The sequence below is a fragment of the Cyanistes caeruleus genome, chromosome 4, assembly GCF_971803275.1.
Source record: "Cyanistes caeruleus chromosome 4, bCyaCae1.hap1.1, whole genome shotgun sequence".
Taxonomy (NCBI): Eukaryota; Metazoa; Chordata; class Aves; order Passeriformes; family Paridae; genus Cyanistes; species Cyanistes caeruleus.
In genome coordinates this window covers 57,837,780-57,942,011 of record NC_141704.1, presented here as the reverse complement: position 1 = coordinate 57,942,011, position 104,232 = coordinate 57,837,780, and the positions used below count along the sequence as shown (strand labels likewise).

Here is a 104,232-nt window from a genome sequence, read left to right as displayed (position 1 = left end):
TTCCTATGGGCTCAAGATGCATATTGTAGACTAATGGGTAATGAATCTTCACCAAAGTAAGTTCACTTTAAGCAAAGACAGAATGAAGTTCCTAACAGAGTATCTTCTGTCAGCATGACTTCATGGAAGGAAACAAGAACTTTTAACAAGCTCTGTGAAACAAATGAGTGTTGAACCACCTGTCCATACTTCCTCTGGTAACAACTTCTTTTGAGAGAACTTTTACCTAAGTAGCCTTGACACGTACGAAAGGGGCTGGAGCCAAGCACGGGGTTAAAGGAGAAGCAGAGACTCCTTCCCCCTCTGGGAGCCTGTATCTTGTAAATGCTCTCACCTGCCTGCTTGCCACCAGTGGCCGCAGGCTCCCTCCATCTCTCAGGTACTGGCCTCAGACGATCACCAGGGAGCACTCTGACTGCACCATCTGCACACCACTGCTCTGCATCAGCTTCTCCGCACCGGAAAGTGGCTATTGCTACTTTTTAAATTCCTGCCAGCCTCACTAAGGAAAAAACCTTGCAGCATCTGAAGACCCACAGCAGACAAGAAGAAATTTGTGCTTTTTTTTTTTTCCTTCGTTTTTAAAATGCGTCCTGTACACAAAATCATTTCTGTTCATGTACCAACATGAATCACTTCATTCTTGTAGTGACTATTAAGTCATTCACTATTGCTATCTTGCTAATGTTTGTGGAATTAATATGAATACACAGTATTTCAGTTTTAATTCCCACTTCAGATCAGTCTGGTCCCTATAGCCCCAGTAAATATTTACTGACAAAGACTACCAGCAACACCGCAAAATCCCAGGGTATTAAAAGCGCCTTCTACTTCCAGTGTGCTTTTCTCCCTTCGTCTGGGAGCAACCTTCTGCAGGCAGGAACAGTCCAACTTTCCCTAGGGAGGGAAGGACAGCACTCTCACTCGGTACATCCACATTTAGCATGGACACCACATTCACACACATTTAACTCCTTCATTTATTCGTCATTATTTTGTTAAACACTCCCCAGCTCCTCCCAGCAAGAAACTCCCTGCTAGAGGGGGGTCATTTCTCCTGCCTCACCTGGAGTGGCACAGGGCTGATATGAATCAAATTCTGGAAACTTCTGTCTGAGCTTGAGTTTCTTTCCAATGTAGTCTGCCTTGCCTCTGTACAAATAATTTACAGGTAATACCACACACCAGAGAACTCTGCAAGCAGATCACATCATGAGATATTCTACTAGAGGTAAATGATGTGAACTTTATGAGTTGTTGTTTTCCCTGACTGGGTAACTTGTCAAAAAGCTACTAACCATTTGAAAACCAGGACTGGAGGACAGGAAAACAAAGCACTCTAATGGAGATACCGCCACCTTCATCCTAGTTTGCAAAGTGTACAGAAGGGAAAGACAAACAAAAGGGAAGAGATGACAGGGAGGAAAGCAATGAGAGGAGGAGTAGTCAGCGTGGATCCAGCAAGTACCGTTTTGTTTTGATCTAACAACTTGCCATTAGGACAAGATGCTCCACATTTACACGCACACTTATCAGAGGACGTTTAGTTAACAGGATAAAAATCCTTTAAAAAAAGCTCTTGAAAGTACCAAAACATAATTTTTGGAATGTCTAATTCTAGGGGGGGATTGTATTTGTATTCAATTCAACCTGAGAACTTTTTTCCTCATTTATGAAAACATTACATATTGGTAAGGTACCTGGCATTAACCTGCACCCTCGTTTAAAATAAAACTTTTAAAGTAGGTACATACACCATTCACAGTCTGTATCAGGATTTCTACAGACTTTAGATGCTGCAGCAGCATCTTTGATAAATATATTGTATCATATGATACAAAAAAAATAAAAGAGAGGACAATCTCGCTACATTTTTTTAAAACTTCAGTTTGTTGCTGGACCAACAAAAGAAGGATCGACCTAATCCTTCAAAAAGATGTTGTATATGCACACACCAAGAAAATACTGGAAAAGGAAAAAGGTTAAGGATGGTGGTTGTTGTTTGTTCTTTTTAGGAAGTGGTAGAGTAAATCTGAAAAAAAGGTGTGGCAGCATCCCCTTTTCCTTCAGATGAACCTCTGTGCCTTCAGAATAACATCTCCAGCTTCTACTGCTCCACACACTTTGAATTTTAAAGGAATGAACCCCACTAATAGAGACAGATTGAGGTGTTTGAAACTGTAATACGGTGAAAAGGGGATACTGCGTTGTCCATAAATCAGTAAGTACACCAGGAAAAAAAAAGGATCAGAATGGAAAATGATTCTTTGAAGTTAGCACTCATCAGATGTTCAGCCTCTGATGGTTGCGCTGTTAGAGGGAGAAAGGCGGCCGGCAGACCATCCAAAGCAAGTCTCCTAAGTTGCAGCAGCAGCAGCTCCATCCCCTCACGCCCGAGCACCACAGTCACACCACGAGTGCCCTCTCCTCTCTCCTGGGAATGATGCCAACGGCACAGGCAGCCACTGCAGGTCTCCGAATGCACGTGGTGGTTTGTGTTGAAGGAGAAACACTGGCAGCAGAGGACTCTGGTTCCCAAAAAGGTACTTTTTCCCATTGTGTTGGACTGGTGGTTCCATTCTGCTCCACTTTTAAGCTTATGGATATCTTTTCTAAATTACTTTAGGTTTTGCAGAGCAGAATGGAATTTTGATGTTAAGAAACTGTAGGAACACAAGACTTAAATAACAGAGTGGGTGCTGCCATGGTGCTGTGGCTACTTGAACGCTGCAAATTCTCCTGTAGAGGGAGGACAAGAGCTTGGTTTAAAAAGGTGATTTCAGTTACTAGACTAGTTGAACATCAGGTCGAATATAAAAGATGTTAAAAAATGCAAACTGTTAAAATTAAAGCACAAGAGAATACACAGTGAGAAAACACTGAATACAGACCCAGCATATTTAACCAACAAAGGATTTCTTGAAAGCAAGCTGTACCCATTCTTCCCAAGAAGGTGAAAATTCAAGCAAAATCAAATTCATCATGCATTTGAAAGTTAAATGTGTCAGCTTAATTTTCTTTTAAATTCCTTATTGCACATATGTCCTCCTGGGAAACACCAGTTTCAATAAATGCATCCAACTGCAAACCAGTTCTGTTCTGTTGTAAAACTAGTTTAATAACAAATAACTGTATAAGACATCCATTACCCTTTAAAGACGATATACAGTAAAGTGCCTGAATAGAAAACCAGTGTTACAGAGTGCTAGGATGTGGTGGTTTAGAGACCAACACAGCAACCCACTGACAGAAATATAAGAATGGAGAGATTGTCTACTCAATCTCAGGCCAGAAATTAGGCCTCACTAACGGGGAGCATAACAAATAAAGCAATTCCATGCTTCCTTCAGAATTGCTAAATAAAGAATAATTATATGCAGGGTTTACACATGTGATGATGTCCTGAAATCCTATGTAATTTATTTAGTGTCACCATGCCATGGGACACACTTGTAGTCCCACTTCTGAGGGGATGCAACTATGGCACAGAGTAAAACTGCTGCCTGAAGTCTTTCAGGAGTTTGACAGAAAACTGAATAGAAGCTGAGTCTAAGACATTAATCCTTTTAATCCTATACTTCAGGAAAAAAAAATTTTCCCTGCCACCCACAAAGAAATTTTATTCTATAGGATTTTTAGTGAGGGGTGTCTAACTAAGCATAATCAAAAGGACTCAAGAGAAAGAGAAAACAAACACACATATAACTTCCCCTTGTTGGGTTTCATCTGCATTTTGGGTTAGTTTGTGCCACTTTCTTGACAGCACTTCTTAGAGCTTTCCTAATACTGAAGGAGTGATAAGCAGGCACAAGAGAGTCTTTGTTCTGTTCAACAGAAGTGTTTTGAATGCCATTACATTCAAACAACTGCTCCCTATCTGGTGTCCTTCCATCTTTTCAAGAGTGACTTTATTGTTGGCTTTGTTTTTCCTCGTGATTCTTATTCTGAATACTGGAAACAAAACAGAAACAGCCCTGTAAACAAAATTCTAGGCTTATAGCATTAATTCCGTGGAATGTCTTGCTCTACAAAGAGAAGAACCAAGAGTTGTCAGCTGTCTGCACTAGGAGGGGGAAGAAAAGGCATCTAAAAGGCTGTGAGGAACAGCTGACCCATGGGGTTCTAACGGAACTCGAAGAAAGCAGGGAAAGGGCTCTGTGTCTCGCAGAAAATGAGAAGGGAGTACACCTGAAGTCCTAGGTAAGGGTGGCACATGGAGCTGTGACAGGCCTCAAGCTCTGTGTTTCTTTACAGACTGTGGTGGCAGGCTTAAGTTATAACAAGAATACAATAAAAGCTTCATGATGGATCTAATTGCCTGTATTACTAGTTCTACCGCCAGATGAAACTCTTGCTCTAAATACTCTAAATATTGGATAATTTTTTCTTGCTTTTTTTTCTGCCACATTTCACTGACCTCCCAACTCTCTTCACAGTATCTTCTAGAAGCACCTCAAGTTTTATACATGTTTTGTTTTAAGAGAAGGACAAAAAAGTCAGCAAGTACTGCCTGTGAGGCCAATTTTTAAGTGACATTTATGCTTAGCTACACTTTCAAAACATGCTCTATTTAATTTATTTTTCAGTCTGCCTTCCTAAACTGGTGATAAAAAATCAATTTATAAAAAAGAGATTGCTCCCTCATTACTCATCTTGTCCTTCTGCCTATTTCTGGTAATAATTCAGAGATTTTAAAAGTCATATAGGGATTACAGAAAAAAAAAAAAGAAACTTTAACTGGGAAAGAGCAATGGAAAACCAGGACCAGAAGTAAAGAATTATTTGAGATAGAATGGTAGCTTAAAAAAGGTAATTTTCACACTTTCCTGCCATTTAGACAAAACCTTAGCAAATATATTTTCTTTGACAAGCTAATGCTAAATTTCCCCTTTCAAAATTCCAGCATTAATCTGATCTCAAATCAGTAGAGACCAAAATAGGTAAAATGGTCATCTAATAAAGGGATTATGTTGGTTGAACATGTATAAAATGCAGTTGCCAGTAACAGCTTTCCCTAGGTGAGGTATGTACATGGCTATACCTATCCACATCAAGCTATGAAACCACATGCTTCGCAACTTGCTACAAGGAAAAAACCCCAGATATTTCTATTCATTGTGAGCCAGACATCTGAGGTGCTTTTTATCAAGCAGAACTACAGATATTTGCTTTGACTGATAGCAAAACAAGTTCTTTCCAAAGGGATGGATAGCATCTGAAAATACACACTTCTTACAAACCCCTTTCAAATCAGCTACTACAGTCTTTACATGCTTGACTCACACAGAGGAAGTGGAAACTATTTTAAATGCACACTTTGAAAATATCTGTACTAAAAAAGATGATCAAGATCTTTCATGTTGCCTCCAAACAATGTATTACAAAGGCATGTTCTGAATGAACCTGCTGTCCCCAATCCTGGAATCCTGCAAGGATTTAAGATGAAGCTATCATTCTATACTCTCACAAATTTGTAAGCTACCTGAATTCATGAGGTTACTATGGTATATACACATCATCTTAACCATACTCCTTACCCTGGGGCAGATGCCATGTTTCTCAGAAGAATCATAAGGAGAAGAATCATTTCCTTCAAGGCCTGTGCCAGCCTTATCTACTGGAGTAGAGACTGACTGATTTATCGTAGGGATACACCAGATTCCAACACCTTGTCTGGTTTACATTCACAGACACAGGAAAACAAAAGAGGTAGTTTTCTGTTGGATCTTGTGCTGATTTTTTGTATGGATACTATCCATGGGGTAAGTAAAAATTTGGAACACGCTGAAGGTACCAAGACAGATTCTATTTTTGTACTGATAAATAGGGAAGTAAAATAAAAAGGAATCTCACCAAGGATAATTTACTCTTCCAGAAAAACCTATGATCCCACAAGTGTGTTTTCTGAACCAACAGGTATCTGTTTCTAAACAATATAGCCGAGCTGCACCTTTGAGAACTCTGACCCAAATCCACAGGTGTAGTTAGGCACCTTCATCTCACAGATACTCCCAAATCACACTGAAGCAGCAATTAGAACTTACAGAAATGAGACCTCTAAATGCCTCTCTGTCAGGTAAAGTTAATGATCTACAAAACAGCCTCCTTTTAGGCTTCATAAAATGTTTAGTGAGAAGCTCAAATCACATTATGGCCGTGGAACCCAAAATGCTCAGTAAGAACAGGTGACACAGAAAGAATGCACTGACCATACAGCAGGAAATGGGGCCAAATGTGTCTAAGGATGGCAGCACTTTCCCCCCGTAACTGTAGCTCTGATGGCACAGATGAACAACCTTAACAATGAGAAGGATAACACTACTCCAAGGAGTAACTGGTTTGAACTGATCTGGCAGACCTGATCAAGAATAAGCCTGGGCAGGGCAATGGTGACGGTTCTGCACTCTCTGCAACTCCCTGTGTGGTTAAGACTTTTCTGTGTGGGATGCCTTATTTTTAGATTCTGCAGGAGACCCAGTAGCATCCTCTTACTTTGTTCTGAAGATCATACCCCACCAGCCTTGGAAACTTTCCTCATCACTGCTAGAACAGACACATAAAATAAAGAATGAAAGAGGAAAACAACACTTAAGCCCTGTTTTAATTTTAAGATAAGTCTGTCAAAATGAGGTGAAACTACCAGGAAGATGGGAAACAGATTTTCTAAAACAATAACAATTTTTGTCCTCCATAACTATTTCCACAGAGAGAGATTTCAGCAGCTAGGTTTTCTTGACTGAAAAAAGGAGAAATGTTATTTCCCAAATTATTCCAACAGCAGAAGCCAAAAAGACCATTATAATCCATCCAGAAAATATAAAAACTGCTTCCATCTCTTCGAGATCTCTAATCTACTTCCCATTTTAAAAGGCTCAGTTGCTAGACAGCAGTAAACAATGATCTATTCCAAAAATGTACTGCTAGCAACTGGCCAACTTCTCTGTGAGTATGTAGATCAGAAGCCACCAGGAATACTCCTGGCTCTTGACATCCTAACAAGAGCAGCAATAGCTTGTTTTCAATGCAGAGTAATCTGTGAAAATTAACAGTTCAGCAGTCTAAACAAAGTAAAACCACACAACTCTTCTCAAAACATGCAAGAACACTGTCTGCACATCTTTGTTTCATATCTGACATCGAAGATTGATATAACCTGAACCACTACTCTGATGTACTTGTTCCAGAGCAACGCTCCAGAGAACAATACAGTCTCCAAAGTGAGCTGGCAGGATTTTAGTAAGGTGTCTAACTTTCTCAGTTAGATATCTAGTCCAACTGATTTGCTTCTGTCTAGTCAAACTAGCAGCTTTTACGTGGAAGTGAAAAAATCAATTTTTCACTGAAGAGAAGCACTTCAGTGTATTCTTAACAACATTAAAATAATTAACACCTTTCATCTTAAGAAAATTCGTGGTATAACACTGATTTCCATGAACAAAACTGCTTTTTCAAATCTTCTTTTCCTATCATGGGTGTTAGCAGCATTTTTCCTCTTAAAGCATTTGGTCATGCTTGAGATTTAAAATGTTTTTATAAATTTTGAAATCCGTACTACTTGAAGGATACAGGCACCATTACCAGTAATAGCCCTGCAGCTTGGCAAAAGTGGATTCAGAATTTCTTCTGTGTTGCATTGTAACAGAACATTTGGAGATGGTGTAAACTGTATCAGGTCAGAATATTTAGAGAAAAATGTAACATAAAAAAACCCTGACCCATTCACCACTCTTCTTCAGGAAGAGATGATGCCTAAACGGTATTAATTTAAACTTCCAATTTCAAGATAAGAGTCACATGTTATTCAGGGCTTTCTTTGGATTCTGTGTTGTATCTGCTCACTTCTGCTGACCACAATAAAGTTTTGACTGTGTTTAGCCTTGAAGCTAAGTTTATCTTTCCAAGTATTTCCCACATGAATAGCATTACTAAATGAAGAATCTAAAGCTTTTTGCTCAAATATAATGACCTCAAATGAAGTAAAAAACCCAAAACCCCCAAAACAACAGACCACCACAGCTTGAGTAGATTCAAATCAAATACACTCCTGAGTAATTCCAATCTACAATTCCTAACTATAAAACTAATTCCAATCAATAAACTAGGCAAAAATGACACCCGATGACCTTAATAAGATTTTTGCTTGTTTTGAAGTGACTTTTCCTATGTCTCTTATATGACATTACAGTTCTTCTTGTGCCAGCTGCTCCCAGGGCACTAGTTACCAACACAGACTCTGTGCTGGGAACATTCAATGCCCAGTGTTAGGAAGTGAGTCTTTGTTCCCTCAGTAAACCTTACAATCGGAGCTGGTGGGAACTGAGAACAAACACCTTGCACTCCCAGGACACACCAGCACACAGACACACAGGCACATGCTTTCACATTTTGTTTCAGTGCACTGGAAACCCACCGTATCCCCCTGCTTGGATGGGTGTTTTTGGAGAAGCACAAGCATATAGACTAAAATCCTCAGTCTGGAAGCCAGCCCGGTTCAATGAGGGCTCAGATGCACTGCGGTGAATTTTTGGCAATGACCGGGCCAGAAGCTCAATGGAGGCAAGAATCTAAAACATAGAAAATATGTGATCAAGCCTGTTGTTCCAAAGCTGTAACTCTCTCAAAACCAAAGACACAATATCAATTAAGTACAGAAAAATATTTAAACGCATACTAAAAAAGGATTTTTAAAATATAGTTTATTGCACTGCACTTTTGATGTTTATACCCTAATGAGATTGGAAAGGCCAGCTGGAGAATTTCCCCCTTTTTAAAGGCACACTGATTCCCTCTAAGCACAGTGAAAACACTTGCTTTTTATTGGGATCCTTGTCTATGCCCTCATACCTGTACCTACCATTGCTGCAAACAAACCCAGCTCTGTCAGCATTTTGCTTAATAACATTTATTAAAAAGTCAGCAGGGGGAGCTCCTAATCTTTTGAAAACGATTTGGTTACATTCAAAACAGAAAAAAATGAGATTTTTGCCCTCCTCCCCCTCAAGGTTTTTGAACCCAAACCTTCCTCAGCAAGCAAGATAAAAATCAAGTTCTGTGAATAAACTATCAGCTTCCCTTCATGAAGCTGGAGGGAGAGCAGGGAGGGCAGTGTAACATTTCTGAACACATACACCAAGTACTAATTTGTGTGTCTGTGACTATTACTTTCATTATCTCCCAGCTGAAACTTTTTCCAACATGTGAATAGTTTTCCAAATACACAGATCATTTTAATACCTGTGTTTCGAAATGAAAATGAGCATTTATAATGAAACAGAACTAACCTGGTACTGAACCAGGTCTCTTATGAAATCCTGCCATAGCACTAATCAAAATCAAAAAAAAAATCAATCAAAAAATTTGGAACTGGCCAGTGAGTTAATAACTTTGAATTGTAAAGTCTGTTGAGAGCTAAAGAGAGGCATTTCTCACCTGTGGAAAAAGGGGTCTCTCATCTCTTTTCTTTTTTAAGCATTCTGCCATTAGTCTCTTCATAGCTTTTGGACAGTTGCTCCGTACTTTGCTGAGGTCTGGAGATAGGTATCCTCGTCCCACCATGAAAATTATCTTTATTTAAGGGGAAAAAAGATGAAAGAGGAAGAAGCTGAGTTGATAAAATAAGCAGTAACAAAAGGTGAACTTTTTGCTGGACTATTTTGGTTGCAGCAGCAAGCTTTCAGTTCCCAGGAAACATTATCTGGTATTGAAATTGACAAATTTCTTAGAGTAATGCTTGCTAACCTATTCAGTACAGAGAAAAAATTAGATCATTCCTCCTCCTCAGAGAGATTTCTGTGAAACTTGAACACTAGTAAATGGTTACCATTTATAGCAATAACCATCTAAGGAGTGGTTCTTCTGTGTCAAAAAGTGACAAAAACAAGAACAAGCAACTCTGTGGCAGGAACAGAATGTCTAAAAATAAATATTCTGTAAAAGAAATATTCTGTTTTATATTATAAATCAACAACTTCACATTGAAAGTTATTTTAAGAAACATAAGGCCTTTGGATATTAAAACCCTTTACCTTCTGAGAATTGATTCCATCATATACTTTTCCAACACAAAAGCTTATTCTTGACATCTGACCACCTCCCCCACTCTCACAAAAAAAAGAAAAAAAAACCTCAAAAGAAAGAGAGAAACTGCCTCTTCTCTGTAGAAAAGGAGACAGACAGGCTTGGTATTTTTACAGTAACTCTTTCAACATGAAGGCTTATATTTCCCCTAAGGATAAAACTTAAACGTAAAACAAAGTAAACTGATAGGAAGCAGGAAAACAAAACATAAATATGGTTAATCATCTCTTGTATATATAAAAAACCATCAAACATCATCATGTCAAGCCAAGGGCAATTGCAATGTGGTTTGAGTACTGCAGTAGCACTGACACTAAAAAGCTCTTCCAAAGCAGCTAAACAAAGAAGCATTCATGCTGCAGCAGTAATCACTGACTTTTCTGAGTACTCAGACAACCCAGCAGGTGTAGCACACCTTCTCTCTAATGAAGTCTACCTATTTCATATCTTGACACTGGGAAAAAAAAACAACAGAAAACCCTCATATCTCAAGTGTGCTGTACATGTTATTTATACTAACACAATCCTGGTCCTTTTTTAACTTTCTGCTTCAGTCACATCTGTGTTGGCATCAAGGAAGAACAGAAAATTCCCATATGGTTTCTCTAGAAATCCCCATGTGCCAGAGCAGGATTTCATAGTAGAGGCTTGTGTACTGCATCCCCTACCTCTGCTGCAATCAGACTTGCCATTATCTATCAGTTGGTATTTTCTAAGTAATGGCTCAAGCTGAAATTATTCAAAATTCATCACTATGTTTCAAAAAGTTTCTTTATGAATAATATAGGGGCTAATCTTTTATTCTAGACTAGAGAAAAGAGAGTATCACTAGAAGAACAGTCTAGAAAAACCTGTTAAAGTGAGAGAAACACTCTGAGGTGTAACAAGAATGACACTTTGCTCACTAAGAATCTTGCTTGTGTTACAGTAGCTGATGTAGATGCACCAGAGAGTGAGGAATATTTACAACTTTTCATATAATAGACAAGGAGTGACAAAACTCAAGACATGAGATCACATATGTTGGCTTTACTTGCACGTTAAAATTTGTTTCATCACTTCATTTTAAGCACCCACATCACTGGGTTCATCTTTCAGATCTCAAAAGGTAAAAGCTAAACAAGGCCAAATGCTGTTTTTAGAAGGCTGAATCCATCTGGCCAGGAATCCAGACATTTCCTTTCTTCAAAAAGGCAGAACCAAAATTATAAAAAAAAAACCTAAAAAGGAGTCACTCCAAATTTGATGAATTGGGATGAAGTGTTCTGGCAGATATGGAAGCAGCCTTATAAAATGGCATTCACAGATGAACGTTGCTATGGTTTCAATTCTCAAGTACTGACAGCGAAAAAACAAGAGATGAGGACACAGAAGCAACAAATACATCTCTGCTCAGACACAGAATAGTTTACACCAAAGATCCTGGTGCATAGATACTATTTTCAGGTTAGACAGAAACAATGAATCAGGTATGCCTTCCCAAACATTCCTATCCTGTGGAGATATGTTACGGCGTGTGGAATCATTAAGACTTAAAGAATATTTGTTCACAATTAAGTAATCTTCTTACACAATCCTCAGACTCTGGAAAGTAATATAGTCCAACAATCAGGATTTGAGAAATGCTGATATCCTGTAATTCAGTTAGATGGTACATGCTCTTTCAAAGTTGAAATGAATATAAAACATTTGGTGAGATGACTGCTGTTCTGTTTTGTCAGTCCTGTAGCTGCACTATTTATTATTCACTGCAAGTGGAGGGGTGGGGGGAACAAGAAGACTAATTGAACACATATATGGGGGATCATTTCGCCTTTGCAGAACTATTCTAAACTAGATTACTATTAAGTAATCTGCTCTCTCCCTAATAAGTATCCTGGCAACCAGTTCAGAAGCTGAAAATCTATATTTAAAATAAAAAGAACACAAAAAATACCTCAAGAGGACTAAGTAAATTGTTGCTATGTGGCTGAGGCAGTTCTAGAAAATGTAGAAATGTCATCTCATGGCATCAGAATCAGAAACATCAAGCACACAGAACATCAGAAAGTTCAGCACCCAAGGCAGAATCAATCTCTGTTTCAGACCACACCTGACTGAAGTCAGTACCTCCCCTTACCTGGTCCCTGTTGTTGATGTTGGAGTATGGCAACTGTCCAGTCATTAATTCATAGAGAACAATCCCAAATGCGTACACATCTGACTGAAAACTATATGGGTTTTTATCTTGCATCCTAATAACTTCTGGTGCCTGTATCAGAAAAGGCAAGAATTAGTTTTTATTTCTCTACGTTGTGCTGCACCTCACCTACTAGGAATGAAAAAACTAGACTTGTACAGGTACAAGACCCATTCTTGTCTTCAGGTGGGTCCTAATATAGAGTGGATGCTGACATGAATCTCAAAACTCATTGCTTCATTTCAGCTTGGTGATCCCTTTTATTTCTCTGTGACAGAGCAAAATTACCTTGGCCAGGCTGAGAAGGTATTTGGAAACTAGAATTCTAATGACACTGAAAATAATGCCGGCTAACAGAGCTTTCTTCCAGGGAGAAAAGGAGGAAGTGGAGCTGCACAGAAGATTGCAGTACAAAGCAACTCTTCTTGAATTCTTAAAACTTAAGAGCATCTTACTTTTTGCTGAGCTTGTTCCTCTACTCTTTTGCAGGACGTTTTGCAAGGCTTTTCTCACCTTCTCCTCAGCCCTAGATTAATGATACTCATTTTCCTTAGCCACCATTTTCCTTTCAGTATAAACCTCAGAATAAAAGATGGAGACACTAAAGTTTTTCTGCTGACTACTGGAAAACACATACTTAAAGAAGAATTGAAAGACATTAATTTACTAGTTCATATTACTGCTTGTCTTTTCCAGCTTAAGCCAGCTTTTATATGTGTGCCAGAGGGATAGGAGCAGGAAGTTTGGCCAAAGGTAGATAAATTTGTTGAAACAAGCTCACCACTTCCCCTTGCTTACCATCCATAGAATGGAACCAGACAACTGCTCAAACTGTTGGGACCCACTCCATCGTGATTTCACTGTAGCTAGACCAAAATCACCTATTTTTACTGTGAGGTCTTCATGAAGAAAAATATCTAAGGGGGGAATGTTAAGGGAAAACAGACAAGCAATGTCTTTAGGCCCTGTCCTAAAAGAACAATAAACAGCTACAAATTTGCAACATGAACATGACAGTTTTAACCATTCACCGTCACTGAAGAAGGCTCCCACATCATATAGGTTTTAAGCAGCCAGCATGGCGAATTATGGTATGTAAGGGTTACATAAGTAAAGACTGAGCTAGTACTGAACAGACCATGGCCAGGTGGCTTTTATGAAGTGCCAAGTATGAGAAAAGCTGAAAATATTCCATGAGCCAACTCACATAATCTTTCATTACATGAAGAAACCAAAGGATGCAAAAAAAACTTTGTGATACCAACTAAAACTGCCTATGCTACTGCAATCAAATCAAGACACAGTAAGCACCTCCTATTTTGTTATTAGTGATATTACCCTTTCTCAGTGAAATTTTTATTTGGCAAATATTCACACGTTAACAGCTTTTCACATCAGTAAGTTAATTTCTGGCAGAAAAAAAACCCAAAACAAACAACAAAACCAGGAATGCTTTCATTTTCCAAAATTACATCTCTGGGAAAGGATACTATTACTCTTGAGGTCTCTGTGGATGATTGACTTGGCATGCAAATAACTGAAAAAGAATATCACAGATTATGTGGGTTAGATAATACTTCACCAATCAACAGCTTAAAATTCACTGTACTACTGAAACAAATTCTGTCAACATTCAAACTGCACATTTATGCAGGCAGTAAAACTTTGGTAACCCATGACAGTTTCTGCAACATTTACAGGGAAAAATAAAATAAAGCTTAGATTTCCAGCTCAAATCTGATGCTACTGATGAATAATAATTTTGCTCCAACATCTGCTTTTCAATTCTAACTCAATATTCACAGTAAGAAGAACTTCAGTAATTTTTTTCATGCAATTCCATGCTGAAAGTTCTGCCTCATAGCCTTAATGGGGATTGTCAAGACTTTGTGAGCTTTTAGTCACAGCTTTAGATAAGGTGTTTTTAAATTGCAAGAGCTAAATGTGCTTCCCAGTCTCAATGTGTACTCGGGTACACTGACTGCTTTTTAGTAGAGGAGTGGAAAAAAAGATCCCCTGATTACAGCCTGGATAAACAGATGGCAGGGAACACAGAGGAAAGTACTTGCCCCACAGCAGATACAGCCTGAATTAGTCTCCCATGGCTCTTTGTTTAGTCAATGAGATTGGCACAAAACTGCTGGAAAAGCCCCAGTTTGTGTCTCTGCTTTGAATCATGTTCACAAAACAGCTTCTGCATCTCCCCTACCTACAGATGGAGCCTGGGGAGATGAACAGGCTAACAGAAGGCTAAGGCTGGTTGCTGCAAACACCTCCACGCTCTTGACTGAAAATGTAATGGAGCACTGAGTAGAAAAATGGCACAATGAACTGCAATCATCATAGTGGTTTTTCAGCTGAAGTGTGATTTCTCTGGTCTTACAGCACTGCTCTGATTTTGACACACAATATTTGGCTAGTTTGGTAAATTCTAACTTGATGGCCCTCTATGGGAGTAAGGATTATTTACAATCCTTAGAACAAAATAGGTTTGCTCTCTTCAGATGTTGAAAACTTATTTAGAGAGCTCTGATACTTTCACCAAATGCACTGATGATTGAAATAGGATCCTGGGATCAGCAAAGTGAGTGGAGAACTGGCCTTATTTGCCAATGTCAGCCAGAGTGTGAAGGGGATAAGTAAACATTGCCCCAGCGCTCATTTGCAGACAAGTAATTCAATACTTACTCCATGCCTTGAGCAGTCTGTCGTGCAATATCAATTAGCTTGATCATTTCAAATTTGGTCTCAATGATGTGTAGATGGTGATACAAACTGGATCCTTCACACCATTGTGTAACAATAGCCAACTGGGGTTTTGTTGAATAACCCATGAAAAGCAGGATATTCACATGTCGTGTTTTCCTGTTTACAAAAAAAATAAGAATCAGGAGGAAATCAGATCAGGAAATCAGAAAAACTCAGGCAGATCTATCACAGTCTACATATATATTTCCAAACAGAAGTTACTGGGTCAATCTCAACCTTTACTATAACATGATAACCTCTTGCTAGATTAATTTAATGAATTATTACTGAAGTTAGCCTTTCTTATAATCCTAACATGGAATAACTACTCTGGGTTAAGTGAAAAATGTCAGGGCTCTTTTATATTTTTATGTTCTCTTATATTAAAAAATTAACATGGGATCCCAGCCATGGAGCCAGTGTGAGCCTTTGTCCTTGCAGCAATGTGGACTAGGCCAGTTCTATGCTTTGTGACTGTGCCTTGTTCAGGTTCAAGAATTTGTCAAGTGATGCTGAGAGCAACTGCTGAGGAAACAAAAAATAAGCAGTTTCTTGCAAATCCTACCACAAAGCTAAGTAATGATGGATCATAATGGAGAAGGCACAACTGTAGGTAAATCTGTCTTGTCTGGGTCAAAGGATAGAGCAAGGGACTATGTATGTTCTGAAACAAACAAACAAACAGGCAGGGCTCCATCTACGGGACTACCATCAGAAAGCTGGACTGAAATGTTTCATTTCATTAAGTTATGTCAAAATTCTATCAATAAAATGAAGAGATACCCGAAGTAGCACATCTCAGAAAACCTGTACTTCCACAGCTGTGAGCTTAGAGTTTTTTGGAACTAACATTTTCCTAGGGTAAAAGGCTGACCATTCCCTTTCACTATGTAGCTTATTTAGGATGTCTCTGCTGCGTAGGTGCCCAACTCAACACATGAGGTTTTTCCAGGGAGAAAAACTTTCTTGCTATTTTGTTTCTTAAAACACAATAATGCTTGACACTGAGCATAGGAGCTGAACCCAAACCAAATACCTCCTCTGAGACTGAAGAAGCAGTAGACACGAGAAAAGGAAATCAAGAATTGACTTGATGAGAATTACATTAAAAAAACCCCAAAAACCTCAGAGAAACTAGTGCTAATGAACAGAAACTATTAAACAACAGATATTATGGGCAGGACTGTAGCTGAAAAAACAGCCATTAGTCATGCTCTCCTTCAATTTCAAAATATGGATGAGAGGAAAGAAAGGCCTACAGCTCACACTTAGGCTTGACTGTGCCTTGGGGATAGTATATTAGCAAAAACTAGTTCTGAGTGTTTGTACGTATATGTATTTACAACAAAGGTGTGCAGACAAACACATACAGTGGGTACAAAAATATTTTAAATGGTAATTTTTTCTGCCTGAAGTATTATCACGTAGGAGTGAGACCAATGTGTTCTAATGGAGATCTAAAATTCAGTGATTAATGAAGCACAAATCTACACACATTATTTCAAGCCATTAAAGATATTCTTACCTGAGCACTCCTACTTCATTTTTGAAAGCCTGTAACTGTTGAGGTGTGGGTGCCGTAACATTCAACATTTTCACTGCCACATCACCTTTAAAACAGCAATTTTTAGTAAGTGCCATTGATACATATTCCTCTTTTGAGCAAATGCTATACAGAGCATCAGAAATTTTGGGATACACTTTTTTTTTTAGCTTACATGAAATAAATCACCACAATTTTAAAGTAAGTCAATATTCAGTAAAATGTAGAAATACCATTCTTACTTTACTCTGAGAAATCATAGCCAGGCCAAAGCTATTAAAAATACACATTCGAAATCCTAATTCATCAACATGGATACTTCTGTCTTTCATCTTTACCCTAATAATTTCTCAGTTCAGAAGAACATGCAAGAGTTGAGTTTCTAAGCAACATGAATTTCTTACACTAGTTATTTAGCACACTACTTATAAATTTAAAAATCATATTTACTGCCCTTCACTGCACTCTCCCCCATTATGTCCACATCTCTCTTGTTCTGAGGAGCCCGGAACTGGGCCCAGCATTCCAGGTGTGGCCTCACCAGTGCCAAGGAGAAGGATTGCCTCCCTTAACCTGCTAGCAATGCCTACTGCAGCCCAGGAGCCCATCCTCTCTCCTTGTGGCACGGGCATGCTGCTGGCTCCCGTTCAGCCTGGTGCACACCAGAATCCCAGATGTGTTTCTGAGAAGCTGCTGTCCAGCTGGGTGGACAGTGTCACTGTCCTGGCAGGTACTGTGACCTCCTCAAGAACAGCTGTTTGCCATGATGGCCACATACCATGCCACTTTCCTTTGTAGACTGTTCCAAATGATCCAGATCCTATCCTCTGTCCAACTGTGATCTGTCCATCTGGTATCTCCCAATCATCACTTGAATCTCGTCGACCAAGAGTTTTCTTTATATATGTGTAAAAAAAAATAAAAAGGAAGAAAACAAGTGCATTAATGTCTATGAAAACAGCTCCAGTTAAAAATTTCTCACCAGCATTTCCCATCAATGTCCTAAAAAGATGCCCTTTTTCAGATATTGTCCTTTGACTTTTAAAGTTAGCCCTACACAAAACTTCAGGACACAGGTATGTCAAATTATTACCCGGCATGAAACATTTGCAACAGCTTTCTGGCAAGGTTAAAACCAGAAAATAATAAGAAATGCTTACCAAAAAGAAAGTAGTACTTGATTTTAAATTCTTAATCATAATACTAAACAGTGAATTTTAAAAAAAAGGTGGCTGTTTTTATGTTTTCAAGTATTGTTACATAAAAATTTGTTACATACATTCATTACTTTCAAAGTTTATAAATCATGGTGGGAAAAGTTAAGCTGTTATATGAAGCGAAAGTGCCATTACAATATGAGGCACCAGTAAAACTGAGTTTAGTTAATTATTCAAATTATTTATATATCAGTCCTACAATTAATTACTGGTTTAAAGTGGTTTTAAAGTGGTTATCCCACTCTATTATTCATCAGCTTCAAATCCTTGATCACTGCCATATTCATCTTCAAAATGATTTAGAAAACTTGCATGAAAGAGAAGTGAGAGGAATATGGTTGTGTAGTATTTCTACAAAAGAAAACAGCTGATCCTTTCCTTACCATTCTATTTCTGTCTTCTGAGGATGAAGATGATTTCCTTTCCCGTTGGGGTCCTGGTGATTTCTGTAACGCTTTCACATTGGTTAGTGACCCGGGCAAAGAAGCAGGAGGTGTTGCAGACAAGCCTGCAGCTGAGCCTAAATTTCAGAAATAGGATAGTTTTATCTGTAAGAATCCACCTTACAAGAATGTATTGATATTAGGTGCAAGAATTGTGTTTAAGATGCAGTATCTCTAAACATCAATGTGAATGTTAAGAGAGAACAAACATATTCAGAAATATTGTCCTGATATTAGAGTAGTGCTCAAGTCTCAGATTTCAGGAAGAGACAAGTCTACAGCAAACATCCCTGTACAGATGGTCCCCAGCCTCTTGTTCATCAATTAACAAAAGGGCAATGTCTTTTTAAATAAGAAAAAAATACTTTTAAATGTATTTTTTAAATTCCATCAGTTTCTTTGAGAAGAACAGCATTTTAGTTCGCAACATCTACCTCCGATATTTCTCATAGCTAAGCTTTTAGGAACCAAACAAATAGCTGAACTACTGTACTTTGGAATCAAAATAGACTAAATGCAAATAATTGAAATGTTTCCTGGTTGAGTCTCCAAGTGCCACCTGAAAATCATTTGGCTGTTTTAAAGCTATCTGTTAGCAGAGAACTATTATTTAAAATAAACATCAGGCCTTAGAAAGGATTAAAAAAGAACAGGTACTTTAGTTAGCTATTTGAAGCATATTCTAGGAAACACAAGAAGAACAGTATGTCTGTAGCCTGTAGGTTATCTAAACAAATCTATGCAGGAAAATGTTAGTAAGAGCTGTTTCAGAGCCCCAGTGGCCCTTTTCAAATAGAGCACTTCACCTAGACACTGCTTTTTAAAATACATCACAATTATTCCTAACAAGGTTATGCTGACCCTTCTAATGCAAAGGACACAAAACAGGGTCAACTGTTAATTAAATTCATGCTGCTTTGCTAAACAATGTATGTCATTGAACAAGATCTCTAACATTCCACTGCCTTCTCGCACATCAGTGCTCTGAGAAGTGGTGGAAGACAATACTCCTCCTCATGTTCTCTTAGAAGCTCTCCTCTTAAGCAAAAAGTGTCTCCTAATGGCAACTAGAGTTCAAAAATGGACTTTGTGACTTTTAAAACTGCTGCTTAAGTTCAGTCACTCAGTGTGTGCTGATTTATCAGACTATATGTATCCATTATTTGACTCAGTAAGCTAAAATCTATACACTTGGAAGTGGGTGCATAAAATAACATACCAAGAGATACAAAATGAGACACAGCATCTGTAAACTCTGTCCCACATACTAAAGCAACAATAATGATGCATACTGGGCATCCTAACTACATTTATAAGCAGCTGGAAGCCAGAGATCTGAAAGATAGACTTGTGTTCACTTTACTTGCGTTCATGTCACTGTCATTTATTTATTTTATTGTTTCATCTGCAATCATACATACATGGAATTAAATGTATGATGTTCCCAGAACATGAGCAATCTTCCGAAAAATTTTGGGCTACAGATTTTCTCTGCAATAGCAAAGATCTGGGATGCATTTTCTTTGAGGTAACTAAAATCTCCTATTTAGATTTTAACACTGCAATATGGGAACACTAGTACAATATTCACCCTTCACCAAAAATGCTTACAGCACATGGCAGAACACTGTAGTTAATCTGTTCATAATAATACCAGATGGCCTGTTTTCAAAGTTATTAGAGTAGAATACTTCAGATAATGCTGGATTTAAGTCAATAGCTTGGACTCTGAAGCCGTACACAACATATTTCATTCTGCAGCCAGTTTGCTTGTTGGGAACACCTGTCTTCTTACAAAGACTTCTGGAAGATCTTTACAAGTTCAAGAGGTGAACTGCTCTTGATATATTCTGAAACAAAAGTCTTTGAAACAGCCAAGATGGTAGCATTTGAAAACACTACATGCACTGAACTAACCATTTCTACCCGTATTGTGTAGATACAAGTATAAACATTTCATGCTATAGCTCAATAGTTGGTTTCTCCAGCATACAAAATCCCAGAGCTTTTTTGGGATTTTATGCAATACAACAGATCCATTGACAGCTTAAGGCCTGAATTGCCCCCGTGGTCAATGACATGAAAATCTAAGTGTCTTATTTTACATAGCACAGGACAGAAATACTGTTTCAATCAAATTTACTAACTAAATAAAAACTACTGAAACCATCTAGAGCCCCGATGTGGTGTCAATAGCACATTGTCAAAATGAAGTATTTGTTGAAAGCTGACATGACACGTTACTTGAAAAGCTTAAGACCTAACAAGATATCAATGGAAATGTTTGTAATTCACATTTGATTTCCTACATCACTTTTCAAAACAAAGAATATTAAATATAGAAGACTGTTATAGCACTGAACTGACTTAAACTGAACAGTCAAGGAAATTCTAAGTCAAGGACATCATTTTATCTTTAAAATCACTGCAATGCAATCCAATGACCTTTGTTTAGAAAAATTATGTTAAGGTCTGCAGAAAAACCTCAACTATGAAATTCCTTGCTTTTGAAGATTTAAGTCAGACTTCATTTATAATCATTTTCAAGCGTGTAAAGGTGAAAGTGAGTATGTGTGAAAAGCACATTCAAAGCATTCCAGCCAGGCCAAGCAAAAAACAGAGGTGTTTTGATAAACTCACACACTTACATACACACGGTGTGAGGGTGAGGCACAAACAGCATCTGTGGTTTTACTTATTTTGTTTGGGTGAAAACAAGAAAGAAGAGCCCAACTACCTCTGAACACTGGGCCAGGCTCAAAATCAAACACTATTTCACTGGGGACAGAATGAAGGAGGGGACTGGGAGTCCGGGATTGGTATTTCCGAAGACAGCGCATCAGCTGGTTCAAAGGGGCTGTTAGAGAGAAAGAGACGGGCAGGCAGAGACAGAAAGACAGACACATAGAAGAAATGAAAGAAGTCATGGGAAATAACTAGGATGCTTTGACTCCTAATCATAAGATTGCTTCTGAACTTTGAAGGAAAAAAAAGTCAATTCCCAAGAACATCATTTCAGGACTGGAAATAGCCAATTGTTTTCAGATGCCAAGCAGACAGTTTATGATCAAAAGTTAAAACCAACATGATCGCACAACATTTAAATGTTGGACAAAATGGGCAAAACTCAGGAGAGCCACACCTAATCAACACATACAAAACTAAAACTGGCAAGTTGCAATTAGTACCTTGCAGGGCTAAAGGAAATTCCTTTTTTAAAAGTGCCTATTGCTGGCATTATTAAAGACAGCTCCATCAAATACAACACATCCTACCAAATACCAGATTTGCATGGGAAAAACAAATATTGAAAGCCTACAGAACAAAACCTTTGAGACCAGGAAAGTAATCTGGTAATTCAGACCCATACTTATGGCTGAAGCAAGTTAAAATTAGTAGGAGACAACTGTGTTACTGATTTGGAGTTGAAAAAACTGTCATATGCCTAGTCTACTTAGTATTTCCCTATTTTCAATATTTCTGCTTTATTCTTATATTCATAGGAATAAATACAGCACATAAGAAGCCCTCTCCAGGATCTTAACAACCAGTGGGAGAAGTGACTTAAGAGGCCCGTGCACAATGTGAAGAAAAATAAACCTTCTGGCACTAATTCTGACTTAAATGTGAATTAGGGCAGTGAGTTACTGAAGGAAACAAAAAAAGACCAGGCTTTAGTGTAAGATCCTAATAATCTGCTTCCAAGACTAGCACAGGCATGCAGTACAGCAAAGCAGCAACTTCAGCAGGGGTAGAGGGGGAGAAGAAGCGGAGTATTTCAAGCTGCTTTAGGATGCAGCAGTTTGTATGGAAGGCCCATCTACCATGATGGTTTTCATTGAAAACTCCTGTTGTTTCCATGGGTGAAAAGGTAACAACAGGCATAAAAATCTTTGGGAAGTTGTAGTGTATCTGTGTGCAGCCATGTGAGTGAATAAGTGTTTATGTGTGTGTGTGTGTGTGTGTGTGTGTGTGTGTGTGAGAGAGAGTAAAAAAGTAAAAGTGCAAAGTAATTTCAAAACTAAAAAAACTAGATACTACTTCAAAACTTTTTCTCCTTCCATCTCCCCCACTCCCAGAATGACCAGCAAATGACTCAAGTCTTCGTGAAACAAATACTAAGTTCATGGACAAGCAAATGTAAATTCACTTTTGTGTTCTAGTCATATTTTGCATTGTGGCTGTGTTTTATAGACGGAAGTAGGGTAACGGGAAGAGACAAAGCAGTTGTGTAATTAAATGTAAGACAGTAGTTAGTTTAAATGTTACTTACCTCCCTCTCCTCGTAAACTCTGGTCTCTAATCAAGTCCTATAAAAAAATAAAATGCTGTGTTTAGTTTGGGTATTAACATTTACATTCTGTAATCAAGACTGATAAATTTGAGAATTCATAGCGTCATACACTGTCCAAGAAATAAAATCGGTTTCCTACCCTGACTTACATTTGGAGCAATGACTCCAAAGAACTACCACACTTCTCAAAATTAAATTGCTTTAAAACAGCATCTCTCTGTAGTAAAGTGAAATGTACACCATCCAAAAGAGATGCTGACAAGAAAATGTTGATTTAAAAATGCAGTTGGTCAAAACACAGGAAGAAATAGAAAGAGTCAAATGTTCCTGTTAACAGTAGCCCAAATGATTTTAATTGTCATATCAGAACTTAGGACATCAATTTTCTGTACTGAGGTACATCAGTCAAATGAATCCTGCTTCCTTTTTTCTTGTACCAACACCTGATTTGCATAGCCAGGCACACTGCTCCTCTCAGAAATTACTAACTGCAGACAGCTTTCTTCACTTGCAATCCTCTGTGAACTCCAAGTATCTTTTGCAACATGTCTAGACTAAAAGCAAACTACACTAAGGATTTTATAAACAGAAATAGAAAATTCTAGCAGTTTTCTTTTGTATGCCCATTTTTATAACGAATTTTTTTTTTTTGTTAACTGTTACATTTATTCCCTTTTTGTTCCATAATTATATTTGTTCCCTTACACCCCTGTGCTTTGTGAAAAGCACTGGCTATGCCTCAGCTGCATCACTGCCATATACCACATGCAAATGTCTACATAGCTATACTCTTAAAATTAACATTTCAACTTTTCCTCAGCTCACATGCAAAACAGATTTTGTGCCCCAGTGTCCAGGCAGATTTTAAGACTGCTCACCTGACAAATGACTAATTTCCAGAGAGCAGATTAAGGGTAAAATAAGAACTGTGTATGTTAGCAAAATTAGCAAAAGGCAACATCTCAAAAGGTCCTAACTGTCCTTACGTTAATACCAACCATTATTATTAGTTACATTTCACCATCTAGAGATTTCAGAATTGTGGAAAAAACCTTAAGTGTAGCAGTTTCTGAACACTCCAAAGGAATGCTCAGAACAACATGTACTGGGCTCTTAAACTCTTAAGGAACTATCAGAATACATGAACTTAGTTTAAGTATTTAGTTTCCCTCAATGCCAAAAATATTACTTGGAATACAAATTCTAAAAAGTCTCTATACTGCATTACAATGTGTTTAACACAAAATGGTTTGCAAGAGTGGTTACTAGCTACAGCTAACAGCATGAGCCTTGGGACTAATGACAAAAAAAACCCAAAACCAGCAGTTGTTTGGGGCAGAATGTTTCTTTGAAAATGAAAAGGACAGGACTGTCAAAAGGCAGTTCTGCTTTTGGAGAATGGGTTATTTGTGTTCTTACAGCTCTCAACAGCAAAAAAGAATCTATGAGAAAAAAGAATTATCTTTGAAGATTCTCAAAGACCACTGAGGATTATCTTAAAAACAGAGCACTTGAATTTAACAATTAATTTAACACACTGATATTCACAAGGAATACAACAAATCTACTGTTCCTGATCTAACTGTTAGTAATACTTACATCAATATTGACTGGCTCGATTGTATTGATGTGGACGTTGGGAGCTGAAGAGGATCGGTCGCGTTGCCCAAATTGATTCCGATGGTCTTCATCTGCTGGTCGGAGGGGCTGTGGGATTGGAATGGATTTTGAAGGAGAAGGACTAGGGAGAATTGGTGGTCTGAGAAACAAAGTCAAGGAAAAAGAGGATTTAGGTCTACAAATGGCTTCAAACACTGCATAGTGGGTGTGGTAAGTCCTTTCAACTACAATAATACATAACAAAAAAACTTATCTAAAGCCCTGATTAAAAACAATTTATAATGAATGGTCTCTACTCCCCTATGATCAATTGCAAGAACTCTCTGTTGCATAAACTACCTAATCCCATGGCTGTGAAGTGCTCTGAGTTAAAGAAAACTCTATCATACCAAACCAGTAATAATAAATCATGATCTGAAAAACTCATGCTGCCCAACATGCATTGCAGATAGCAAGACATGCTGCAATTTCCTCACCTCTGAGTCAATGCAATACACTCATTGTAATGGAAACCAATTGAGAACTAAGAACACTTAATATCTCATATTAACATTACAGTCAGAAAATGTCATAAAACAAAATGGATGGATGGGGTTATTTTTCAGCAAAGAAAGAGTGAAAATTACATCTGGTCATTCAACCTCATCAATTAATAATAATGTATTATTGATACTATAAAATGGCCAGTGTATCATTGATAGTAAAAATAAACATATCACCTTTTAACATCAACCTTTAAGAAACAATTTCGAATAGCACAATGCTTCAAATGTTATTTACAGTGCTACAATGCAATAGGTTTGACTGAAAAAGTGTTCAGAATACACAAACAAGCTTCCTGAAGAAATGCAAATACTGCCAGTCATAAATGTAGATAAAGTCTTTAATTATGGTATAATGAATTGAATATTCAGAAGACAAAACAACTAAACACTCAGGATTTTGTTTGTAAAAAGGCAGAAAGTCACTTCTTCGGTTATCTTCTTTGCTATTAATTTTGTTAAAGTGCAATAAACTGGCAATTATCTCTTACTCTAGTCAAGGTCAGTCACTGTTAAGCCTAATGATTCAATCTAATGGATATAAAGCAAAAGGCTAATGAAAACATTTGCCACCTTTTTCAAAGAAAACTTTCTGTTAAAATATACATTGTATCTGACAACAAGGTTTTTAAGGGTTGGTTTCTTTTTATAAGTTCCAAAAGGAGTGGAGTCCTCCAGCCATTCAATGACTCATGGACTAATTATCATGCCCACAAAGGCAATGTCCACAGGGAGAAGCTTCAGAAATAAAATCAACAGCAGCATATGGCAGCACTAGGTCCTGATGCCACCTCCTGTAAGCAATGCTCCCTGGCCTCCTCAAAAACCTTTGGGGAAACTAACATTTTCAACAGGACATCTTGGCATTTTGTCAGAAACAAGTCTGTTTTATAGCCCACTATCCTACCTTTCATTAAAAAATTTATCCACTTTGGCACTGCTCCCAGAACTCAGTGCTATCTGTATCCTAAGTACCTGTCATCTTTTCCTTCCTGGCCAACAATCGCGCAATTGAAAATGGCAAAACCAAGTGCTTGTGAACTAATTCAAGTAACAGTCTAGTAAAACTTCCAATGAAATTCCTGAATATGTTTGGGAAGTGGGGCAGGAGAGAAAAAGCAGGGGGTTGAACCCTGTTTCACTTTAAAAAAAAAATAAATAAGCAGTTACCTACTGTCACATGACAGAACATATATATCGGGAAGATAATGGGAAGCAATGAACTAAGACTACCAATAGCCAAATCCCTGAGAAAGGGAGGGAAAAGGGCCTTGAAAAACCCAGCAGTTCACAAGTTGTTTATAATTTCAGATTTATTTTTTTAAATGCAGTTGTTGTATATACACTTCAGCTAAAGTTTTTATTCACTGCTACCCAAGTGTCTTCAGGTAAAACATTGTAAATGAGGAGGTTTTGAACTTCTGAATGATTTTGTAAGTAAATCATGCAACTAGAACACATATCAGGAGATGGGACACTGCACAGATCCAAATGCAGGACCTGACTGACATTTAAAGACACTCTACTTTCATGTTAAGGCAAGCATGTCAAGTGCTGCATAAAAAGACTATCAGAAGTCTAAAAGATGTCTCAACCAGGCCAGTACTGTCATTGGTGGGAGCATTAACTCCTGCTTAAACCTGCTGAGAGTTTTCAAGTAATAAGGAAATTAAGGGAAATATATCACAACATCCATTAGAACACTGCACCAGGACTGTGACACACCATCTGAGCTCTGCCACATGACAAAAACAGAAGCAATCAGATATTCTGTGATCATGAGTAAGCCAAGGGAGAGAAAACCAGATTGAGGCAATATTGTTTCAATTACATCCTCCTTTGAGTCATAAATGGTCATCTGCTACTCCTGTGTTTCTGGTCACAGGTCATCATGTCCAGCATGCTGCTAACACAGATAGCATGCTACATCCCACCGTGTTTGAAAACAACTTGAATTGCTTTTTCTAATCATTAAATTCTTACTCGGGGAAGTCCAGATCTTTAGAAAATGACTGCAGGCAAAGAATTATATATATATATTTTTTTTCAGTCTCTAAGCTATTACTTGGAGGATCACTGGGCTTTAGACAACGAAGAATCCAGAGATGGGAACCTCATAAGCAGTTAGCCATATGCTCCATTATAATTTTATTAATGGGTGTCCTTGAGACACTGTCCTGGGGTCACTTTGGACACTTTGAAAAAAGTAGGTTATTTCTGCTAAATGGAATTTTTTCTTGAAAAAGATAACTAGTGAAGTAGAAGAGACAAGGGGTTTGCTAGCTAAGACAGCCTGATCACAAGCTCAGAAAATGTTACCACCAGCTTCTGCCTGTGTGGCAAAAGCTGGATCTTGATCTGCATCAAGATCTTGATCTATCAAAAACACATCACCACAAAGAACGTGTGGTTCTTCATGATTGTAGTTCAGTGATCCTCTGATTTGATCTGTACTGTTCCTACAGTAATTACTCAAGAAAAGTAGAAGTGACACTGGAGCTAAAAGGGCCAGATATGATCATCTGGAAAAGGGTGACATTGTTTATTCCAAGCCAGTTCCAAAAACAGCTCTTAGGCTATGGAAGCATAGTGCTAAAAAAACACACTGCAAAAAACCCCAAAAAACAAACCCAAAAAAACAACCCTCCCCCCCCCAAAAAATCCCTGAACAAACCAAACATACAAAAAAAAAAAACCCTAAAGAAGCAAAAAAAATAAACAACCCCACCTCCAAAATAACAGTCTGAGGCTTAAGGAACATGCACAGTCTGAATATCAGGATCTGAGTTCATGTTTTTCCTGTGGCCTTTGTGAACATTTGACAGTCACCTTGCTAAAGGAGACCTTCTAGAAGCATATAAATAACTCTCTCCCATCCTCCTAGATTTGGGTATTCTTTTAACAAATGATTCTTGGTTTCTGAAGCAACAAGCTGCTAGTTGTCAAATCTCAATCTATTATGTTATAACCTTTCCTGGCAGTATGACAGAACATGCTTTTACCTTGGACCATATGCTTCAGATTACACATTGTTCCCTCCCTTTTTATCAGGCAAAACAGAAAGATGCTTTATCAAGAAACAAAAATAACTGGTAAGATGTAAAATTTTTATGCCCTTTACCAAGCACAGCAAGTGCCCATGTGTCTACAGATTTACTATTCCAGAAAACTGGGTCCACAAGAAAGAAAAAGATAACTCAGAAAAATGTCTGCATATGTTACGCTCTACGTAGACACACAATTTTAAAAAATCATATGCAGGATGTCCATTGGATTTTAGAACTTGCAATGATGTAAATTAGTTCACTTTACAAATGCAAAAGAAAATTTTAATACAGATTTTCCTTCATGTCCTTTACTCACCAGTGTGATGTTTCATAAGTGTTTAAGAGCTGGTCTATGCAGGAAAGATTTTTCTTGAAATTCTGCTCATGACAGGTGTATTTGGGTTTCAAGTTTTTGTTAACTGTATTTTTATTTTGCTGTACTTGAGCAAATGCTTGAACTGAAAATTCACATTCACCTAGCTTCAATTATAAGGTGTGCACCAATTCCTTTTTAAAATGACAGCATCTCTCCTGGACTGAAATTTTCTTTCTCCTCCTCACACCCTGAACAAGTCCATCTCATTTTAGTCACTGGGCTCAGTGTTGCACACACTATTTATCTGTAAGGCCACACACTCATATCCAAACCAAACCTACTGCAAGCTAAAATGTGTATCAAGGCTTTCTTTTGACTGTTTTTTTATTGTTTACATCAGAGTGTTAACACCAGACTGGATTTGGTTGCTGTTACTGCTGTTAATGAAGAACACAGTACACTTCCAGTTCCAAGAAGTTTCCAAGGACTGCTAAGGGTCTGGGATACAATGGCATTTCAGCTATAGTAGCAAGCAGGTAAATTTAAATTGTGAAGGCCAAATAGGTTCTGATTTAAATTTTGTGGTACTCCATAGACATCGCCAGAAAACAGTAATATTTTTTCTTTCCCTATCCCTGCAGCCTGGAAATACCCAATAATGTGAAATCAAATGCCAATTTGGAGAAAAGGACAGCCGTACCAGTTTGTAACTAAAAGCTAAAACAACTTTCCTGCAGCACCCTGTGAAGTCAGCGTAGAAGCACCACGGGACAGATCTGTAACAGTCAATGTCCCACACAAATTAGCTCAGTTTTTTATACCATAAGTTGTTTCCACCCATGTTGGCTTGTAGGTGAAAAACAACTGCCAGGATTATCACAATGGTGTGCGCTCATTCATAATGGCTTTTGGGCCCAGATCAAAGCTGATGAGCCTGAAATTCCCCAAAGCTTCATATACCAGGGGTTATCAAAAGAACCATGCTGTTGCTGTTAGTCCTCCAAACCAGGTCCAGTTCACTAGCAGGTTTTTCCAAATAAAGTTCTAGAGAGTAAGAGGTTTCCCTCACCTGTTGTATGGACTGACAGAGTTTTCTAATTCTGATTTAAAGATTCTGATACCAAACCTTTCCCACAAAGCAAGAATGCCTATCAACTCAACTTGGATATTGTAGGAACATTGGGAACATTTACATGGAGAAATGTGGAAAAGGTCTGGTGCCAGAACTTGCAGGGAAAAAGTTCATTGTTTTATGAATTAAAACACAAAGCTTATGCTCACACACCACAGGATCTAAAATGAATTGTAGCATGAAATGTATTATTATTGTAACACTCTATGTCTGTATCTCTGCTTCCTTGGCTTTTCAGAAGTTTTTCTAGACACTCAAGTATCTTCGGCTGAAGCAGAATGATCAGTGAACATTTGGAAGACAGAAAGGAAAGCAGAGGTGTTTAATCACAAGCTGGAGCGTGCTCAAAGGCAAGGACTGGCAAGCTTCCAAGAACGGTGCACCAGACATTCCCCTTTTCTTCCTCCAACTTAGAAGACGAAGCATATTGGGAAACGTTGTTTTTCAGAGAGACAAGACGTTGCCAACTTGCTTATTTCTCTATTTTTCATGTATCTGAGACTGAGGGAACTGGGTGCACAGAAATTCTTTGCTCATATTTTACGAGCCATGATGGAGAAGAAACTTCATGACAGTGCAATGAACAAAACAAATACAATGTATGATATACAGTTTCCTTACTTCAATTTTATTACAAATGGCTCTTAGCAGGGAGACCTATGCTTTTCTTTCCAGTTAACTGCAGATTGTAAATAAAATGGTGGTTTTGGCACAACAGGATAGTGCAAATGGAAAGAACTAAAATGGGACACAAAACATAACGTGGAGGCTGGACACAATTTTGATAGGGGTTCAGAAATGTGAAATGGGACCATATGTGCTCCCTCAACTAGGGGTGGAAAACCTGGAGGGATTGCCTATGGCTCACAGTTAAGAGTAAAAGGCTATAGGCCTGGATTGCTTTAGGATGTTACACATGAGCAAAGTGAAACAGTTCTCCAGCATGTTTAACAACTTCTGCATCATGTCCAATGATCTTTTCCTTGTCCCTTTCTCTTTCAAACTTTTCCATTTGCTCCCTTGACAGTGTCTCAGCATGTCACACACGCCTTTGCTCTCAAACTTGTCTTGCAACACAAACTTCCTTCTTTTGGGCACTTTGCCTGCTGCTGGGATCCCTTCACAAGGCTAGAGTTGAAGAAGCGTGTTTGCCTTCTCTTTCCTCAGGTTTACCAAAAGATTAGTAACATCCCTTCCTCCGTGAGCTGTTCCGTGCAAGACGCTGGGAGAACAGAGAAATCAAAGGAACAATTATTAATCTAGGAAGTGTTATTAAAGTGCGAGTTCCTCATATTTTCCATCTCATTGTTCAGCTCTCAAATTTCAATCCCATATTTGCGCTGCTGTCCCATATTGCAGCAGTACTCTTTAACAAAACCACAGGTGAGTGTACGTTTTTATAAAAACGTCCATCTTTTAAAATTCAGCTAGATGAGTATTTCCACTAGCTAGATTAATATTTTAAAATATTCCATATTTTATTCCAAATTATGTTTTTTAAAAGGGGAGAAGTATTATTAGAGAAAGGCAAGAAACTGGAAAAAGGTATGGACAGAGCTATATGCTCATCCAGTAACATCTGAGCTACTTCTTGAAACGAAATATTACATACACTGATGCTGAGGAACACTGTATGACTAACATGGATATTACATATGAACACCACCTGATAACCATAAACCGTTTTCAAAATGAACAGAATTTTGCAGGCATGATGTATACCTTTTTTTTTAATAAAAAAGTGCACAACAAAGCAAAAATGCAGAAAGGAGGAAGCTAAAAACCTTTTACATCTTCTGCAATTACAAACATTTATAGATGCAACACTTGAGAAAAGCTCCTAAAGAGCAACTAGCAAGTATATTTAAATGTTAACATTTTTATGTATGTGAAGTTAAAGATCTCAAGGCATTAACCAACTCTGGTCTCAAGTTTTTTCTTTCTGTTTTCACTTCACAAAACTAAGACTGCCTGAAGCAGTGCCTGTATCAAGATAATCCATATTGCTGTACCCTCACAAGCTGGTAAGAATGGACCAATGTGTGGCAAAGGCAATTGAAAAGCAGGAAGATTTGGAATATTAGGATTAGGGCTATATAGTGCCTTTGACATCCACTAGTGTTTAGCACAATTGGTATGAACAAGTTTCTTCATGACGCAATAGTTTTAGCCCAGTTACAATTTTGGCTGTACCATGACAAATACTTGACAGGCAACCTTGCCCACAATCTGCTGTACTAATATCCACGGGATCTAAAGCCAACACTCACTACCTGGAAGAAGTAATTTTGAACTCACTTGAATCTGCACAAAACAGTACAAGTAAGCACATAATCTCTATACTTACCAAGTGGGGTTCCCTCTGCAGGACTGTCAATCTGTTTTCCTGGGAGGCATTTTATTTGGTCTTCCATAAAGTAATCTTGGCTGTCCAGAGAATTTATCTTCTAGTTAAGAGTCCAGAGGTGCCTGTGTAACTTCCAGTGAGTTTCTGCTTTAGTTTAGGCACAATTTTCACGAATCCAAGAGAGCCTCTCTGCCACATTCAGCTCAATGCCACACAGCACACGTCCCGGGAATGGTTTTCTGAAGGCTTCTTTATTTGGTGTTCTTAATAAATATGCACCAGATTTCTTGAATGTGATATATATCCCTGAGTTACTCTTCCCTGGACATTTGTTTAACTATCTAATGGTGGATGGTCTCTTCGATCTCTTTGCTACTGAGACCCTAATTCAAATACTGTCTCTAATCTCTTCATGGAGAAAGGGTCCAGAATCTTTGTTGGAAATACAGGGGGATGGTCAGTTTTAGAGGTCTACTTTTACAAAACCTGGAGCTGCAGCAAACAGATGCTATTGGTATACCCCAACGTGAACAGGAAGAAGACAGCTGATCTGGAGGATACTAAAGCAGTGTATGTGGAAAATTTACTAAAGCAGTATTAAGAACCTGGAACTGGTGCCTGTTCACATCAGACTTATAGTAATGTGGTTTATTCTGAAACTGAGGTATGCCACTTCAAAGCAGAAAAAATATAATTTGATAACCAGCTAAAAGAATTTGTGAGGATATTATTTTGGTTTATATTAATTTTAAGTATAAAATCTTTCCAGTTTAGACCAGGTCTAAGCTATCATGTAGAAAAAATCAGTTTAACAGGTAATGGCCCAGTTCTACAGACAGTTGCACACACATTTAACTTAGGCTCATTACTAATTTATAGAATTTGTGTGAATGAAAACATTCACCTCTTTTAAGTTAAGCATAGGTGGATATATTTGCATGAGAAGCCAGATTACAACAATACAGAGCTGCTAAGTAGTATTTTGAGTGTTTCTTAGCATAGTACTGAAATGTTATGTCATTAAACAGCAGGAATAAGTTCATACCCAACAGAATCTGAGGGGGGCACTGAGGGGTATGATCCAGATGCTGGGGTGGTCTCTCCTAAGGAGGCCTCCTCCGGTGGTATGGGGTGGTGTCCAAAGAACTTGGAGACAAACAGCAAACTGTGAGGCAAGAACAAAACAAAAACAACCTAACTTGTGCAAAACCCAGAAGTTTCACAACATAATACTCAAAAACTACAAAAAAGACCCCAAACCCCAAAAACCTTATTGATTAAATTCTAAATTTAAAGATCACACAAACACATTAAATCTGTTAGATTTGCTAAAAGTATTTTTGTGGAAATTAATTTTTTAATATTTTAGCTGGAATTGTAAACATCTGGTTCTTCATGAATGCACAACTTATATCTATTAGTAGATAAACTTACACCCTGAGCACAAACTCCAGAGATATCAATGGGAACAGTTACTAATACCAAAATAAACTGAAATTAAATTAATTCTTGTGGAAAAAAATAGCATTTTAAATTATTCTTTATACAAAGAATCTCTTTAAAAGACTTAATAGCCTCTGCTGAAACTAATCTAATAGAACTGAGCCAGTTTACACCGGATCCTAAATCTACATCAAAGACTTACACCAATAGATCAGTAACTCAGTCCAAAAACACTGGACTGTTTGGGTCATTCTCTTTTATGTTTCTTACCTAGGCATTAATTTTGCTAGCAGATTTATTTTCAATTACTGCAAAACCATCTGCAATTTCACTATAATCAACTAGTGTCTCAACATTTTTTCAGGTTAAAGAGAATAAATCCACAGCTAAATTTTAAACAGGGATCTAGCAATCACACAATAAAGAACCAGTTTTGATTAATAATAACAACTGTGAACAATGAGTAGTCTGTCTGATACAGTCAAGTGCTCAGCAACCCTATTCATGCTTCAAAAAAAGCACTTCATAGACCAGCAAAGGAATATGAACTGGTTGTCTGAGCTAGCACAGAAAGAGTATGAATTAAGCAGTCTCACAAGAACAGTGGAACTCCTATTTTTATTTTTTTTTGTAGGCACCTCCTCTGACTTCCTGAATTACAGATTTAACACAAGAAATCACTGACAGCTGTATACTTATTAAAAGGCTCAACTTGAAAATCAATTGTGATTACTTACTCAAGTTGGTCGTAATTAACACACATCAGTGGCACTTCTGTACTACAGCGCTGGTGAAATTTGTAGCCACAAGTCTGGCAGCGGAATCCCTGGAAAAGCAGCTTTCGACAGAAGTCGCAGAACGCTAACGTGAAGAACGTTTTTCGTACCTACATTGTTCAAAAATAGTCACAATTACCTAGAGTCCTTCTGCAAGACCAAGATAGGCTATTTGCTTTTACCTCTCTCAAGTGTACTTACAAGCCTCTTCTGTGATGCTGGAGCTACGGTTTTATGTATCTAACAGATTTACATGAAAGATTGTTTCCTTTTTGAAACAATTTTCATGCATTATATCTTTCAACTGTTTCTTGGAATTAATGCTTCACTTCACTAGCAGTAAGAATAAGAGCAAAAAACCTGAAGCCAAACTTCACTATTATCATGCTAGACACAAACACTGAGAATTTATTTGGATACAACCTATAAAAACAAAAGCTGCTGAAATATTATTTCATATTCTAACTTTTCCAGAAGCCAAAGAATATTTCTAATACTCACAGGACTGGAAATACACACTGGCATATACATATATATATATATAGAGAGAGAGAGAGAGAGAGAGAGATAGGGCTTTAATGTATGGTTATACACATATAGTTGTAGTTTTGACTACTGAAACTCAAGAAACATTCAGAATCACAGAAGGGTGATCATGCATTCTCCCCAAATTATAGGGGGGAAATGATTCAGTTAATTTTCAAACTTAACAATACTTAGTGTAAAAACACATTCTTAGTTCTATTATTATATGTAATAATCAGAATTTCAAAGGGATATTAAAAAATACTAAGCCAACTAGAGTTCACTTAAGTAGCCATAACCCAAACAGCTTGTTTGAGCTAAATACATTGAAGCAGCTTGCAGATAGAATTTTGCTGTTTTAAGCTGTAATAGAAGATCTTTCTTCCCAATGTGACAAACATTGTATCCAGGATTTGTATGTAGCTGGAAACATTTAGACAGATTCTGTTTAGCAGCTTCCATTTACTTGGTGCCTTATCAGGTCAAAACATATTTGTGCACTGCATCACTGATGATGTCAGCACTGCTCTGGGAATAGTTAGTTCATTAGTTAATTGCTGCTGCAGAGCCAGCAGGGAGGCCCAGAATACATTTTATAGATACAGCAATACAAAAATAGTAGATTATTATTATTACAGCTCTGCAATGCAGTGCTGGTATAACCCCCCCTACATTTATAGATTTTAGAGGGTGTATTCCAACAAAACATGAAAGTTTTAAGGGTGATCAAGTACTCTAGCATCACTTATTTCAAATACCATTCTATCTAATTCACTTAAGCTACTGTGATTAAAAACTTCTTTTGCAACTCCCACCACATCCCACAGATGCAAAATATTCCAAGTTGGTAATTTGAATTTGAAAGTACGAAGTTGATGTAACCCCACTCAACATTTCACAAAACCCAGTACATACGAAATTGTGTGTCGTGAGCGGCACATTCTCCAAAACTTCCACATGCAACTCCTCTCCCGTGAGCCAGGAAATGTCTGTGTCCCAGCCAATTGGCTTCTTCTCTCTAAAGTGCAAATAAGCCTCTCATTAGCATCAGCACACAAGCCCTTGCATGTCTCTTGCCAAAGTTGTAAGATCAGCTAAAAAGTTACTCCGTGGGGGGTTACTTCCTAGTCTAATTGCAGGAAACTTTAGAAGCAAGACCTTCAGCTCAGTATGTAGCAAACAAAGCACACCTTCCCTGGACAAAATGCAGGAAGGAAATGCACTTTTTCAACCAGCTCTAGTAGTGGCCAATCCCTTATTTCCTACGTGGCAGATGGCTTTTTGATTAAATAAAGTGTTTGTTAAGGTACCTGTTGTATAAGAGTTCCACAGAGATGGCTAATTGTGGACATGAAGATAATATGCAAATTTTTGGGGCTGAAAACTTTTTTTTTTGTTCCCAAGGGTACTCTGTGTTTAGTTAAGAATGCATTATAGATAAATGAAACAAAACCAAGAAGTAAAGCCCGCCTATTAATACTTTTTTGGTTAGCATGAGTTTGATTAATGAGTGTTTTGCCATAATCTCATATTACTCAATATTATGCCTGAGCCTTTTCTTAGACATTTTTCTCAATATGTCTGTGATGTGAAAATTGTTTAGTGCAAAGTATCATAAAATTCTAAACTTTGTAAACAACAACTGGATAGAACTGGTGATTCTGGGTAGCTCCAATAAGAGATTCTAAGGGCAAAAAAGCATTCCCCACAAATCATACCCATCTTGTATTCTGTAAACAGCACAGCATTCTGGAATAAGACCTCTCATCATCAGCGCTTTTTTTAGGCTGTCTCGGACTGTCACTCCACATCTTGCTGGAACCTAGAAGTAAAATACAAAAAAAATGAGTTAAAACAATTCCTAATTTATCCCCCCAAACTGATGCAAACATTTTCACCCTCAAGTGCTAAAACCCACACTTTAGGATTCTTTACAGAATTGTAGGTCAGTTTTCCAAAGCCATTTTCGTCCTGAGGAAAATTTTATTGCTGAATAGTACATGAGGAAAAGGGCTCAGCTAGAAGAGACAACAAGCCCTACACTTCTATTAACATTTGGAACACAATCTTCACTCAACTCCAAAAGTGAATTTCCAACTTTCTCAACTGGAAGAAACTGGAGACATAGCACACAGAGAGCTAATAATTACATACAGCTTTAATTTTACAGGCTGGTCTGAACATAAGTGGGGAAACATGCCAAGTGAAATAAAGTGAAGGAACTAACTTGGACTGCACTCAAAAAACCATTACCATAAAATGTAAATATTTTATTTTCTATTTCTAAAACAGAAGATAAGCATGCAAACAAGTGAAACAAAACAGTCATCTGAGTCAGGCAGGCCATCACCTCTCACTTTAACCTATATTTGTAACTCTACAGACATATCTTACATGAACAACATTGCTCTCTTCTGTTTCCTAGCTTGCAAAGTTTAGATAACTAACAGGATGGGAAGAATGGAGGAGCACATTGAAACTAGCCAAATCAAGAACCGCAAACTATGTAAAGGTATTTTCCTCACCTCTATTCTAATTGTGGGCATATCTTACACAACTAGGTATACCTGTGATTTAACAGTGTACAGTGTCAAGCCATAAAAAATAAGAATACATGATCTGGTGATTAAGTATAGTTAAGGTATTGAGTATTATCTACTAACTATCTTTAGAACCTGGTAATGAAAATTTGTAAGGCTTCAGGCACTGTACACACTGGGATCTCTCCTATAATCATGGACAGTACCTCGAATACGAATCAGAAGGAAAAAATAGAAGCTTAACAAACCTGACAAGTCTGTCTGAACACCTGAAACTCAAATCAAGCTTGCAAGTGGCTTAAGCCAGAGCACTCAGTAGCCAAAAGCAGTCTTTTAATCAGCTTCAACTGGCTTTGGATCGAAGCCTAGTTTTTGTTCCCTGTATTTAAATTTCCATGGGTATTTAGGGGCTCTATGTCCTACTTAAGCATGACAGTGCAAAGTAGCAGCCTGTTTCAAGTAGCTTTGTGAACATCACTTGAGGTTACACTATATATTGCATTTCTAGGACTCAAACATATGCACTTTCAGAAGACAAAAATTAAAGGAATATTTTGGTTCACCATCTTCCTCCCATAAACATGAGAGTGCCTCTTTACAAGACATTTGTGCATTTCATCTGGTCAACACAAACATTTTAAAAGAAGATAATTTTTCTTAATTCGTTGTAAAAAACATCCTATAGCATACTACTTTACAATCTTGATATTCAGCCTTAGGTGATTTTGGTTTACACATTGCGTTCTTCTTTAATGCATCTTTTTATTTAAACTTACTCCTAAGTAAGGAACTCCTCTCCTTTCTCCAAGGATAGAGGGTGTGACTCATATTCTTTCATACAAATGTAAAGTGTGAATTATGATTATTGTATTGGTACAGCAAAACATGTATTAAAGATTTATCTTGATCTGCAAAGGTGATTAGAAATTATAAGTGAAGTTGCATTATAAATTCTGTAATTATCTTATAAATTGCACAGTATTGATTCTTCTTGTACAACTCATGTGCCACTCTAACAACAAATTCTGTGCTATACTAATCATAATATCTTGTTAACAAAATAACTCTTTAATTGTCCCTATGATTTAGTACCATAAGATCCCTAAAAGAACCAGTCTGTCCCCTAAGTGTCCTTCTCTGTGCCTCCAACATGTATATTTACAAATAGAGAGTAAATATTTTCAAGAATCTGACTACCATCTGAGGATTTCAGGTGTGCTCCAACCTCCCACACACATTAGATCCAATCATGAGCCATTTAAATGGAGGAAGCAAATGTTCTTTGGCTCAAGGCTGCTTTTCCTAGAAGTGTAGCTCCCGCTGGATTGAGGTTGACACAGACAACTCATGTAATGAGTGACAACTCAACAGACAATTCATGTCTACCTTTCCAGCAACCACAGTCAAGTCACCACTGGTATCCACAGCAGCAGAAGAAATTGAAACACTGCAAAGGTGGCAGACAGATGATGGGGAGGAAAAGGGAAATGAAAAGAGTCAGGAAAGAGGTTGGGCATGAAGGAGAAATGGGAGGAGAGGATCAGGACAAACTTCAAGAACTCAACATGCAGGGAAAGCACGTGTACACTGGGAGAGGGAATTGTCATCAGCAGGTTGGTGTGAATCAAACAAGCAAGACAGCTAGAGGACAGACTGAAGAGCTGAGGCTGAGGGCAGGAAGAGAAGATGTGATGAACCACCTTGCAGGGAGAACTGTTTGCCAACACCTGGGGAAGTACTGGAACTATGTCCTGAACAGGAAACTTTCAAGCTGTGACTGGGAGAAAAGGCGGCATGTTTTGAACAAGGAATATCAGAGGGAAGGAAGTGCCTAAGAGCAGCAATAGAACCCAGCACAGAGTAGAAAGAGGTTCTAGCTTAGGCAGAAAATTCCAATGGAGTATTAAAAGAAACAAGGTTAGTAAAATCTTAACTTGTGTGAGGGAGTGGAACACAACAAGGAGGAAAAGTCAAGAAGTAGGAAGACGACTAACATTAGAGATAAGCAGTCCTGTGGTCACTGGAAAACATTTTCTTCTTTCAGCACTGATCCTCCATAAATGATGACAACATCCTCCAGTAACTCATGAAGCAAAGAAATGGATCAGGAACCTCAAAGTTCCAATACTATTAATTAATTAATTACACTGGTGTAATTTACTTTTCCTTTTAAGTTTGTCAAAAGTAAGATTCGTGAAGTAACAGGGTTTCTTTTAAGAGATCAATAAAGTTGGAAATGCAAACTCTTAAAATTTGGGAAGTATGAGAAAGAAGGTTACCTAAAGCAACACAAGTGCAATAGGACTATGAAAAATGTGCATTTAAAATCCTGCTCACTTATCCTTTCCTATTCATGAGTATTATTATCCCAAGTCCCCTTAATTAAAATCCAAGCCATATTTATGCAGCTTGCAATTAGAAACACGGGTAGAACATTTGTTCTCTTCACTGCCGTTTGCATCAAGTTCCAGCTAAAACCCAAAGAACTGTTTTTATTACTTTCAAAAACCATCATGATCCTGAATCAGCATCACATTTAGAACATTCTCTTACAGAACTCCTGAGCACAGAAACATAAGGCCAAATTAAAAGAACTTAGTGATAGAATAAGTCCCTGTAGTATTGATTAATCATTTTCCCAGACTGGTACAGCACGGTCTATCACCATCTGTGCATGTAGCCCTTCAGCCCCCTCCTTCAGTGCCTACTAGTGCCTGCTATAAAGCATTCCCTCTGAAACCTCTTTTTGCCCCCACCTTCTTTTCATCCCCAAATTATGGCAAAGTTAAAGAAAAAGCTGGTTCCAAGAAAGTGATTTGGAGACTAACTCAGTCTTTAGAAAAACAAAATCCAAAACCAGATTTTTTTTTCCCCCTGGCTAACAGACTCCTGCTGACTCCGAAGCAGGAGTTTTGGAACAGCTTCTTCCTCACCCCCAGGCAGAGGGAGGGAGTGTGGCCCCACAGCCTGGGAGGGGAGCAGGAGCCCCGTATGGCGCAGCCTCCGAGTGCCTGCCAGGAGCCGGCAGCTCCAGCACAGCAGGAAGGCACCAAGGAGGGTTTATCAATTCCATCAAGAGTTTTGCCAGGATTCCCACAGAGCATTTTAACTGAATCACATCAGCATTTTTTAACAAAATCAGTTCCCCAGGAGAAAATTTCTCATCTACTCCAAAACACACAGCACTCTTATGCCTGCAACCCAATACACTGAACAAAATTGGTGTTTTATTGAAATATAGGATGTTTAATATTATTCAAAATCCATTTTGTTTGCACTGATCCATTATCTCTCGATCCCTCCGTTTTATAACTAGGAATCCAAATGTTTCACAATGGTTAACTCCACCTAGAAACTCGTATTATTGAGCTAGGGGATGTACTTCCAAATTGTGATGGTTCAGGTATTTCTTCCTACATTACTTACATACATAAGATTTGTAGATCATAAAAGGCTTAGGTTTTTATAGCAATTAGAATCTTGATTCAGCAAGCAACTTTTAAAAGTGAAGAGTATGAAAGTGTGGGCTATATAACACTAAGAAACAGCACAGAAGCTGCCAACATAGACTGCAAGGTGTGTTCAGTGTGTAGATTAATAATATACCAGAGAAGACAATTTACTTGAGCATCCTAATTTAGACAAGTAGCAATTCAGGGAGACACCAAAACACATGCTCAAGTTTGCTAATGTTAAGCCCCAAGGAAAAAAAATGAAAATTATTCCAGATTGCAGAAATTCTCAAAGCAGTCTTATTACCTAGACAGATTAAACAGAACTATAGCCCTTAATGTCCTCATTTCTTTTACTCACCTGAACTATTTCTAGGGACAGTAAGTATTTGTAACAATATTATTGATATATATTTAGCACTGCAGCCACAAGCATTTAAGCAATGCATAATAAATCATTTATTTCTGTAAATCAGGTCATTCCCAACTCAGTAAGAAATTCAGGGCTACGTCCCTAAATAACTCTTACATCACTTTTCTAACATCAGACTAGAAACTGGCATAGTCTCAGCAAGTTAAAAATGTTTCTTTACACTACTGTAGTTTCCAATGTTTTAGACCAATAAAGAGACTGAGAAGCACTCCAAAAAAGCAATGCAAAGGTATCCTCTGAAAGTGTAGGGGCTGGTCAGCCCTGAATATTCAGTATTATACTTCTCAAAACTAGTTGGTTTGCTTTATTTTTCCCGCAGTGTAGCACTGTTGTTCAGCTCACTGTAGCCAAGTGTAATGTATGTATGGTATGTAAGGTATGTGTAACATACCTTAGAGCTTCAGAGCAATTCCAAACAAGCAGACTACAGAGTACAATAGTGGAAATATGCCATGTAGGATGGATTTGAAATATCACTTGCAAGTATTTATTTGATTACCACAACATATACACCCTGAAAGATCACACTTTTTCCCTCTCCATATCTGACATCCAAGAGTAAAAAATTTCAGCCACATGTCAAAGAATTCAACGTGATGGGAGAAAATTAGGCCAAACTATACTTTTGCCAAATAATTAGTTTGGCCTTCCAACATGTCAGGTTTTCTGCTAAAGTACAAACATGAGATCCACATTTAATTTCTCATCTTACCTATGGAAGACAAGTATTTCACCAAATCAGTCAGCTACTTCTTACACCACTAACAGATAAGATTATCCTCCTTTGTGTCAGAAAAGACATAAGATGGCACTGAACATCACATCCTCTAAAAAACAACACAGCTTTCAGAAAGAGTTGTTCTGGGTATCAGGACATGAAGCTCTGTCCAGCTTCCAGGAGAAAGGAACAAGAAAATGCATTCTTGTTGAAGAAGCATATTAGTGAGACAAATTAGAGTGTTTCATTGCATTAAATCTTGTTTCCATGGGAAATTGAACAGAATTTACCCGTTTTACAAAGCTGTTACTATTCAATCAAATGTATTCCATTTAACTTGCAAAGACATGGGTTACCAGCACCCCTTGACACCCCCCAATGAAATTAAGTGTATTCACTTTTAGAAATCAACAGACTGATGTCAATGAAGAAATATTTTCTCAAGAATGCATCATCACTCACCCACACTGGATGAAACATTGTGTCTAATCAATGGCCTCCACATACAATTTTTAAAGCTTTTGAGAGAGAGCTCCCAAATTGTGCTCAGAAGAGCACTGATCATTTTAAAGGGGACAGTAGAGAGCAGATCACCATCTTCAAATTTTAGTTAGAGTGAATAGCAGTGGTAGAAATTGTGAAGGTTGACAATGACCTACTAGTAAAATAAAGTGTGGAAAATATGGCTCAGGACTTCAGGCTTGCAAGAAATACTCATCTAGAAAAATATCTGTAGCCACTTTATGGACATGAAACCTCAGGACCTTGTGGTTTCTGTTCAAGAGACAAAAAGTCAGCTGGCTGCTCTCCAAACCAAAACCCACGTGCATTAGAAATTTAAGGTACAAAACAGTTTAAATATATCTTTGTAATAGGTCACACCCAGAGTTCACTTTAGTAGAGTCCTGCCCCAGCTGATCACACTCCAAGTGCTTTAAAAGCAGTGCGGGGGCAAGAAACTCTAGCAGAAGGGCTAAAATTCACATCCTTCTCTAAACTGTTGTAACTGATCCTAAAACCAAATAGATACTTCCATCTCAGGTAGTATACACATTCTCTACAAATATTAAAACTCTCATTTGCTAGTTTGCTTAAACAACACAAGAAGCATGAATTTTAGTATGACTTACTAGACATGGAATTAAAACATTTATTATAATAATTTTCAGATTTGTGACTTGCATTCCATTTCATTGAGTGTCTGCTTAGCACATCATGAAGTAAAGGAAATATGCTCCAAACAGTATTTTTTTTCTAGCCTTCACTGCTTTCTACAGCCAGATCTCATAAAGAATCGCTAAACACTCTTTACTTGAGTAAAAAACAGTGCTCAATGTTGCACATGGCATTCCAGATGACAAGTCATCACTTTTATAATGGCAAGTTTCCAATATTGTTTCCCTTTGCAATCTAAGACAGTGTGTCAATAAAACTGTAGTAGATTAAATTATCCTCTTTTCAACACATATGCCTTTGAATTTATCCAGCATTTGAGGGTAGCTTGTGGTGAGTTATCCCTGGCAGGCAGCTAAGCACCACCCAGCTAGTTGCTCACTCCTTCCTCAGTGGAAGGGGAGAAGAGAATTAGAAGGACAAAAGAAAGAAATCTCCCGAGGAAAGATAAAAGACAATTTAATCAGTGATGGAATAAATTTTCCTAGTGATACAGAAGTATCAAGTGAAGTTTACTTAAAAGAAAACTACCATTTACTTCATGTCACCAGACTGTTAATAAGATGCATAAAATTCCAAAGTATTCAGATACATTCAGCAGCCAGCCATTGGCACAGGCTAATAATAAACTCAATTTCTGTTGCATGTTTGATATAACATGGGAGGTTTTAATCGTATTTTTGATTAGAAAAGCCTAATGTCAAACCAGGTGTGTAATTAAAAGCAAGAAACTGGTTTATTCAGCTGCCTGAACATCCCTTCTCTGAATTTTCCTTATACTTGACAGGTGAAACTGGTAGGGCAGCTTAAATGCCTACAGAAATCCAGTGCTTACTACTCAGCAAGCTTGAGGCACAAACCCACAGCATAAAGTACAGAAAGCAAGATGCAAATCTGAACTCAAAATGAATCAAGTACCAGATTTAAAAACAGAATATTTGAAGGATCCCAATTGTGCATGCATGATGAATTAATTTATGCTAAGAATTTACATAGAATAAAAATAGCTTATTCTTCTAGTCTTCATGACTGCAGAGATCACATGATTGCTTGCCTAATTAAAAGGCAGATGCACTAATAAACCAAGGTGTGACAAGAGACACAAGAATCATCCCCATACACAGCATTCTCAGTCCTGTTTAGTTCCTTTAACTCTTAAACATACAAATTGTCACTTCTGAAAAATCAGTCTCACATTCACATTTTGAGAACTTCCATTAATTTTCCAATATGTGTGTAACTGAGACACATATGAAGCAAACCAACACAAAATCAAGTGGAAAAGCTTTACTGGCCCAGATTTATGCTGAGTTTCTACACAAAGCACCTCTAATTACTCTTAAACTTCAAAATAAAGCAAAACAAAGAACAACCAAAACCCACACAATATTCTATAGTTGAACATGGAAGAAAAGGTAGCTTTTTTTTGTTACCTGAAGTATTACTTTCGGTTTAGAAGTAACTATGGAAATTTTTTGACCTTGTGGTAGGTGATAACACACAATGATTTGACCCTATGAAGAATCTGGAGGCAACTGAAGTATTTGGAGGCCACCAAGCTTTCCCAAAGCATGTTGTTTTTTGTTCCCCCTTGCTTCACTGTCCCCACTCAGACCACTACAGACAGAAACAGAATTCAAATTGACCAAATCCACTCCTTGCCCATGCTGACAGAAAGAGAGAGGGCACTGGAACTGGGAGAGGATCCTTTATAAATGCAACTGGGGAGAGCAGTGGAGCCTCCTTACCACGCCCACAGCCACTCCACCAAGACCAGAAGACATGAAGGCAACACTTCCTCTGGAAGCTAGTAATGTGCAGAAGGCAGCAACAGACCAGAGATGAAGTACAAGACCTATCACCACCTGATGGCTTTCAAATGCCCATCATTTCTTACACTTCAACACTGTTTTCCTGTAACTCTGCATGCTCCATATCATCATTCAAGAGAGTTTATTTGCCTTCAGACTTTTTTCCCCCCCACTCTAAGTACTTGTCCAGGAGGGATTTCTTGGGTAATCAAAATCATTCAGGGCTGCTATTCATCAAGTTGTATAATCTTGTTCATAAAGTACTTGAGTCAGGAGCCCTCTTACTGCATTCTCTTCTTTCCTAGAATTCTCTTTCTTTTACTAGAACTTCACTACAACATCAAAAACCTCCTAATATTGTTCCTCAGCAGAGTTATGACCAGTTTTAGCTATTCTTTTTATACCAGGCCTTGTGTTAAATGGCTTTTCTCAGAAGCCCTTATTTCACTCAGTATGAAGTAGCATGTGGCAGAGATTTAAAGACCAACACAGAACATGATTACTCATACTACACATAACCGTGTCCAAGGAATTCCTCATCACAAGACATAAATTTCTAGTATCCATAGCTTTATTTAATGGAGGCTGAACAGAGGGTTTCCAAATAGCAAACACTTAAACTCATCAAATTCCTGAGTGATAAATAGCTCAAATTTGGAAGACAACCCATGGAAAATATACATGCCTGACCTATTCTTGTTCTCTTCCATTATGACAGAGAGATACTCCAGATATGGCCACAAAATCTTTACTTTACAGGTTTCAGAAAGCTTTCCTCCAAGAGAGGACACCAGCCTCACCTGATGGGCTACAGGAAAATTGTCTAAAAATTCTTGCTAGTGCCTTAAGATCTACAGTGAGCAATCAATCTAATTGGAGAAATCCCTAAATAATTTTAACTATTTTGTCAATTTTCACAGAGCAAAAAGTGGAACTGTTTTTGCAATTGGAAATGGAGATTTTTTCCTTATCCCAAACTTAGCAGTTAAAAATTGATGCACAATACATTACCCAGGTCCTCAAAAAACATTCCCCCAACCCCAAATAAAAAAAAGGAAAAAAAAATAAAAAGCACACAACTCAAAGCAGTCACACAAAATGCTTAAATCTCACCCTACATGCAAATACCATATTCCTGTATTCTTCACACTCATAGAAAGCTTTTTATGTTTATTGTCCAAACTCCTTCAGTAAATTTACAAGTTTTTCAATGTTTTCTTCCACTTACATAAATCTGAAGTTACCATATTTGTCCCGTACCTCTACATCAGTTGGTAACCAGCATTCTCCTTGAACTACTGTCCCTTCTCAACAACCACATATGTGTCTACTTATGTTCATTTGCATGAGCATTGTCTTCTGTCTCTTCTCTTTCTGCATGCACATTCAATCATACAATTTTGAAAAAAAAGTCCCCATCCACACCACAGCTAAGAATGCCCAAAGGCTGTGTTCCCTGACAGCTCTGTGCATTCTCTCAGAAATCTCACCAGTAAATAATAACTTGCTTTTATGCTAACACACTATCACCTACTTCCATTCAAGGCTACCTCCCTTTCACCAAAACCCCTTTCACCAAAATCAAGTCTTGGCATGTAACAATCTCTCAGACTTCTAATAACCAGCAGGAGATCAGAGTTTATCTACTTTCCTTCCACCTCCAAAAGCGCTCCCTTAATTAGTAGATTTGTTACTATGCACACCACAGACATTTAGATTCCTAACCCAAACAAGCTTTAAACTAGCATTTCCCTAAGTTCTGCCACTGCTTGGATAAGTCTCATCAACTTGCTCTAAAAAACAACTTTTCATCTCAGGGTGACTTCCACCATCTTACACTTTTATGATTTCAGCATCCAACTCTCTGGCCTAGAACAAAATGGAACAAACACACCTGCACAGACTTATCCGGGTCACATTTGTGTGGAATGCTTCTCCAAAGGATGTGTGACTTGCCAGTTGAGCAAAGCCACTAAGGAAAGAAGTATACATGTTTCTCTCTCTGCATTAGAGGGGATAAAATTACCCCAGCACAAAGAATAAAAAACAATCTGCTGTTTCTTCTAGGAGGTTGTTCAGAGAAAGAAATTTCTCTTCATCCCTTTCCAGGCCAAGGACAAGGAAAACAATCTTTATTTCTGACACTACTTATTCATTGATTCCCTTCCAGCTAACCAAGCCAAGTATTTGGTTTTGCTTTCAAAAAAAAGTTGCTTTTGAACCCTGTCCTGTAGACAGTTGAATCAAAATGCTGACTTCAAATGATCAACAGCAGTAGGCTCTGCCACAGACCCGTCAGGCTTTCAGGCAAGCACCTTCATACCTTGTCCTCCGTTAGGAAAAGGTTTGTCCAACACTCTGCCTTATCATGAAACACACAAAGAAACTTCCCAGCTACACTGCCTCAGCACTACAATGACTTACACTGAACACCATGGTCTCATTTCTTTGTACACCACCAGTTTCCTTAAATTATACTTTGAACTGGAGTCAGCTCCAACAGATGTATTTGCTTGATCCTACACAAACAATAACACACAGAGAACTTTCAACTAACAAGGCAGTTGCTAGTCAAAAATGTAAGATATGCAACCAACTCCCCCCCATTTCCTGCATTTTTAGCAGCTCTAAACAAACAGCAGAAGGCTGTTGTAGTACTTGGGGTTGCTTCAGAGTGATCAAAGATAAATAATGAGGTTGGCCCTCCATTACCAACTCAATTCCAGACACTTTAAATCAGTTTAAGAAATGTCATGGCATTCCCAGACAAAAATAGACTCCTTAGGGTCTGACATTTCTCCCCTCCTGAAGTGAATTGGAAATAGAGACTGAAACTATTATTGTGATATTAACAAGATTTTCTTCCAGCAGTAGGTATTAATTGAAAGCAACTGTGGTTGAGGTGGGTAGAAGACTGCTGCAACATTGCAACTTTAACAATAACTCTCCCAGGCACCAGCTTGATTGTAGAACAGATCAGATTTGCTTTAACAGCCATATGGAATGGGAACTAGGGCAGGGGGAAGGCTCTAATGACAGGTATCATATATTTTCACAAGGAAACTCCTTCCTGCTTCAACCCATCACAAGTCACCCCTTATACCTGAACACCCTAAACTACCATCACAGCTACATAAGCAAATGGCTCAGTTAATGGGCACAAGTGAGATACAAGAGTCTGCTTTAAAAGCCACAGGTTATCAAGGCAGACAAATGTCTGCAACACCTCTCAATCCACTGAGAGAACGAAGGAAGCTGTCTCAAGTGTTCACTGAAAAATGCTGGGTGCTTTTTAAGGTTAGTAACCTATCATCTGACTGCTGGCCACTAAAGCTGCACTGTAAATCAAGAATCTTGTATTGTGGCACCCAAAACTGCACACAGTGCTCAAGGTGAGGTCACACTTGAGGAGAGGAGGAGAATCACCTCTCCTAACTATCTAGTGATGCTGTGGTTGCTGCACCCCAGGATTCATCTGAATTCTGGTTGCTCCTGGCATTTCCATAGTTTCCAACACGGAAACAACACATTGTAGGACCAATAAATACTGAAAACAAAGTAATTACATTAAGAGTCGCCACACAAGAAATTCCCGGCTATGTCAATAAAATGAGCACTGGTTCAGGCTTCAGAGAAATGAACTTTGGCTCCAAGGCCAATAACCCCTACACTCAAGAGCTCCTATAAGTGCCATTTCTCAGCTCTAAACCAGAGATAATTTACTCTGGTTTATATGGAAAAAAAATAGGGAAAAAAATTCAACTTAGTAACACAACTTGATCCAAGCAGTGTGTAAAACTGAAATAAAAAGAATCAAAGCAAGCTAGAAACTAGCTGCAGAGCAGGACCTGTAAGGCAAATAGTGTTCAGCCTCCACTACAAAGCTGGGGCCAGAAGCAAGAACCTCTCCCCAACTACAGGAAAAGTTAAACCATGTTTGCCTCCCATAACCCAGAAAGAGCACCTAGTGCTGCAAAAAACTAAACAGGATTGAGGATGAGGTAAAAAGAGAGCAACAAAGAAGCAGAACAAGAGTATTGCAAATGAGGGGAGATGAATAAAAGTGAATTATATTATATGGGTTAAAGGACAGGAGAACACCTAGGAGAGACAAAAAGGGTAATGCACAGAACAGTGCAGGAAGTGATATGCTGTGATCCTTTACAGGAAAGAAACAAAACCAACTTATGAGCCTTATGACAGGGGCTTCAAATAGCCAGAGTGGGACAGAACACATGAAAAAAACAGAGTCCTTCCAAAATCCAAGACTTTCTCTCCAGATTTCATTCTGCGGGTAGTACTGTGTGATTAGACTTTCCTCAACAGGCAGACAACAGAATCACATTCTGCACAGTGGTCACAGACTACATTAAACTCCCATACTCTAGGTCAAAACTCAAATATTACTTTTCATCTTCAGCAATATTTTGAACAATTAAGCAAGATTAAAATACAAAGTAAGGTGAAAATAACAATGTTGTTCCCACTATAAGTCTTTTGCTCAGTGAGGTGGGGGAAGGATGAAAGGAAAGTGGTAGAGAAAGGGTGAGGACGTGCTCCAATGCCCAGCACTACTCAGTTGATGTTCCTCTTTTTACCAGCAACTCAAACTCAACAGACAGTAACAATCCAGAGATAGCTGACACCTGACTGACTGCTGCAAAATGCCCTGGTTTGACATGGACAGTTGTTGTCCATTCATTTCCCACCTTCTCTGGAAACACAGCTCTCCTGCTAAGTTTGGATTATGAACCGCCTTGCAAAACAGAGCCTAGACTATGGTTTGTAAATAATTTCATGTATTACAGTTTGCAGTGTATTATTCTAAAGGACATATCAAGACTCTTCAGTTGGCAGCTCTTAATTGGTAAAAAAAATCCCATCTCTAGCAGCAGGAAGTGAACTACTCTTCCATGACATCAGGAATCACTGTAACATTGTCAAAACTGATAAATGCCAGATTTCAAGCAGTTTGTGGGCAACACTTCTTGGCCTCTCTAATTGCAACTATATCCCTCCCCTAGCCAGACGTCTACACAAGACCTGAAAGCATCATGGTCTCCACACAAACGCTTACCATGAGTAAGAAAGAAAAAATAGAAGGAAAAAAAAACCCAAAATGAAACAAAAAACCCCCCAAGCAATCCTGCACAGCCCTTCTTAGCTGCAAGAGGCTGGTTCTTGCTCTAAAGCATTCAGTGCTTCTAGTAACTCTGACAACATAGAAAATACTTCCTCCATCTTGTCCTGTTAAAGTAATCAATAGTTTTGTATAATACAAGAAATAGAGCTTATTGTCCCTTCCTAACTATTGTAAAATGGTAAATTACTATTTATCCAATAAAGCTGATTTGAGAAAATTATTTCTTGAGGTATCTTCATAGTTATGAAACTCCTGAAAGTTTTGTATTCTGTATCATTGCTATAATGGACTTTTGCGAGTTTATCATGTCAAAAACATTCAACAGATCAAAACAACTGAGTGTGGCAGAGCACAGTGATCATGACACTTCTGACCTCCACCCAGGTATTTTTTCAGCTCTTAAATTAACTTTTGCATACAGAGGGAGAAAGACACAGGAAATATTGAGGTTACAAGTACGTGAATAGAAACTGACTCACCACAGTCCTTTGCTTGTTGGGCAGGAAGACTCTAACAATAGGCTTCTGTGGAGACTTAGGGTTATTCCGTGACATATCAGGGTTTTGATAAACTGAAAGGGATGAAGGTGCTAGAAAGAGGCTAGAGGAGGAAAATGATGCAACTGTGTCTGTTGAAGCTGAGCTGGAGACAGAGAAATCAGTTCCATTCCCCATGGATTCCAGTAACTGCTGTTCTCTCTGCTGTAGAGCATCAAGCTTGCTGGTGTACTCCTCATAGGCCTGTGAAGGAACAGCAGCTGTTTTAATCATGTAGTAGCCGCAGACAAAACCAGAAATCTCAATTTGGAACAAGCATGAAACAAAACACTTCCTAAACTAATATGAATTTCCCAGGAATAGAACAAAATGGTCTGGTCAAATTTTTCAGGGCACAATAAACAACATCATGTTAAACCTTCCAAGCCAACAAGTAATGTTTTAATAAATTAAATGAAGGAAAGGATCGAAGAAATTGTAAGCTACAGTTTCAAAACACCTGCACTGAAGATTCTAATTCACAACCACTTATCTTTAACCAATATTGTCAGCTGCACTGCTGAATTACTGTGCTCCAGATAAATTTATCATTCTGTTGGAATGACAGTTAAATACTTCTGATGCAATAATTAAGAGAAAGCTCAAATCTGCTTTTTGTCATCTGTATCTGACTCTTAGAACATAACAGTTTGCCCATCTCAAAGCCATCCAGAAACATGAAAATGTGATCCTTTGAACGTTTAACATCTTTTCAGCATGCTTATGTAAAACCTGATTGCACAGATCAAGTATCTTAAACAATTGAAAACATCAGCAATACTAAATTCACCCATTAATTCTTTATTAAATGTAGTCAAGTTAAACATTATTGCCAAGATCTATAAAACAAATATATAATCAGTATATATTTTTCTTTAAAGTTTGTTACCTGCAACTTTGTAACAAGAAAATTTTGATCGGTATCCAATACTAGAACCATTCATTCAGTATATAAATTGGTAGAATATCTTTAAAAACCTTAATCAGCTAAGCAATGTGTGTTTCACACTACAGAAGCAAGTCAGTGTTAAATGACAGGTTTAGACCTTGTTCAGATCTTTACAGAAAAGAAACAACAAAGATCTTCCAAACCTAACATGTAAGCAGCAAGGAATGGAATTTTCTCCTTTCCTTTATAGCGAGACCAAGATCCATACCAATACGCATAAATTCTTCAGTGATATTCTCAAGTATATTTATACAAAAGAAAAATGCTTTCTGGTCCTGTTTTTTAAAAATTACTTATTTTATTTGCTTTCCTACTTTTTTGTTCATAACTGTTGCTAATTAATGTTACAGGAGAACTGAACTGACCAAAAAGTCTGCAGCATCTACATGTAGAAAAAGAAAAATAAAGAGAATAAACAAACAACATTCAGTAGTGCAGCCACAAGTACTACATTTTATTAGGAATTTATTTCTCCGTGTTAAATGTGCAGGCTCATCCAAACTGCTCTTGCTGTGTAAACAGTGGTTTATCCCTCCCTTTTTAAGAAAGCTTAGCATACTCTCAGGATGGACCTATGTTCAAAATGTGTCATCATCCCCACACTGTTAACAAAGAAAATTATAATTTGACAGTGAGGACTAATAAAGAAAAAGCATTTTAAAGAACGGTGGTGAACATCACAGTTGAAAATTCTAAGCTTTATGGGTTTCACTTCTAATAAACATACATTAGTTGCAAGAATCTGAGAACTGTTTATTATTTCTTTTAAAAACTGAAGATGTCTAGCATTTCACAAATAGACTCCAAACTCTGCAACTTAAAACCAAAACATTTTCACTCTAACCCAATTGTATTGTCAAAAGTAAATGGAAAGATTACCTAACTATAAATAATGGCATTTTTTGGCTGTACAGTAACACGTGTCTCTCCTACTTCCAGGATCAACTTTGCATGGAAACTTGAGCAAAAGCTCCATGTGTCAAGAATTATTTTCAGTAAACAAAAATTAGGAAACATAAACTGTTACCATTTCACCAATACTGAAGTTCTAAATACTTACTTCCCTTTCTCATGAACATTGCAAAATATTATTCAAACACACGCAACATTACATTGCTTCCGGACACTTGTGGGTTTAGTTCCTTCACAAAATTACACACAACTTTCAAAATATTCAACCCTACAATGTTTACATTGGCAGCTTAATCTGTCACTAATGAAAACTCAAAGTCAAATGATTTATCTTAAGAGAATAAACAATGAGTATGGAAAGCTGGGAGCTTCAGCTGGCTTTGGGCTCTATACCACTGATTTATGCAAAAAAGCTCTATATTTTTTCTGAGAACAAAAGTTCTCAAGTACCATACCATTATTCGGTATCATAGTAGAAGATCCCACCATAAAACATGAAGGAACTAGAAATGCATTGCTTGATGTTAAATACATTATTTTCTTTTTTAAAAAAATTCTTCCTGTACAAAAGAAGCTACAGTATGTGCAGCAGAAACAATCTCCAACAAAATTTCATTTCACAAAGGTTAAGTACATTGGGGAAACAAAGTTTTATCTGATGATTAGCACCAATAGACCTTACAAAGACAGCAGCACCAAGTCAAGACAGAATTATTCTCTAGAGTTAGATTCAAAGATTGTTACATCAGCAAAGCTGACCTATGGCAAGTATTTCTACCTAAAAGAAGGATAATGTTGCAGATTTGTCCTGTCTACTAAACTGACCTGCAGCAGCACAGCTACCTTAGCAGACAGGCATCAACACCTACACAAACTTTCGAGTCAGTCAAGGCCCTCTGGGTCAACTATGAGGTTGATTTCTGACAGTGTTTTTCAAAAACAAACTAAAAGGATTAAAATTAAGTCTCTACAGAATCAACAACATGAAAAATATTAAGACAAATATTCAAACAAATCATTAAATCAAGGATTCTAAAGGCATTTCAGAAAGAAGTGTTTAGGAAATCTAGTCTGCAATCCAATCCATTTACATATTGCCATTAAGGAGTAATGTGCTACATAAAACTTAAATCTTGCTTGATCCAGAATCACAAGAGAGAAAAAAAGGGTCAGAAGATATCTGCAGAAGTCATCTAGTCCTAACACACATTTAGCACAGAAATAATTTTTAAGTTCAATGAGGTTGCTCAGGGCCTTGCCAAAGCAAGCTTTGCAAGTCTTGAAAGATGGAGAGCCCACAACCTCTGGGCAGCCAGTTCAGAGCCGAAACCCCACACTCACAATGAAGAATTGTCTCTTATGAAATTAACTTGATGCTCACTGTCTCTGACACTTCCCCTTCCCCATTTGCTGTGTGGGTCTCGGAAGAGTCTGACTCTCTAGGTTGAAAGAGCCTGCAGATTCCTCCTGAATCTGAATGCTGGACACCACCCCAAAGCAGCCACACAAGTAAAGAGTGGATGGGTTCCTCTTCATTTGCTGCTGCAGCCCAGTGTGCAGTTTGCTGCTGGTATCCTGAGGGTGGCTCATTGACAGCTCAGATTGCTCCCAACTTGGTGTGATTTTACAAAGTTTCATTTAACAAAGTATATACTTGAAAAGTTGAATATTTGATTAAAATCAGCACAACTTGTCAATTTACACATAATCCTATGGCTATCAAAAATAGAACAAAAAGTGAGTTTTAATTACATTGCATATCAGTATATTTGCACATCATATAGTCTCATACATGTGAGAAAACCCCCCTGAAATTTCAGCTAATTAAAATCCACCAATGTCTGATAAGCTGCAAACTCCAGCTAAAGCATTACAAGATGGCATGTTTATATTCAATGTGCACACATGCCAAAATATGACTGCTCTCTTATTCTGCTGTATATATTCTGCTATTCTAACTGTTGTCTATACTCAGGAGCAGCAGCCTTAAAGTTACTTCTTAAATGTAGCAACCTACTGACAAAATAAAAACTGACCTCAGAAGTCAACATAATTTGAGAGATGTTATGTGGATGTGCCAAAAGAGTTCTGTTAATAAAAAAAAAGGATTTTCTTAAAAACATGCATATTTTTTTTCTTACATGTCATTTGTATTATATTTGAAATTTGCTTTCTTGGGCCATGACCAGGCTATACATTCTAGTGAAATCATCTAAGGAAATAAAAAGCAACAAGAAAATTAAAAAAAAAAAAAAAAAAAAAAATTATCTGTGAGACTCCCAAGTAGCAAAATTTGGTTTCCCTTTCTCTCTGCCCCTTACTACATCTGGTTAGAACACCAAACTCAAGCAAATAACTGTTTTTGCCATAGTCTTCCTCATTCAACTTTAGCTAATATCCACACACTGCAAGACTCAAAAGCCTAAACTACAGGTTCCTGGTCCTTGAAACTAAGATTGTGGTTCTATTTAAAAGATGTCTGACCTTTTAGGCTGTTGATCAAATGCAAATCCCACTAAGTTAAATGGGAGCTGAAGATAGACAGTAACATACGTCATGATTTCTTCATTTAGTAAGACTCCTAAATCTGTACTTAGTCTAACTTTAGACACTCCAGTTTTGGTCCAACATATTTGAACAGCATCTGTTAGGAGGCTGGTAAAAACCAATCTGAAATTCCCCAGAGGGCCACCAGGTTTCCCAGTGTCTATATGCAGCGTTAGCGTTTTCCTGGAATCCCACAGTCTGGAACAATCTGAGATTCATCACCAAGATCTATTTTAGACAGTATCTGCATGCTGCTGCAATAAGCATACTTCAGATCAGCAAAGAGGTAATCTTCTTTAATTAACTAATTTGACCTCCTGCATGGATTCTTCAGATATACAGGAATAAGAAATTAAACATTCTCCTGACATTCAACAGCCAAACTCCCAAAACTGAGAACAGCAATGCCTCTGAACAGAACACCTCCAGGCAAAGAGAAAGCCAGGAAAAAAATAAAAATCACGGTAGCTGCGGGCAAATACACCTCTACCCCCACGATTCTCATTTTAAATTGCTTCCAAGTGTAGGAGTAAGAAAGAGAATGATTCCTTCAATACAGTATTAGAAAGCTGACCGAGTTCTAAAACTTAGTTTGATACCACAGTAATTCTATACATTTGCATCCCATCTCATTTTGGGTGGAGTCCAAATGAAAAAAAACCAAACCAAACAAACCCCAAAAGACCTGGCAGCTTAGTCTTGGACTGTTAACTGAAGTAACCAACAGGTCCAGAATGCAACCTCATCCCAGACAAGAATTTACATGCAAATGGGCCAATACTGTTTCAGTTCTCACAACTAAGTGCTGGTAGGTAACACTGTACACATGACCATGGGCAAAAAGGACACACAGGAGTCGGGAAGTTTAAATAGGTAAGGCCTCCCTGAACAGTCATTAAGAGTCTACAAAGGCTAACAAATCTGATTAAGTCATTTAAGCACGATCCCTTCCTTCTAAGTTTGAGCTGAGTGCTTTTGGCCAGCCTGGGTCTGTGCAACCCATTCCAGTTTGTACACAGCATTTGTTACCAATATACAGGCCTTTACTCTCCTTTCCCTAACTCAGCTTATCCTTTTCAGCAGTATTCTGTTGGTAGAGACAAAAGAAATATAAATTTTGATGGCTGTCCTAAAGAATATACAACCACACATTTTAACCATTTTTGCTAAGTGAATCCCAGGTTTTCCCAGTATCAAAATAGCAGCCTTCTTTGCAGTAAATATTTCCAATATTTACAATGCTTAGACAAACCCTTAGGAAAAGGGTTTTTCCATGATGAGTCACAAACTATATATTTTGGGAAACAACACTTCAAGGACTGATATAACGCAGTAAGAAATTATGTGGGAAGACAAAAATCATTGATGTTTTCAGCTACTGAGATACAGAGTGCTTCCAAAAAGTGTGGTAAAATCTACCGAGAAGCTTCTGCAGCCTCTTTTTTCCAGGAGAAAATAAAAATACAATTAATAATATTTCTGTAACTACTGAGTCAAACAGTTATTTCAAATATTTGGAGCACCTCTCATATGAAGACAGGGTGAGAGAATTTGGGTTCTTTGGCTTGAAGGCGGCTCCATGGAGACCTTACAGCACCTAAAGGGACCCTACAGGAAAACTGGAGGGGGGCTTTTTACACAGGCATGCAGTGACAGAACAAGGGGGAATGGCTTTAAATTAAAAGAGGGCACGTTTAGATTAGATATTAGGAAAAAATTGTGAGGGTGGTGATGCATGGAACAGGTTGCCCAGAGAAACCGAGGACACCCCATCCCTGTTCTGGGTCAGGCTGGATGGGGCTTAGAGCAGGTTGGTCTACTGAAAGGTTCCAAGCCCATGGCGGGGGGGGTTGGAATTTGATGATCTTCAGCTTTGCTTCAAACCCAAACCATTCTGTGCTTTGACAGTGATTTGCAGGGTTCTGTTTGAGCTGAGGTCACACACAGCAAATGGGAGAAGTTAAAAGCCAAGATTATATAAGAAGAAAATTTGGCTACAAGCCATTTTTGGATTTTAATACAGTCATTGCTTACTAGATTTATTCTTTCTTCCAGACAGAACAAACAGAAAAGTTTTTCTTACCATCATATTAGAGAACATTGACAAGATTCCCAAAGCTATCACTAATTATAATAATTAGAAGAAAATTGTGTGGTTAATGACAAGTGTTCTTTTCTTTCTTCTGTACATTTTGTTTCCTCCCCCTGTACCTCAGACACATACTCAGAAGTCTCTCTGCAGCTTTGGTCTCCCTCCTGAGCCCTAATTTTCCTGCACAGGGAGGACCAAGACAAGCAACTTGCTGCCCTCCAGCTTCACACTACATTTTCCATCCAGGTTTGAATGCTCTGCTCTATTACCCCTGCTGCACACTCACCTTTTTAAGACCATCACTGAGGAGTGATGGATCAAGGCAGGGAGATACCCTTAAATCTGAGTATCCCCTCTTGCAGGAAAAATTAAATACATGCTGAACTCAACACAGCGCAAGTCAATCACTTTCAATATTTCAAGAAAAGTATTCTTCTTTCGTAGTCAGTTGATGAAACCTGAAAAGATGGCTGCAACAACAGCTGCCAGTTTTAAAGTTCTTTTGACATAAAATGCATTGACACCCCCTCCTGAATTTTGGGGGAAAAAAATGAAATAAAATCTGAGGGGGGCGAAAATTTTGTCTTCACTCTCAGATGAACACAGAAACAAAAGCTTCTATTTCTTGAGCAACTGTGACTAAGGCACAAATTCCTTTTTATTTTTAAATGAGATATATGTTTTATATTCAATGCACAAACAATTTGACTATAACCTTTGAATGCTCAATTTTCAGAATTATTTTCTTGTTGAATTCTTCACCTTTCTCATGAGCTTCTGCTTTCCCCATCCCTTCCTTTTAACTGAAAGGCAATGTTGTCACTAGGTTCAACCACAACTTCATTTGACAAGTCTTCAGAGGCAGCTCCAACACAGGCCAAAAGCCAGTGCACAAGGGGCTGCAAGTTTTGTGAACATAAGCAGGTAGTGAGAAGTGTAGTAAATTAAAGATGTAAAGCCAGGCAAAAGTACAAATGAACCAAACAAAACCTATGATACTGAAACTCTACATAGTGGAAGATGGACGGATAGCTGTCAAACTTGTCAGAAGAGTAAAAATAGCCATGGTTTTGCAGGAAGCATTACAATAAAACTAGATGTTTACATCTAGTGGAAGGCAATACTGGTGAAAGCCAAAGTGGTCATTTGCAGATGCTTACCTAGCATTTAGTTTTGGCTAATTTCAACTTTTGCTAAAAGAAGAAAACATGCTTGCTGATAGCAACATCAAGAGATGATCAAGAGGCACAATTTATTCTCTTAAGGAGTCCTTAAGAATCACTCACATTTTATGGAAGATGGAAAGAGGTCAGAGCAGCAGAAGGATTTTAAAATCAGCATCAATACAGGCTGAAGGACAAAGGGATAGAGAGCAACCCTGCAGAATAGGTACTGGTGAATGGAAAGTTGGACATGAGCTGGCAAGGGTTGGACATGAACTGGCACTCACAGCCCAGATTCTTATCAACCTATATCTATCTATCTATCTATCTATCTATCTATCTATCTATCTATCTATCTATCTATCTATCTATCATATCTTGGACTGCAACAAAAGCAGTGTGGCCAGCTGGCTGAGGGAGGCAATTCTGCCCTTCTTGTGAGACCCCACTGGAGTGCTGCATCCAGCTCTGGGCTCCCAACCTAAGAAGGACATTGACCTCTCGGAGTAAAAAGGAAGGCAACAAAGACGATGAGAGGGCTGAAGCACCTCCCCTATGATGACAGACAGAGAGCTGGGGTTGTTCAGCCTGTAACAGTTCAAGGGCCTTTTGATAATTAAAGTGATCTATCAGAAAGATGGGGACAGACTGTTTAGCAAGGCCTGCTGTTACAGAACAAGCACTGATGGTTTTAAACTAAAAGAGGGTAGATCCAGACTAGACATGAGGAAGAAAACTTTTAAGTTGAGGGTGGTAGAACACTGGCACAGGTTACCCAGAGTGGTGGTGGATGCCCCATCCCTGGAAATGTTCAAGCCCAAGTTGGATGGGTCTCTGAGCAACGTGATCTAGTTGAAGATGCCCTGGCTCATTGCAGGGGGGTGTTAAACTGGACAACCTTTAAAGATCCTTTCCAATCCAAACCATTCTATGAATCTAAGGCAACAAAGGGAAAGGTAATGCAGTTCAAATAACACACTAGCAAAATTATCCATACAGACTCTGGGTAAAAGCAGGACTGTATTGCAGCCAGAAATGAGTTTTTGGCAAAGCAATAAAAGTAGAAAGACCAGAAGACGATGGATGGAGTCTGAGTTCCATTGCCTTCCCACCCGAGTGTTTTGGTGAGAGTAGAGATCACATCAATACCTAGACACAGACTACAGGTAAGAGCTTAAGGGGAAAGAAGAGCCTTCCACAGAAGTCAATGTTGACACCCAGGTACAGAACTTGAGCCCAGACCTAATACCACACACTAACTGTACATGGAAAGTTTGTTATTTCTAACACAGGTTAGATAAACATTTTTTTATTTGTTTCAAAACTACTGTGTTTTTTTAGTTCTGCATTTCCTAGAGGCAAACATGCTCTTTCACACTTTACCATACTACATTCAAAACTTTTTGCATATAGGTTTGTCCATCTATGCTGCAACCAGAGTTTTCCTGACCCTTTCTCTGATGTGATGGAATGCAGAAGTCAAAACAAGAACTCTAGTAGTGCCAGGCTGGATTCAGATAAACTGCTGCCAAGAAAATGCTAAGAACAGAAAGCAAGCCCTGTCATGACCAAGTCAAAAGGTGGGAAAGGCACAGAAAGGACCCACTAGACAATCCCTGCCGAATTGAAATGAACAGTCAAAGGTAGAGAGTAATCTTGCTTCTAACTGGATCTGGCTCTCAGTAATAGAGTTTGGGTTGTTTTGGTTTTTTTTCCACACTTTAGCTCTAGCACAGAAAGTCTACACACAAAACAAATTACAGGTCTACAGCATTTAATACGGTTCACCTTGATAAATGCATCTGAGGATGAGCTAATCTATGCTAGTGACCATCCAAATAAAAAGTTCCTTTCCTCTCTCACACCATCTTCTAGTTCTTGGCTCACAGCTGCAAACTCTATCCCTTCCCTAATCTTAATCACAGTTTTGGGGCTCACTGCCTTCATCATGATCAGGTTTAAACTACTACCTGTATGGTAAAGTAATCCAACAAAACCAGGGTATTTTCCTTACAGATTAGTGTCTGGTAGTGGCTTAGTCACTGCCAGTACTGCAAGTACCTGAACAAAGGAAGCAGAAGAACCACATAGCAAAGAGCTGGGAAGAATAAACTTTTCATTTCAACCATGGTGGGCTCTTTCCACAGGACTGTCTCATGGGACAACAACTGCAAAAACACAATGTCAGCCCCTTTCACCTTCCTCCCAATGGCTTGTGGCTCCCTAGTCAGTACCAGCACTATTTGTCCCAAGATGTGCTCATGATCCAGTGGAACTCACTGCAGCAGAGGAATACCCTGCTCTGCCTCACGGGGCTGCCCTACCACACTGATGAGACAGAGCTGGAGCTTCACCCCAGTGGCACATGGATCTACTGAACTTGCGAATCTGCTTGCAGCTTCATAGCTTGTGGTCACCAACTATTTCAGACTTACTCTTCATGCTGTCATAATCATTTCCCAGTGTGTATTTATGACTGCAAATGCTCTTTTCCCTATCAGTGATCTACACAACAGAGAGCTTCCAGTAATAGATCTTGGTTTTAGTTTCAATAAAAGCAAGTGACAAATAGCTGTGATGAACTAACAACTTCCCTACCTTAAAACCAGACTTAGTATAGACTAAGTTCATTACTATTGTGGTTTGATACACAATCTAACGAAACCCACTTGCATGTGGCAATAATAAATCCAGATATATGGAATGAACCGGTCCTTGTGAAAACAGAGGTGTGCTTAAATATAGCAGAGTGGATAAAACAGTGACAGCACTGATTCAATACTCCCATTTCACATTAGCAATAAGTAAAGCAACCACCGAGGGCCTCATTTGACCTTAACTGTTAAGGACGTAATGTCAACATTTGTATAATCAACTTGGTGCCCTGCTCTAATATATTAAGATAAAAGCTAGAAGTACCTCAAATAATGAAATCTTTATTTTTAATTACCCAGTACCTTTAGGCAGCAATTACAAAATAAAGGATTAAAAAAGAAATCTGATTGACCTCCAGTTATTTCAATACTTGAGAGAAACAAGAAAAGGGCAGGTTTGAAGCACATGATGCCCGGTCATTTCCTAATAGAGGTAACTTTTGCATGCAGCTCTCTAAGCTCTTAATGGTCCTATGTCAATGCAACTCTGTGAATCTGGAGTGATGAAAGAATACAGACACTGAATTTGTAGTTTAGTTTACAAATTTAAAATGGCTTAAAATTTTTACTCCACCCCACAATTTTATGCATTTCTGTAAGAAGTCCCCTTCTACTAATGCAATATTTTGGATTATACATGACCATTTTTCAAAGACAAAAAAGGGAAGTCAACTGCTTTAAAGGCAAAGTTAGTCTTAAAAAATGTTTTCATGCATATACATTGGCTTTTGACAGAACAAGACTTCCTCCATTATAAACACAATCTTTCCTCTCCTGGCCCCTATAAAGCAGCTTGATATTTCTATTGCACCAACATTATTATTACACCATGCCACTGATCCTCCCCTATTGAACCCCTTTCTATCTCTTAGAAGATCTGAGTTCAGTTTGCAATGCACAAGAATGTTCCCTTTTATTAAAGGTGTTCTCAGTTTTAACCTCAGAAGCTTCACATAAGATTAAGATAACATTACCCACATCTGTCCACATTTGTTTGAACGTAAACTTACCTCTAAATATATTGATGGTGGGTTATGCTCTCCTCCAAATTTGTCTAGCAGTGCTTCTATATGTTCTTGTGTCAATTTAATCATCTGTTTAATGTTCCACACCTAAAACAGAAAATTAAAATTTTTAATCATCAGAGGAAGCCTACAGAATCTATCCTAGAATAAAACAAAAATCTCTCAATATTTAATAAAAGAAGTCCAAAATAAAAAAAATTATCAATTAATGAGAGCAAAAGGTTATCCTGTTCATCCAGTGTTAGTAATAGTTTATTTCTGAAATAAACTGAAAAAACTTACATTTGGTCTTAAAATTCAGGACCTGCTGAATAAACAACTTCTAAGAATGGCTTGTTTTTCTTGTTAATCAATCATATTAAGTATTTTTCTTGCAAGACTTTGCAAACCATCTTCTACAGTACTAAAAATTTAGTGAAGTTCTTCTATTAAACCTTAGCCATGTGTGTTAATGATACTCACAAACCCAGACCTAGAGTTCTATTTCCATGGCAATAGGATGTCTTGATTTTAAAGAGCACCTTTTATGTCTCAGCTTCCATATTCAGTCTACCCTGCAAGCTACAGACCTTGGACATGACCTGAAAATGACATTTACCTCCTGTGCGCAGAGATGACCTACAGCATTTTACTGTGAAACCACTCATGCTGCTACTCATTCTTCACAACTGGAAAGAGTTCACTTTAGGATTTGAACACTACTGTAGGTGAACAGTATTATGAATCTGAATTTATACCTAAATAAAGCAGCAAAGCACAAAACCAAACTTTTAAAGCAATAATGCTACACTGATAAAAGAAGCAAGTCCAAGCAAAATCAGAAATTTATAGTGGAGGATGAGGGAGGAAGAGAGGAGCACTGCTCCTTCATACATATACACATGTTACTCAGACTACTCATCAGAAAAAAATTATTCTATCAAGTTTTTAGAGTCAGGATGCTCTAAAAAGCATCCCCAGGGTACTTCTTCCAAAGCCACCTTCAAGATTCCTGTTACCTTTCCCAGTTTATCTCTTTTCTACTTCACGGATTGTAACTATATATATAATACATAACACATAGTCTCAAGATCAGGTCTGGATTTACAAATTTTGAGAACCTACCTCTGCAAAAAAAACCATTATGCATATAATTTAATATTCTAAAGTAGGCACCAATAATGGGATGCAATCCAAGATGGATCAAAACAAGTTTTAGTATGTAAATTGAGAAGTTCACAAACAAACAAACTCTAAAACACTGAGCTTGCACTTTGCACATCACCTTATTCACCTATTCTATTTCTAGGTATCAGTTATCTGCCAGCAGTTTCCTGAAGTAAACTAATGTTTGATTTGTTTCTAGCCCAATTTTTTTAATAGATACCAGAACAAAGACTTCATCAAGAAGCTGCAGTTGAGCAAAAATAGTTTGCTCAGGAACAAGCAAACCAAACTACAAAGAGTGAGAGTGGGGGGATACCAGAGAATGTGCTACTCAAGTATTCTGTATGTAAATTCCCTTGAGGCAATGGTGGGAGTCAACTCGCTTCTCAGCTTGCAATCATTTATCAGTGAACCTAGCAAACCAGCCGCAAAGAGAAGGTTTTCTCTACTTGGTTAGTTTTTTTCCCAAGATGGCAAGGACTAGTTGTATGCTTGGTGAAAAGAACAAGCATGAATCAACACCATATCAATCAACTTGTTCAATGTAAGGCTTAGGATGTTTGCTTACCATGTAATTGGTAACATGCTGTTAACCTGGACTGCATATACTGAGATTTCCTGGCAATCCTACAAATTATATCAGGAATACTTCCAGAAACAGGTTAATTAGTGCTTAAGGAAATGTCTATTATTTGGTTATTCTGGCAATCTTACCCAGCAAAGATTTTCCTCATCATAATGAACAATTTACTATACTTAACTCTCTGGCAATGAGAAAGATGAAGATGGAAGATTCTTCACAGACAAAGCAACACAGAATTGCAGGAGGATTTGAGGTTGGAAGGGAACTCTTTAGGTCATCTGTTCCAAGCTCCTCCCCCAAGCAGGATGCCCAGGACTATGTCCAGATGGTTTTTGAGTATCTCCAAGGATGGAGAGTCCACAGCCTCCCTAAGGTTGTGCCAGTGCTCAGTCACCCCCACAGTAAAAATGTTTCCTGATGTTCAGAAGGAACCTCCTGTGTTTCCTTTTGTGTCCACTGCCTCTGGTCCTGTCACTGGCCACTTGAGAAATGAGCCTGGCCTCATTTTCCATTTGCCCAGCATCTTTGTGGCTGTTCAGTGGATAGCCTAGCCAGCACAGCTCCTCCCTCCGATATAGATAGCCAAATTCATCTTGTACTGGGGAGCCCTGAACTGGACACAGTACTTCAGGTGAGGCCTCACCAGTGGCAAAAAGAATGAGCCCCCACCACATCAGTTTCCAAGTACTTTTTTTGCAGTATCAATAACAAGTAACTTCCCCGCTCATGTTACTTTCTATTTTGTGCCTATAACCAGAACCTTGCTTCTCTCTTCTCTTACAGTAAAGATACCAAATAACAAATATAACACCACCAGCAATATGCACAATGGAAGCATGTTATTTTGGAAAGAGAATCAAATAGCCTCCAAAAAAGGCAGAGATCTTCCTGCAAAGTTAGTATCATGACAAGTAGAACCTACTAATTTTGGCTGCCTAGCAAAATTGTGGGTGCCCCATCCCTGACAGTGTTCAAGGCCAGGTTGGACAGGGCTTTGAGCAACCTGGCCTAGTGGAAGGTTCCCTGTCCATGACAGGGCAGTTGAAGCAAGATGATCTTTAAGGTCTCTTTTAACCCAAACCATTCTGTGATTCTATGATTGATGAAAAAAAATTTTAAACTTGCTGCCAGCTGCCAGCCTACAGTGAAAACATCTTCACATGAAGAAGCTGAAATTACAGTCTAATGGAAGACAAAATTTCTCAGAGGGATCGAAAACATTGCCCTGAATCACCTAGCATATATCTGTGCAGTAAACCAAGAGCCTTTCTGCAACTGAACTTTACAGGAAAACTTAATACGGATTTCTACAATCTTAGAAAGGCTCCTCATACAGTTAAAAGTACACTGAAGGCAGAAGGAAATTTATCAAAGTCAGCCATAGCAACAATTAATTACTTGTTGCTCATAGAAATGGAGAAGCTATTTTGTGTGCCATATTCATCAAGTCTTCTGACAAGATGAGCACTTTCACAAATCTAGTATTGACTAGCATATTCTAGCCCAAGAACACATATTCTAGCCCAAGAACACATATGCCGTAACAAATTTTATAGCTTCACAATTTCTTTTTAAGTGGCAACTTGTACTTCTATTTACTCAGAGCAAATGTGCCTTCTGTGTATACACTAAGAGTTTTTTGTGGTCCAGAGCAATCCTTAAGTAGCTGGCTTGAGAATGAACCCCTGTTCAGGTATACTGCATCCTACTATGAAGGGTCTATTGCTACTTCAATTCAATTGAAGGAACTCAAGTCTTTTCCTCACTGGAATCCAGAACAAGTGACCTCATGTGACTCAGAAAAGTCTGCTGTTGGCCACTCACAGCTTTTGCCTCACAATAACTCCACCACCCCTGTTGCATTTTCACAGCCAGCAGCTTCAGCCCATCTTTCCTCCTTGCAGACTTGCTTGGTCAGACAACTCAGCTTGTCCGTATCATGAGCACCACCCAGCTTTGCAGACCTTGAGCCAAGATAGAGCCCCATCTTTGCTGTGCATAGCACCCTAAAACTCTAAGTTTTTAAGAATTACATCTCTGGAGTTCAGCAGCACTCACAGATATATAGGTTTCTTTAAACTGTCCATATAAAACCCAAATTTGCAAAAAATGGCCTAGGGTCTCATTGCCCATAAGCACATACATTCCAGGACAGCAGCCAACAACTGCCTAACAACAGAGACACCAAAAACATGGCATACAGAATCCTTTTATCAATCAGTTCCAGACCAAAGAGCTTGTTCCTACACCACAAAATAAACCCAAGTTTTTAAAGATTAAAGTAATCCCTGTATCCACTCTTTATTGACACTTTTTTAGAAGTAAAATAAAACTGCCTGAAAGTTATTATGAAAGAAGAGACCTTTTTTTTTTCTTATTCTTGTATGAGCACTCCACTATATTTATGAAACCCACACCTGTAGGAAACCATAAAACCACAGTTGTGAAGCATCTTACAGAAACACAAAAATTGATGCCAGCCTCAGAGGCATTTCCTGGAAATCTTAATGCATTTTGAAGTAAACCTGCAGTGCATCCAGTACTGCCCACATGCAAGTCTGGTCCCTTTCCATAGGAAACAGAATGGGGATTTGAGACACTGTTTAAACTGTAGTTCCATGAAAAAGTAATGAATCCTTTACAGCTTGGATAACCATATCATTTTTCCAAAAAAAGCATCAAATAAATGTTCCTGGCCTATCTTGTAGCATTAGGTTAAGGTTATTCTCTATCACAAGAGATTAGATTTGATTCTCCTTTTAGTGCTGCTGACACAAGGAAGCTGACGCAGGCTAACATAGACACAGGCAGCCAGACAACTGGAAATATTCCAGATATACTGGAATATATCAACTTGAATCTGCCTATTGTGGATAATTGTGCATTAATTTTGCAAATAAGCACTCCCTTACAATGCAATAAAGACAATGACCTATTTCAAGCCAGAGGCAAGTCAGATACAGTAGAAGCCTAAATCCATTCTATTCAGGGAAGATTATGGCTGCACAAATCACGGAATATGTTGAGCTTGAAGGTACTCACAAGGATCATCAAGTCCAACTCCCACCCCTGCACAGGACCATCCCCAGGAGTCACACCAGGAGCCTGTTCCAGTGCCCCCCCAGGGAAGTGATCATAGCCCCAACCCTGAGAAAGCTCAAGAAGCCTTTGGACAATAATTTCAGGTACACAGAAGGTTAAGCCACAAAGTTATTTTCGCATCCCTTGCTGCCTGTCAAAATGTGCAGTGCCTGAGACATCACAAAGCAAACATATCTTTCGTACTTTCTGCACCTGGCATCACTACTCAAATCTTGCAGAGCATCCCAACTCCACACTGTATGATTCATACTTGGTAGAAGACACTGAAAGTTCAAATCTATTCTGTAAGAAAAAAAACCTGCATTATTTGCCCAGGAACAGTATGTCCTGCATTTGGATTATCACACTTAGTGATGACACAGAATACTCTGATAGAGCTAACAATGTAATTAAAGAATAAACCAATTAAAAAATTAAGCATTTCATTTGGAAACTGCTTTATAAATAGGACAAAATCATCAATACCTATCCAATACTATTCCAATCAGTCCTTTCAGTCTTCTTTCTTACATGATCAATTTAATTGTTTGGTCCTCTGAGCAAGGATCCACTTGTCAGAAAACACTAAAGAAAGCTGTCATGTATGAGATTGTCTTTAGCTTTATATCAACTAATTTGAAAGTGAGATGCTTGGTGAAAGATAGGCAAGAGAACAAAGTAATGGGTTTAATACCAGAGCAGCCCACCAAACCATTTGCATGGCAAGATGCAAAATGTGTGGGTTTGAACTTCTACGCTGACCATCACTGTTGCCTCTTTCTTGCGCTTTGGTACCTCCTTCAGGTACTTTCCCCCCCTCACTCATCTTGGTCCTAGTTCTCTTCTTAACTCTTACTAAGCTTGCTTCTCATTTTCTGCAGACATGTGCTGGAACAAGCACAGACAGTGGGAGGAAGAGTCCTTGCCTTCTTCCAGTATGCCAGGTTATAGCTCCTCTCCATTTCTCTGTGGAAGCTTCTTTCAAGTTGTGCATCCACTGTGCTCATTTTTCCATTTTCCCTACTCTCCTGGCTCTTCTTGCTTACCACATTTTCAACAGTGCAGTTAAAGTTTTTATTAAACAAATGTGACAAATACCAACAGCTGAAAAGCTTTACTGAATTGAAAACCAGCTTGCAATGGCTTTCATATGAGAGTTTATGCAAGTGAAATGAAGGTCAACATCAAGCTTGACTTTCCTAGCTCATATTTCTCAACTTTTTATTAATCTCAGTGAATATTTTTTATTATTTTTATTTATAGGTCCTTTAAAACATCTGAGATAGCCAACAAAGGAACATTGTTAAAGTCTGTATGTAGGTAGCTCAAGATGAGTCAATAAAACTTACAACCACAGACTAGTAAATAAGTTACAGAAAGCAATATCTAAAGAAGTGACTGTAGCTGAGAGGAAAAGGATCCATTATCTCTTTTCCACAAAAGCCTATGAACGTATCTTTCTAGATTCATGATGAATTACCTTAGGGAAAATGTACAATACTACCTTTAGGAAGGAAAATCCTCAAGAAGAGGTACAACATTTTCAGTACCATCCTGCTTGACAACCAGGATCATAACTAGGTCAATTAATACAGTAATGTGATCAGTGAGCATCTGCTAGAAGCACAGCAGTCAATTAAATATTAAAAAGGCTTCAAGATGAAAATCTATTTTCCGTTTAAGAAGTAACGATTTTTATGAAGGCAAGGCTAACTTGTAACTAGCAGTGCAGGTTCCAGCTGCAGCTGACACTGCTCCTGTTGAACAAAACCACCTCACCAAAACTAAACACCCAATAACTTCCACCCTTCTCCGAAAAACTAGGAAACTAAGTTAACACTTGCGTATAAGTGTCATCTTAGAAGAGCTCACAGCTCTTCAATAAACTGTCATTTCTTTACAAACCATCAGTTGCAACTGAGAGCAATCTATGCCTTTTGCTTTCATTAATTCTAAACACAAACCAAATTGCTCATCATTCAGCTCTACTCTTAAAGCCAAATAAACAGCCATTCAGTCTGACAGGCCTTTGCCCCTTATCTCCTCTTTAACAAAGGAATTCAGTCTTCAAATGCTCCTTACATCTTACAACTGTTTAAAAATATATTTTAAAATAAATTTAAAAATTAAAAAGAATAAAACATTGAAGTCTATCCTTGTAACATAACCAAGCAGTTTCTCTGTAAGAGTGAAGCCACCAAGAGCCTTAGGCACTGACTGATTTGCAGCTCACACCAGCCAAGATGTTGGTGCAATTATCATATTGTCCTTGGTTTTTTACCCCTGCTCTCTTCTTTACTCTTTCTCCATAACATAAACCTTTGGCTGAACCCTTTCAGTACGCTAAACAAGTGAAAAATTGTTCTCTTTGTCAAGGTTAGCTTTCTGCCAGTCTACTGTGCTTAAAACAGCTTGGCAAAGGACCCAGTGATCATCTCAGCTGGTGAAAAAGCCACCTTTCCTCTCTATAGCTCACAGTTAGATGGATTCAGGCCACCATGAAGCAGCATCCTTCCTGTTTAGGCTTCAATTCTCTTTCATTCTCCCACTTTTTCCATCACCTGCCATCTTTGCTGCTTGCTGCTAAGTAGAATTTGCCTCCAAGCACTATAAAAAGGAAAGTTAACAAATGTTCTCTACCACAGTAGAACAGCAGTGTGTGGAAAAATAAGAGCTGCCTATATCCCTCATTTAAATCATTAACCACCAGTTGCACAGCTAAATCTTTAATTCCATATTTTTCATGGCTTTTGTGTTGCAGTACTACTAGTCCTTCTTATTCACTTTGATACTAATTCAGTAGTCACGAGGATCACGCACAGACCGAGTTCGGGAACAATTCACTGTATTTACATTCATGAATTCAACAACTTCTCCCTAGACAGTAACAAGTTTAAAAAAAAATAAATAAAAGAAGAAATAAACTACCTAGATTTTCTTACCCGTTTAAGAAGGCAATTTTGCATTAACCAGGTAACTACCACAGAATCTCAATAACACTAAATACATGCATTGTTGACATTTAAAAAGATTATAATGAAGACACCAGACTATTTCTCTGCACACCTTAAGCTGAAAAGTCACATTTGTGATGGAAAGCAGGAAGCCAGCCAGCTAATTACAATAATTGCCTATAAGAAGCAAATGCTCGTCCAGTAGAGCTCTTACACAGCTTGGGTCACATTAATTAAAATGACAAAACAAATAAACTCAGTTTCAGCTGAACTACAGAACTTAATTCTTCTCTCTCCTTGCCAGACTACACAATTAATTACACTACACTGAAAAGATAATCAGCACCTATTTACAAGTTCATGTTACCAATCCATAAAATAATTCGTTATAAACTTTGCAATATTCCACCACTAAACTGTTACTAGATAGTGACTACTGTGCATAGTTCCCTACCAGCTGATTAGAAAATGTAAAAGACAGCTGGAATTGTTGGTCAAGTAGAAATATACTCTGCTTGTTTAGAAATAGCTGTGATCCAATAAAGAAATTAAGGTATCCTATTTTTATCACAAACAGATCTCAAAAGCTGAAATAGAGCAAATGTACTTGTTTTTTTCTTTTTAAAACACAAGTTATGTGCTCCTAGTCAAGGAAAACTCAAATAGGAATTGCCACAGAAACCGCATTGTCCTAAACAGCATTCTATGTTCTACTCATCAGACCATCCTGCCTTAGCAACCCCAGTACCACCCTGGAAAATGAAATAATTTAAAAGGCAGAATTGGCTCCTTGCCATCCATTGTAGAATTAGGAGAATTTAAAAAAAAAATTACCCTCACTACTTAACCCAGAATCTGGAAAAAGTTACATCAATTTTCAATGATTTACATAGGCTTAAAAATGTCACAAGAAACAGTACAAACTGTATTCTAGCAGAATTATAGAACGCTTAAGTAAATCTTTTCTGAAAGCTACCTCAGACTATACTAAAGACTGACATTTAAATCTACATTACTTAAACCTATTATAGAGAATATTTGACCTATTAAGTTTAATTAATAAATTTTCAAAACCAGATCAAAGACTGAGGCACCAATATACAACCATCCAGTTCCAAACATCTAGATACTACCAACTTCTTAGTCATAACGGTGTATTTTATTTCAGGTTGATTTTATAGCGCTTTTCAAACATTATTAGTGAATAACTTGTACTAGAAAGAGAAAAACTAGCCACAGTATTCTGATTCCAGAAATGCGTACCCTCAAAACAAACACCTTATCTGATATAAACGAGAGTAAAAAAATTAAGCTACAGTGTCTGTGATCCAAGTGTCAGAAAATGTTGCCTGAACACATTGTAACTGCATTCAGAGAGTATTTATTTCTTACCAGTGCATTTAACAAGCACTTTGCTAATAATGATACTGTTTAAGAAGCCTCACTATGTAACAGATCAAGACATTAGAGCTGGCATCCCACTTTCTAGGGTCAAAAGAAAAATTCCTAGCCACTTAGTTACGCAACACATTTTTAAACTAAGTTCAATCGCAAATTAACAGTGTTTTCTGCTTGTCTCCCGGAAGAAAGATTTTAAACAAAGTTGATGAGTTTCATGTAGAAATTGAATTACCCCTTCATGCTAAGCTTTGTGCAGGTATACTGGGAGAACCCACAAAAACATTTCCCTTGATCAGAACCTTAGAAAAATAAAAGTGCCCTTCAGTGCTCAAACACATTCACATGATCTCCTGAATTTAATACAGATAGTGTGGAAAATTCATTTGATACCGAGCACTATATCTGGCACTGCACAACAAGCTCCATTTTGAAGAGAGGCTCTGTTTTCTGATTTTAAACACTTTTGTTGGTTGGGGAGCATCATAGTGGGATGATAACTGGCATTACTGCTCCCTCAAAACTCCTCCCTGAAGGCAGCACCTCCAGTTAAAGAGAAGGATTACAAATTAGACTTTTGCCTGTTTTACTCTTTTTTTGCTAGGGTTCACATTCCTAAAACATCCATCAGAAACAGAATAAAGAAAGACACTATTGCTGCTCCTCCAAAACTCACAAGTGCTAAAAAGGTACAACAAACCAAATGCAGCAAAGGGCTTAAGCAGGAGAAAAAAAAGAAAAGACATGTAATTCTGCATCAATCAGCTTTCTTTAGCACTGACCACCACAGAAGAGAGAATTAGCTGAATGAACATGTTACTTCAATGTTTTGGAAAGAAGGTGTGCACAGGAGGGAGGATTAGGAGGATTCCACTGTATGCCCCAGAAGCTCAAGAGCAGCTGGAATAAAAAAAACTGAAGCAAAGGAACATGTATATTGCATGCTGACTTCTGTATCCTGCACTAGCTATGAGAAAGTAGCTGTGTTCACACACAGATGTGTGAACGGTTGAAAACGATGAAAACCATCTCACACCTCACAAAACGAAATACTGTACCCAGAACTCTCACGTGGTCAAGGCTGTTGGAAACATACGCTTGCTACACAAGAAGCTCACAGACACTTTCACATCCCTGGCACACTGGCAAAGCTATGGCATGCAATCCTATTTCTGTAGAAGGCATGCTCAGAAGGGCTCCAAAGAAACCAAGGAAGATTGTTACAACCTGCCAGGGGAAGCTCAACACCATAAAGTCTAAGGTGTCAGGACCTAAACCTGGCAAATCCAGCTAAGGAAGTCTCATCTGAGCACAACTTCTTATTAAAATATTAAAAAAATTTAGGCCCCAATGGAGTTTTATGGGACAAAGATTATTTATAGTAACCAAACAGAAAAGGGGTAACACACACATACACACCATACTACCATTACTCCCCCTTACCGCATTCCTTTAGCGTCCAACTTCACAAGCATTTTGGAACTCATTGGGTGCTCCTCATGTTGAGGAGATTCCATTCACTAAGTTTGCAGAAACTAATCCAGCAAAAGCAATGCTGATTTTCTTCAGTACCAGTGAGTGGAATCAATTCAGGACAGGACCTGTGTGGTATCAAATGGGCACAAGGGAGTAGATCTAGAGGGTGATGTGGGCACAGCAAAGGGCAAGACCTCCAGCTCTGGGTCTCAGATTTGATTGACTTGGCTCTAACTGCCCAGGGGGAGCAGCAGCAGCAGCCACAGGGACTACAATTATGACAGGGCATTTCTGATACATTGTACATTTCACCACCCTTCAGAAGCCACTGGTTCAAACTGAAAACAAAACTTACACTTGGCCAAAACTGCATTTCAAAAAACCCCCTCCATTAAACCTGAAACCCCTTCCTTGGATGGCCAGACTGGAAGAGAATTAGCAATTCCATGAACAATCGAAACCTTCTTTTGTTTCTCTTGTAAGGACAAATAAAATTGGATTGCCTTCTAAATCAAATTTTCTCCAAAATATTTCATGCATTCAATTTTTTTGATAGATGTAACAATTAATTAAACTGAACTACAAATTTATTACAAAGTGGAATGTTGCAGCCTGTCGTGGTTTTAAAACCACAACACAGCCTTAAGGAAACTCGGGGGTTATCAGTTTAATTTAAAAGATAGCTGCCATCAAAAGGTATCTGCATTAAAAAAACCCCAAACCAAAAACACAGCCAAACCCAAAACACATTTGGTCTACAGTATTTTTAACTCAATGCAACAAAAGAACTGCCATTCCTGGCTAAACACGTGTCAAGAAGGGTATGATTAGAACAGCTTTAAAAATAAGAGATCTTTGAGTTTAACAACTGTAACAAAATACAAACTGGAATTAAGAATCAGAACGGTAAGTCAGGGGAAAAAAAAAATCAGTACTAAACATTTTGTCCCCAACCAATTTGTGGATATCCACAGAGATAAGAAACAAGCCTCCCGAGACATCATAACCTTCTAGAAGGAGCCACCACTATATTAAGCAAGTTTTGTGTAATCAAACAGGCTACCACAGGACAGAGCTGTTAATCCTATTCCCTTTTGGGAAAAACATCATAAGCAGAAATCTCTCCTATCCCCACTAAACCCAAGTATTTCAAGGTTGTGTTCTAATGTTTGATCTACCTTGCCAGAAATAAATCATAAAAACATTAAGAAAAAAATGGTGTGAGGTTACCAAACTCATTGTCTTTTTTTACACCTGGATCAAAGTTCCCCCTTCACTCCTGATACATTTTTGCCTGTTGAGATGACAGTTTATTAATGAACAGCTTATTTATAAGTTCAGAAAATTTATTTTCATGCTTCACTACTCCTAGCCATAAAGAAAAACATCTCATAGTAATATGGAACCATCTTCTCTGCTACCACTTAAACTCACTACTTCTGGCAGTAATCACCACAAGCCTGGCAAACAAGTTATTTGAATTCTTCTTTGCATCAGATTTCACAATTTCCATTTCTTTTTTCAAAAACTTCAGTTACTGAGTCTTTTTTCAAAGCTCTGACCTTCCAGACTTCACATCACTGCTAGTACTCTGCTCTAGACTTCCCTCAGCCAGACCATGCATTTCTCAAAGCTGTGACCCAAAGTCAGACAGTATTCAGCCATGGCTTTTCCCATGCTGTGTAAAAGAAACAATTATTTCATGTATCTTTTGAGGTACTACTGCAGAATATTAGGTACATGATGCTTCACATCCAGCTCCACTTTAACTTGTCCTCACAATTAAATAGCATGCCATTCACAGACTATGAAGTTAGCTCAATCACTGAATACAAATGCAAGGAAATGTAATTGAGATTGAACATAAAATGTATTCCCAAAACTACAAAATCAATGAGGTAAAAAACCACTCACATTGTTTCAAGTTTCCGAATAAGTAGCAAGTTTAATAGTGAACTCTTCAGAGAAACACACTCTAAAGGAAAGTTATTCTAATACCCATCACCATAGGTTCCCTAAATGCTACTGCAACAAAATCAATCCCACTTTTACTTCATGTACCTACATTATGTTATGAGAACCCATCACTTACTTCATATTGTAAGGTTAGAATGAAAAGGCATCACTATCTTAATTTTATATATCTTTTCATCCATTCTCCATTTTACTCTTAAATCTCTTCCATAGGATTAAGGTTTCTAAATTTATAACTAATATTCATGCAGGATAAATTCTAGTATTGCTGCCTAGAACACAACCATGCAGTAGCTCAGGCCCTCACTTCACAGCCTTCAAAGTAATTTTTTTCTTACAAAGAGCAGTTTAGGGCACAAAGCTCCGAGTACAGAAAATCCCATTTGAATTATTTAATATTGGTGTAAATAGTCTCTAGCAACAAGAGCAGAACCTTTTCCTCCCAGCTGTCACACACTCCTTACTATATCAACAAGCCTGCAATGCTTTGAAAACCTTCCATCCAAACAACCTCTTGTCCCGAGAATTCATGCTGGGGAAGAAGCCAACCTCTGTGCCTGCGGATGCCAACTCGCATCCGAGGCCTCCCAGCACCAGCAACCAAACAGAGAGTGGAAGAGGAACAAATTTCTTCCAAACACACTTGCCCCTACCCTTTCCAAATCCTTCTGTCTCCAAGAAGGAGCCATTTCCTGTATCTTTTCTATGACTGCATGGACAACTACCCTTACCAACTCTGAGTTTCAATATAAGGGAAAAAGGATTAAGCAATTATTACACTATTTATTAGAAAATATATAATTCTCATTACTAGAAGATTTATAGTAACAGCACTTAGGCTACCAAAGCAACCTTTAAAGACATAAATTCACTATTTGATTACAATCTGGTCATGAGTTGAACAATATGGCTTAAATCTGTTTTTCAAAGCCCTAACCCTTGAGAATTCATAAGGGACAGCGATGCAGCTGTAACCAACACAGAGCACTTGATTACAATCTCAATACAGAACATCTTGTTTACCAGAGGGTTCTAACATACAAATAAGTGTGTGTAAGATGACTTCAACTTATGTCAGAAATTCTTCTCTGCTCCCCTTTTAAGAGCAGAAACTGAGTGCAGGACTAAAGGTCTGCCTTCTGGAAATCAGGACTGCATTTCCCTAAAGACTATAGGAACTGAAACCTTTCCAGGTATTGCCTTAAATAAGTAAGGTCATGCTCCTTGACAGGCTTCCACAGCAAGGTTGCTAAAGCCTAGATTTACCTTGTCTTGAAGCAATGAAACGAAACACTAGAACACGTACTTACATTGCAGCCATGAGTCAGTTACAAGCACTTCAGTATTTTTCTGACTTATGTCACTTTGAACTTGCATTACACTTTAGGTTGGCTTGTTTTACTATTAAGGATAGTTTCCATTTTAACTGTGTCAGCAATTTTTTGGGCTTGAACTTCATTAAGGTACAGCTTTAAGTGAAGTAATAGGTGTACTTCTACAGTAAACAAAACTTAATTACCTACAACTTGAGGAAGAACTAGCTAAGTACAGAACAAAACCACATCAGAAAACAAAAACTCTGCAACCAGCTCTGCCTTGAGAGCCATGTGTTTCAATATTTCCAATGCAGAAGGAGTTGCCTTTTAAATAATACAAGACTATCCTCCATACACCTCCTACATACTTACACCCATACCGACAACATATCAACCTTTCTGCTCGGCAGGTGTTCCACATGCTGGACCACTTGTCTCTCTGCCTCATCCAGGGAAGATACTCAGGATGGAAGCAGAAGCAGCCACACTATGTACTTTACCATGTACTTTACCATTTGGAATCAAATCTAATGACTGACAGAGTCTAAAACATTTTTGAAGTTCAAGTGACTTAGAGCAGTTTCACAGACACCCCCTTCAGTACAAAAATTGTTTTTCTAAAAAATTCTTGCCTCCTGCCACTGCCTTCTCCTCTCTTCTCTCCTATATTTCAGTTTAAGCAGCTGAGCTGTATTGATGTTGTTGTTTCTAGGGCCACAATATAAACCAACAATTGGATTAATTCCATTGATTTTTTTTTTTTTTAATTACAGAAATAACTGAGAAATTCAGAAGCTTTTTAACCTCACTTTTCTGTTAAAAGCATTTGTTTGTTAAACCCCTCTCTTCAGGTGTTTGGGTTTCTCAACCAGATGAAGAGTTTCTCCTTACTCAGGAAAGTTCAGACTGGACCAGCATTACTCAAGGTGTTTAATCACCATGCTGGGTAGGTGTAAAATAGATGTGTACTGCTGAGTTTTGCCTACCTTCAGCAAGTAAGTCAGGAACTCCTTAAGATGAGGGAATCAACCTCACATCTTGCCAAGATCTATAGGGACGGACTCTTCCCCTACTTCTCCTTTCTGGCCATCTACCCAGCACAAGCTCTAGCACTTGTCAAACTTCTCAACTCACTGTGCTGTCAATAAATGGATACAACCCCGGCCTTTGGGGAGTTTGGAATCAAACTCGACCCCTCTGAGAGCAGCTAGTCCAAGCCAGCTCATTTTCCCTGCTGGAGGCTGGAAAGGAGAGGCTCCCAGGTGCGCTGGGCATGTCGCAGGGCCATAAGGCTGCTCAGAGATGAGAGGTCTTGTACCACCTGCACAGACACACCGGGGAAAGCTGATCAGAAACACTCTCCAGCCGGTAACGCTGCGAACAAAACAGCAGAGCTTCTGGCATCTGTATTTACCTCCAGAACAGACTCGAGGGATGGCATCTGGCAGGTGGGTCTGCCTTGGATGCTTAGAGTGCTTTGAATCTGCGAAGCACCTTGTGTTGTTACCGCACAGTTTATTCCCCCTTCCGAAAACATTTCAGAAGCGTTCGCAACTCACACTTCAGCCCCAGCAAAACAGGTAGTACCGCTCGCTCCCCGTAGGATTGGGAAGTTAAGTAATAAGCCCCAAAAACACAGGAAGTATGTAGGAAAGACACCAGCCAGAGGCCTGACATCCTCACTGCCTCCACGGTGCCCTGTCCGTTAACATTTCCTAAGACGCTTTGTGCAAAAAACGTCCACAAAAGGCACGTCCGCAAAGCGAACCGAACCCAACCTCGGGTTAGAAATATATTTCGAGTGTTTCAAACCATCGGTGGAAAACGATGGCAAACCCCCACATAACACCTTCGCCGGACACGGCACCCGCGGCCGCAGAGGCGCCGAGCCGGGCTTCTCCGCAACCCGACCGGGACCCGCGCCCTCCCCACCGCGGCCCCCGCTCCCTGCCCCCGCCGGCACGGGCCGCCCCCGGCACGGCCGGGCCCGAGCCCCGGGGGCGGGCGGCCGCCGCGTGGCCTCACCTCCTCCGGGATGGCCGGGTCCCCGCTGCCGCCCCCCGCGTAGCCGGCGCCGAGCGCGGGCGGCTCGGGCTCCATGTCCCCGTTGAAGAGCGAGGCCCCCTCGGCGCTGCCGCCGCTGCTCAGCGCCGCCATCTTGGGCCGGAGCGCCGGGTCGAGGGCGGGGCCGGGGGCGGCCGCGTCCCCGCCGCCGGGGCGGCCCCAGCCGCGACCCGTAGTGCGAGGGGCGGGCGGCGAGCGCGGTCCCGGCCCGCTCCCAGCGCCGCCGGCGCGTCACGGCCGGCCTCGTGACGTCACACAGAATCGCCGCGGCCACGGCGCATGGGCCCGCCTGACGTCACCGGGAAGCACCGTGACGTCACAGCGCGACCGCCCCGTCGCCCTGGGAACTCGGACGTGGGCTCGGGCCCCGCCTCCTCCCCGCGGCCCCGCCCGCCGCAGCGCCCCCTGGCGGCGCGGGAGCGCACTGGCGGCAGCGCCCCCGCCGGGCCGCGGGCAGCGGGAACCGGGAAGCGCACACACGGCTGCGGCATCGCGTTGAGCACCACTGCCGAGGGCTCTGCGGGTCCTTCCCGGCAGCGGGGAAACCCGGGATGCCGGCGGAATTCAAACGAGGAACGAGTAGGACGCCGGGCATCCCTCGGTGAAGAGCGGCGCTGCGGCTCTGGGGTGAATCCTCACAAGCACGAACCGTGCGGCAGCGACAGACACGCTCCCAAAGCCCCCATGTTAACCTGCTGGCTGTAACTTCAGTGATAACTGAAATATTCGATCCCTAGGATCGATAAAACATCCCTGTTCTTTTCACTGATAGCACTTCAGGCCTTGGCTGCCCAAACTGCTGCTGTGCTTGTCATGTTTCCACAGGATGCTCCAAGCTAGGGAAGGGTCAGGTCTGGCTCAGGAGACATCGGGACCCCTTCTTGTCCTCGGGAACGCCACTGCTGTCCCCCAGAATTGCTCCCCGCCTTGTGCCCAGTGCCATCTTTCCCCAAAGTGGCCGTGTGTTCCCATCTGAAGTAAAACCTTGACCTGTGTCTAATCCCTGTATGCCACACCCATTGAAATGCTGCTTACACACGTAAAACACCTGCTAAATCAGGTGCTCTAAGCTGCTTTCTTGCTGCAAAAGTCTTTATTATAAATACAAAAATTGCAAGTGTATTTGAGTGCACTGCAAAGAAAAGCTGATGGACCAGAAAAGCAGAAGGACTTCAGAGAAAGGTTGTTCTAACAGAGCCCAATATATTGTTTGGTGGCCAGCTAAAATACACTAGGTTGAAACCAGCAAGTGCAAGATCCTTATCTTTGTTTCATTTCAGTTGTGAGTGTGTAACTGCACACCTTAACACAGTGATGCTGGTGAGAGAACTGAGGTTTCTGTTTCACCCTTCACACTGCGGCCCATTGCTGTGGAAAAGCATTTCAAATGCAGTTCAATACTGGCAGTGTTGCAACTGGTAAATAAATGCAACTTCAATTTAATATTTCAATGGATTCTAATTGATTTTTTTTTTTACAGGCTATGCTTGCTAAGAGAGGAGCCTGGGGTTTTCTGTGACTGGAGCCCTGCAGTGCAGTCAACAGAAAGGCTACATAAGAATCAGATGTACAGACTAAGCAGTTGGCCAAGTTTAGAAATTTCTGTCTAATAGCCACATTAATGAAGAGGGTAATTATCAGCAGTTCCTGCTATGTGGCAGGAATATGTAACAGTAGTGAAAAAATGCACACAAACTCTGTAAAATAACACCCATGCTGAGGACTGAACATGCGGACAAGTCTCTGATCTCTGAAGGAAAAGGCAGCAGACTTAATAGGAGATGGTTCTCTCAGCACACAGCCTGTTGTGGAAAAGCTGTCAGAGTAATAGAGGTTAACTAACAGAGTAAGTCCATTCATTTCCATGAAATTTACACCAAGGGATAATTTAGTCTCAATGTCCAGAGCGTAGTCATAGCTTTCTTTTATTCCCCAAGCAATTTATGTCTAGGACATAACCCTAGCTGTGGAATTAGTAGACTACTATCAATCTATAACTTGTAATACCTTTCCCATTGCTTTTAGCAGTGTTGGGTCTCTTTCTTCTGAGGTTCTGATTATTTCCAGAAGATTTTCATTCACTTAGAATTCTGCTAGACTTTCTTATCACATTTGATGTTCCACTGAAGAACTGCAGTTCTAATATTGAGACGTAATGTCCAATGCTGGAAACATGGCAGAGTTACCTCCCAAAATAGATGAGATTAAAAAAAACCAAACAAACACCTAAGAACTACTTAAAAAAACTGTTTTGTAGGAAGGAGACAAAAATCTACTATTCATACTATACTTTCTCTTTGATAGGGGGAATCCACACCTAGTGATAAATGTAATTTTCTACTTCTTCACATGGTGGCTACTTGGACTCCTTTCTTCCTGATAAAAGATAAATAATTAATAACAGTAGCCATTTCTTGGTGATATGAAATCCTATCTACTGATAATTGATATCATCAACACCTTTTACAGAGGCTTTCATGATCAACATAGGTCAGAATCAAATTACAGCCTAGATGTGAAAGGCAGGTTTTTGCTATCAATCTTTGGGCCACTGGCTGGTTGACTCCTGCAATGCAGCACAGCCAGTTCATCTGGTATTGCAGCAGGTAATGCAAACTTGTAAATGTAAAACCTGCCATGTCCCACCAAACTCCTGGTTATGCACTGGGGTTTGATCCTCCTCGGAATTTTTTTAATTAATTTGAATTTGGATGAGAAAACAAATTCAGCTGTTAAAAGACCAAGATTCTCCACCTAGGTTGCCCACCACCAGAACATTGTCTGATTTAATCAACACCTGCACTTTCAGAGAACAATGTTTTAAGAAGTCAGTAAGAAAATGTATATGATTATCTGAGAGCAGATATCCCATTGTGAGCATTTAGACACTTCATCTCTTCTCAGAAAAAACAAAACCAAAACCTAAACCCCAAACCAAACCAACCAACAAACAAACAAAAATCCACCAAAGAACAAACAACCTCCCCAAAATACAAACAAACAAACAAACAATACCAAAAAACTCTCATCAAACTTTATGAGGTCTTTATGAGATGCTGCAAAATGTGGATATCCAAACGAGATATTAGATGAAACTTAAACTTGGTCTCCTTTATTATATTCTTTCAACAGAAGATGGTATCTCAAAAAAACCCCAGCCTTCCAGTTTCTTAATCAAAACAATTAAAAGATTTGCATATTGGTGTGGTAATTGATATAATTATTCAAAGTGGTGTGAAAATTTGATGCACATTCAACTTAGGATGTCTAAAGTGCCCTTAAAATGTATTCAAATTTCAAAAACTGCTTAGCCTTTTAATGCACTGAAAAGACAGTATTTGTCTTGTAAATTGCAGCATTTGGCCCATGCACATTTGAAAGTGCTGGTTTAAATTCTCAGTCATAAAAGCAGAAATACAGGTCTGGATGATTTGTATAAACACAGATACTAATGACACCAGTTGGGTTCCCTGTTACCTTGGACAGAAAAGGTGAAGCAGAACAAAAATTAGGCTGTTGTCCGGAGTTCAGTCATTTTCTGATTACTACTCAGAATAATACACACTTAAAAAAATTACCTTGCTCTCCAGGAAAAGAATGTAGGAGATATTTTTAAGGATATATCCCAGATATTTTTTTTTTATTTTGCCATCTCTTTAGCACCTATAGCAGTTTATTATCTCTCCCACTCTAAGACATACTACATATATTTTTGTATTTCTAGGAATTGCTGTCTGATTGATCCACTGTGAGGCAATAGAAAAAACAAGGCTGCTTTTTCCATTTTTTTTTTTTCCTTTGCTTTAAACTATTCCAGTACAGAGCACATGTACAGATATTGTTTCCTTTGGAACTTCCTGAGAACTAGTTCAGGACAAGATTACCGTTCTGTGACAATGCTAAACTCAAAACATTCATGTCTCCAGTGGGAAATTAGATAATATGCAGATGGTGATTTGAACTTGGCTGCTGAACACTCTTACCTCTGATTTTTTCAGCTGATGGAGCTTTCATAGCTCTTTGCCTCAGTTAAATACATGACCAGAAATTATGAGGATGGGTGGAGACTGCCAGTAAGGCAGAAGTAGGGAAAACAAGAAAAAAATTTGAATCCACCAGATTCTTGACTCAGTTTTCATTCTACCATTAAAAGCAATGTTGATCTAACAAGCTCTATTTTATATAGAGATAATAACCTATTCTAGATTTTCTTGTAATAATCTTTGGAATATTTACATAGCTTTCATTTGATTTGAGTGTAATTTATTTCAGTCACTATTTATAAAACTGTTGCTCTTTTCTCCCAGAGAAGAGCCCAAACATTCAGAAAGCAAAAAGCAAAGCATTTTCCTCTGGAAACATGTGGGAGGCAGGAAAGGTGAGGGGCTGGGACATGGAAATGACTTTGCCTATAGGCCCCTTCCATACCCTGCATGCTGTTTGGTGTCACCAGAACCCAGTGCTGACGTGTTTTCCTTCCGCATGTGAGTGGTGACTTTGGGGTCCATAGTGTGAGTGCCTGCTCTGCTCCTCTCCCTGCTGCTTCCTGCCCTCACCCGTGCCTGTGTGGGGGAAGCTGAAAAAAACAGCATTTATTCAAATGCAGTGTAAATACTGACCTATGTGGCATTTGAGGGACCCCCAGCATGAGCCCTGAAACTGCTATTAAGGGAACAGAAGTGACAGCCAGCAGAAAAAGAAGGGGAGGGATGGGTAAAAGATTAGATGGAGGGAGAATGTAGTCGAAGTAGACACTGGAAAAGAAGATGCAGCTCTCCTAGGAAACAAGAAGCAGATGAAAACAGGGAAACAAAGGAGCAAGGAACATTGGCTTTCCTGCCTGGCGTACTTTACTAAAACTGGGACAGTACCTCATGTTTGCAAAGATTAGACCAGACTTTCCTGTTCCCATAGCATCCCTGGTCACTGCTTTAACATATCCAGCTTGTTCAGATATCTGATTTCTGAGTCCTTTGTGTTGGACAGTGATAAGCTGATCAGCTTTAAGGACTAAACAGTTTTATATGCCTTACATTATTATACCAGTGTGAATAATCACATTTTATAACTCAAAACCATCCCATTTAGGCATAAAACCCCCCACTAATGTGATTGAATGTGTTCCAAGAAAGGGCAGGAAAGAATACCACCTCAATCAAATAATTTTTACTGTTCAGAAAATGACTGTTCAATTATGTTCCAGTCTAAGGATTTTCCTTCATAATATCTAGGGTAGCTGAGCTTCCCCTGGCCTGAATACCTGCTGTTATTTGATTCTCTAGTACTTTACAGACATGCTGGTGACTATCTACATATCCGATCTAATACAAGTTTAGATACTAACTTGCACCTTTTCGTTTCTAGACTCTACTCTGAGCAGAAAAAGTCCATTAGGGCTGGCATTGGCCTGAGAAAAGGGTATTTTAAGAGTTCAAAAAATGTAAACCGATAACAGGAATCAAACACAGAAACTGCAGCTTTGATGTGGGAGAGAGAGAACATGGTGACATATCATGTTTCTCAGGGCAATATTCCCCACTGCTGGAGTTTTAAGAGTCATTGTTCTTTAGGGATAGGTCAGATAGGATGGATAACCTTTCCAAATTAATGCTTATATTGTAATACACATATGCATGTCTTATGTGTTAAAACACCAGTGTCTTGCTGGCAGAGTCAGTGTCACCCTTCATAATCCATCCTTGTCTTTTAATCCTCACTACCACCAAGACAACACAAGCCTCACAAACATTTAGTCTCTCCTATAAAAGAAAGCTGCTCACCAACCAAGTGGAAATTAGGACCATCTCCTAACCATATTGCTCTACCCTCTTTCCTGTGAGTATGCCCTTGGCCAAAGGCAAAATTTCTGGTGCAGTGGCCAATGGCCTCTCAATGTTTTTGATGCTGTGGATTGCTTGAAGCTTGCAGTTATGCTGAAGGCTCTTGGATGTGGTTATTCCTTTTTGATATAATGAGACCTCTTTCTCTGGAAGACACATTTGTTTTGATAAATGAACACAAATTCTGTTACCCCCCCTCTGGGGTGTTCTGCATGACTGTGCTGGATTTGGTTATGGGAGGATTAATTTTCTTCACAGTGGCTGGTATGGGTCTGTGTTTTGCATTTGTGCTGAACACAGGGTTGATAATATAGAGATGTTTTTTTATTGCTGAGCAGAGCTTACACAGAGACAAGGCCTTTTCTGCTTTTTGTGAGGCTGGTGAGGAAGCTGGGGCTGACTGGGAGGCTGGGAGGAGGCACAGCCAGGACGGGTGACCCCAACTGAACAAAGAGATGTTCCAGACCATAAGACAGCATTCTCAATATATAAAGGTAGTGGAAAGAAGATAAAGGGGGAGGGAGGAAGGAGGACAAAAAATGTTTGAAGTGATGGCATTTCTCCTCCCAAGTCACTGTTACATGCGATGGAGCCCTGCTCTCCTGGAGATGGCTGAACACCTGCCTGCCCATAGGAAGCAATGAATCAATTCCTTGTTTCTTTTTTCTTGTGTGCACAGCTTTTGGCTTTCTCTATTAAACTGTCTTTATCCCAGCCCACGAGTTTTCCACCTTTTATCCTTCTAGTTCTCTCCCTGATCCTGCTGGTGGGGGCGTGAGTGAGCGGCTGTGTGGGGCTTGGCTGCCAGCTAGGGGGAAACCACGACAATGACTCCAGCTCAGATCTTCATTTCATCTGATTTTTAAGTGGTTTGCATGACTAGTCAATACCTTATTATCTGTCCTCAGAGGGCAGTAATATATTTATTAATTAACTTGAAGATGCTATCAAGAAAATACAGAGACAGGTCACGCTGTTGGCTTTACTGGTGTAAGGCAACGGAGCAGTGCTTTGGCAAACATCACAGCATGTAAGCAGAGCTAAGCACACAAGAAGAAAAATAAAGAGGGTACAGTGTTACTTACTAGTTGCCAGTAACAACTCTGACATTCTGTAGCCTAATTTTCACGTTTCTGTTTATGCTGTTGATTCAGAAAGCATTTGTGAGGTTTAGAGCTCATCAACAATGCTTACCTACACATGAATTGCAGCATACAGGCCCAGGACAGACAATACCTGAGCAATTCTTCATGCTGCCTCACATGCAGCCTGGACATCAACTGCCTTGCATGCACTCACACCAGAAATGTCTCTGTCTGGTGGCATCTGCACTGCCTCATTCCCAGGCTCCTCTCTGAGGTAAATGTGCCAGTTTAGACAAGCACGCTGAGACCATTTTAGCTTGGAGCCTTCACTTAAATGCTCCTATGCCTACAAACGAAACACAAAACTAAGTAACATCAGATGAAACATCAGTCATATCTCATGTACTTAAATATAAATTCAGCATAAACTCTGATGTCTTAGAAATAATTAAAAAAATTACTATCAGCTTCTCTGTTCGCCAGGCAGTTCAATACTGAATGCAATACCCTCACTGCTTGTTGCTCCTCCAAAAATACTCTGAGCAGCAGTTTGATGCTGCCTGTAGCACACAGGCTCCTTTGCATGCAAGTAGAGAAATTAGAAGTATCTCACCTTGTTCATAGTAGTTGCTGGTTGTAAATAACTCCCCATCACCCAGGTGCCAGCGCAGTCTCTCACAGATGAGAGAGTCTCACAGTCTCCTAGAGCCACTGAAGCTCTCTTCTCTGCAGAAACCAATGCATGGCACCCAGAGAGCCTTACATTACTCTGGTAACACTGAATCACGTATGCTGAGCTGGAAGGAAGACGCAAGGATCATCCAGTCCAGCTGGGGAATATCACTGGGGATGTGCCTTCGGCCTGCACAGAGTCTCTGGAGACATGAGGTTTCACAAGTATTGTCTTGGAGAGGCCACTGTCAGCCAAAGGCTGGCATTGGATTTACCTGTTACACAGAGGTAAATCTCACTGATACCAGTTGCAGATACTCAATATTTATGCAGCTTCTAAAGTGAGGCCACTTCTGGTGGAGATGTTTTAACCTGGAATCGTGTTTAGAGATCTGCTTTTGAAAGGTGGGAGTCAAGTGACCCCACTCACTTTCATCCAGCCAAGACTGTAGTGGAAACAGAGGAATGTGATGCATTCACAATTACATATTTGCAGCAACACAGCTCTGTGTGTGGCAGTAGGATGGCTTTTAGAATTTCTGGACCTCAGGTGCTTTTTGCTCCTAATACCATTAAAAACCTATTTACTGAAACAGCCCATGAGGCAAACATCAGACACACAGAAACAACAACTGAAGTGAGAGAGACCCTCTGAACTCTATGAAATATTTACAAACAGCTTTAGGAGCCCTGGGATGAAGTGAAGTACCTTCAAGCAGAGACAGAAAACCGACGGATATAAAAATCCTTTTTTAGCTCTTGGTGAGATTTGTTTTCAAAGATGTAGCTATGATATGAGAAAATGTATTAGGTCATCCAGTCTGCCTCTTCTTGTTCCAGGAGAGAAATGGTCCCAGTGCTATAACAGTTGGCTCAGCCCAGCTCTGCCTAACTCACAGCAAAAAACAAACCCATTTCTTGGGAATCTTCTCAGTTTTTCTAAATATTTCACTTTGTGGAATTTTCCCCAGTATTCCACCCAGAACAATTCAACACAGTATGTATAAAGACACTCTGATGTCATGATCATCATGCTGTTGACTTCATATTTATCCCCTTAGACAACCCTAAACAACTTCCCAGCCAGTGTGGTGGTGATGTCCCTCTAGCATCTGTCTAGAGTTATGCTCCTCCCCATTCAAACACATTATTGCTGTGCTCTGCTATGGCTGAGCCTTTCCAAGAAATTCTGTCAGATATTTTCCTGTCTGTTCCTTCCTCTTTGTGTTCAAATTATTATTATTATTATTATTATTATTATTATTATTATTATTATTATTATTATTATTATTATTGCTGCTAGTACTACTACTGCTACTACTACTACACTCGAGGAAAAGGACAAGGAAAAGAAGAAAGAAGTGAAAACCACCCTTTTTCATGCTACCCCAGCCGTGCAGACACAGAAAGATCAATTCTCAATAGCTGGCCTACCCACATAATTCAAGTTTTACCTCTAGGATTTATGGTAACTGTATTGTTTTCATTTCTGCTTTCTCTTACGTGCCTCATACAATCTTTTTTCCTCTTAAATTTTTATTAGAACCTTTGAGTTTTCCACTGTTGTTTGGACAGTTTAGAGGAATGATGCTGCCCCTATGGGAGGTCAACCAGGAAGAGTTTCTGCTCTTAAACATCTCAATATCAAGATGACAAACAGAGAATGTCCTTTTGAAGGATTTTCTTTTCATAATCTACTGCCAAGGGACTGTACAAGAAGTTCCACAATCAGTTACAGAGAAGAACTGAGTTTAAGGAAACTGATGTGAGATCCCCATAGCATTTGTTTTCCTTGCATATCATCCTTTCTGCTTTAAAAGAAAGAACACAAAACATTGTCATTCCCTTATCAAAGCAGCTTTTCAGATTTGTGAATCTTTTCAAAAACATAGTTTTTGTTGATTGTTGTTTTTTTTAAAATTATCTTAAAATAGCCTTCAAACTCAAAGAGTTAGAGGAAGATGTACACAGATACTTCAAATTTTCAAAAATATTTATAGTTTGAGAAATAACTGTAATTTTTTTATTTTATTTTTACTTTCTAATCAAATCAAGATTTTTTCAGCATTTGACATTTTAAATAATTTTAAATCTAAAGCTGAACAGCAAACAAAGTAACGTACCACAGCTTATCCTCTGCATTAAAAATGTCCTCAGCTGTTGCATATAACCATTTCTCTGAAACACACAGAGAGCTACAAGTCCTACCACAGCCAGACTAAGCAGCCCTTTGCAGGGTTCTCCTGGGGTAAACTCCCATCCTTGAAGCAGCTTAACCTCATGATGCTGTTCACTAAGTGATCATTGTTCTAATTTTACTCTTGGGGAAGCAAAGGCAAGCAAGACAAAGCATTTATCTAAAACCTTACAGTAACTCAGGTGCATTTCACTGAGCTGTGTAAACTCAGAATGCTGTTTTAATAAGCAGAACAGACTCTTTCCACATTAGGAAAAACTTTCTTCTAACTAAAAGTTATCAATTTTCTGAGCAGAGCACAGATATTTTAACACACTGGTAGCTCTGCCAGAAAGCAAGACTGAGGTTTTTCTTTTCCTTCCACCATTACAAAACACAGTCACACGCAAGTGAGCTTCTGCCTGTCTGGAGGGCTTGCAATAGTAAGAGGTTCTGGCAATAGCTGCACTCCCTATAGGATATATACAGCAACTGGGTCAGCCTGTTTACAAAATAGCTTGTGATTATCACAGCAGTGCTCAGCAGCTATGAATACATCATACCAGAGTCTAATTAAAGACAGGCATAGCTAAAGCACTGCAAAATAAAGAAACAGTGGCACTTAATAAAGCTGCTCAGGATTGGGAAGAGGTTGGTTTTTACTTTCAGTTAGCCCCTTGGAGGTCAGCTAACCAGGTTTATTCTGATCAAGAATTAAAACATACATCTTCTGAGGGCAATCAGTTCATATCCTCAGGAAAAGAATGAATTTTGTAACAAGACACAGCAGTTTCAACGGTGAAAAAAATTGTTTTAAGGGGAAAACTGAAAATAAAGATCTAGTTAAACTTGGTAATTTGTACATAAAATGGATGTACATAAAACACCATTATACTAAGAGCTGTATAAAGCATAAGTGTTCCTATATTTACCCTTCAGAATGTGGCTGGAACTCTCCTTCCACTCCTAATTAATACCTCATGTGATGCTTCAGGATTGACTCAAATCTGTCTAGTCCTTGTGATTCACAAAATGCAGTCTTCTCCACGCCATGCCTATTCCTAAATGACAGAGCACAGGTTAGAAGGGAGGTAGGAAAGTGCCTATCTCTATCCCAGCTATGGAAAGGAGAAGGCTGCATTTTCTGGAACAAAATAGTTATGCTAATGCTTCCAGCAAGCAATAGATTATACAAACACTAGGATATGCTCCAATTCTGGCTGAGTCATCATTATTTTAGGGTGAAGATTTAGGCAAAGGGAAACAGCCATTTTTGAAAAGACCAAGTTCTAGCAAATGAGTACTACAGAAGAAAAATAATGAAAAATTAGGTAGGCCAACCTCTCTTGTACTTAGACCTTTTCAGAAAGTGGTTGGTTTTTTTTCCTCCATCCATCTGATTTTGTAAATGCTGCACAGAAAAAGGTGAAAATCAACAATTCAGTCAATTTGTCTCACATCTCCAACTTCACAGGCACTTCCATGTTTCATTATGTTGTACAGGTATTTTATATATTGCTGTAAGTGTACTCATAACCAAGTCTGCCTACACACACAAAGTTTAAGGCCACTCATACTTCCTTCACAGAACTACAATTCCCTTTTTGATGCATGCACACTCTTGGTCTCTTCTGTGTTTATACTGTGAAAGCTTTAAGAGTTTCACAGCACCAGAAGAGATGGTCTTGATTTTTCATCTTAAATAACAGGGAAAACATTTTTATTTATCTTGGATTTAATTTTAGAAGGCATCAAGAGCTGAGCAGAGCTGCTGCAGTAGCTCTGCTGAAGAGGTTCACAATGGGTCTTTCTCTTCACCAAAGCAAGCAACGTAACAACTTCACCCCTCACATTTATAGCCAGAAAGTGTCAGGCAGCAGCAACCTTTCTACTTGGATAATTCTCTTTCCTGCCCAATATCTGAGTCCATGCTGCCCTTCTTCACAAAGGTGAATTCAAGGGAACCAGACCCTTCCCTCAGCTGCATGCACACGTCCCAGGAATCAAGGACTTCTTGGAGGGCCCATCACAGGCTCCAGCTACTTCAGTACCAGACAAGTTACAACCCACAGACAACACACATGAAAATGTCTTAAGCACATTACAGTTGAGCAAAAGTTCTAACTTACTAAAAGGATTTTAAATTAGAGAGAAACTTACCACTGCAGTACAGAGCAGTGCATATAAAATATTTACTTTTACAGCATCTTTTTGACTATGGTAAGAACTCAGGTGCTTCTCCCACAACGCTGCAGATTTCCTAAAATCAGCTTCTCTTAGAGCTGCTCAGAAAAACAGGTAACATGAAGTAAGGACACTGAACAAGAACTATGCAGCTCACCAGAAACACCCTTTAACACAATCAGCACCTCTTCAATTAATAACCTTGGTGAGGTAGAGCTGTTACAAATTTATGTAGATCCACCAGTCATTAATATTAGCAACCAAAGGAGCCTAGTGATAAAACACCTACTGAATGCTAATAAAAATGTTCATCATCTTAGGTAGTGTTTTATACATGCCTTCCAGGCAATCAGAATAAGTTTACTGTAAAAAAAATATTTAAAAATTCATATTGTATATAATTAATTATATTTCATGATGGCATATAATAGTTCCATTATTATATGGATTTAGTTACTTAATATTTCAGCCTCTTTTGTTGTAGTATCTTAAAGTTCAGGGTACAATCAGAGTGCTGTGGGCAGGCAGTAGTCTCAGTGAAAAGCACAGAGCAACAGAGTGCAACAGCAACTTAAAAAACTTAAAAACTTAAAAAAACTTGAAAAAAAATAGCACTAGAGCTACCTGAAATGAAACTAATTATAAAAGGTAAGATTGACAAGAAGCAGGAATCCTTGGTTTCTTGTGACCACATGCAAAACAGTGTTGATACTAACACAAGAAAGTAAAACAGACAATGAAAAGCAAACAACTTCCAGATCAAGAAAACTGAAACAACTACAGATGGTTTCAAGAAAAACACTGAGCACCTTTTTTTTTTTATTACTGTGCTGCAATATACAGTGTATTTGAAGTACAGAAATTCAAAACCAGTAAAACTTCAAAGACCCAAGTGCATTCCCAAGATGGAGTCCACTATTTCACAGCGTGTTTCTTGTGCCCCACACGCTGCTCACATGCCAAGCCTTCTCCAGCTGCTCCCCAGCATTTCCAGAATAGTCAGTTACATTGTTCCAACAACACTATTTCTTTTTGAGAGCTCTCTTTCCTTCTCCTTTCTTTGGTTTTTCCTTCCCACGGAGCTTTTTCAATCGCCTCATCTCCTCCTTGAAATCCTGGTGCTCATCCCTAGATGGGGAAGAAGGAATAAAGTTTACTCTTTTTATTGGGATGCAGAGATACTAATAGTTCTTTGAACCATATGCTAATGAAAAAAAACAAAAATCAAAACTTTTTTTAACCATGAAGTCCATACTGAAGCTTGCTGCAATGTATTCCACATTACTGCCGGCAGTATCACTGAATATACCATGAGAGATTTCCTCTGATACTTTCAGAACTAACAGGGTTGTCCTTTTCAGCAACAAGGGGTGTGTGCAGGTATGTATTATTTCAACTGCATTTATTGATCCCCTTTGTTTCAATGAGCAGTAAACTGCAAAAATCAGCAAGAGACAAGAGTAAGATTTTCCCCCCTGTCATCCAGCGCAGCAGTGCAGCCACAGCACATTGTGTTCCTGTGTTCAGGTCATGAGCTCCTAGGGAAACAGGGCCATGCTGAGCAGTAATTACAGCACGTGGCACTGCTCTCAGGTGACTTCAGGAATGAGTTATGAAGATGGCATCAGTACTGGTAGAATCTTAATAAGAGAATAAAACAGGAAGGAAGATGAAGGGGCTGGCAGAGATAATTAATCCTCAATCATTCTCTAATAAGTTCTCTTAATATGTCCCTATATTTTTTAGTGCAAAATGATTTTCAGAAGTCATAACTGCATCCTATATGGCCTAAGATTGCTGCACTGCTATTTTTAAACACACCTTCTCTAAATAGAAACAAAAAGCTTGTGATTTATTACCGGCCTTATTAGTCTACGAGTCTTCATTGCATGATTTTTTTCCTTCTACCAACTCTCTGTATACAGAGCAGCCAGAGAATGAACTTAATAGGGGAAGGAGAAAAGAACATTAGCATCACATTGAGGCTTTCTGTGTAAACAGCCAGTCTAGAAAGTGTTGCCACATCCACCTAAATCAAGAGCATCCTGGATGCAATCCTTGATGGTTAGTATTGTCATACTAGCAACAGGTAATCTGTTTTGACTATACAGGGTTTGCAGCCTCACTTTTAAAGATTTTTTTAGGGCTACCTGACAGGAGTAAAAGAACTGCATTTGACTCCTACTGACGTTCTTCAGCAGTACAATTCTCCCTGATACAGACTGTGGAAGTTAATTTAGAAATCAGACAACTGGTTTGGATGTAGCTGGAATTAACAAGACTATTTAAAACACATTTGAATTTAATTTAATTTATTTTGAAGAATAAAAAGGCCCTCTGGCCTAACAGAGACTTTCTGTCTCTTCTAAATTTCACTTATTAGCTGTTGAATGACTGAGAACTATACGGTAAGTCTGGTATTAACATCACTTCTTTTTAGCACATTCATTTGCCATACTCAGAACTACAGACCCATCTCTTGTCTATCAGAAAGCTTTCTTTTCCCCACAAAGCAAAAGAAGGAACTATTTCTTAGGTAACTGCTTGCCCACAACTACACTCAACTCTTTCTCACAAAAGATTACAATTACGGTAAAAGTCAAGACAGCAGTCACTTAGCTCTCCTTGCCATCAGTGCAACAATCAAATGCCTATTTCCATATGTACCATATTCAGAACTAAACATTTCTCCTCTTTCCCTTAAGGAAATCAAATGCAACAAGACTCCCACCCACCCCTTTCCCATCCCAGCCCTGCTCCCACCCTACAAGCGCAGGAAGTACCTGTAGAGCCCGAAGTAGCGCAGTTTCCTCATGAGGCCGTAGTAGGTGTTGTGAGGGGGGTACCAGTTGTACACCTCCTCCCTCTTGGCCAGGGGCTGCTCACTGAACAGCTTCACCACTTTCATGGATTTGGAGTCAGTGCGCCTGACAACGTCGCCGAATATCTGGGCACTCAGCCGGGCCATGCGAAGGGCATAGCTGGAAACATTGGACATCTCCCCAGGAATGGTGGGCACACACAGACAGACAGACGGACCTTCCTGCAAAAGGAAACACAGGAGTCACAACTCTTAAGATGGCTGAGTAGAACAAGCTATCCCAGAATTAGGGCAAACAAAGGAATGTATCACTCATTTGACATCACACGTTCCTTGCATAAAATCAGTCATTACATACTCTAGCATGTAATTCTGAATATAAAGAACATCTACATGAATTCAGGGACAATTCCCAGCAATACCAACTATAAAAGTACCTCCACTACACCACCATTTACCATGGCAAGCATGGCTTACTGGCAGAACCCACTCAGCTTGCTCAAGACAACCCTTAACTCCAGCCATAGGGACAATTACAGTGTGAACTCTGCCAAAAATCACACCTGTGTGATACCACTGACTGCTGCACAAGCACAAGGTAAGGCACCACTTGAACATACTGAGAAAACAACCTGGAAGTTTTTCCTCATGAAAGTTTCTCACCCTATTCAAAACATCATTACAATCCACGTAACAACAACTTATTTATATATAAATCATGTTTCTCTATATGAATCACACAGATCTTTCCCATCTCAATTCCCTTCCCTTGATCATCTCCAGCAGGTTTTTCTCCATTCTTGTTTCAGTCTCTCACAATACCTATTCTTTTTGAGAGGAAAAAAGTAGTTTTTTCCATGCCAGATTCTTTTTTCCAAGAAAATCCATCAGCAGCTTCCCATTCTCTTTTAGTCATCACTCACCTAAAAACCTCTGCAACAAAAATGTCCTAAAAACAAAACCGTTGGTATCAGGCCACCAGACAACATCTACTCTCCTAAAATAGCATGAGAAGGGTGTTCCCTCAGCTTTTCTAAGCCTCCTCATTTTAAGTCTTTACTCCTTCTTTGCAGAATAGGTTGTAGTAGACAAGAATAGCAATCCCATAATCTTGTATTTGAAATTTATCTTGTCTGTACTTTGCCTTTTTGAATGAGTGGTAATATAAATCATCAGACAAATTAGGCAGGCTCATTCAAGAGCATGACATTGAGGTAAAAGTTTAAAATTTTTGTTTTAAAAAATATTGCACAGCTGATTCCAGAATATGAGCATAACAAATGAAAGATCATGGATAAGAGTAATCATAGGACAAGTGCTAAGTCCACTTCAGTATGATTACACAGGGCCTGTTGTTTAATAACACAAATTTGAAGTATTCATAACCTCAAGTGTACATGTACCTGATCATTGGAGGACCTATTTTGATTTACTCCTGTTAGCAAAGCACTCTAAAGGAACCAGGAAAAAAATCAAGCATGAAAATAATACAAGTAATTTGAGAAGAGAGAATAATGGAGAAAGCAAAAAAAAGAGAAGGCAAAGTGTCAGAGGCCTTGAGCTAAGGCAGTAGGCCTAGGGTGAGAAGACAGAAGCTCTTAAATAATTGCAGGGCAGCACTTCAACGTGAGCATGTATTACAGGGGGAAATAATCACTAAGTTTTGCAAAATCATCTGCTTCAAAACAGGCAGTTCTCCTACATTCTGAGACAAAGCAACAAATTGTCCCCCAAACTCGTCATCACATGACTCCAAAAGCATGTCCTTATCACCACACTCAGACACACCATTTACTTACTGCAGCTTTAAAATGAAAATACCTTTCGCTCCTGAACAATGCAAACCTGCGGTCTGAGGAACCTGATTTTCCCTTCCGAATCGCTTAAGGAATTATAACAGCCCAAGCTAAGGCTGGAGACCTCCATTAATCCCCTCCCGACCAAGAACGCCTGAGAGAGAAGTAAAGCAAAGCCTACAGACTCCCAAGAGCCGGAGCTATCCAAACCCTGTTCGAGTGATTCTGTGAGATAGAAGAGTACTTTCGTTATCGTCACCTCCAGCAATGACATCCTCAGGACTGCCCACAAGGGATGAACACACCTAAAGCACAACCAGTGTTCAGTGTTGCCGCTCCACCTGCTCCCGGCTCTCTACTCCCACCCAAAGCCGTTCCTGTCCCAGCCTGGATTATTTTTTATTCCCGATCCACCAGCTTGTTTCAGACCGCTCCCTTCTCACTCAGAAAACACCAGGAGAACTCTCTTTTCCCCCCGTTCCTTCTGGTTTTCCCAGGAGCACAGGGGGAAGACCAGGCCGCCACGGAGCTCAACCCGCGCTGGCGCGGCGCCGCCTCAGGCCGCGCTCCCCTGAGGGACGGGAGCGCCGGGACGCGCCCCAGGGCTGCGGCTCCCTGGGACACGGCCCCGCCCGGGGACACAGCCCCGCCCGGCACCCCGGAGCCCGGCATCCCGGCACCCCGGTACCCCGGAGCCCGGTACCCCGGAGCCCCGGAGCCCGGCACACCCGCTGCTCCCCGCTCACCCCGCGCTGACCCGCGGCCCGAGGAGCGGCGGCGCTGCCGGAGCAGAGGCGGCGCGCACGGGTGACGCGAGGGGCGGGACGGGCGGCCAAGGGCGGGATCTTCCTCCTCCTCTGTCCCCCTCTGCTGCTTGTCCTCCTTCCCCGCGCTCGGTGGCGGCTCTCTGGGTGCTGTCCCCGGGGTCATGGAGTCACAGAATATCCAGTGGAAGTGATCCAGGAGGATCGTCGCGTCCGGCTCTGCACAGTACAAGCCAAAAGGCCGCACACCACGAGAGGGTCGCAGCCTCTTGCGTCAAGAACGTTTTCATTGTGACTCCCTCTCTTTCATTTGTTTCCCTTCCTGCTGCAAGCAGCTTTGGGGTTATATGCTAAATCTAATCATGAAATGAGAAAAGCGGTTATCCTCATTAAAAGCTGATGACAAGTCTACACAGAGCCTTATTCTTTGCCAGAGAAGGGTGATGTGAGATGTCCTCACTGACACATCCAGTCAGCAGCCTTGCTCCGTAAGAACATGTTAATACCATGCTGGTTTTTCTCTTGGGAGAAGGCGTGGGTTTACATAAAGAGCTGAAGGCCGTGTCTTCACTTATGGCCTTGACCAAATGCGACAATTTGGGACAAATGTCAAAATCTAATTTTACTGAAAGGAAATGAAAGGGAGAGTTTGGGGGCCACAAATGTTTGTCATTCACTGTGTTTCCAAAGCACTCTGAGAGACTGTTTCTCTACTCCAAGTTCAGGGCGTACGTCTCCTGTGCTCCTTGCCAGTTCTTACTGTCATAACTTTTGCTTCCCTCCTGCTGCTTGTTTTCAAAGATGGTTATTTAGCTGCCTTGGCAAACTTACCTGCACAATCTCAGTCTTTCAGCACAGGTGGCCTCTTGTTCTCTTGATGCTGGTGAAGGTGTTGGGTTGGTCACTCACCTTCGTGCCCCAAAGCTGAAGTGGGATGTGTGCCCAGGGGAGTCCCTGAGGTGTGGGGATGCTCACCTGACCCTGCTATGCTTCCCTTGGCACCCCTCTGGCCACTGCCAATCCCACCAGACATGAGCTTTCCCAGTGCTTGATTTATGCTAATTTTTAATCAGTGCCAGGAGGTGCTAAATCAGACTCTGTGCAAACATCTGAGTAAATGACAATTATGTGATTGCATTTATATGCCAAACGTGTAACGCCATCGAAGGAGGAAATTTGGTATGTCTGGAGCGCTCCATTTTCTAGAAGAGCAGATTCTTCCAAGCATTGAGCAAATTGTTATTCTGTCACCCTTCCTTTTTTAATTTTCTGTCATCTTTTCCATGCTTGTCACAGGCAGAGCAGCCTCACGGCCTGGGCAACCCAGTCCCTTTCTTGTCCTGTTTGAATATTGGCACGATCCTCTAATTTCCTTTATATTCCTGATCTAGTGGAAGGTTTCCCTGCCCATGGCAGGGAGGGGTTGGAACTAGATGATATTTAAGGTCCCTTCTGACCCAAGTATGATTCTGTGATTACTAAGAATTTAACATTCCTGGAATTTCTTTATCCAGTTATTCAAACACTCTCATATAAAAGTTCTCTAGATATCCTAATTTTAAAATGTTTGCTCTAATAGATCTTGTCTACCATTTTCATTACTGACTAATGGACAGAAAAGTGCTTCTTTTTTTTTCCCCTAAGATAAGGAAAGTGTCTCTTCTTTAATTTTTCTAAGAAGGAAAGAGGTTTTTAGCACTTCTTCCAATTCTGTGCTATTTTACCATCTCTAGACATACACATCAGCATTGTTGCACCTCTCATTTTCCTGTCTCTATTCACACCATTTATGCTTTTTCTGTGGTCTTCATTATTTGTATTAACAGACTATTTTTCCCCTATATTTTTGTCTTTCTATGTTGTTCTATACCATGCTTTTAACTTTTGAGTGTTTCCTTCACCCTGCTGCTGAGACGAAGTTGTCCTTCAGCCAAAATTGGCCATTTTGTTAATTAAGCAATCATGACTTTATGGAGTAAGATCATAAGTAAGATCTCATTTACATTTCTATCTCTATTTTTGAATCACAATTTTCTCGTCAATTCTCCCATCTTGACGGAGAAGGTCTTTCTGAAGCTTGTGTGTGTGTGAAAGAGAGAGAGGAGGGCAGGGGGAGAGAGAGAGAGACAATTTCTCTGACTGGGACTGTTCTTTGTCCTTGTTATAACAACTGTCCTTGCTATAATCAAATGATAATTGCTGGCTCCTAAACAACCACCCCTTTTTGTTCTGTTAAGTTGTTTAAACATTATGAGTTCAAAAATACTTCTTCCATGCAGACTGGAATAAATTCTGTCACAGAAAATAAGTTTTTGGAAAGTGTAATGAGTCGTGGCTTCTGGCTATTGGGGCTTTTTCCTCACACAGCTTCAAACTGAGGACACTTCTGGTGCCTTGGAGGGATAAGCAACCTGATTCTCTGCAGCCATCCCCACTCCATTCCACCCCTCCTTAACAAGGTTAGTCGGAACAAGTTACTGTCCCTGCATCTCTAAAATAATGAGGCTAGTTTCATGTGCATTCTTAGCTTCTCAATCTTCAAATTTCTTTATTTATGTTAAAGGATTGGGGAAAAGTATTTTAATATTCCATTTTGGTAAACCATCCTGCCAGATTCATCAGTAGTTACATCAGTTCAATCTCATCCCTCTTCATCAATGAAAATATTTTTCTTACATGTTACCCATACTCTGAAAGCTGACTTATAGACCACTGGAAAACATCTTGCACTTTCCTTCAAAGTATTGCTGCTGCCTCTACTTGCAGGCTCCAGTATGGCCTTTTTGGTGTGGTGGAAGCACAAATATGAAAAGGCCTGCATTACTTAAATAGTTCTGCCTTTTTGCTCAGTTGTTTCTCCCTTCAGCCAATATTATTATTTTTATTATTATTTTTATTATTTTTATTTTTTATTTTTTATTATTTTAATTATTATTATTATTGTTATTATTATTATTAGATCAAAGTAAAAATGTGCACTTACAAGAGCCTATTTATGTCACTGTAGCACTGCTGTTGCTGTGGTTATGAGGAGAATTGCTTGCAGAGCACCCAGCCAGGGTTAGCGTGCCAGTAAGGCGGCGTACAGACACAGGATGGAAAATCAGGGTCACATCAGTCAACAGAACAGCAACTCAACACATCTGCAAATTTGCAGAGACAGAGAATGATCTGGTTTGCAATCCAGGGACCCAAAAAGCCTTGCTCACCTTATCTGGGACACTGTGTCTCCCTATATTCTGCCAGGGAGTGTAAACTCAACATCCCCACCCCGAGGTCTTCACAGTCCAAATGAGACTTGGCATGCTAAGGATTGGAATGATGCAGCAGAGACTGACTACAGGAATGGATAGGTTTGTGATGAGCTGCATTCTCAGGACATGTTGTTAGATCCTCCTGAGCTTTTTGTTGCAAACAGAGCAAAGTGTTTGGACTTGTTAGTACTTATTTACAAGAAAATCAGTGGGGGATGGCTGAGTGAAAAAGCTCCTAGAAAGGAGTTAAAGGAGATTGAGCTGACATGGGGTAGAAGACAACAAGGGTATTCTCTGTACAGGGACTGTTGGAGGAAAGAAATGAAGGTAGTGGAGAGACATTCGTGGAACACATGCAAAACAGCCAAAAATAAAAAAAGAGACCTCATGATGAAGTACAATAAAGACCATTTTACAAATAGTTGGCAATAATTTTGTCTGGAGTTATTATTTGATCAATAGTGATCTGGAAATGTTTATTTAGTTAATTCATTTTGTGTATCTATTTTAGTTATAACTGAATGACAGCTTCAAGGCAAAATTTTGACAAAATGCAACACTTGATCCATTGTTTGTCCTGAGAAGGTAAAGATATACCCAGAAAGCAAAAAAAAATCACGGTGACAGTTTGCTCATTGGTGCTTGTTTATTGACATTTAGAGGAAAGAAGAGTCTGAACTTGTATCATTTGATCTTGGAAATGAAGCATTTGAGCAGTACCTGTATGACAAAGTGATCAACTTCCCTCCTAAGCCGTATGCTTAGAACTATTGTGCTGTAACATGATCTCTAACCTTTTCTTGTTTTAAATACTGACATAAGGGAACAAGATCATCTGAGTAAGTAGAAGGACCCTCTGAGCATTTGGTAAAACTGCGTTGGCTACATACGTGTTTAGAAATCATTAGTTATTCATTATGTGTTCATGATTAATTGGCAAACTTCAACTGTATTTTGTTGCACAGCGATTCGTGCTGAGCCACGGAGACATCTGAATTGCAAATCCCTCTGGAAAGAATGTGTGGTGTTAAGAGACTGACAGACTTTGGGTGGGCATTTGAAGGATATTTTGACTTTAAAGTAACTCATCAAACTAATGCCAGAGTGGAATCCACAAAGATGTCACTATTAAATACTGCCGCTCCAGCTCTCTAACACTGGGAACACTCAGGAGGGAGATGCAGCATAAGAGAAAAACAGAAATTATTTTTCAAAGCCTGTTGGCATCTTGAGTTTATTGCTTTCCCCAACAGCAGGGCTGTTGAGGCAGCCTTCCCTCCTCCTGGGGAAAGAGAGCCAGTGCCGTTTGTCTCTTGTGCAGTGCCCTCAGAGTGATGCCTGAAATGATATTGGCAGTTCTGCAGCAGATCTGTAACACATCCGTTTTAATGGAAGATGAACAGTCTGGTATAGCGGATGCTGCACAAAGCTGAACAGGCAATGGATGCTGTGGATCTCCACACACTTCCATGTTTGTCTTCTAGATTCACTAATTTGTGATTCAACAACATGCCAAAATAAATGGCCAGTGATAGATTTCAGTGAAGTACTTAAGACTGGAGAGAAGGGATATTTCTTAGTGGTTAGATGAAGGGTTTGGGAATGGGAATTGTTGAATCTTGGGGTTTTTTTTGCAGCTCCATTACTAACTCACTGGATGACCTTAAGCAAGTTAATTAACCTATCTGCCATTTCATACCTCTGTAAACTGGGGAAAATAATGTCTGCTTCAGAAATGGGTTGTGAAGATGAATTAATTCTTAGAAAATGCTTCAGCTTCCCCTTGTGAAAAACATACTACAGAAGTGTTGTTGTTACTTTACTAACAACATGCACATAAAACTTTTAAAGGCAACAGTAGCAAAGACACATTTTTTTGGCTGGGACAGAGGATTGCAGAGGGGAGGAAAAAAAAGGAAAAAAATTAAAATGACAGAATCAGCAAAAGAGAAGAAATAATGAAGACATCTGGTTCACTGCTGATAAAAGCTCTTGTAGTTTCTCTTCCATCACTCCTTGCAACACTCATCTGAAAGGACATCCACCAAGGCTTTCAAATGGGGTCAAAAAGCTGTTAATCTCTAATTCTGTTTGACCAAGTGTGAAAACAGAGTGAATAAAAATGTTCCAGCAATAGAATTTTCAGGGATACATCAATCTCTTAAACATAAAATTCGAGGAGATTAGTTGGGTCTGTTTGAGTTCACATTTCTTCAAGCCAAACTCTTTTCAAGATACTGTCTTGGATCTAGACCTCTTGGGTTTGTGAGCTGGTGGCTCCCCTGAGTTTCAGAAGAATTTAATTTCGTATATCCCTATTGACCTCCATGGTGCATTTCAATGCAACTTTCTCTCCGTGTTTTCCTGGTTTAGGTCCCTTCTTGTCTTAGGTTATCTTGACCAATGCTGACCACAGGATACATTGTTAGGCCTTTGGGAGCGCTTTGGATAGCCGCTCTGGCTGCCTTGGTTTGTAATTCAGCAGATTTTCCCAAGATCTGGGTGGACTCACAGATACCCAGTCATTTCAGTAGTGCTCTATGTAGACCTAAACAGCATTGATCAACCTTTCCCCCTCAGTGAGTCTTTTGAAGGCAGAGTTATGGAAACAGATAATAATTCTGGTTTTAGTTTGGAGTTCTTTGCTGCACTCCTGGTGGGTGACATGAGGCTGCTGTTAGTTATGTAACCAGAACTGCTCTCTATTTCTGAATTTGCCTGCCTAGAGAGTCATAATCAATCCTGCATGCACTTCTCAGCCTCAGTTGGTTCAGCCTGTAAGAAGCATTTTGCAGAGGCTTTTTTTGGTTCAGTTCTTTCTCTCTGACCTTGCTAGTACCCAGGCTAAGTCGTGCTGCTACACCTGCTTTCTGGACATTTGTCCCCTTTTTCCTGAGAAAAATGCCTTCTTCAGATATTATGTCTGTGAGTCCCAATATTTATTAATTAATTTATTTATTTATTTATTTATTTATTTATCTATTTCCCTTGGGAAATTTTGTCCTTAGTCCTGGAAACATTATTTCTCTGGAAACAGGTAACTTCTTGCAGGCCAGTTTGTTTTTCATGAGCCATCTGGGTATGGTCAGGGGAACTTGCTACTCCCATGGTTTCTTGTTTGGTGGTCACTTACTGGAGGCCTTTGCAGAAAAAGGGAATAAATGTCTGTCTTTCATGGCCCAGCAGTTCTCACTGGAACAACGTCAGATAATTTAGAAATTTATTATAATTATTAATAACAAATATGTATATTTATATAAATATTAATTACAATTAATAATTAATAAATAATTTAGCTGTGAAATCACAGCTCTAAAGCTTGAGGTGGGGAAATGAACTGCACAAATGGATGAACTCTGAAGAATGACCAACCTTATTTTGCTGCAAATATACTTGGTGATAATAAATGAAGAGAAGTAAATGTAAAACTGTTGAAGATGGCAGCATGCTTGAGTCTAAATAGAAAGTTTATCATCCTAGATGTCAACTGCTTTTACGGCAGCACACAATACATTTTTATACACCTTTTTAAAATAAATTATTAAAATGAATCTGCTCTGCTGGGACTTCACAGCCAAATAGAATAGATGAAGGCTGAAGTCTTGCTTCTGAGTTTTGTTCCAAATTGAAGGAGTGCTTTTAGAGGATATAGTTTTTCCAAGCAGATGCTGGTTTTTGGTTAGCTTACTGGTTTTCTCTCCAGTTGCTTCTGTGATAGTTTCTTATGATCTGTGGATTCTGTTTTTTAATTAATCATAGTTCTTCTTTTGTGACTAAAAGAAGCAACAAATTTAATTGGTAGCTGAGAGCCAATCACAGGTGTGATATACTCATTATGAAACACAACATATCCATCTACAAAGGCTGTGACACTGTCTTTCACTGGATTAGTTCACAAAACACTGCTGATAGAAAAAAATCTCTGGGAATGAACAAAGTATTCTGAAATCTGTCAGAAGTTTAGGGAAGGTTGTACAGTGTGACTTGCCATGTCAAGCAAACTAACAGAACTGCAGATGCACTTTTACATTAGGCTGCCTATATGAACTACATATTGATGTAGTACAGAAAAAACAGAATTAATCAGGCTTTAATATATTGAAGATCAATGTGTTAGATACAACTTTAAGAATAAAAGCCTCTTCTCACCAAATATGCTTATTTTTGGCAGACAGAGGTCTGAGTTTTTGCTCTCAGTCAGTACTCTTTGGCACTAATATCTCGTCTCTGCCATCCTGGATTCTTCTTGCTATTTCTATAAGAGTCACAAGATCTATGAATTTTAATGAAGTGATATCTCCTGTTTTCAGCTGAGCCCAGTGGTGGTGATGTTGAGAGCCATCTTGCTTTTGTAGCTGGCTTTAGGCAGCAAGTGACCTTGCTGTACAGCTCCTGCATTCAGAGCAATGTCACCTTCCTCACTGCAGCAGGAAAAGGGTTTTTCCTGTAGCAGGATTTTGGGTAGGAGGCTGGGCTTGACATATCCAAAAGGTAAACAGGGGGAAGCAGAGATGGGCTTGAACAAAACAGCAGTCCTCATAGCAAGGCTTTTGGGGAAACAGGTCTGTTCCTGTGGAAGCCTGTCCAGTTCAGAGAAGAAGAAGCTGTAGAACATGAAGATGTTGACTACTAAGCTGGCAAGACAGTAAGTAAGCAGGACACAGAGCGGCTGCTGTGATCTCAGAGAGCAGAACATTGGAGCTGAATCTCTGCCTGTGAAATCTGGGGCTAAGATCTGTTTTCTGTTGTAGGGAGATGAATTTGAAAGAGCAAAGAGCCTGGAGGGCTAAATATTGCCCTTGTGCTTTAGCTGAGTTGTCTCCCAGCAGAACTTTCTCTTTCAATAGAGGCTTACACTTTTGCAGTTTAGGCCTTTTCATTTTCTTTAAAACTTCCTTGTTTCTCCTCTGTTATTGGAAGCACTTGAGTGTTTACCCAGGACTCAAGAGACAGGAATGGCTTTCCCGAATATTTTACTTTAGAGCTCAGCATGTTAAATGTGGCTTGATCTACATTTAGATCTTACCACCTGGCTGAAGGAACTAAAGCTGTTGGCAATTCCTTCAGAGGTGAAGTGATATCTCCCAAGACTTTCTGCAGTTTACCACAGTGCCCACAGACACTTGGGATGTGCGGAGGCGATGCAGGGATTCAGGGATAATGTTTGCAGTAGGCTGAGTTTGCCTCCCTGGCCTTGTTTACTGTACCTTATAACTCTGCTAAACTTCAACTGCTTGGGCTGATATTTTCCAAGCCTGATGTCCACACTGGATAGTTTGGGGGAAAGTTTTGTTTAAAGTAGTTCATCCTTGTTTTGCCTGAGCTTAAAAGCACTCCTGGAGATGTTCTCATGAACAGTGGTGATTATCATACATAGTAATCCACCGTGTCCACAGTGCAGCCTTTGGTTGTTAACAGTGATTTTGATAGTGGTTTTGACAGCTGATAGCTAAATAATGAAGAGTAAGTTTTAACAGGAGGAAGCAATTTTAGTGAAAAACCAACAGTCTTTTGTTTTGTTTTGTTTTGTCTTTGGGAAAACAACATTACACTGTGGTTATTTTTATCTGTGTATTGTCTTTTACTGGTCTCTGTGTGAGGCCATTTAGTGTCAGCCATTCCCTCTGCTTTATTGAAAAATGTGATATAGGACTTCTCACCTACCTGTCCTCCTGCCTTCTGCCCAGCAATTCATTTTGCTTCCTCCAAAACCAAATCTGTTCTTTTGATGGTATGCTCCATTCAGCTCCTGGCCCCTGATCAATTCTGCCTTAGCTCCTGTGTGCCTCCCCTGTTCATCACAACCTCAGGTCAGTAAATCAAGACTCCAAGAAAATACCAGAATAAATATTGCCTGTGGACTGTCATTCACTTGTGACTTGTGGTCATGAGGTAAAATACATGATCACATCCTGCTCTCTGCCCAGATTCTGTTTTCATTCATGCCAGATGACAGATGAACCAGGGCTCTGCAGTCCTGAGATGGTGGCTGTTTGGTGGACAGTGTTGAGGCTCAGTAGAGAGCCTAGCAGATGAGGATGGGTAGGAAAAATCATGGTCACGGGCATTTGAACTGAAATTGAGAATTGGATTTTGTTCTACCCTTTGTGAGAGTTTCTGTTATGAAGTTGGTGACTCAAAAAGATTACATTCTTCCCAAATTCTGTCCATGTGCCCCCCATTTTCTGTGTATCCAGTTTCAGTCACCCATGACTAATTTATGGAAATACTGCCCATGGTGCCTAGAGCAA

General features: G+C 39.3%; 3 protein-coding genes across 11 annotated transcripts; 1 reads left to right on the top strand and 2 right to left on the bottom strand.

The window, feature by feature from the left end:
- Nucleotides 1-956: 956 nt before the first annotated feature.
- Nucleotides 957-77,594, bottom strand: BRAF (B-Raf proto-oncogene, serine/threonine kinase). Of its 4 annotated transcripts, XM_086884936.1 has the most exons (20): nucleotides 76,740-77,280; nucleotides 76,312-76,646; nucleotides 61,383-61,484; nucleotides 49,999-50,259; nucleotides 35,968-36,071; nucleotides 35,165-35,267; nucleotides 33,686-33,834; nucleotides 32,551-32,670; nucleotides 24,101-24,260; nucleotides 22,481-22,517; nucleotides 18,148-18,284; nucleotides 17,326-17,443; nucleotides 16,530-16,614; nucleotides 14,945-15,121; nucleotides 13,747-13,793; nucleotides 13,055-13,173; nucleotides 12,197-12,328; nucleotides 9,430-9,564; nucleotides 8,411-8,564; nucleotides 957-2,739 (listed from the first exon to the last, which is right to left on the bottom strand). In XM_086884936.1, exons 3-20 carry the CDS (start codon nucleotides 61,464-61,466, stop codon nucleotides 2,717-2,719), a joined length of 2,145 nt encoding a protein of 714 aa, XP_086741062.1. In that variant the 5' UTR covers nucleotides 61,467-61,484; nucleotides 76,312-76,646; nucleotides 76,740-77,280; the 3' UTR covers nucleotides 957-2,716. The 4 variants fall into 4 exon arrangements, with proteins under 4 accessions (XP_086741062.1, XP_086741063.1, XP_086741064.1 ...); XM_086884937.1 differs by lacking the exons at nucleotides 76,312-76,646; nucleotides 76,740-77,280 and adding an exon at nucleotides 77,351-77,594; XM_086884938.1 differs by lacking the exons at nucleotides 76,312-76,646; nucleotides 76,740-77,280 and adding an exon at nucleotides 77,351-77,564 and having other exon boundaries at nucleotides 957-2,759.
- LOC147653668 (uncharacterized) lies at nucleotides 77,589-78,989 on the top strand. The gene is made up of 2 exons (XM_086884959.1): nucleotides 77,589-78,016; nucleotides 78,870-78,989. The coding sequence occupies exons 1-2, from the start codon at nucleotides 77,669-77,671 to the stop codon at nucleotides 78,906-78,908; spliced, it is 387 nt and encodes a 128-aa protein (XP_086741085.1). The 5' UTR covers nucleotides 77,589-77,668; the 3' UTR covers nucleotides 78,909-78,989.
- Nucleotides 78,990-90,133: 11,144 nt separating this feature from the next.
- On the bottom strand, nucleotides 90,134-95,050 carry MRPS33 (mitochondrial ribosomal protein S33). Of its 6 annotated transcripts, none has more exons than XM_023937930.2 (3): nucleotides 94,721-95,050; nucleotides 92,130-92,389; nucleotides 90,134-90,474 (listed from the first exon to the last, which is right to left on the bottom strand). In XM_023937930.2, the coding sequence occupies exons 2-3, from the start codon at nucleotides 92,342-92,344 to the stop codon at nucleotides 90,369-90,371; spliced, it is 321 nt and encodes a 106-aa protein (XP_023793698.1). In that variant the 5' UTR covers nucleotides 92,345-92,389; nucleotides 94,721-95,050; the 3' UTR covers nucleotides 90,134-90,368. The 6 variants fall into 6 exon arrangements, with proteins under 6 accessions (XP_023793698.1, XP_023793691.1, XP_086741052.1 ...); XM_023937923.2 differs by having other exon boundaries at nucleotides 94,710-94,788; XM_086884926.1 differs by lacking the exon at nucleotides 94,721-95,050 and adding an exon at nucleotides 94,269-94,623.
- Nucleotides 95,051-104,232: the final 9,182 nt, after the last annotated feature.

Coding starts and splice junctions, on each gene's coding strand:
- BRAF (XM_086884938.1), bottom strand. CDS start 77,482: ATGGCGGCGCTGAGCAGCGGCGGCAGCGCCGAGGGGGCCTCGCTCTTC. Junction 50,260..61,382: donor CACCATCAATATATTTAGAG/GTAAGTTTACGT, acceptor GTTCCTTCACAG/GCCTATGAGGAGTACACCAG. Junction 13,174..13,746: donor CAGAGACCTCAAGAGTAATA/GTATCCTTTCCC, acceptor TTCCCCCCTTAG/ATATTTTTCTTCATGAAGAC.
- MRPS33 (XM_086884923.1), bottom strand. CDS start 94,093: ATGGAGGTCTCCAGCCTTAGCTTGGGCTGTTATAATTCCTTAAGCGAT. Junction 92,390..93,988: donor GCATTGTTCAGGAGCGAAAG/GTATTTTCATTT, acceptor TTCCTTTTGCAG/GAAGGTCCGTCTGTCTGTCT. Junction 90,475..92,129: donor CGCTACTTCGGGCTCTACAG/GTACTTCCTGCG, acceptor TTCCCCATCTAG/GGATGAGCACCAGGATTTCA.
- LOC147653668 (XM_086884959.1), top strand. CDS start 77,669: ATGGGCCCGCCTGACGTCACCGGGAAGCACCGTGACGTCACAGCGCGA. Junction 78,017..78,869: donor AGCGGCGCTGCGGCTCTGGG/GTGAATCCTCAC, acceptor TTTTTTTTACAG/GCTATGCTTGCTAAGAGAGG.